The sequence below is a fragment of the Mobula birostris genome, chromosome 16, assembly GCF_030028105.1.
Source record: "Mobula birostris isolate sMobBir1 chromosome 16, sMobBir1.hap1, whole genome shotgun sequence".
Classification (NCBI taxonomy): Eukaryota; Metazoa; Chordata; class Chondrichthyes; order Myliobatiformes; family Myliobatidae; genus Mobula; species Mobula birostris.
Window position 1 is genome coordinate 3,787,024 of NC_092385.1, and position 134,005 is coordinate 3,921,028.

Here is a 134,005-nt window from a genome sequence, read left to right on the forward strand (position 1 = left end):
CAGGTCTACCACCAGCTCCTTAGTCTTTTTCACATTAAGCTGCAGATAATTCTGCTCACACCATGTGACAAAGTTTCCTACCGTAGCCCTGTACTCAGCCTCATCTCCCTTGCTGATGCATCCAACTATGGCAGAGTCATCCGAAAACTTCTGAAGATGACAAGACTCTGTGCAGTAGTTGAAGTCCGGGGTGTAAATGGTGAAGAGAAAGGGAGACAAGACAGTCCCCTGTGGAGCCCCAGTGCTGCTGATCACTCTGTCGGACACACAGTGTTGCAAGCACACGTCCTGTGGTATATAAGCAAATCTTATATAAACACAGCCACACTCAGAGTTACTTGTACATTTTGGTTTATAGGATCGCTTTTGTATTGATTGTGTTTATTCGTGCTGCACTGGATCTGGAGTAACAATCATTTTGTTCTCCTTTACACTCCTGTACTGAAGAATAACAATAATCCTGAACTCTCAGTTCATTCCAGCTCACCCACGTTGGCTGCTGTGGCTTCATGGTCCAGGCCCCAGCTCTGGGATGTCTTCAGAAACCCGTCTGTAGGATTTCAAATCAACCCGACACCTGCCATATCTCTGTGTGGCACTGGGGTGTCCAGTGAGGTGAAGGGGCTTGCTCTGTTCATTCTGGGGCAGCTCCCTCACCTTTGCTCCCCACCAGACACTCAGCTCTCATTTGTGTACATTTGACAGCGGATACACCGCTTTGATGGGTGGGCTAGACCAGGTGAAGGCAGCCGGCAAGGTAGATATAACCGCCCCAGCATGTGAAGGCAGCTCCAGCGGACTGGGCGGATGAGAGTTACAGTGAGGTTCAGTGGCCGGGAAGGCGGTACTGCGATGCTTCGTGGAGAATGACAAGCGTGACAGGCACAGAATGGACCGTAGGTTATGACTATTTGTACCACTAGACTCAGACTTGAGGTCGAGAGAGTGGAAGTGTTCCAGTCAACGGCTTTTCCACTTTAAAATCTTGTGCACAGGTTTCCTGTCATTGTTGGATACAACGGATAACCAACACGTAGCACTATCATATTTTACCTTCATCTTGTATTAGAGTAGAGGTGATGCTGTGGTTGTTATCGGACTGGAACTGCAGAGATCTAGACTTAAATGTAAAACTTAAATTCCATAGACTTGTAAAAGAAAACAGTGTGTTTCATTGACACCCCCCATCCCCAGCCTAAGAGATTTGCACTCCTTACTACACCGGCCTCTATGTGACTTCAGATCTACTGGTATGGTCTCTCTTTCAGTAAGCCACTTTGTTCAATATCAATCTTTGATGGACTCTGGGGGCTTTGCTATTGCTTGCATGGTAAGTGGGGGGGGGGGCTTTGTTTCCTGTCATTCATTCTTTTATTTTTTTCCCCCTGTTTTGTGGCAATCTGTGAAGAGAAAGGATTTCAAGTTGTATCCTGGATATATTCTCTGATATTAACTTGAACCATTGGAATGCTGGTGTTGGTAAAATGAATCCCCCGAAAAAAAAGAATTAAAAAGTGATTGTAATAATTGAGACCTAATTACCCAAACCACCTGGCTGCATTTTGAACCTCAGTTCATGTAAAAGATCCTGGAGAAAGGGGGGAATGTGTTAAGTGAGCATTAAAACACAAATGCACAAGAAACAGAGGTTAAGTTTACATTTCATGCAGCATGGTAGTATAATGTTCAGAGCAATACTTTACAGCATGCTATCTATAAGATCAGGGTTCAATTCCCGCTGCTGTCTGTCAGGAGTTTGTATGTTTTCCCTGTGACAGAGTGTGTATCCACCGGCTTCCTTCCACATTTCAAGGACGTATGGGTTAAGGTTAGTGAGTTGCAGACGTGGTATGTTGGCACCCGAGTATGGTGACACTTGTGGGCTTTCCCCAGGCTGTTTGGGTCTTTAACACAAATGACACGTTTCACTGTTTGTTTCCATGTTTCGATGTACGCGTATCAATAAAGCTCATCTTCAGATCATAATGTTAACAAGCAGAACCAAACCATGTATGCAAAAACAGATTTTATTCAAAAAAAGCACAAAAGATAGCAAAATGATTTATAATTTGACTTTTCTACAATGGACAATTTTTTTGTGTTTTTCCTTTAATCCAAAAAAATATAAATTCATTACAACTGATACAAGCAGCAGAGATGTACAGAGAAATGGTACCAACTTCACAGCGTGGGGGAAACATAGTTACATACAGCATTTGGGGCTAAGGACTAGATGGAGAGTAAATTCTAAACTACCCCTGTTTTCCCAACACCACCCCCACCCATTTTAAACATGTAGAAACTATACAAAACCTTTCTTTAAAAAATAAAAAATAACACATTAGCACACTTCCTATCTAAGCTGTACATAATATTACAAAACCATTGCAGCCAAATTCTGGCTTTTTTTGTTTTCCATCATTTAAGCACATACCCTGTACAGAAAGAACAGCTCTCTCCCCATGAGCAAAAACCTTCCAACTTCGCCACTGACCCGTCCACGGAATAAAAAAACAAACTGTGTGCTCTGATCCACAAGCTCCAAGAAAATGCCTTCTGGTTTGTCAGCCAGGTGCTCTTTCAATCTCTGACTGACAGGATTGATCCAGGAAAAGGGGAAGGGAAAAAAGCTTATAATCATATGTACAGATTCTAAAGTTATGAAATCCAGATAGACAAATCCCATAATCTTTGCAAAATGGTTTAAAATATGGGAAAGGGGAGGGAACGTTTACTGCCTCCTCTCAGATCTTTCTGGAAAACTATATCATTTAAAAAAATGCGGGCTCAGTTATTATATTTTAAAATATAATTGTAGCTTTGCCACAACCTGGCACATAAAAGCGGGTGATTTTTATACTGTCTCCATTGGAAGTGCTGTTTGATCTCTCTGGACAGTGATTTGGTGTGACAAGTCTGAATCACAACCCCACTGCTGAACAGAATTCATGATCACTGACATCAGTGCTCCCACCCAGATACAAATGTCTGGCTTTGATCCTTCAATCAGTAGCAGTTATGAGCTGTGCAAGTTTAATTTGTCAGAAGGGTAACATTATTTCCCAGGGTACTGTCTAATGAGCATTTTCTTTCACAGGAGATTTAAAAAAGGCTGTTTCTTTTTCCATATGGAACATACAGGTGTCAAACATCACTTATAGATAGACTGAAGTATTTGTCAAAGGAAATTCTTAACTACCTGTGGCAAAGATCTTACTCCAGGTTCTGCTTTTGAATCACCACAATCTCAACATTACCTGGTTTCATTATTAATATTGTTCTTGCAAAACTGCAGAGTATACCTATCATAGTTTAAGGTGTGCAAGTTTAATTTGACAGAAGGGTAACATTATTTCCCAGGACTTTGTATGATGAACAGAGCTTACAAAAAGGCTGTCTTGTTTTCATATTATAACACTGATAAACTGTTTATCATTGTGCAACACTGCGATACCATACTGGTTAACACTGGTCTATCAATGCAGCACCGGCTAAAGTATTGGTATATGTGGGTTCTAGTCTATCTCGAGTCTAGCCATTAAACAGAAAGCAATAACGCAGGACCATCAGTGGCAGAGGGGGAAGGAATTACATCGGCCTGTCAATACATAGTAGCATCAGCATGCCAAAGAAATCCTTGGAGAACAATGCCAGACATTGATCAGAAGGCTGCAGATTCTAATGCTCAAGTGCCATCTTTGAGGAAAAGGAACACAAATGAATTAATTGGTGTGTCCCTGGCAAGCACTCCAGAGGATAAAATACACAATGTTTTTGGCACAGAACTAGTTGAAAAAGAAGAATCTATTGCCCAGGTAGTTCTTCCAATCTGGTTTCCGTTCCCTCAGCCATTCTTAGATGGGGCTCAAGATAGCTACTGGTCAGTTGCCCCATCAGAGGCACAAGTATAAAGGAACCACTCAAATGGGATTGTCCTCCCACTACACCCGTTATGAGAAGGACCAGATGAGGCTCCCTTTCTGACAATAAAGATTTAAGGAGTTTCTGAAAACTTCTGCCCATTAAACTAGGAAGAATCTAAATTTTCCACACAACACTTGAGAGAGGATATTCTGTCCTCATCGTTTCCGTGCAATGGTTGGTATCCATAAGCAAGTAGAATGGCACACTTGCTTAAGCTCAGAACTTATAGCCCACATGATTACTTAACCGCTTGGGGATGTTTTCATTTGACCTTGTCAGCGTAACTCATACCGACCTGAGCTGTTTCCAAAACAGGGCTCTTGTGTTCAGAAACACACCATGACATGCTAAATACAATGCTGAACATTGGTCAGTCAGGAACACCCAACCAGGCAGGCTGTACCACTCCTGAAATGACTCAGCCCTACGACGTTTCAATTGCTCACACTCTGAAGTTGTGTTTATTTGGCAGCTGCCTTGCTTTGGGGATATTTCTTTCCTGCAGGTGCCATTTTCCTCCCATTCCACACTCCACCTTTCCATTATTATTCAGTGACAACCGGGCCAGAAGGCAGTGTTCAGTAACAACATGTATACTGAATTTGAGGGATTGTGTGCAGAGCGCATACAACCACGCATTTTTCAATGCAGAGATGGTGACATTATCTTCACATTTACATCTCCTGCTGTTATCGACTGTCAGGCACGAAAGCAGAAGCATTTTATTTGCAATCAGTCTCCCTCCTATCACCTGCTCACTTCCCAAATTTGGGGAAAGTCTGAGATACATAACCACCTCTTGTTTAACCAGCAAGTCCACACAACACTTTACGGCCGTATCTCAGCACATCCTTTCATTCACTCCATGGGGCGACAGGCACAAGGAAGAGCCTCAGGTCACACACCATTCCTCTCTTGGAACCATCTTGCTAATCCCAACCCAACCGGGTAGTGTGAGTAGCTTCACGTGGGAAGGCTGAAGGCAGCAGCTAAGGAAGGGCAAAGGCTGCCGGCCTTAACAATGGTGTACTCAACCTGCGACTGGATAAAAATAGAGCTGCCTCAGGCAAAACTATACAGATTATAATCAAAACAAAAAATAAGATCTTGCCTTCCTCCTCTATATTCATTTTCTGCAATCAAGTTCCCATAACTCTAGTGATGGAATTAATTTCTACTCCTCCTCTCCCTGCAGCCATCTTAATACAAAACCTCAATTTTATAAACCAGTTGCACAGAGGTTTTTCCTGACCAATAGGTGTTATAAGAGGGCATTAAAACAAACTATGTTCCGAATTCCCTCTGAGAAGATACAGGACGTGAGTACACATGCACCATGAAGCATTTACCAGGACTCCAGCAGTTGCTTCAGTTGTCAAACAGAACAGACTGGAGGCAGGGTGGAGTGGAAGAAGTGGTTTTCACTGCAAAATTCCTCCAAACAGCGGGGTGTAAAGTGAGTGATTCCCAGTTACTCTGAGAAGGGCAGAAGCAGGCAAAGAGTGGAGGACACCTGCAATCCCAAGTGTCATTTTCCTTTTACAGAACGTCTGACTGGGTGAGCATTCTGGCCCTGATGTGCATTTTGTCAAAATAAAATGAGTAAGAATCACAAGGTCAGGAAAGAGAAGGAACTAGAAAAACAAAATAAAGTTGGTTTACTCTGATGAGGAAGTCTGAATAAATCGACCATAGATAATTTGGCAAACGAACGAAATTCCACGCAACAGGGTGCCTTTCCTTCAAGTAACACCATCCGTTCACTGCAGGTTTCTGCTGAGATACAGTCCTCATTTTAAATGAACAGTAACAAAGGCGAAGACTGTTCTCTACTGAAACAAAACCCTCCAAACAGAATGTGCGCCGGCATACCAAGGTGGATTCAAAGCCAAGCATGTTCTTCGGTGTACGAAATAAAAAGGCGACAGTTCACTATGCACAAGAGAGTTAGGACCCGTCTGGTTTGGCCTTCTTGTTCACGTTTAATAGCTTGCTGTTTACAGTTGGAGAGAAGGGAGAAAAAAGGTGTTAGTCTTGGGAAGGAACATTACAGGTCTCCCACAACCCCTTATAAATAGCATGGAAGCTAGCTATGGGTCAGAGGTAAGGTTAGATCCTTGTCCAGTGGGTTGGGATGAAAATACCTTTGACTTTATATCCAAGTCAGTAACATAATAAAGTTTACTGCAAGTCTTGAACTAACATAACGCTATTACAGTGCCAGCGACCCAGGTTCAATTCCACCACTGTCCTTAAGGAGTTTGAATGTTCTCCCCATGACTGCGTGGGTTTCCTCTGGATGACCTGGCTTTCTCCCATATTCTAAGGACATATGGATTAGTAGGTTAATTGGTCACATGGGTTGAATTGAGTGGCGCAGGCTCACTAGGCCAGAAAGCCTCGTTCCTGTGCTGTATCTAAATAAATAAAAATAAAAATACATATTTTGTTCTTAACTCACAACACATCCTGTTCACTGACCTATGTTGGCCCATGGTTTAAAAAAATGCATTTTTTAAAATTCAAAATACTCTGGAGGAACTCAGCAGGTCAAGCAGCATCTCTGAAGGGAAATAAACAGTCAGCATTTTGGGCTGAGACCCTTCACCATGCTCAACTATTTATTCACTTTCATAGTGATGCATGACCTGCTGAGTTCCTCCAATATTTTCTCTGCATTGCTCTGGATTTCCAAAATTCTCACTTTGTTCTCAAATGATGCCATTTATTTTTAAACCATGGCCAATCATGTCATGTTACAGGTGACACAGAAGTGCAGGTTATTACTGGTAATGTGTCTGCAAAATCAATTCTAAATGGCTTGCAGTGCGGTGTCTATCTTCTGCTTTTTGTGAGCTGATGCAAGGCACTGGGAAAAATGGATAATTACAATGCACCTCAGTACTGAGATGATAACAAAACAAATTCACCTCTTGCTTCCTGTCCCTAGCAGCTGGTCAGGGACCTCTCTCCAGGGTCGGCCATGGTTCAGTCTGTACCCCCTGTCGGGAACCAGGCACAGGTGCCAATTGGGATGAGCCACAAAAGGGGAACATGTATAAATTTAGCGCTGGGTGACACTGGCTCTGACCCCGAAAGAGAAGCAAACATGTTCCATCCATCACAGTATTTAGACCATAAGATACAGGAGCAGAAGTAGGCCATTCGGCCCATTGAGTCTGCTCCGCCATTCAATCATGGGCTGATCCAATTCTTCCAGTCATCCCCACTCTCTTGCCTTCTTCCCATACCCTTTGACGCCCTGGCTAATCAAGAACCTATCTATATCTGCCTTAAATACACCCAATGACTTGGCCTCCACAGCCACTTATGGCAACAAATTCCACAGATTTACCACCCACCGACTTAAGTAATTTCTCTGCATCTCAGTTGTAAAAGAACGTCCTTCAACCCTGAAGTTGTGCCCTCTTGTCCTAGACTCCCCTACCATGGGAAATAACTTTGCCATATCTAATCTGTTCAGGCCTTTTAACAATCAGAATGTTTCTATGAGATCCCCCCTCATTCCCCTGAACTCCAGGGAATACAGCCCAAGAGCTGCCAGACGTTCCTCATACGGTAACCCTTTCATTCCTGGAATCATTCTCGTGAATCTTCTCTGAACCCTCTCCAATGTCAGTATATCCTTTCTAAAATAAGGAGACCAAAACTGCACACAATACTCCAAGTGTGGTCTCACGAGTGCCTTTGAGCGCCTCAACATCATATCCCTGCTCTTATATGCTATACCTCTAGAAATGAATGCCAACATTGCATTCGTCTCTGCACCACCGACTTGGTTACTACTTAGCTACCAAGGCTACTCTAATCTCGGAGCCCATCAAACATTCCAGGGCTAATTGAGCAGAATCTCTCTGCAATGTGCTGTCAAGTACATACAAAAGCGAGAATGCAATGCTAAGACTTTTTAAGGCTTTGGTCAGGCACATGTGGAGTATGGGGAGAAGTTTGTGCCCCCTATCTAAAAAGGGATGTAATGGAATTGGAGAGGGTTCAGAGGAGGTTCAGGAGAATGATTCCAGGAATAAAAGGGTATGAGGAGCGTTTAATGGCTCTGGGCCCGTACTCACTGGAGTTTAGAAGGAAGGTGGGGAGGAGGTGGATCTCATTGAAACCTATTGGATATTGAAAAGCCTAGATAGAGTGGATGTGCAGAGGACGTTTCCTACAGTGGGGAATCTAAGACCAGAGAGCACAGCCTTAGACTAGAATGGCATACCTTCAGAACAGAGATGAGGAGGAATTTCTTCAGCCAGAGGGTGGTGAATCAATGGAATTCATTGCCATGTAGAGCTGTGGTGGCCAAGTCTGAGGGTATACTTACGGCTGAGGTTGATAGGTTCATGATTAGCCCACCATAACATCAAAGGATATGGGGAAAATGCAGGAGAATGGGATCGAGAGGGAAAATAAACCAGCCATGATGAAATGATGAAGTAGACTTGATGGGGTGAAAGGCCTGATTTTCCTATGTCTTACGGTGTTAGGTATTTCAAGGAAACACATCACGGGTTTGAAATGGGTAAATTTCCCTCCCTGTCTCTTGACTTTGAATCATATCTGTTCTCAGAATAGTATTCTTATTAAATGTTCCAACATCTGTGCACCAGCAACACAATGAGCCTGAAGTCTTGTCATTTCACCGCTTTGAGTGGCCTTAACTAAATACTGACTATCAGCAACTCCCTGCAACACAGAGTACTTACTTATCAGGGGATGTGACAGGACGCTTGACTGCAGGCCTTGCCCCATCTTTACTGGCATCTAGAAAAAGATAGAAGCTCGTTAGAGTTTCTTGGAACATAGGAGAACGAGGGATACTTTATAGAAACGCTTAATATTATGACAGGTGTTGATAAAGAGGAAGGAGACACTCCTGTGCCTAGTGTCACTTTAAGGATATACAATCAATCTATGTGTATATATAGGACTGAACCCAGGTGAAAACCAATATCCTGTGGGCACGTTTACTAGAGCTGCTGTGGAGAATTTAAACTAATTAGGCAGAAGGATGGGAACCGGATTGATAGGCCTGAGGATGGGGTACTTGGCATACAGGTAGATGCAATGTGTAGTGACACTGTGAGGAAGGTCAGGCTTGAAGGACTTTGGAAGTCCTTCTGCAGGATTCCCTAAAGTTTAATTTGGAGGTTGAGTCTGTGGTGAGGAAGACAATTACAATGTTGGCATTCATTTCAAGAGGACTAGAATATAAAAGCAAAGATGTAATTCTGAGTCTTTGTGAAGCACTTGGTGAGGCCTCACTTAGAGTATTGTGAGCAGGTTTGGGCCCCTTATCTTAGAAAGGATGTGCTGAAATTGGAGAGGGTTCGCAAAGGAGGTTCATGAAAATGATTCCAGGATTGAACGACTTGTCATATGAACAAAGTTCGATGGCTCTAGGCCTGTATTCACTGAAATTCAGAAGAATGCGGAGTGACCTCATTGAAGTCTACTGAATGGTGAAAGGCCTTGATGGGAGATGGGGGCTGAGAGGAAAATTGGATCAACCATGATGAAATGGCAGAGCAGACTTGATGGGCCAAACAGCCTAATTCTGCTCCTGTACCTTAAGGCCTTATAGTTGTGAGCTTAACGTCCAAGGATACATATTGTGTTGAAAGGATGACGTAGGTGGGCAGAGGGGAGGGGTAGATCTGTTGGTAAAAAATTAAATCAAACCTTTAATAAGAGGTGACATTGGATTGAAAGATGTAGAATCCTTTTGGATAGAGTTAAGAAATTGCAAGGGTAGGAAGACCCTGATGGGAGTTATATTCAGAATAGGAGCCAGGATGTGCGATACAAATCACACCAAGAGATAGAAAAGGTATGTAATCGGCATGTAATAAGAGCAATTTATGATAGTCATGGGGATTATGATCGTCAGAGCCGTCTCTATTTCCTGAGGAGACTGAGGTCCTTTAACAACTGCCAGACGATGCTGAGGATGTTCTATGAGTCTATGGTGGCCAGTGCTATCATGTTTGCTGTTGTGTGCTGGGGCAGCAGGCTGAGGGTAGCAGACACCAACAGAATCAACAAACTCATTCGTAAGGCCAGTGATGTTGTGGGGATGGAACTGGACTCTCTGACGGTGGTGTCTGAAGAGAGGATGCTGTCCAAGTTGCATGCCATCTTGGACAATGTCTCCCATCCACTACATAATGTACAGGGTGGGCACAGGAGTACATTCAGCCAGAGACTCTTTCCACCGAGATGCAACACAGAGTGTCATTGGAAGTCATTCCTGCCTGTGGCCATCAAACTTTACAACTCCTCCCTTGGAGGTCAGACACCCTGAGCCAATAGGCTGGCCCTGGACTTATTTCCTGGCATAATTTACATATTACTATTAATTATTTATGGTTTTATTACTATTTAATTATTTATGGTGCAACTGTAACGAAAACCAATTTCCCCCGGGATCAATAAAGTATGACTATGACTATTTCAATTGCAGGTATATTGGGAAAATCAGGTTGGTGTTGGATTCTAAGGGAGAGAATTTGTAGAATGCCTATGATACGGCTTTTTAGAACAGCTTGTGGTTAGGCCCATAGGGGAACAGCAGTTCTGGATTGGGTGTTGTGTAATGAACCACATTTGGTTAGTGAGCTTAAGGTAAAGGAACCCTTAGTGATCATAATATGAAAGAAGTCACCCTACACTTTGAGAGGGAGAAGATAAAGTCAGATGTAGTAAAGGGAATTACCAAGACCTGAGACAGGATCTAGCCAAAGTTGATTAGAAGGGGACACTAGCAGGGATAATGGCAGAGCAGCAATGGCTGGAGTTTCTGACAGCTATTTGGAAGGAGCAGGATAGATACATCTCAAAGAAGTAGCATTCTAAAGGGAACATGAAGCAACTGTAGCCAACAAGGGAAGTCAAAGACAGCATAAAAGCAAAAGAGAGGGCACAGAATATAGTGAAATTAGTAGGAAGTTGAAGGATTTGGAAGTTTTAAAAAACTGACAGAAAGCAACTAAAGACAGCTATAATGAGAGAAAAGATGAAATATGAAGGTAAGCTAGCCAATAATATAAAAGATGATAATAGAATTTTATTCCAGATATATTAAGAGTAAAAGAGAGGCAAGGGTGGACCACTTGAAAATGTCACTGGAGTGGTAGTTATGGGGGACAAAGAAATAGTGGATGAACTTAAAATATGTAGTTTCCATCAATCTTCACCTAGGAGGACACTAGCATATGTCAGAAATTCAAGATTATCAGGGGCAGAAGTAAGTGCAGTTTATATTACTGGGGAGAAGGTGCTTGGGAAGCTGAAAGGTCTGAAGGTAGATAGGTCATCTGGACCAGGTGGACTACACCCCAGTGTTCTGAAAGACGTGGCTGAAGAGATTGCAGAGGCATTAAATAGTAATCTTTTAAGAATCATTTGATTCTGAAATGGTTCCTGTAGACTAGGAAATTGCAAATGTCATTCCACTCTTTAACAAGGAGGGAGGCAGAAGATAAGAAATTACAGGCTCAGTGGTTGGTAAGATGTTGGAGTCTATTATTCCGGATACTTGCAGGCACATAATAAAATAGGCCAAAGTCAGCATGGTTTCCTGAAACGGAGATCTTGCCTGACAAATCACATGGAATTCTTTGGGAAATAATAGGCAGATTAGACAAAGGAAGAAAGATTAGGAGAATGGGCAAAGTGGCAGATGGAATGTAATGTAGTGTATGGTCATGCACTTTGTTAGAGGGAATTAAGGTGTAGACTATTTTCTAAATGGGGAGAAAATTCAAAAATCAGAGGTGCAAAGGGACTTGGGAGTTCTTGTGCAGGATTCTCTAAAGGTTAATTGGCAAGTTCAGTCCGTGGTGAGGAAGGCAAATGCAATATTAGCATTCATTTTGAGAGGACTAGAATATAAGAGGAAGGATGTAATGCTTTATAAGGCATTGGTCAGACTGCACTTGGAGTACCGTGAGCGATTTCTACCCGCCATCTATTGATTTATTTAGAGATGCAGTGTGGAGTCGGCCCTTCTGACCTTTCAAGCCACGCTTTCCCAGCAACCCCACAACCCTGATTAACAACCTAACCACAGGAACAATTTACGATGACCAATAAACCTACCTGGTACATCCTTGGTCTGACCATAATAAAAACCATAAAACTATAAAATATACGAGCAGTATTAGGCCATTTAGTCTCGATTAGGCCATCGAGTCTGCTCCACCATTTCATCAAGGCTGATCCATTTTCCCTCTCAGTCCCAATCTCCTGCCTTCTCCCCATATCCATGACCAATCAAAAATCTATCAAACTCTGCCTTAAATATGCTTAAAGACTTGACCTTCACAGCAGTCTGTGGCAATGAGTTCCATAGATTCATCACTCTCTGGCTAAAGAAATTCCTCTTCATCTCTGTTTAAAAGGAAGCCTCTCTATTCTGAGGCTGTGCCCTCTGGTCCTAGACTCTCCCACCAGAGGAAACATCCTCTCCACACCTACTCTATCGAGGCCTTTCAACATTCCATAAATTTCAATTAGGTCACCCCTCATTCTTCTGAATTCCAGTGAATACAGGCCCAAAGCCATCAAGCGCTCTGGGATTGTGGGAGGAAATCAGAGCATTCTGGGAAAACCCACACATTCTGCAGGAAGGATGTCCAAAGATTTCTTATAGAAACACACCATGACTGAACTCCAAAACTCTCTGAGCTATAATAGTGTTGTGTCAACTGCCAAGCTACTGTGCACCCATAGCTAAGGAAAGATGTGCTGGCATTGGAGAGGGTCCAGAGGAGGTTCACAAGGATGATTCTGAAATGAAAGGGTTAATATATAGAGTGTGTTAGATGGCTCACAATAAAGGGACGTCCATTTAGAACAGAGATGAGGAGGAATTTCTTTAGCCAGAGGGTGGTGAATCTGTGGAATTCACTGCCACGATGGCTATGGGGACCAAGTCATTGAGTATATTTAAAGCAGAGGTTGATAGATTCATACTGGGCCACCAAAGTTATGGGGAGAAGGTAGAGAATGGGGTTGAGAAGGGTAATAAATTAGCCATGGTGGAATGGCAGAGCAGACCAGATACGTTAAATGGCCTAATTCTGCTCCTATATCTTACAGCTACCTTATATATTTATATTTATTGTGTTTTTTAAAATTATTATGTTCTTCATCAGAGCAGACTCATGCTGTAGTGGGATCAGCACTGGACGTCAAGGCAGATGGTTGTGAGTTCAAACCCAGCCGGGTCCCAACCTGGGCAGCAGTAGTATCTGTGCGGAAGAAAGGCCCGGCAATCTACTTCCGTATCTTGCCATGAAAACCCCATGGACCCTATAGTCCATGAGGTCACGAAGAGTTGAACTCAACTTAACAACTGAACAACAAATTGTCTTTATCATGCTAGAGTAGTGGTCAGCTCAATGCTTTACAATACCAGCAACCTGGATTCAATTTCCCACACTGTTTGTAAGGAGTTTGTATGTTCTCCTCGTGACCGTGTAGGTTTCCTCCCACAGTGGTTTAAAAGCTCAGATTAAAATCTGAGCATCCCTAACTGACAAATGGTTTAAGGAGGCACAACAGCTGCAGATAATTTGTAAAAATGCATGCACCAGGCCAGGGATTCCCAACCTTTTTTATGTCATGGAACCATACCGTTATCTGAGAGGGTCTGTGGACCCCAGGTTGGGAACTCCTGTGTTCAGCAGATCAGACTCAATTATTTAAAAACAACTCACAAAGCCACCTCATTCACAGGATATCTTCTGAAGTACGGATGCAGGGCATAGGAGGAGGTCAATTTACACATTTTGGGTCAACATCAGAATGATATATTTCATTTAATTGTAGCAGTATTCTGGCCTGTCACGTGACATCAGCATTTAGATCTACTTATCACGTGTACATCGAAACATACAATGAAATGTGTCGTTTGTGTTAACAACCAACACAACCTAGGGATGTACTGGGGGCAGCCAGCAAGCATGCCACACATTCTGGCACCAACATAGCGTGTCCACAGTGTTCAACAGAACAACAAAACAAACTCCTTTACCACCCAGTCAGAAAGACCACCAGAATATTTCCCAAGGGTCTGACAGCTGCCAAACTAAATAGACGGAATACATGTAACTGAATGGCTATAGGTGTTATCTGTCCACGGGACTGGATCACAACGTGCCAGCGGTTTATGAAGGCAGAGGGGTGGCCACAAAGGACCCTGGTGAGAGAAAGCAGTGGGCACTTTGTAGCCTGTTCCACCATTTTTATTATATCATCACTCCATAACTCATCTGTCATTCTCAGTTAGTCATTTAGAATGGAACCAGGCCCTTTGGCCCAACTGTCCCATAACAACCAAGATTCCCTTCCAACCCAGTTCCATTTGTCCAAGCTCAGCCCATATCTCTCTGAACACTGTATCCATGTATATGTTCAAGTATCCTTGTTGTTAACGTACCTGCTTCAACCACTTCTGCTGCCAGCTCGCTCCACACACTCGCTACTTTCTGAGTGAAAAAGTTGTCCCTCGGGTCCCTATTAAATCTCTTCCCCCCCCCTCCTTAAACCTGTGCCCTCCAGTTCCCAATCCCAAAATTTGGGGTAAAAAGACTGTGCATTTATCATATTATGTATCTCTGTAACAACACCCCTCATTTTCCTGTGCTCCAAAGTCCCAACCTCTCTCCATAACTCAGTCCCTTGAGTCCTGGCAACATCCTCATAAATCTCCTCTGCACTCTTTTCAGCTTCAATTTCCAACAAGAATCTGTTGAATGTGAGAAATTCCAACTTGTATTCAGTTGTATAGACCACACTAAGATCAGGTCAGGTAGAGACACAGAAACCACCTTCCACCCTCCCTGCCTGATAAGGCAGTGCTTCTCTATCTTGATGCTTGTATGCAGTCTGGCTGGGGGATTTGAGCGTGGTGGTACAGAACAGGATGAAGGACATCACCAATATGAAGAAAGAACTTTTGTCTCCACAAGGACTGCAATGTGGTCACTTTTACTAGTATACCAATTGCCACTGGTGTACCACTCCCCCTAGTGTACAGAGGACTCAAGCATATTGATGGGATTGAGATACCTCACCAACTGACACAATGTGGCCATAGCCAGCTGTCAGCAGTGGTTCTGTGAAACCACCAACTGGATCAGGTAGTGAGAAAAAAACAAACACACAATCTAGTTAACCCTAGTCTTGTCAATTAATCAGCGGACAACTAAAGCAACCAACTGGAGCAAGTAGCTTCAAGAATGTGAAAATCACATTAGAACATAGAACACGACAGCACAGCACAGGTCCATTGACTCACAATGTTGTGCCGATCTTTTAATCTACTCCAGGATTAATCTAACCCTTCCATCCCACATAGCCCCCCCCCCATTTTTCTATTAAAGGTGTCCCCTGCTTTTCGAACGTTCGCTTTACGAAACCTCACTGTTACAAAAGACCTACGTTACCTGCTTTCACTAACAGAGGGTGCTTTCACTGTTACAAAAAAAAGCAGTGCGCGCCCCGAACAGCCGCTCTCCCCGGGATTCGGAGCTGCATTCTAGCTGGCATTGCTTAGACATGTGCCTGTGAGCAGCCGTTAGCAAGATGAGTTCTAAGGTATCGGAAAAGCCTAAAAGAGCTTGTAAAGGTGTTATACTTAGTGTAAAACTAGACATAATTAAGCGTTTCGATCATGGTGAATGAAGCAAGGACAAAGTGAGTGTGGCTTGTGGAAGTTGACGAAGATGATGTTGAAGAGGTTTTGGCATCCCATGACCAAGAACTGATAGATGAAGAGCTGATGCAATTGGAAGAGGAAAGGATAACAATCGAAACCCAATGCAGTAGCTTAAGTGAAGTCGTCCAGGAACTGAACGTGAAGCAACTGCGTGAGATTTTCGCTGCAATTGACAACAATGATTGCAGAAAAGTATGACTTTAATTTTGAAAGGGTATGTAGGTTTAGGGCATATTTGCAAGATGGTTTGAGTGCTTACAAAGAACTGTATGATAGAAAAATGCGCGAGGCTAAGCAGTCAAGCAAGCCTTCCACATCAGCCACAGCAGACAATGAACCTCGACCTTCAACATCGAGGCAGGCAGACATAGAAGAAGATGACCTGCCTGCCCTAATGGAAAGAGACGACAATGAGATGACATCCCTGTGTCCCACCACGCCAGTCCCCGGGCTGCGGACTGATACATTGCTGTGGAGAATGCAGCGGTAGTCGGGACGCACCCAACACATTTTTAAGAAAAAAGCCGAAATAAACAAGCTAATTAATTAGGTGCCGCCTGACATGTAAATGTTGGCCTAGATCAGAGACGACTGCCGACTGCGTTGCCTCTGATCTGGGCCGACTTTTACGTGCCGGGTGGCACCTAATTAATTAGCTTGTTTATTTCGGCTTTTTTCTTAAAGATGTGTTGGGTGCGTCCCGGCTACCACTGTACCTCTGCATGCTTCGCGGCAATGTATCGGTTGGCGGCCTGGAAGGTGGGGGCCACTGCACCACCCCAACCTCCTACGATTCAGCCTAACACACCATTATCAGTGTGCTCAATGTCTTCCCAATTCCCGTAAGTGATACTACACTGTACATACATTATTTCTACTTTATACAGGCTGTGTATTTTTATGCGTTATTTGGTATGATTTGGCAGCTTCATAGCTTAAAGATTACTGGAGAATGTGTTTCTGACGAGCGCTTGCGTGAGATTTTCGCTACGGGGAACAGTGCGGCAATGATTGTAGAGAAGTATTTCTACTTTATATAGGCTGTGTATTTATCATATCATTCCTGCTTTTTCTATATGTTACTGTTATTTTAGGTTTTATGTGTTATTTGGCATGATTTGGTAGGCTATTTTTGGGTAAAATTATGCCCTCTCGGATTAGCCATTTCCACCCTTAGAGAAAGACTCTGGCTATCCACACTATCAATGCCTCTTATCATTAACTCTTAATAAGCTTAAACATTACTCATGCTCTTATATCTGTTGCTCTTTCCACAGATGCTGCCTGACTTACTAGGTGTTCTGGCTTTAAGACTGCCTCTATCCTCAAAGATGGCAGGAACTATAATGCTCGTATCCATCACAGCCAGCTAGAGGTGCCAAATGGACGACACTCCTGGATCCTAGCAGCACAGAAGCCAGTCTTCAGTCAATTTGATCATTTCACAGGGTTTCCAGAAATGGCTGAAGGGCGTTGGATACAGCAAAGGCTACAATATCATACAACACCAAGCCTGTTATATTGAAAACCTGTGCGCAAGAACCAGAACTAGCTGTTTCTATTAAGGTTTCAGTACTAGCATCTACTGGATCAGGTCACGTGGAGAATTACCCAACTACGACATGTTAGCAAAAAGCACAAAAAGCCCAACCTGGATGATAACTCTTCAACAGTCTCCCTACCATCAGAAAAGTGATAGAAGGTCTAGTTACCAACATCTGCTACGGTAGTGTAGCAGTTAGTGTAACAGTTCACAATGCCAGTGTAACACACTGTACGGTTTTACTGCTACTGTAATGGCTTCTCTGTAATGTTCCATTGCTGCAGTAATGGTTTCTCTGTAGCAGCAATGTTTGGGTTATGACTAGAGATAATGGGGTGTCCTAGCCAATGAGTGGGATGTTGTTCTTTCTTGTGTGTCTGGGAGCTGGGAATTCGCAGCCTTTTGCCAGGGAGAGTTGGTAAATCTTGGGCGGAGTGGACTTGGGGTGAGGGTCTGAAGGTCAACGACGATCGGAGGAGGTCGATGGTGGACGATCAGCCTTATCAGTGAGCCCCAAAGTTGCTCATTAGACTGATTCATGAGAATGGGCCCTTTTTCTTTATTTGTTTTCTTTACTAACCATATAGTCAAATTAAGAATTATAAAGCTCAATTGTTTAATCACATATTGTGTACTGTTTGTTATTTCGTGGTACTGATTTGTAACAGGGGAATAGGGGACACATTGTGCAGCATCCAGCCAAGTGAGATTTCTTAAGTTTAGCCAGGCCAGGGGTGGGGGGTGGCTATCATCCACTATATTAAGCTGCTAGCTGAAGTGAGAGTTACATCAGCGATTGAATTCAATTTCTACTGCAGTCTGTAAGGAGTTTGTACATTCCCCCCGTGACCCATGGGTTTCTTCCGGGTGCTCCGGTTTCCTCCCACATTCCAAAGACATATGGGTTGGTGAAGGTCAGTAAGTTGTAAGCACACTGTGTTGGTGTTGGACGTATGGTAATGCTTGCAGGCTAACCCTAGCACATCCTTGGACTGTGTTAGCACATTTCACTGAATGTTTCCCTGTACTCATGACAAATAAAAACTAATCTATCTAACTAGCTTACTTTTCAGCAGGACCTCAGCACACCCATTGGTCTAAACACAAAACACAGAGACATTAGAGCATCCTTAAACTGAGAAAGGCATCAATGAGCTCTGTTAAAGGTGGGTGTCTGTGGGAAAACAATCCAATCATACTAAGGCATATATGGCTTTTGGAGCTCTATCACCCTAGCCCCAGGTCAGCTGCTTCATCAGTAACCTTCCTCGAAATAGGAATGTTTGTTAAAGACTGCCCAAGATTTAATTCCATTTTCAATTGTTCAGAAAGTGTAGACGTCCATGCAAGGCCTGGCCAAAATAGACAGATGTGACAAGTTTATGGAGAGTGAATGTCATCCTGGCTGAGATGACAATAGAACAAAACAACTGGACCCCCAAAAATGACTAGTCAGCTCTGGGTTTGCACTCACTGGAGTTTAGAAGAAGGTGGGGGGGAGGGGAAATCTCATTGAACTCTTCCAATTATTGAAATTATAGTGTGGACGTGGAGAGGATGTATCCATTAGTGGGAGAGTCTAGGACTAGTCATAGTCATACTTTACTGATCCTGGGGGAAACTGGTTTTCGTTACAGTTGCACCATAAATAATAAATAGTAATAAAACCATAAATAGTTAAATAGTAATATGTAAATTATGCCAGGAAATAAGTCCAGGACCAGCCTATTGCCTCAGGGTGTCTGACCCTCCAAGGGAGGAGTTGTAAAGTTTGATGGCCACAGGCAGGAATGACTTCCTATGACGCTCTGTGCTGCATCTCGGTGGAAGGCATACCTCAGAATACAGGGAATCTTTAGAATGGAGATGAGGAAGAATTTCTTTACCCTGAGAGCCTTGAATCTGTGGAATTCATTGTCACAGGAAAGCAAGTCATTGGCTACATTTAAAGTGGAGGTTGACAGATTCTTGATTAGTAAGGATACCAAAGATTATGGGGTGAGAAAGAAAATAAATTAGCCATGATGAAATGGTGGAGAAGATTTGATGGGCTATATGGCCTAATTCTGCTCATATATCTTATGAGAAGCACCACCGTCTACAGGTAAGCCGAGTTGCATCCTAACCAGACTTAGAAACACATCACTGTTCCTCCATCAATACTTGATCGAACCTTGGAACAGATTTGTGTAATTACCTTCACCAAAGGGACTGCAATGTCCAAGATGTGATTCACTGTGAACTTCAGAATGACAATTAGTCAACTACAATACTTGGGGTTCTCCTAGTGATCCTGAAAATAAAAATGCTTCTTACCTTGTAGCCACCTGACCTGTGTGGCTGGTCCATAGCCCTTCTCATTCTTGGCTGCTATCCGGAAGATTATTGCAGGTTTTGTTGTTGTGTCGACATGTGCATTTGCCAAGTTGGTTGAAGACACCAGACAACTGGGGAGTGGCCCACAGTACACCCGGACAAAGAGCAGATGTGAAGTCCCCACAGGCTTGGGATCTGCTGCCTGTGATCCTGGAAGTGCTAAATACACGGAATATTCAATAATGTTTCCAGAGGTGACAGCAGGGGGCTCCCAGGAGAGTTGTGCACCCTCGGCAACCTACAGAATAAAATGTGCCCAAAATTAATAGCGATTCAATCCTGTGAATGAAGTTCCCTTGACCTTCAAATACATCTAAAATCTTAGAATATGATCTGATTACTGAGGCTGATCTGATTCAGAACCCAAGTGATCACATTCAGCTCAGATCAGTACTCACAACTCTTCACTGCAAGTGATAACTACTGCTTTAAACTGCAATAAGGAAGCTGAACACCTTGTTGCTAAGTCACCACTCAGGATGCTGGTGCCTCAGTGTTCCATTTCAATGCTCTGACCAAATAGGACTTATTATTTAAAGATTAGATTAGATTAACGATTTATTTGTAGCGCATACATTGAAACATAGAGTGAAATGTGTCATTTTGCATCAACAACCAACACAGTCTGCAAGTGTCACCATGCTTTCAGCACTAAGATAGCACATCCTTAACTTACTAACCCTAATTACACCTATGTGAACAATTAGCCTATTAGTCATGTCTTTGGACTGTGGGAAGGAACCAGAGTACCAAGAGGAATCCCACACATTCACAGGGAGAACATACAAACTCCCTACAGACAGTGGCAAGTATGGAAGCTCAATCACTGGTGCTATAAAGGTTTTTCTTAACCACCATGCTACTGTGCAGTCCCTTTACTGAACCATTTGAGGCACTTGAGAGCAGAAGGTCACAGACTGAAGTAATAAAGAGTCACAACTTCTGCAACACCTCTGCAAATGGGTTCCTATACAGAGATAGATGCCAGAACGTCCATGACATTATTCAAAGGGCTGGTAAAATGAGAGTCAATCCTCTGGGCAGCACCTGCAGTATCTAGCTGCATTTAGTTATTGTACAATGACCACCCATTAATAGCAATTCATAAATTCACTGCAAAGATCTTGGTAAAATGAATTGTGACAGTCAATCTAGAAATGCAAGGTCATAACTTTTGAGTGGATTAATGGTTTTAATTAAATTAATTAAGAAACATAGAAATCTACAGCACATTACAGGCCCTTCGGACCACAACGTTGTGCCGACCATGAAATCTACTCTAGAAACTGCCTAGAATTTCCCTACTGTATAGCCCTTTATTTTTCTAAGCTCCAGGGACCTATCTAAGAGTCTATTAAAAGACCCTATAGTGTCTGCCTCTACCACTGTTGCTAGTAGTGCATTCCATGCACCCACCAAACTCTGTGTGGAAAACTTACCCTTGACATCCCCCTTGTTCCTACTTCCAAGCACCTTAAACCATGCCCCCTCGTGCTAGTCACTTCAGCCCTGGGAAAAAGCCTCTGACTATCCACACGATCAATGCCCCTCCTCATCTTATACACCTCTATCAGGTCACCTCTCATCCTCTGTCGCTCCAAGGAGAAAAGGCTGAGTTCACTCAACCTATTCTCATTAGGTACACTCACCAATCCAGGCAACATCCTTGTAAATCTCCTCTGCGCTCTCTCTATAGTACCCACATCCTTCCTGTAGTGAGGTGACCAGAACTGAACACAGTACTCCTCTTGAACTCAATCCCACGGTTGATAAAGGCCAATACACCATACACCTTCTTAACAACTGTCAACCTGATTTGACTGTCCTATGGGCATGTACCCTAAGATTCTGCTGATCCTCCACACTGCCAAGAGTACATTAACATTATATTCTGTCTTCAAATTTGACCTACCAAAATGAACCACTTCACACTTATCTGGTTTGAACTCCAACTGCCACTTCTCAGCCCAGTTCCGCATCTGACAACCCTCCAGATTATCCACAACAGCCCCAACGTTTGTGTCATCACCAAACGTATTAACCCACCTTTCTATTTCCTCATCCAGGTCATTTATAAAAATCACAAAGAGGAGGGCTCCCAGAACAGACCTGCAGAACACCACTGGTCAAAGTCCTCCATGCAAAATACGAACCATCCACTACCACCATGTCTTCTGTGGGCAAGCCAATTCTGGATCCACAGAGCAAAGTCTCCTTGGATCCCATGCCTCACTACTTTTTGAATGAGCCTTTCATGGGGAACCTCATCAAATGCCTTACTGAAATCCACATACGCTACATCCACTGCTCTACTTCCATCAATGTGAAAGCAGCATCTATCATCAAAGACCCCCACCATCCCCTCTTCTCACTATTGCTTTGAGGCAGGAGATACAGAAGCCTTAGGTGCCACACCACCAGGTTCAGGAGCAGTTATTACTCTCCAACCATCAGGATCCTGAACCGGAGTGAATAACTTCACTCACCATAACTCTGAACTGACTCCACAACCTACAGACTCACTTTCAAGGACTCTTTATAACTCATATTTTCAGTATTATTTTTTATTAGCACATTGCTTGTTTGTAAGTCTTTATGTACATATCATTTTATCCATAAATTCTAATGTTTATTTCTTTAATTTTTCTGTAAATGCCTGTAAGAAAATGAATTTCAGGGTAGTGTACGCTAACATATACATACTTTGATACTAAATTTACTTTGAACTTAAGCAACACCTGCTGTTGGGTTCCAGATTATTTGATGTATTACCAAATAACTTGAAAATTTGAATTGGACAGCATGGGTCAGGAAATGTTTCTGATGTTAAACAGGGAGTCATTGTTCATAACATGGTTACTGTTTACTCCTTAGCTGACTTTTCAAGCAATATGAAGACCAGGAGTAGGATCAAGTGACCAAGCTAAGTAACCAGTGGATTGCAACCAGATTTTACTTGGGCACTGCAACTTGCCTCAGTGCCTCCGGGTATGCAGGAGGGGAGAAATATAGGGATATCAGTCAGGTGGAGCCATCCTCATGCAGATTTGTCTTTTGTTCTTGGTTTTAATTTCGCCTTTGTAGCAGCAACGAATTTTGTTTGATAGTGCTTTGGTGACGTCCCTTATGACAATGATTCCATACAAGGTATGACATTGCTTGGGCCTTAAGAGCTATTCATGCATTCACCTCCTAATTCATTGTCCCTCTCTGCACATATGTGAGTAAGAATCTTCTTGTCACTTAGGTAGCTGGCCTTTACTGGGCCTTACTGCAGGGTGGCACAGTAGCTTAGCGGTTAGTATATTGCTTTACACCACCACTGACTGCGGTTCGATTCCTGCCATCGTCTGTAAGGAACTTATTTGTTCTCCCTGTGACCGCGTGGCTTTTGTCCAGGTCTTCTCCCACATTCCAAAGGTGCTCAGATTAGTAAATTGTGGGCATGCTCGTTGGCCCTGGAAGCATGGTGTCACTTGCAGGCTGCCCCCAGCACAAGGAGAATAGGGAAAGTTGACATGAACATAGGGAGATTAGAAGAGTGGAATTAAAGATAAATGTTAGCCTTATTTGTTACATGTACATTGAAACAACAAAGCATACAGTGAAATGTGTCGTATGGCCTGCAACTTACTAATCCCAATGACTTTGAAATGTGGGAAGAAACCAGAATACCTGGAGGAAAACCACATGGTCATGAGAAAGATGTACTAACTCCTTTCAGATAGTGCCGGGAATTGAACCATGATCAGTAGCTTTGTAAAGTGTTACGCCAGCTGCTACGCTATCGTGCTGCTAGGTGTAATGTAGGACTGGTATAACTGGGTGGCTGATGATTGGTGTGAATTCAGCAGCCAAGTAGGGGATGGAAACTGAAGGGCCTGTTCCCATGCCGTATGTCTCTATGACTTTAATAGCCTTACTCAACAAGAGCTTTCAATTTTAGTTTAGTGGCAGTTTCAGAAGAAACAGAGTGAACAAAGGAAACGGGTGCTTTTTGGATTTGCATCAATGAAAAGTTTGCTGAATTAGCAGCAAGTCACTAATTGATAGAAATCAGACAATTCTGCCACAATGAAACACAGCCCCAGGGAGACTCTGGAGATCTTGGGGAGGTGGGGGCAGGGTTAGCTATTATAGTGCTTGTGACCTCGGTTCAGTTCCATCGCTGTCTACAAGGAGTTTGTACATTCTCCCTGCGACCTTGTGGGTGCACCGGTTTCTGCCCACTTTCCAAAGACATACAGGTTAGTGGTGAAATGCTCACGTAGGTGTAATTGCGCAGCCTGGGCTTGCTGGGCTGGAAGGCTTATTACTGTGCTGTATCTCTAAATAAAATTCTGCAAATCCAAAGTAACACATACAAAATGCTATAGGAACTCAGCAGGTCGGGCAGCATCTACGAAAAGGAATAAACAGTCAATGTTTCAGGCTAAGACCCTGTGTTAGAATAAACTAAAAAAACAAGGGCCCCTGTAGCACCCACCGCAGAATGTTCCAAAATCCCATAGTGAAGGCAGAGCAAGTAAGCCACACATTCTAGCCACTTTTTGGATAAAGGCACTTCTCTATGGGTTTTATTAATAGCACAGATGGATATCAGATTTCGATCTCTAGACTAGACTGTTAACAGGGGAGAATATTGGTCAGGACGTAAACAATTTTTTTTCAGAAAGTGAAGATAATTGGTTGTTGAGAACCTAAAGCTGTTCAAGGCTACTGAAATGGAACTGTCTTCTCCCAGCTCCTGCCAGAATAACCTCGACCCACACCAGTGTCACTGATTATGTTCTCATTAGAGGTGGTGATTCACTCCCACGAGCTGCACTGAATGATCTGTCACTTACTTTACTGATCTTGATGGCAGATGGTGCACCTGGGAATCCTGGGATACAAGACTTGAAGGCTGAAATTTCGCTGAATGGACCTCGTCCACAAGCATTTATTCCGGCCACACGGAACTTATAGGCAGTGCCCGACTGCAGTTTCACAGTCTTCAGGTTGCTGTGGTCTGGGACATTGTCTACATTTTCATCCTGAGTGAAAATAACATCACAGATAGAGATTTTTAAGCCAGTTTCATTCATTGAGTGTTTAGAAACTCCAAATTGCTCAGGTAGCAAAAGTCTTTAAAATAGAGCATGATAGTATAGTACAGGCCCTTCAGCCTACCTTTTAACCCACTCCAAGATTAAACTAACCCTTCCCTCCCACACAGCCCTCCATTTTTCTTTCATCCACGTGCCTATCTAAGAGCCTATTAACTGTCCCCAACATATCCACCTCTACCAACATTCCTGGGAGACGTTCAATGCACCCACCACTCTTTAAAAAAAAAGCTTACACTTTCCTCCAATCTCCTTAAAGATATGTCCTCTCATATTAAACATTTCCGACGAGAAAAAAAATCACTAGCTGTTCACTCCATCTCTGCTTCTTAATGTCTTGTACACCTCTATCATCATCCTTTGCTCCAAAAAGAAAAGCCCTAACTTTTCCTCATAAGACATGCTTTCTAATCCAGGCACCATTTACCCCGGTAAATCTGCACCCTCTCTAAAGCTTCCACATCCTTCCTATAATGAGGCGGCCGGAAATGAACACAATACCCATTTAAATGATTAGGTTCTGAATCTAAATACACAGTCACAATCTTGAGCAGCAAGTCCCATATTCTAGCCACTTTTTGGACAAAGGCTCCTTAAAACTTCTACAGATTTTATTAATGGTGCTAATGGACATCTGATTTGGATTTCTAGACTGGGTTATCAAACAGAGAGAATATTGGTTCCCCCCCCAACAGAAAGTGAAAAAAGTTTTAAAAATATTTTCCACTCTAATAGGGAGAAAGATCAATGGTGAAATTCATGCTACATTCACTTTAAGGACAAGAGCAATGGCGCTTCTTTCATATATGAGCAAGGCGTCAACCTGGTGCTGTACTCAGTCGTGGCGATCAAACCCATAACCTGACACAGTGAACAGCACATCCAACTGAACCAAGCAGACAATTTGAGGGGCTTGTGCAAGTAAATACAAGCTCTTCTTTTAAATGCTCTATTATGCAAAGAATTCCCTACCTCATTAATAATGCAGATAAAAGCCTGCACTTCTGAATTGCTGCCCTCACTAGTGGGTCTAAGAGAATGAAAGTATCTTTCTGGCCATCACAATTTGATTAGATGTGATAACAGAATACAAGCCTGCACGTCCTTTCAGTCGATACTTCAGAACTGAAACGTCACACCCACCAGTATAGGTTGTATGCAGCCCCAGATTGCTAGGCAAAACAGGTCAAGAGGAGAACCTGAAGGTCTCTAAAATTATGGAGTGGCCAGAGTGCAAATGGAAAATGAGATGAGAGGAGTGAGAGTAGAGATGGACATGGGGTCTCAGGGTAGTACGTATACATATATATACTTTGATAATGGAGGGGAAGGTCACAAGGTTTGTTCTGCTCCTAAACCAGTCTGTTCATATGAAGGGGATCGATTCTCCGGGGGTGAGGGAGTTATGTAAAGCTTCATAAATGGCATCATGGGTGGGGAGAAAGGTTAGAAAAGCTATGGTGCTGAGGACCCGAAAGTCAAGGGGTGCAAAGGATGTTCTGTGTTCATACAAGAATGAGGTCCAATCCATCACTGAGTATCTGAGATGAATCCAGTGGGGGGAGGTTGAAGTGTTGGAAGTTATCAACCATATTGGTAACGATGAGTCAGGCAGGCAGGAAAGCTAAAAAGATTAAAATGGGCACCAAAAGATAGTAATCCGCGGATTGTCACAACTTCATCTTGCCGGTGGTAGTGGAAGCATGGCTGCAGAAAGAGTGCAGGGTACAGCATGTTTGATTCCTGGGGCTTCCAGCGAACACATCCTGCATGATATAAACAAACAAGATTCTGCAGATGCTGGAAATTCAGGGCACACACACAACGTTCTGGAAGAACTCAACAGGTCAGGCAATATCTGTGCAGGGGAATAAACCATCAGTAGATCATCAGGACTGGGACTTTATCGGAGCCTGCGTGACCCAGAGGAGTTGTACCTTCATGCAGTGTGGAGACAAAAGGATGGATGGGGCCGGGGTTTGGATCCACTCATAGTCTGAAGGCCATCGCGTGGAGAAAATGCACAAAAGCAAATTACAGAGGAATTAGAATTCTAACAGTTAGTTCTATTAGTTCTTACAATGTTGACTCTTTCTCTTTCTACATATGCTCTCTGAACGTCTCCCACAGTCACAATGGGGAGAAGTTTAATTATCCTACTGTAGACAGATCAGGAAAACATCTAATCTTTGATCCCCAATTACCACCATTGTTCTGCCTGTTCATAATGATTTGGCTAAATGTGTAATGAAGCATTGCTAGATTCAAATCATTAAAAAAACAATGATCATAATCGGGAAGAAGAGGACACTTGAGGGAAAAGGTCAAATTCAGTGGCTGAAAACAAATCAAACAATGGGCAGTCCACAAAGGCATGGCTTTGTACAATCTAGGTAAAATCTCAACAGAATTCTATAGACAATAGAGTCAAGATTGAATAGAAAGAGATAAGTCCCCAGGGTCTGATATATCCGTGGTAATTAAGAAAGATAAAGAGATTACTGGGGCATTGACCAATGTCTTCATGTCTCTAGTCACAGGCGAGGTCCTGGAGGACAGACAAGTAGCTAAAGTTGTTTCACTATGCAAGATGGGAACCAGGGAGAATCCTGGAATCTATGGACCAGTGAATCTCACATCAGTGGTAGGATCTTACTAGAAAGAATTCTTAGGGATAGAATTCATGAGTATTTGGAAAACCATGGCCTAATTAGGGAGAGCCAGCATCCCTGTGTGTGGGGCAAATCATGTCATAGGAGGGGCAGGTAGTTTTGAGGAAGTAGAGAGGCTGCAAAAGGACAACACAGATTAGGAAAATGGGTAAAGAAATAGCAGATGGAATATGGTGTCAGGAAGTGTACGGTCATGCACTTTGGTAGAAGAAATGGAATGGTTGACTATTTTCTAAATGGAGAGAAAATACAAAAAAACTGAGGTACAAAGGGACTTGGGAGTTCTTGTGCAGGATTCCCTAAAGGTTAATCTGCTGGTTGTCTAAGCCCTTCTGTAGCCTCTCTACTTCCTCAAAACTACCTGCCTCTCCACCTATGTTCATATCGTCTGAAAATCCAAGTACACAACATCAACCGATTCTCTTCTGTCTATCCTGCTTGTTATTTCTTCAAAGAATTCCAACAGATTTGTCAGGCAAGATTTTCCCTTGAGGAAACCATTCTGACTGCAGCAATTTTATCATGTGTCTCCAAGTACTCTGAGACCTCATCCTTAATAATCTTCATCTTCCAACATCTTCCTAACCACTAAAGTCAGACCAACTGGCCTATAGTTTTCTTACTGGCTCTTTCCTTCTTGAAGTGGGGAGTGACATATGCCATTTTCCAGTCTTCCGGAACCATTCCAGAATCTAGTGATTCTTGAAAGATCATTGCTAATACCTCACGATCTCTTCAGCCACCTCTTTCAGACACTGGGGTATACACCACCTAGTCCAAGTGACTTATCTACCTTCAGATCTTTCAGTTTCCCCAAAAACCTTCTTCCTAGTAATGGTAATTTCAAACACGTTATGACCCTGACACCTGGAACTTCCACTTTACTGCTGGTGTCTTCCACAGTGAAGGCTGGTGCAAAATGCTTATTCAGTTCTTCCGCCATTTCTTTGTCCCCCAATACTACCTCATTTCTCAGCATCGTTTCTCAGTCGTCCGATATCCACTCTCGCTTCTCTTTTATACTTTATGTATCTGAATAAGCCTTTGGTATCTTTAATATTATTGGCTAGCTTATTATCATAATCCATCTTTACCTTCTTAATGACTTTTTTTAGGATTGGTATTTAAAAGTTTCCTAATCCTTCCTAACTTCCCACTAATTTTTGCCCTCTCTTTGGTTTTTGTGGTGGCTTTGACTTCCCTTGTTAGTCACGGTTCTGTCATCTTGCCTTTAGAATACTTCCTCCTCTTTGGGATGTACATATAAATAACCTGGATGAAAATGTAGATGAGTGGGCTAGTAAGTTTGCAGATTGGTGGTGTTGTGGATAGCATAGACGACTGGCAAATAATACAGCAGGATATAGATCAGGCGCAATTATGGGTTGAGAAATGCCAGATGGAGTTTAACCTGGCCAAATGTGAAGTGTTGCATTTTGGTAGGTTATATATAAAGAGATAGTACACTATTAAGAGCAAAACTCTTAATAGTGTTGATGACCATAGGGATCTTGAATTCCAAATTCAAAGCTCCTTGAAAGTGGCTACACAGGTTCTTAGGAGGTTAAATAGGCATATGGCATGCTTACCATTTTTAGTTGAGGCACTGAATTTAAAAGTCAGGAAGTTACGTTGCAGCTTTATAAAACTTTAGCTTGGTTGCACCTAGAGTACTGCATACACTTCTGGTCTCCCCATTATAGGAAGCATGTCGAGGCCTTGGAGAGGGTGCATTAGAGTGTTACCAGGATGCTGCCTGGATTAGGGAGAATGTGCTAAAATGAGAGGTTGGACAACCTTGGGTTGTTTTCTCTGGAGCAGTGAAGGCTGAGGAGAGATCTGACAAGAGGTTTAAAAGATTATGAGAGGCATAGATAAAGTAGACAGACAGCATCTTATTCCTAGCATTGTAATGTTTAATACCAAAGGGCATGCATTTAGAGTGAGAGGGGATGATTTTAAAGGAGATGTGAGGAGCACATTGGTGGGTCCCTGGAATGTGCTGCCTGAAGTGACGATAAAAGCAGATACGTTACAGAATTTTAATAGATGTTTAGATAGGCACATGAATATGGGGAAAACAGAAGGATATGGACATTATGTGGTCAAAGGGGATTAGTTTAGTTGCCCATTTTATGACTAATTTAATTGGTTCAGCACAACATTGTGGGCTGAAGGGCCTGTCACTGTGGTGTACTGTTCTAAGCTCTATGTTCTAATGTATGACAGTTGTTAAGATGAAAACTAGGGTTAATATGGGAAGCTTAGAGCAGAAGTGAAAATGGGAATCAGGTCAAAGAGAAAGTATGAGAATAGATAATTTAAAAGGGCAATGAACAGAGAACAGATAGTAAGAGGAGGGGTGGGACTGATCATGGGCTAAAAGAGTAGACAGAACTGCAGTACACTTTACAAAGAAACATAAAGCCAAAATCAGGGAAAAAGATGGAGTGATGATACTACATAGGACAAAACTTGAAGTGGTGATGCTAGAAAAGTGAGTTGTATTTAATGGTACATAAATCATAGTAACATAGAACATCACAGGACAGTACAGGCCCTTCGGCCCACATGTAGTGCCAACCTTTTAACCTACTCTAAGTTCAATCTAACCCTCCTTCTTAAATAACCCTCCATGTGCCCATCTAAGAGTCTCTTAATACCCCAAAAGGATCCACCTCTACCACCACCCCTGGCAGTGTGATTCATGCACCCAACACTCTCCGTGTAAAGAACTTGCTGTAATATTAAATACACGCTCTTCACCGCTTAGTTATGACTCCAACTCAATATAGAATGCGTCTCAACTATACAGTGCCTCATCGAAATATTCAGCCACCATCTGTTCACATAAATGAGTATTACAACCAGGGATTTTGATCAATTTAACTGACAATTTTTATTTGTGAATCATATGCTCCCTTTTTCACAGTAGAGCCCCAAAATACAGGGAAAATTGTAAAGCATGATAGACTAAAAACCTACAAATTGAAATGTCAGCTGTTCATAAGTATCATCCCCCTTTGCTCAGTACTTAGTTGAACCACCTCCAGCAACTATTTCAGCCAGTAATGTTTTTAGATAAGTCTCTATTAGCTTGACACAACGTGATGGAGCAAGATCTGCCCATTCTTCCTTGCAAAATTGCTCAAGCTGTGCCAGGTTATTTGGAGAGTGGCAGTATACAGCAATCTTGAGGTCTTGCCAGAGATGTTCAATCGGGTTAAGGGTAAAACTCTGACTGGACCAACTAAAGGACATCATTTTTCTTCGTTTGAAGCCACTCTATGGTTGTTCTAGCAGTGTGTTTTGGGTCATTGTCCTGCTGAAAGATGAACTTCCTTCCCCAGATTAAGCTTTCTGGCAGAGGCTAGCAGGTTTTTAACCAGGAGCTCTCTGTACTTAGCACTATTCATCTTCCCATCAATCCTGACCAGATTTCCAGCCCCTGCTGCTGAAAATCATCCCATAGCATGATGCCATCTTCACTATACTTTACACCAGGGATGGTGTTACTTGGCTGATGCACAGTATTAAATTTATGCCACATGTACCGTTTAGTGATAAGACCAAAAGGATCCACTTTAGTCTCATCCAACTACATGACCTTATTCTACAGCTTTACAGTATCTTCTAAGTGACACTTTACAAAGTCTTTCCGGCAAAGATTTTTTTTCATTAGCCAGGGCTTCTTCCTTTGTCTTTCATCCATAAATACCCTTTTTGTGCAAGGTCTTTAGCGTTTGTGGAGCCATGAACATTAACTCCAGTTGCAGCTCTCTCAAGAGGGACAGTTGGTGTCATCGTAGCCTTCTTGCCTTCTTAGAAGTGCTGTTCTTCCCCGGTGATTAAGTTTCTAGGGGCAGCCTTGCCCCTAGCAGTGTGTCTATGGTTTTATATTTTTTCCATCTTTACATGATGGACTGCACTGAGCTCTGTTTTTTCATTTTAGTTTGGTTTGTTGAAAATCTGCCACACTGTTGGACTTTACAGAGAGGGGGTATTTACTGAAAACAGGTGATCCTCCAATTTTCTACATCAAAAATTGAATGAGTTGGTAAGATAATATTGTATGTTGCACCTGAGGAAAGTTAGCATAGCAATTACAAAGGGGATGAATACCTTTTTAGCCTCACAATTGTATTTTAATTTTAGTACATTGTTGACTGATTTTAGAATTTTCTTTTGATTTGACATGATGCACAATGTTTTGTAGATTAGTTCAAACAAACTTGCTTCAATTATATTTTAAATTTAGAAAATGGGACAAGTAAAATGTGAAAATAGTTGTGGAGGATCAAGGCATGTATTTATTCATGTATGTATGTATGCATGTATACACACACACACATATTCACAGCATTTTAAAATTTAAAATGGCCCATTCAGGCCTAAAGACTTGATCGCCGTGGAGGATTTTTTTTTACTATTGTGGGATAACGACTTTCTGACAAGGAGGGACCACTCTGCTTGACAGGAGAGACTTGTGGCTGTGAAACAATCTCAAGTTCTGGGGCCTCCTCTGTGGTGCATGCAGGACAGCCCTGGGACTGCAGGAAGTGGTTCTGACATCTCGACACCTTTCTTCTCCAAGATGCTCTTCGCATCTTCTGAATATGTTGCCATTCCAAACATTCCTGCTCAGGCCACCAGGCAAACCTTCAAGCCAATGTTTTCATTTTGACCACAACTAGATGATCGGCATGTCGCTCTTCCAACACCTTAGCTCTCAACTTGGACAGTACAACGACCCTCAAACTGCACGCAAGGTCAGCTCCATCAAGGGCAAGTTCACCCTCATGTTGGTTTAAAAAAAAAATGGGGGCACAGGAATTTCTGATACGCATTCCAGCATTTTGGGTTGCCTTGTAGACCTGACACAGTGGGGGTCTTTTCTGGTTTCCTTCTGGGTTATCTCTGCCGTTATAGGCTTTTGAGAATACGTCAAGATGAGTGCTCCACTTTTGTAAATTTTTCAGGTATTTTCTTTTCCAAAGGTAAATGGGACAATCCAAAAGCACTTTCGTGATTTGTTGTCCTCTTGAATTCGCTCTTGTAATTGTGTTCTCCAAGAATTAGAGCCCGTCTCCGCATTCATGCTGCTGCTGTTAGTGGAACACCCTTCTGTGGGTTGAAAATGGACACCAATGGTTGATGATCAGTAATTAGGTAAACTCTCTCCCACACAGGTATTGGTTGAAACCTTACACACCCCAGACTCAAGGCCTCTCTGTCAATCTGTGCGTAATTTTTCTCTGCAGCAGTAAGGGAACCTCATGCAAGGTTATGGGGGTGGGGGTTCATTCATAACGTGCATCATGACTGCACCTATACTGTAAGGCGAGGCATCACAGGCAAGCTTCACTGGACGGAGTGGATCACAAGGAGACCCACTTGACATCACAACTTCCTTTGTCTTTTGTCCACTGCCATTTCTTCCACATCTGTAGTAACAAGTTCAAGGGGTGGAGCATAGTAGCTAAGTTTGGCAGGAACTTGTTGTAGCAATTGACAAAGCCAAAAAAAAAAGGACCACAACTGTGATATGACCTGTGACCTTGGAGCATCCACCACTGTTTGAATTTTCTCAGCACAAAACAATTGTGAAATCCTTTTATATCAATGCTGTGACTACAGTAAGTCATGCTTGGTTTAAAGAATTCACATCTGTCACATCATGCTCTGAGCCCATAACCTTTTAATCGTTTTAACACTGCCTTGAGATTTGAGATGTTTCTTGTCATCTCACGGGTAACAATGATGCCATCGAGGTAACACTGAGTGCCTGGGCAGCCCTGCAGCTCCTGGTCCATAGCTTTCTGCCAGAGTGCAGGTGCAGATGCTGCTCCAAAAATAAGCCTAATATTGCAATCAAGCCCTTTGTGAGTGTTTGAATTCTTCTTCCCCAACTGTGGGTAGGCTTCAGCTGAGCCCACTTTGCTGAAGTGTTTCTTCCAGAAAGTTTTGTAAAGATATCCTCTATCTTAGGCAGAGGGCATTGATCTACCTTCAGTACTGGGTTGATGGTGACCTTAAAATCACCACAGATCCTGATAGACCCATTCTTCTTAGCTACAGGAACCATTTTCTTGCCCATGGGCTCCAATCAACTTTGGAAAGAATTCCTTCTGTCTCCTTGCGATCCAGCTCACCAGCTAACTTAGCATGGATGGTATAAGAAACCAGATGGGCACCATCCAGTGCTTTTCTCAAATTCACTTTCAGTTGACTCTACTGCAGGGCATATGGCGTGCAGATGGATCTCCAATCAAGTTGTAGTTGCGTCAGCCACTCATGGCTCCACAATGTTGGCCCTCCTGCTTTTACCACACATAAGCCCAGTGTAGCTTGCTGGTTGCTGGTCTTTATATATTCCCTACTTTGTTGCACCTTCTGCAAGTTTCACTTTAAATCTGCATTGGCCTGGTGTGTGTGAGCCCCTGCCACAATGGTAACACAATCTGTTCAGCCAGGCACATCTCTGTTTAGACCATGCAGTTGTGTTCATGCTCACTTACATTCCTGACTGCAACTCAATGCGTCTCTGCAGTTTCAATTGAAACAATGATTTCAACTGCTCTTTTAAACGTATGTAACCCTCTCACTGAGCTCATATACAGATATGGCTCGTAGCCAGCTCTGCCAACAGCATGTGACTCAGCAGTGAGAAGGCCACCTTTCATAAACAATATACGTCTAAGGTCTGTATGATTTGGGGTTCAATGAAACAGGAAACGTATCTTCCAAAACTGGGTATTTGGGGGTGTACCCATGGTTTGCGTGAAAACACTCGCCACCTTTTTGAGCTCCCCTCAAAAAGCATCTCGAGCAAGCTGGTACGCTCTCCCTCTCTCAGGAGTATTGCCTTTCCTCCTTGGAGCCATTCATCTGCAAAGCACTTCTTGCAACAGGGACTCTCCTTCCCACGGTATTCTGCTGCATTTTCCCTCCTTTCCACAGCTCCCGCCAGAAAGACCCCTAAACAGACTACTATCTGTCACAAATCTCTCTCCGCCCTGCCCTCTCTCCCGATCCCTCTATCCTAATTGGCTGATGCAATATTAAGTCGAACAACAGGGCTTCTTACCTTTAGCAAAAACATTCTACTAGCAGGACACACTGCTTTTACAGAAACTGCGAAGATGAAATACCTACAGCATAGCAGTAGAAATCTTAACCAGGACATTACATGTAAACCGCGCTTCAGTTAGGAGCCATTTTTGAATGCTTTTTTGTAAGATTCCATAAACTAAATGATCTCTCAGTGCATCAAGCCCATCACTGAACTGACAATGCTCAATTTCTTCAATTCAACCACGTACACTGAAATGGACTCCCCTTCCTTTTGATTTTGCTTATGAAACCATAAGTGTTTTGTAAATCAACAATGGGAGTGGTTCTAAATGCCCTTTCATGATATCAGCAAATATAATTTTGGCTGGTGTGGTTGGAACAGTCAAACTTCTAAGCAAACTATATGCCTTTCCACCCAATGCACTCAGTAACACTGGCACTTGCTTTTCACTGGCGATTTCCTTTACTTCAAAATATTGTTCAATTTGCTCAGTATACGATATCCAGTTATCTTTTGAGCAATCAAGTGCATCTATCTTTCTAATGTGGCCAGCCATTTCTGCTTATTTATTTATTATTATTAGCACCTGCTGACTGTTTATGACCCCGTGAATTATACCTGTTTGCTGTCTTTTTTTAAACTCGACCGCCTCTGTCCCTTCCTGAAGCACGTGCTGTGCCTTTATTGTAACTCAAACATCTCAGACTTGTTTAAAACTTAACTGGCACTGTTACGTTTTATAACTCCAAAACATAAATCTAATTGAAAGAAAAATGTGGAGCGAGGAGACACAAGTCTGCTTCATTTTTTTATTTTAGTGAGGTGCACACACATGACTTAGTGGTATAATGACATACTTTTACATATAACCCACAATGAGCTATGTAAATAACAAAGAATGCTGAACCAAACAATATATTTACAATATTACTGAAATATTAAATACACTACACCATGCACTTGCTAAGATTGTCTTCATTGTGTCTGGGAGCAGCTGGAATAACTTAGGCAAGGAAATGCAATGCATTTTATAAAGGTGCACAATATCACTATGCTTTGTTGACGTAGGAAATGAATGTCTGGAGTCGTGGATGTGGGACCAGTCACACAGAATGGTCTTCAATTGCCTGGATGGTGCTTACCCTGAGTTTTATCCAGAAAATAGGACAGTATCCCTGACTTCTTCTTGTACAGTGGAAACATTTTGGAGCATTAGGTGAGGACAACCAGCCTATCTGCTTCATATTTGAAATATGGCACTAAAGATGGTCAGTATTTCTGGCAGGGATAAGGAAGTGATATGGTGCTTAGAAAACTAGCTTCAACAAAAATGATTTATAGTCACATCTTACCTCTTCTCCTTGGGAGCCCTCTGCAGGCAAATAATAGGAAACCACTACAGTGCTTGTAGTTTTAAATACGCCAACATCATACCACTGATTGGCTTCCTTCCTGGCGGTTGGCTTTGGCTGCACAGGAGATGCATCCTGTTTCTAAGGAATTGTATTAAAAAAAAAAATATCGGTTAAGTATTTAGGTTTGAATTTGCACCAAAGATAACCGATGAAGTATTCAGATTTAGATTTGCACAGCAGGTAACCAAACAAAGCAAACAAGTTGCAATTATTTTGGAAAAAGGAGAATAGAACCTAAAAAACTGGCTGATATATTTTTTAAAAAAAACTTGGCAAATCCACTACAGGACATTTCTGTTTTTAAAAGGCACAAGCCACACAACCATTGGAAGATTTCACCCTCTACAATAGGATTTGTGCAGCATCTTTATTACAGAGAATAAAGTACTTGGCATTGTTTTTTTGTTCTCAAATCTGACAGACTGTGAACCTATACTACATATTACCATATCACTCTATTTTTGCATTGTAAGATCCATTACAGACACTCTCTACAAAGTAAACTACATAACCAACCGCAATTTGGTTAAAATGGCAAGGATTGTTAAGAACACAGAACAGTACAGCACAGTAAAGACCCTTCGGCCCACTATGTTGTGCCGACCTTCCAAGATCACTCTATCCCTTCTTTACCACCTAGTGGTGGTTGCCTATAAGCCTGTGTAGATGTACACTACGAGGCACCATGCTATTCTCTTTCACGTGCTGGTCATTAGAATGAGACACAGATAGAGCGAGGTAATGGAGGCACTGGATAAATACCAGAGACTCGTGCCTTTGAGTCAGGCTGCTTGGATCTCACAATACAGCTGGGGAACTTGAATTCCATTTCAAATTCTGGAACTTAAATAAAACCATGAAACCTAATTATTAGCTGATTTACTCACATCCTGAACAGTTAGAACATAGAACATTACAGCACCGTACAGTACAGCCCCTTCAGCCCAAGGATTTGTGCCGACCTTTTAAATGACCAAGATCAATCTAACCCTTCCCTCCCACATAGCCCTCCATTTTTCCACCATCCACGTGCCTACACAAGTGTGTCTTAAATGTCTCTAATGCTTCTGCCTCTACCACAGCCCTGGCTGTATGTTCTACACACACACACCACTCTTTGTTAAAAAAAAAACTTCCCTCTGACATCTCCCTAAACTTTCCTCCAATCACCTTAAAATTAAATCCCTGTGTATTAGCCACTTTATATAATACCAACATCATATTCAAGATCGAGATTGTTTAATGTTATTTCCTGTACACAAGTGTAAAGGAGAATGAATTAATTGTTACTCTGGATCCGATGCAGCACAAAAAAAATGAGATAAAGAACACTTTAATAAAAACACAATAAATATAAATACATACATTGATTGTAGGTCCATAAAGTGACGCTAGGCACAGGGGTGTCTGTACATAAGGTGACGGACAGGAAATGATAAAAGTAGTGGTGGTTGGGGGTGTGGAGGGGTGGGCTAGTGAATGGAGGTGTTGATCAGTCTCTTTTTAAGTTTGGTGGTCCTAGTGTGGATGCTACGTAGCTTCCTCCCTGATGGGAGTGGGTGGGATCCTTCATGATGTTACTGGCTTGAAAGCAATTCAAGTCAATATCAGATTTTAAGGCACAGTAACATTCCTTCAGCCTTTGCATATCACATCAAGAGGGAGACACAAGAAGCAGTAGATGCTGGAAATCTGGAGCAACCACTAAAAGCTGGAGGAACTTAATAGGTCAGGTAGCATTAGCAGAAGGAAAAGGACTGGCCCAGATGAAGGGTCATGACCCAAAACGTTGATCCTCTGTTTCCCACCATTGATGCTGCCTGACCTGCTGAATTCCTTCAGCTCTTTCCTCCAGCAAGCGGGGTCTGTTTTTCAGATTCAGATTCAGACTGTGGAACTAAGAATTTCCAAATTTAGGGAGCCAAAGGCATATTGTAATGCACCAGGACAAGTGCAGCTGATCTGCCAGAAATGTTTCCTATGCTGCAGCTTAGCTGTACAAGGCAACATGATTATATCATTATACCCAACAGATGCAATTATAAGAAGTTTTTGCAGGAGGACTCACCGATGCAGGAAGTCCAATTCCATTGGCTACTTGGGCTAAAGCAGTGGCTGCCTGTAGTTTCACTGGACTGGAGGCAGAGTTGGTTGATGGTGTCAGTAGAGAAGTATATGGTGCCAGACCTGTTTTACAATGAAAGTTGTACCAATCAATATTCTTCTCAAACTGCATTTGAAAACACTTGGGATTCAGTTCCCATGCTCTGGCTGCTTATTGCTCCTATCCTATAATGAAATGAATATTCTGTTCAAAGAAATATTTTTTTCCCAAGGTATAAACCCATATTCAACATATATTATATGCTTTCAGATGTGTTGTTAATAACTCTATTCATACAGCACATTTTCTAGCTGGTAGAAACATCCCATTCTACATCACCTGATGCTGAATAAAAATAAACTAATGGCAAGTCACATAGGTGATATTAGAAATGAACCCAAGCATGGTCAAAGAGAGTTGTTTTAAAGAAATCCTTTAAATATCTTTATTTTCCTCTGAATGCCTGCAAGAAAACAAATCTCAAAGTGACATATATGTATGTTGATAATAAATTTACTTGGATCTTTGACATGAAGAAAAGAGGTTAGATCTTGTGAGAGTAACACACACAAAATGTTGGAAGAACTCAGCATGCCGAGCAGTATCTGTGGAAGGGAAGAAACAGTCGACGTTTCAGACCTAGACCGAAAGGAAGGGGGAATTAAGGAGGGCGGTCAAAAAGGCTAAGGAAAGAAATTCAAAGTAAATTTATTATCAAATACATATACGTCACCTTATACGACCCTGAGATCCATTTTGAGAGGAAAGCTACAGAAATTTTGAGTTAGGCACCAGGCAATGTATAAAATTTGAACCAGAGTGCTAGGGGAAGCAAGCTGATTGGTCAAACTGATCAGATTGAATGAAAGAATTGGTAATATATAGAGAACAGATAAGGAGTAACTTGGTAATGCTAATTAGACGATGCCTGTGTGGAAGAGAAAAGAGAGAGGAGAGTGAAGGAGAATGTGAAGTAACATTTTCAGGAAAAACATCATTGCAACAACTACAAGGACTGATCAGCATTAAATGCATTTTTGGAACCATTTACTAGAATAGGATACAACAACAAAGGCTCACAATAACTATGAATTTCATTACACAGAGCTGATATTTACCAGTTATAGCCATTATATACACAAATCAAAAGAGTCGATGGCTTGTTCATGGAAATATTTTCTTAGGGAAAAATGTACATCTTATAGTCTAAAAGGTAAATGATAACATTTAAAAAATCATTTGGATGTTATAATATGAACAGGTTGCCAATATGCTGTACCATCATTGTACACAATGGCTGTCAAAAAACTTGACGGGTCAACATAGCCAGTACAGCTGAATTCACTGAAAGAAATTCTTGCATTTGAATTTGGAGCTAAAACTTTTAATTACTGTACTGATATCCAGATAGGTCATTCCTACATTACACCACAGCCTTGAATTGAGCTCCTCCCGCGTAACAGCTAGATGGGATACAGAGCCCAATACCCTACTTGTTTTCTCACAGATCTAAAAAAATATCCATTTGCAGGCTATACAGAATTTTGAATGACTTGAGCACTCTCTCAATGGATTGTCCTTTGGCATTACAAAATTGCAATAGCAGCCAAGAGAAACTTCTGACTACAAAAACTCCTGGATTATAATAAAAACTCAACTAGTTCACTGCCACACTGTTAGAAGCTTGCTGTGTTTTGGCTGTAGACCCACATTATCCGCCCAGATCAAAGCTCAAGCAAGACAATTTATCAAGCAGCAGCGGCAAACAGCTATTCTGTCCTGTGAGCAGCTGTGAGTCCTGTAACTTTGCTCTCATACCAAACACCAGTTGGATTATCTGGGCTACAAGCTCTCAGTCTGCCGCCCAATAAGCAGACGGCTGTAACCCATCTGATATCATCCTAGGTTTTCTGTTAATGTAGTTTTACTTTGTTTGTACATTTTAAATTTATTTAGCAGACATTTGACAGCAAGAATGAGATACTGCTACAGAATTCTGATTTAGGCTGCTTAAGGGAGAATTAAAAGTTCCAAAATGTTTAAAATAGATTTATTAGAAGTTAGGTGGGTAGCTACATCCCACAAAACACATTGCAAGCTGCAGGAGTGGCCCAAGAACAAGTGGATCGAGACCACTGACCAAATTCTGACTTACTACATCACCCAAAGATCCTTACCCAAAACAAAACTTAATAAAAATGGATAGGTGACAGACAGGTTTGGAGGATTGCCCAAGAGGAAGAAGGTTAGTGAGGTAGATAAGTTACACTTAGAGTGGAAATAATAGGTCTTTATTAACTGAAGCTGCATCGATCAAAAATCAGAGATACTCAAAAGGCCAGAGATGAAGGTTAGTTAACTCCAGGAGTTAGAAGGAAAGGATGAATAGGTTAGGATTCTATTCTCAGGAACATAGGAGAATGAGGGGTATAGATCAGGTAAATGCAAGCAAGTTTTTTTCTCCCTGACGTTGAATGGGACTACAACTGAAGGGTGAAAGGAGAAATATTTAAAGGAACCTGAAGGAAACTTCTTCACTCAGGGGGTGGTGCAAATGTGGAACAAACTGTCAGTAGAAGTGGTGATCAGGGTTTGACTGCAACATCTAGGAGAAATTTAGATTGAGAGGGATGGAGGGTACAGTGCAGGTGCAGGTTGATGTGATCAGGCAGAATAAGTTTGTCATGGACTAGATGGGCCAAAGGGCCTGTTTCCATGCTGTAGCGCTGTATGACTAAAGACACCAGCATGGATAGAAGATTGGTCGACTGGTGGGAGGCAACGAGTAGGAATAAAGGGATCCTTTTCTGGTTGGCTGCCGGTGACTAGTGGTGTTCCACAGAGGTCGATGTTGGGACCGCTTCTTTTCACGTTATATGCTAATGACTTAGATGACTGAATCGATGGTTTGGTGGCCAGGTTTGCAGATGATACAAGTATAGGTGAAGGGGCAGGTGGTGTTGGGGAAGCAGGAAGTTGGCAGAAGGATTTAAACAGGTTAGAAGAATGGGCACGCAAGTGGCAGATGGAATGTAGTGCAGGGAAGTGTACGGTCATGCACTTTCTTAAAAGGAATAAAGACGCAGACCATTTTATACATGCGGAGAAAATTTTTGAAAATCAGAGGTTCAAAGGGACTTGGGATTCCTCATGCAGGATTCCCTAAAAGTTACCTTGCAGGTTTAGTCAATGGTATTCATTTTGAGTGGACTAGAATATAAAAGCAAGGATGTAAAGCTGAGGCTTTATAAGGCATTCGTTCAGACCGCACTTGGGTTATTCTGAGGAGTTTGGAGCCCTTATCTAGGAAAAGATGCGCTGTATCGGACAGGGTCTGTAGGAGGTTCATGAGAATAATTCCAGGAACAAAAAGGATAGCGTATGAGGAAGATTTGATGGCTTTTGGCTGTACTCGCTCTAAGTGGGGGGGGGGGGGGGGGGAAATCGAATACTGAAAGGCCTAGATAGAGTGGACATGAACAGGATATTTCCCATAATGGGGGAGCCTAGGGAATAGGGGGCACAGTCTCAGAATAGAAGGACGTCCCTTTAGAACAGAGATGAGGAGGAATTTCTTTAACCGGAGGGTGGTGAATCTATGGAATTCAATGGCATGATGGCTGTGGAGGCCAAGTCATTGTGTACATTTAAAGCAGAGATTGATAGATTATTAGTAACGGTGTCAAAGGTTATGGGAAGATGATAGGAGAATGGTGATAAGAAGGATAATATATCAGCCAAGATGGAATGGTGGAGCAGACTCGATGGGTCAAACTGCTCCGTGTCTTATGGTTTACTGAGATCTTGGAGAGCTACAAAGCTAGATGTTGTTAAAGGATGTCTGTGGGCAAAGTTCACAGAAAGATTGGAAAACCAGATTGAAAGTTGAAAAGTTGTAGTTGCTAATACAGATCAATGTGCACAGAGGTTGCTGCACGAACAAGTTAGGGTACAGGGGAAAGAACTTCATATGAAAATAGAAGCAGGGATGGGGGGTGGGGAAAGTGGAAAAAGTTTGTTTTTGCTGAACTTACCAGTGGTACTCAGAATGGGTAGCTGAACACTTGGGGCAGTGTTGGCCAGTTCCTGAGGCCCATTGATCTCCGAGGTAGAATCATTGAGACTATCTGCTGGTGCTAGAGCCTCTGCTAGCCGGGAGGGTTGGTTGCTCTCTGAAGCCTGTTGCTGGCCTGCTCTTTCTATGTCCTGTTGTGCAAGTTCAGCTAACGGTACAACAGACTGCAGGGACACCAGTGTCTGCAGAGCCTGGTGAGAAAGCTGTGCTGGCTGAATTGTTGTCAAATCTGCTGAGGTTTCCATAGGCTCTTCCCTTGCTGTATTTTAAAGAGGGGAGAAAATGGCTGCAGTTTTGAGTTAGTTATACCATCAGTGCGCACTAAAAATTGGCTAGTCATTCACGGGCATAAAAAGTAACAGAAGAAAAATCAAGGGATGCTTGAAATGTCTGTCAACATATTAAAGAGATGAGGAGCAGCAGAATGATTCGAGTGCAGAATCTTCCAGAAAAACTGACAATAGGAGTCAGTGGCCTTCCTCCCCACACTGAACTGAGGAATTGAAGGCTAGTACGTCTGACGATGTTTTGCTGTTGTATTCGTTGGTGTTGCTAGGGTTTTCTTTTAGAGATACTGCACTAAGTAGGCCCTTCTGGCACAATGAGCCACGCTGCCAACTTAACCCTAGCCTGATCACAGGACAATTTACAATGACCAATTAACCAACTAACTGGTATGACTTTGGACTGTGGGAGGAAACCGGAGCACCTAAAAGAATCACAGGGAGGACATACAACCTCCTTATAAACCACCAGAACTGAACTCTGAACTCCGACGCCCAAAGCTGTAACAGCATCCTTAGGTTGTGCTGGTTTGTTAACTCAAACAACAAGCAAATTTCACTCTATGTTTCGATGCACACGTGCAGTGTTCCTGCTGTGACTCTCAATAATTGATCTCACTTGCAGGTGTATAGGGCACACAGAGCTGGGTGAAGAGGGAGCGTGATTTACTTTGTGCTGGAGGAATTTCAAAACAAGCCCACCAAGATTCAGAATTTCAAATCTCTTAACCAGGCACAGTCTCAAAATAAAAGGATGTACCTCTAAACCTGAGATGAGGAGGAATTTCTTCAGAGCGAGGCAAATCTGGCAATTTGTTGCCACAGAGGGCTGCGGAGCCCATGTCATTGGGAGTATTAAGAGATTGATGGTTTGTGAACTGATAAGGGGGTTAAGGGTTACGGCAGAAGCTGGAGAATGGGATTTAAAAAAAAATCATCCATGAATGACTGCTGGAGCAGACTTGATGGGACTAAAGACAGTATTCTGCTCCTATATCTTATGGTCTAACACTCCAGAGAGAGTGAAAAATGTTCAGCCACAGCTCAGTAACAAGAGGCGGCATGCCAGTGAAGTGGTTAGTGTAACACCATTATAGGGCCAGTGACCACAGAATGGAGTTCAATACCTGCTGCTGTCTGTAAGGAGTTTGCACATTCTCCCTGTAATTAGATTCCCTCCCACATTCCACAGATGTATGGGTGAGGGTTAGTAAACTGTGGGCATGCTTTATTGGCAACACTTGCAGGCTGCTCGGCACAAATTCTTGCTGATTTGATTTGATGCATTTCACAGTATGTTTCAACGTACATATGACAAATAGAAATAAATTTTAGAAAACTTCATTCTGCCTTCCAGAAGCAGGGCAAGGGCACCCCTCCACTCCCCCCACCCCTGAATACTGAAATATCTAACCTGCATCATTATCTATGTCTGCCTAAAACCCAATCGGTAACTAGCAACCAGCCTTCCTGCACTCACCCGCTCAGCTGGTGTACAACTGGTTGGATTGGACTGTAATTGTTATTTTATTTTCAGTTTAACAATTAATTGACTGCTTTAAGTAGTTTTTACATTTTAAGTAGTCTTTATATACAGAAGTAACAGCTTAGTCCGCTTCCTAGTGGTCACAGTGTGTACATGTGGTCATTCAATGGTTACATTTGTATGATTCTAGAAGCTTCTCCCGGTGTTGCCTTATCTGAACAGGACCTTTCTGACTGGCCGACTCATTTGCAACTTTGAATGGAATGTTTCTTATTTTTGGGTATAAAAACAGTTGCTCCATACTGGGTACCATCTTTCAGTCTTTGTTCTGCTTTCTGCTCCTGTTACTACCAGTTTCAATTTTCCTTTGTTCTATCAATGCTTAGTAAAATGATCATGAAGCAATGAGCTTTGTATTTCTTTCCTGACTTCTGAAAACCTTGGATAAAATCATCCAAATCCAATAAATTTCATGGAGAGGGTGCACATGCCTCAGATGGCTTTTGCTTACTAAGCCAGATTCCAACTGTTTTAAACAATGTACTCCAGGATATGCCAGCTGGTGGCGCAGTGGCATCAGTGCCGGGCTTCGGAGCAAAGGCTTCCGAGTTCAAATCCAGCCGGCTCCCTTGCACGCTTTCCATCCGTTCTGGGTTGAGCGTCGAGCTAGCAACTCGGCCTCGTAAAAATAAGAAAGCCTGCTAAAAAAACAACGTCATGACGGCGTCCCGATGACTCCATTCGGAGTTAAGAGCTTCCTTCTTCTTCTTCACTCCAGGATATATTGACATCAGGGGGAACACAAACAGATTCACTGCAATTACAACCTAGCTAGAATATACAAGTTTTAAGTACTAGGCTTGTATTCTTTGAACAGAAGGTTGATTATAATCATAATTTTAAGTGTTTTATAAAGATTAGAAAAGGTTTAGTCTAGCTGGAGAATAAAGAATGCAGAATTATTTTAGCATAATACCTAGGGCACCCCGAGAGGGAAATACTCCTTTCACAGAAAAGACAAGAAAAGCTGGTTCTCTCCCTAGTAAGAGGTTCAGTAATTAATGCCAGATTTTAGTTAGGTAAGGGTGTGGATAGCTAAGTGGAACAAAGGTAATCATTTAGATTATCAATGGCATGGGCTTGAAGGTCTAAATATCCTCCACTTGCCCCCATATTGATCAGTGTATAAAAACACACGGTGCACAAATAGGGTGAATGCAATTAGTATTGTTCGCAGGGAAAGAGGAATCAAAAACTAGACGGCATAGGTTTGAGGGGAAAGATTTAAAAAGGGGCAACTTCTTCAGGTAAGGTATTGTGTGTTTATGAAATAAGCTGCCAGAAAAGGTGGATTAAATGGGTACAATAACAGCACTTAAAAGACACGTGCTGGTCCTGATGAAGGGTCAGCCCAAAACGTTGACGGTTTACTCTTTTCCATAGATACTGCCTGGCCTGCTGAGTTCCTCCAGTATTTTTCATGTGTTGCTCATCTATGCTGGTACATAGGTGAGAAAGGTTTAGAGGGACATGGGCCAACATGGGCAAATGGGATTGGTGACATGGGAATTGCTCCACTACCATTACTGTCTGTGAGGAGTTTGTACATTCTCATGACTGCGTGGGTTTCCTCCCACATTCCAAAGATGTTGGTCAGGATTAGCAAATTGTGGGCATGCTATATTAGTGCTGCAGGCATGGTGACACTTGTTGGCTTCCCCAGCACGTCCTCGGACTGTGTTGGTCATTGACACTAAGGAATGCACTTCACTGTACATTTGATTATTTGATTATGGGGATTATGGATTGTGAATTGATTATGGGGAGCAAGGACATGGCAGACCAATTGAATAATTACTTTGGTTCTGTCTTCACTAAGGAGGACATAAATAATCTTCCAGAAATAGTAGGGGACCGAGGATCCAGTGAGATGGAGGAACTGAGCGAAATACATGTTAGTAGGGAAGTGGTGTTAGATAAATTGAAGGGATTGAAGGCAGATAAATCCCCAGGGCCAGATGGTCTGCATCCCAGAGTGCTTAAGGAAGTAGCCCAAGAAATAGTGGATGCATTAGTGATAATTTTTCAAAACTCGTTAGATTCTGGACTAGTTCCTAAGGATTGGAGGGTGGCTAATGTAAAAAAGGAGGGAGAGAGAAACTGGGGAATTATAGACCGGTTAGCCTAACGTTGGTGGTGGGGAAACTGCTGGAGTCAGTTATCAAAGATGTGATAACAGCACATTTGGAAAGCAGTGAAATCATCGGACAAAGTCAGCATGGATTTGTGAAAGGAAAATCATGTCTGACGAATTTCATAGAATTTTTTGAGGATGTAACTAGTAGAGTGGATAGGGGAGAACCAGTGGATGTGGTATATTTGGATTTTCAAAAGGCTTTTGACAAGGTCCCACACAGGAGATTAGTGTGCAAACTTAAAGCACACGGTATTGGGGGTAAGGTATTGATGTGGATAGAGAATTGGTTAGCAGACAGGAAGCCAAGAGTGGGAATAAACGGGACCATTTCAGAATGGCAGGCAGTGACTAGTGGGGTACCGCAAGGTTCAGTGCTGGGACCCCAGTTGTTTACAATATATATTAATGACTTGGATGAGGGAATTAAATGCAGCATCTCCAAGTTTGCGGATGACACGAAGCTGGGCGGCAGTGTTAGCTGTGAGGAGGATGCTAAGAGGATGCAGGGTGACTTGGATAGGTTGGGTGAGTGGGCAAATTCATGGCAGATGCAATTTAATGTGGATAAATGTGAAGTTATCCACTTTGGTGGCAAAAATAGGAAAACAGATTATTATCTGAATGGTGGCCGATTAGGAAAAGGGGAGGTGCAATGAGACCTGGGTGTCATTATACACCAGTCATTGAAAGTGGGCATGCAGGTACAGCAGGCGGTGAAAAAGGCGAATGGTATGCTGGCATTTATAGCGAGAGGATTCGAGTACAGGAGCAGGGAGATACTACTGCAGTTGTACAAGGCCTTGGTGAGACCACACCTGGAGTATTGTGTGCAGTTTTGGTCCCCTAATCTGAGGAAAGACATCCTTGCCATAGAGGGAGTACAAAGAAGGTTCACCAGATTGATTCCTGGGATGGCAGGACTTTCATATGAAGAAAGACTGGATGAACTAGGCTTGTACTCGTTGGAATTTAGAAGATTGAGGGGGGATCTGATTGAAACATATAAAATCCTAAAGGGATTGGACAGGCTAGATGCAGGAAGATTGTTCCCGATGTTGGGGAAGTCCAGAACGAGGGGTCACAGTTTGAGGATAAAGGGGAAGCCTTTTAGGACTGAGATTAGGAAAAACTTCTTCACACAGAGAGTGGTGAATCTGTGGAATTCTCTGCCACAGAAAACAGTTGAGGCCAGTTCATTGGCTATATTTAAGAGGGAGTTAGATATGGCCCTTGTGGCTAGGGGGATCAGAGGGTATGGAGGGAAGGCTGGTGCAGGGTTCTGAGTTGGATGATCAGCCATGATCATAATAAATAGCGGTGCAGGCTCGAAGGGCCAAATGGCCTACTCCTGCACCTGTTTTCTATGTTTTCTATTTCGATGTACACGTAACAAATAAAGCTAATCTTTTAAATCTTGGAGCTGTTTCGTGTTGCATTGCTCTATGACTGACTATTCTGAGGAGGCGATTACCATCACAGCCAATCCTATAAATCAGAGCCTGGTGCCCACAACTGTTAGTATAATAGTTTGGCTTGGTCAAGTCTTAACGGTGCGACATTACATTTAGTACCTGTTAGCTGGGCACCAAATTCTGCAGCACACACCTACCTGTAGCCTCAGTAGATGGCAGAGCAGCCCCTGGTACCGTCGTCGTTACTCTGGGTTCTTCATCCAGCAATGCCAAGCGTGCTGCTTCCTCAGCGGCTGCTGCTACTGCCAGCTCCTCGGGGGACAGTCCCAGGTCAGCCAGGGCCTCAGGCCGACTGTCAGCAAGCAATTCACGGGGAGGAAGGAGCTGGTCCTGCTGGAGGCTGACTGCGGACTGGGGTTGGAGTGCCGGCACTGCTGGGGCACTGGGCACCTGAACTCCTTCGGGCGCTGCTTGGGCAAGTAGCGTGACATTGGCCGTTGCTCCTGAAGAGCTGGCAGGCAGAATCTGTAAGATGGTGTGCCCCATTGTTGGCACAGATCCTTGCTCGTTGTTATTCGGTTGAGTTTCAGTCAATGGGATTGCCTGAGGGGACAGAAAAATAATAAAGGATCTTAATGGTTTGACCTCAATCATATAATTAGGTCATAGAAGATCTGGACTTCATATTACAGCTTATATAGGTAAAGCACCAAGAAACTATCACTAGGAAATTAATAATAATATTCTTACTTAGAGAGCACATAGAGACGATGTAGTTCAAGGTGCCTCTTATTAGGATAAAGTTCAAATATAAAAATAAAGTAAAATAAGCATGAAAATAGGATAAAAAACGTTAGTTAAAAGTGTCAACTGAGTCTGCATGCCTTTTAGGTATTGAATTCCACAGTTTAGAAGCATAGTTCAAATAAACTGACCTGCCAATGACCTTTTGAGCCTGAATTCTCAAGTTACAGCTCTTCAATACTAGGTTCAGTGCTATCTCAATAACTGAAAGAGCTTCAACGAATCGACTGTGGGTGGGGGAAGGAGGGTGAGAATGGAAATCAATTTCAAACAAAACCCCAACAATCGTTCAATGATCATAATCAGTGAAAATAATGTAATGGCAGGAGTGTAAGCACAAGTGTGCGAACAGACCAGTTTGCATTGTTATGTGCCACTGTGGAACTACCACAGTGATTGCACTTCCGAGAAAGCCTTATGGTTGGAAATATCTAAGGATGATATGCTGGTATTGGAGAGGGCCCAGGGTAGATTCATGAGAACGATCCCAGAATGAAAGGGTTAACATGAGGAGCATTTGATAGCTCTGTGCCTATACACGCAGGAGTTTAGAAGAATGAGGGGAAAATCTCATTGTAAGCTATCAAATATTCAAAGGCCAAGATAGAGTGGGCATGGAGAGAATATTTCCTATCATGATAGACTCTAGACCAGAGGGCACAACCTCAGAATGGACAGACATCCCTTTAGAACAGAGATGGGGAAGAATTTTTTTAGCCAGAGGATGATGCGTCTGTGGAATTCATTCCTATGGATGGCAGACATCCCACCCTGCAAAAACTCATTTCAGGGAGGTAGCACTATCAGTTTGCGGGACGCTCCTGGGAGAGGTGGGATGTCTGCAATAGAGTAGCTCCTTAGCAGCTAGCCAGCTAGTTTAAATAACGATAGCTATGCTAATGAACGAATGACACCTGTTAAACTCACCTCAACATGTCTTTTACAGCCTTAACCCACCATGGGCAATAGAAAAGTCACTGTTGCAAACAGTGCAGCGAACAACACTGTCATTATTTTGACCCCTATTAGGCAGGGGTACACTTTAGTGTAGTCTGGGGTGATGTACATTTTATATTTTTTTTGTAACACTCTGCCATGGCGCGCTCTCGCTTTCTCTCTCGCTCTCTCGATCACATGCTCTTGCTTGCTTTCTCTCGCACTCTCGCTTGCTTGCTCTCACGCTCTCTCTTGCTTTCTCTCGCTCACTCACAAAAAAAATGATTTCTGTGATATTGTATATAATTTGCGGGCATCAGGGAGTCACTATTAATATGTGGGAGACTCCCGGAATTTCCAGGAGAGGTGGGATGTCTGGGATGGCTGCAGAGTCACTGGGTATATTTAAAGTGGAGGTTAGTAAGATTATGGGGAGAAGGCAGAAGAATGAGATTCAGCTGAATAATAAATCAGCCAGGATGGAAAGGTGAAGCAGACTCAATGGGCTGAATGGCTTTATTCTGCTATTATGTCGCACAGGGGAGTTTCGTGGGATGGGGGGGGGGGGGGGAGCAAGAGTGGAATTTTAAAATTGCAGCTTTTTAAGCCAGTACATACATAACCAGGGTGAAGGGTCAGTACTGGACTATGGGATATTGTACATTGATAACCAGGGTGAAGGGTCAGTACTGGACTATGAGGAATTGTACATAGATAATCGGGGTGAAGGGTCAGTACTGGACTATTGGATATTGTACATTGATAACCAGGGTGAAGGGTCAGTACTGGACTGTGGGATATTGTACATAGATAATCAGGGTGAAGGGTCAGTACTGGACTATTGGATATTGTACATTGATAACCAGGGTGAAGGGTCAGTACTGGACTGTGAGATATTGTACATTGATAACCAGGGTGAAGGGTCAGTACTGGACTGTGGGATATTGTACATTGATAACCAGGGTGAAGGGTCAGTACTGGACTATGGGATATTGTACATTGCTAACCAGGGTGAAGGGTCAGTACTGGACTATGGGATATTGTACATTGCTAACCAGGGTGAAGGGTCAGTACTGGACTACAGAATCAGTACCTAGATGGCCAGGGTGAAGGGTCAGTACTGGACTATGAAATATTGTACATAGATAACCAGACTGAAGGGTCAGTACTGGACTGTGGGATGTAATGAGGAAAGTGACTGAAGTAGCAGTGGGTGAATATTTTAGGGGTAGTGACAGTGCAGCCCTAAGCATCCGGTTGGAAATTAAGGCTCCAAATTGGGGAAAAGACTGATGTAAATATCTTTGGACATTATTGGAGTCAACATCCAACAAGTGGAAATCAATTGAAAGTGGAAATAGTGAGAGTTTGGGGCCAACATGTTGTCAGAAGGGCGAAAGGCACAGGCAGCAAATCCAAAGGATCTTGGACACGAGTGGACTGAGTGTTGGAGAAAGAACAAAAAGCTTTGAGTAGTTACATTGATCTGAAAACACAAGATAATCTTACAAGTACAAGACGTGCAGGGAGTTTCCCCATCCAAAATTAATCAGTTACTTAACACGAAAGGGAAATTCTGTTGGAAGTCTTTGAAATTATAACTTGCTGGATATGAGTAAATGAGTGATATGTGATGATTAGTTTTCTTTTTCCAGACTTTCACTAGTTAGAGTTATCACAAAATGATAGGTTCACAGTATTGAACACAGAATAGTATATAGCACAGGACCAGGCCCTTCAGCCCACGATAATGTACTGGAGTCATGTATTGCCATTGGTGTAATACATTGCTGAGAGTTCATTGACTGGCAGATAAGAGAAGTAAAAACTGTTGAGAGGAGCACTGGGGTCTCCTTTGCCCACCTATGTTTTGACATTTACTGTGAGTTTTGTAAGACAAAGGGCCTAAAACATTATTGAGGATCCCTACCACCCATCCCAGAATCTCTTTGAGTCTCTACCATCAGGAAGGAGGTACAGGGGGATCAGGACTGCCAGACTGGGTAACAGCTTCTTCCCTCAGATGGTGAGATTAATGAATACCCTGCCACCACTGAGGTCTCGTCACTAGGACAGTGAGCTGTTTACTGTTTACCTGTGCTACACACTACATGCATTTTGAATGATTATTTACTAACTTGTGATAATATTTTATTTTATATGCTGGGTGTGATATATAGTGGCATGTAAAAGTTTGCGCACCCCTGGTCAAAATTTCTGTTACTGCGAATAGCTAAGCGGGTAAAAGATGACTTGATTTCCAAAAGGCATAAAGTTAAAGATGACATATTTCTTTAATATTTTAAGCAAGATTACTTTTTTTATTTCCATCTTTTAGTTTCAAAATAACAAAAAAGGAAAAGGACCCAAAGCAAAAGTTTGGGCACCCTGCATGGTCAGTACTTAGTAACACCCCCTTTGGCAAGTATCACAGCTTGTAAACGCTTTCTGTAGCCAGCTAAGAGTCTTTCAATTCTTGTTTGGGAAATTTTCATCCATTCTTCCTTGCAAAAGGCTTCTAGTTCTGTGAGATTCTTGGGCCGTCTTACATGCACTGCTCTTTTGAGGTCTATCCACAGATTTTCGATGATGTTTAGGTCGGGGGACAGTGAGAGCCATGGCAAAACCTTCAGCTTACACCTCTTGAGGTAGTCCATTGTGGATTTTGAGGTGTCTTTAGGATCATTATCCTGTTGTAGAAGCCATCCTCTTTTCATCTTCAGCTTTTTTACAGATGGTGTGATGTTTGCTTCCAGAATTTGCTGGTATTTAATTGAATTCATTCTTCCCTCTACCAGTAAATGTTCCCTGTGTCACTGGCTGCAACACAAGCCCAAAGCATCATCGATCCACCCCCGTGCTTAACAGCTGAGAGGTGTTTTCATGAAATTCTGCACCCTTTTTTCTCCAAACATATCTCTGCTCATTGCGGCCAAAAAGTTCTATTTTAACTTTGTCAGTCCACAGGACTTGTTTCCAAAATGCATCAGGCTTGTTCAGATGTTCCTTTGCAAACTTCTGACGCTGAATTTTGTGGCGAGGACGCAGGAAAGGTTTTCTTCTGATGACTCTTCCATGAAGGTCATATTTGTACAGGTGTCACTGCACAGTAGAACAGTGCACCACCACTCCAGAGTCTGCTAAATCTTCATAAAGGTCTTTTGCAGTCAAACGGGGTTTTGATTTGCCTTTCTAGCAATCCTACGAGCAGTTCTCTCAGAAAGTTTTCTTGGTCTTCCGGACCTCAACTTGACCTTCACCGTTCCTGTTAACTAACATTTCTTAATTACATTACGAACTGAGGAAACGGCTACCTGAAAATGCTTTGCTACCTTCTTATAGCCTTCTCCTGCTTTGTGGGCATCATTTATTTTAATTTTCAGATTGCTAGGCAGCTGCTTAGAGGAGCCCATGGCTGCTGATTGTTGGGACAAGGTTTGAGGAGTCAGGGTATTTATAAAGCTTTGAAATTTGCATCACCTGGCCTTTCCTAACGATGACTGTGAACAAGCCATAGCCCTAACAAGCTAATTAAGGTCTGAGACCTTGGTAAAAGTTATCTGAGAGCTCTAATCTCTTGGGGTGCCCAAACTTTTGCCTGGTCCTCCTTTCCTTTTTTTTCCACTCTAAAATTGTACAAAACAAAAATAATACACTGATCTTGCTTAAAATGTTGAAAAGAATGTTTCATCTTTAACTTTATGACTTTTGGAGATCAGTTCATCTTCTACTCACTGAACTATTCACAGTAACAGAAATTTTGACCGGGGGTGCCACTGTATGGTTTGTGGTGCATCGTGGTCCGGAGGGACGTAATTTCGTTTGGTTGTAAATGTAGTCCGATGACAATAAACCTGAACTTGAATAAATGGAATGGAAGGTGTGGCCACTGGGATAGAAGTTGTTCACAATTTATGTTAATGACTTGGATAAGGTGAAACAGATCAATGTTTGCGATGATTCAGTCAGATAGCATTGTGGCCTGTGAGGAGGATATGGAGGGGATGTAAACAGCTTTAATAAATAGACAAGGACATGGTTGGTGGAATTTGTTATGGAAAAGTGAGAGGTTAGCCATGGTGGAAAGGTCAATTATTCTTTTAACTAGATTGGCAGCCAAAGAGTTTGCTTTTCTGCTGTAGTGTTCTATAGTGAATGATAGTCCTGCACTGTAATCCTTTTAAACAAGTCACTGAAAATTAGCATGATGCTCAGGAAGGCAAAAGGGAAGGCTTTATTGCAGAAGCATTCCAGGAAAAATGAAAGCCATCTTTTTCCAATTATATAAGAACCCCAGTGAGCCAGCACTGTGTACAGGTCTGGTCTCCCCTATCTGGGAAAACGCATCACTGAGGAGAACAAAGATTCACCAGACTGATTCTTGGGATCAAGAGTTTATCAAGCAAAGATAGGTTAAACAGGCTAGGCCTGCACACTCGAGTTTAGAAGAATGATAAACATAAAATTCATTGTGGGGTTTGACAGGGTAGGTACAGAGATGATGCTTCACCCTGGCTGCGGTACGTTGAACCAGGATTAGAGTTTCAAAACAAGGATCATTGTTCAGGACGGAACCGAGGAAAAATACCTCAAACCAGAGGGGTACTGAATCTTCGGCATTGTTTACTAAAAAGAGTGTGGAGGGTCAGTAGCCGAGTATATTTTTGACAGAGCTCAACATTTTTAGGAAACAAGGGAAACATGGTTTATTATTGTCCAATGTACTGAGGTACAGTGAAAAACTTGTCTTGCTAACAGATCTATTTATTACAATGGTGCACTGACGTAGTACAAGGTAAAATAATAACCAAGCGTGAATGAAGTGTTAGTTACAGAGAAAGTGCAGAGCAGGCAGACATCAAGGTGCAAGTCGTAAGAAGGTAGATTTGTGAGGTCAAGAGTCTATCTTATCAGGGAACTGTTCAATAGTCTTATAACAGTTAGATGGAAACTGTCCTTGAACCTGGTGGCACATGCTCTCAAGGTTTTTGTATCTTCTGCCCGATGGGAGGGAGAAGAGAGAATGTCTGGGATAGGTGGGAGTTTGATTCTGCTAGCTGCCTTACTGAGATAGTGAGAAGTGTGGATGGGGTGCATGAAAAGTGCAGGAGTGTGTTCGGGAGGTAAAAGCTTAGTTGATACCCGAATGAATAACTGTGCATGTGTGAAAAGCGGAATAGCCAATGCTGTTTCTACAGCATATGTTCAGACAAAGAATTCCTCCTACAACATCCATAAAGAATAACTGAGACAAATCCTGCTTCACAAGAGGAATGGGCTCAGTAATTCTTCCTATACCAACAGTGAATATATCCTGGTCCTGGCTTTACCCATACCTTGGCTTCTCAGGACATCTGTGACTCAACGGCAACACACCTGAACACAAATACATAGGCCGAGGCTTCAGTGTAGTATGGAGCTTGTGCCGTCAAATATACCATCTTTTGGGTGAGTTGTTAAATTAACATCACAGGTTGGATAACTTGAAGGTGGAAAAAGATCCCACACAATTTCAAACTGAGGGGAATGAACTGTGGCATCAATTTTTTAGTTTTAATTTACACAATTTGTTATGCCAGAAAGCAACAAATTTCATGACTTCTATCAGTGACAATGAACCTGATTCAGATCACATTTGGCAATGCCATGCTCTTCAAATGGTGGCATCTGAGTTTTTACTTGTACAACAGACAAGTGTTGTTTTTCAAAAAAAAAAAGAAATACAGTGCTAATCAAGCCCTTCTGGCTTTTCGAGCGATGATACCCAGCAACCCTTGATTTAACCTATCTGATCATGGGACAATTTACAATGACCAGTACCCGGGGGTGCACCTGGATGACAGACTTGAGTGGAGCACCAACACAGAGGCTGTCTACAAGGAGGGCCAGAGTCACCTCTACTTCCTGAGGAGACTGAGGTCCTTTGGAGTATGCAGGCCTCTCTTTCATGTGATCTACCAGTCTGTTGTTGCCAGGATAATCTTCAATGTGGTGGTGTGCTGGGGCAATGGCATCAACATGGGTGATGCCAACAGGCTCAATAAACTGATCAGAAAAGCTGGCTCTGTCTAGGAGTCAAACTAGACACACTGGAGGCTGTGGAAGAATAAGGGACCCTACAGAAAATCCTGGCAATTCTGGACAGTGTTTCTTACTCTCTGCATGCCACCTTGGCTGAACAGTGGAGAACTTTTAGTAACAGACTAAGACAACTGTACTGCTCCAAAGAGCGCTATGAGGTCATTCTTATCCTCAGCCATTTGGCTCTATAATGTCAACCTTTGGCCGGGGAAGTGACAACTCCCTCTTGTTAAGACTGTTTGAGGTAACTTTTTATTTTAATTCTTTCTTACTTCTCTTCTCATATTTGTACATCTCTGGACTTGTAATGCTACTGTGACACTGGGATCAATAAAGTGTCTATGTAACCTACTAACAGGCACATCTTTAGACTGTGGGAGGAAACCCACGCAATTCAATGGGAAGGATGTACAAACTCCTTACAGAGGATGTTGGGATTAAACTCCGATGCCCCAAGCTGCAATAGCATTACGCTAATGGTATGCTACTGTGGTGCCCAAAGGCTGGTCCTGACAGTCCAACGTTCTCAAATACTGAGTGTCAGCTTAGATTTCATGAGGAGGAAACTCTCCAGGGTTTAAGTCCATTTCCTGTGCAGGACCATTTCTCCCCGCTTCTTACCTGTGTGGAGGGCCCAGGTGCAGGTGTAGACTGCGTTACCATCGTAACCGCCCCACTCTGAGCTGGAGCTGCAGTGGTTGCGGTGTTGGTTGTCCCTGCTGTTGCAGTTTCACCATGCACACTTTCAGGGAGACCTTGAGCATTCATGGGTGGAGGCTGGACTGCAAAAGGTGGAGAGAGAAAACAGATGGAGAGACAGATAATCACATTAATCGGAGCTTCAATGTTATCCAAAGACATTGTAGTCTCTGTAATAAGAAACATTATGCCACTTAATTGTTACAAGTAGCCCAGTTGGTTCAATAATGTCATTCAGCGGATCCAGTTATCCAGTCTGGCCAATGTGGTTGACTCTCAGGTTTGTGTTCATTTAGGAATGAACAAATAACGGAACATCTGCAGGAAAAAGGAATTAATGGATCCTCTTCCAGATGGGAGGTTGGAAATTAATATTTGTACGTTTGCATTTGACACAAAGATTAGGGATAGGGATGTGACCAGCGAGGAAGGTCGAAAGGGACAAGATTCCTGCATTGTCTGTAAGGAGTTTGTACGCTCTCTCTGTGACCATGTCAGTTTCAGTATCTCAGAAACTGCTGATCTTCTGGGATTTTCACACACAACAGTCTCCAGAGTTTACAGAGAACAGTGCGAAAAACAAAAAACATCCGGAGGGTAGCAGTTCTACGAGCAAACACGTTTTTAATAAGAGAAGTTAGGGGAGAATGGCCAGACTGGTTCAAGCCAACAGGAAGGTGACAGTAACTCAAATGACATGTCACAATAGTGGTGTACAGAAGACCATCTCTGAATACACAACATATTGAACCTTGAAGTGGACAGGCTACAGAAGTCAAAGACCAAACCAGGTTCTTCTCCTGTATCTAATAAAGCGGCCATTGAGTGTATACAGTGACAATATAGCAGATGGGATATCTGTGCCAGGAAATCTCACCCAGTAAGCTCATGAGGCAAAGAGGAGAAAATTGGTTTAAAATATCCAGCCAGACAAACAAAGCAGTATGTCAGAGACCAAAAGGATTCTGGATGCCCTGATTCCTGCTGTGCACTCACCCTGGTTAGCTGCGATATTTGCGGTGGTGGTTGTAGATGTATTGGTGGTGTTAGTTTCCATCGTCTCATGAGGGGGATTCGAACACCTAACTGGTACTTCCAACAACTCAACCTGCTGGGTCTGCGTCTCTGATGACACGGTGGGAGGCCGAGATGCTGCAACTAAAGTGGAGGCTGAATTTACGAGCTGTTGGGCTTGCTGCGTCACCATGCCACTGGGGGTAGCAACAATCGTCACCCGGCTTGGCTCAGAAGCAGGCTGGAACGAATTCACAGATAGACAATGAGTGGTGGAAAAATAAAGAGTCTTTCAGCTGTTTTGACCCAATAACAAAAATTAAGAAACTACCAAGTTCAAGCAATAGAATTGAAAAGAGGGATATCTGGAGAAGTCCTCTGATAAAAATGTGAGTAAACACATTGCAAACAATGGTACATTGTCACCAATCCAATGAATAATCCAAGTACAAGGTGGATCTTTTACCTCATGAAAGGAATTGGTTTATTATTATTACATGTACGGAGATTGCATACTGTTCAAACAGACTAGTTCAGTGCAAAGAAAAATAACAAAATACAGAATAAAAGTGTTTCTGTACAGAGGGTGTGCAGTGCGCATAGACAATAAGTTGCAGGATCATAATGAGGTAGATCAGAATCAGGTTTAATATCACTGGCAAACATCATGACATTTGTTAACTTTGCGGCAGCAGTACAGTGCAATATATGATAATATACAAAAAAATGAATACATAAGTATATATATGTATATTAAATGTTAAATTAAGATAAGCAGTGCAAAAAGTAGTGAGGTAGCGTTCATGGGTTCAATGTCCATTTAGAAATTGGATGGCAGAGGGGAAGAAGCTGTTCTGGAAACGCTGTGTGCGCACCTTCAGGCTCTGTACCTGCTTCCTGATGGTAACAATGAGAAGAGGGCATGTCCTGGGTGGTGAGGGCCCTTAATGATGGACATCGCCTTTCAGAGGCACTACTCCTTGAAGATGTCTTGGATACTGCGGAGGCTAGTACCCATGATGGAGCTAATTTCACCACTCTCTCCAGTTTACTTCGATCCTGGGCAGTAGCCCCCACCCCTATACCAGACAGTGGTACAACCGGTCAGAATGCTCTACACTACACAGTATATCGGTAGAAGTTTTCCAATGGTTTAGATGATAAACCAAATCTCCTCCAACTCTAAATGGAATATAGCCAGTCTTGCCTTCTTCACAGCTCAAATCTCAAAGTTCAAAATAAAATATATTATGAGACAAGGCTGATGGTCAAGGGGTAGTAATCGTTCTTAAACCTGGTGGTGTGAGTCCTGAGGCACTTATTATCTTCTACCTGATGGCAACAAAAGAGTATGGCCTGGGTGGTGAGGATCTTTGCTGATCGATGCTGCTTTTCTACAGCAACATTTGATGTAGATGTGCTCAATAGTTGGGAGGGTTTTACTGGTGATAAATTAAGCTATGATGGACTGCATCAATATGTTGAGACCAGGTTAGTTCCTTGGAGATATTGACATTCAGGAACTTGAAATTGCTCACTCCCTCCACTTCTGATCCCTCTGTGAGGATTGGTTTGTGTTCCCTTGTCTTACTCTTTCTGAAGTCCACAATCAGCTCTTTGGTCTTACTGACGTTGACTGCAAGGTTGTTGTTGTGATACCACTCAACTAGCTGGTACATCTCACTCCTGTATGCCCTCTCATTACCATCTCAGATTCTGCCAACAATGGCTGTATTATCAGAAAATGTATACATGGCATTTGAGCTATGCATAGCCACACAGTCATGGGTGTAGAGAGAGAGAAGACCAGTGGGCTAAGCACACATCCCTGAGGTGAGCTGGTGTTGATCGTCAGCAAGGTGGAGATGTTATTAGCAATCCACACAGAACGTGGTCTTCCAGTTTGGTAGTCGAGGATCCAGTTGCAGAGGGAGGTACATAGGTCCAGGTTCTGTAGCTTTTTGATCAAGACTGTAAGAATCATGGTGTTAAATGCCGAGGTGCAGTGAATAAATAGCATCCTGACATAGGTATTTATACTGTCCAACTGATTCAAGGCCGTGTGGAGAGCCATTGAGATCGCATCTGCCATAGACCTATTGTGGCGATAGGCAAATTGCAGCGGGTCCAAGTCCTTGATAAGGCAGGAGTTGATTCTAGCCATGACCAACCTCTCAAAGCATTTTATCACCATAAATGAGAGTGCTACCAGACGATAGTCGTTAAGGCAGCTCACACTGCTCTTTTTGGGCACTGGTATAATTGTTGCCTTTTTGAAAGCAGGTGGGAACTGTAGTAATGAGAGATTGAAAATGTCTTTGAATACACTTGCTAACTGGTTGGCACGAGTTTTCAGAGACTTACTAGAAACTCCGTCAGGGCCTGCAGCCTTGTGAGGATTCACCCTCCTTAGAGACAGCCTAACATCAGCCTCTGCGACAGAAATCATAAGGGATCCTCACAGCTGTAATTTTATCTCCCTTTCAAAGAAAGCATAAAAGACGTTGATCTCTTCTCGTAGTGAAGCTTCACAGCCATTCGTGGTATTGAGTTTTGCTTTGTAGGAAGTAATGGCCTGCAAACCCTGCCGAAGTTGACGTGCATCTGATGTTGCCTCCAACCTCGCACAGAATTGTTTCTTAGCTCTTGAAATAGCCCTTCACAAGTTATACCTGGTTTTCTTGTACAGACCTGGGTTGCCAGACTTAAGTGCCACATATCTAACCCTCAGCGAAAGACGAACCTCCTGGTTCATCCACAGCTTTTGATTTGGGCATGTATAGCAAGTTTCTGTAGGCACACATTCATCCACACAGGTTTTAATGAAGTCAGTGACAAATGCAGTGTACTCATCCAAACTCGAAGATGAACCCCTGAATACTCCTGTCCACCATTTCAAAGCAACCCTGTAAGCGCTCCTGTGCCTCCCTTGTCCATACCTCCTCGGTCCTCACTACTGGTGCTGCGGTCTTCAGTCTCTGCCTGTGCTCAGGGAGTAGAAGTACAGCCAGGTGATCAGATTTTCCAAAATGCAAGGGTGGGATTGCATGGTAAGCACCTTTGATGGTTGTGTAACAGTGGTCCAGTGTGTTGTTTCCTCTGGTACTACAAATGATTTGTTGATAATTATTTAATGACTTTTTCAAGCTGGCCTGGTTAAAATTTCCTAAGATTATGGGCAAGGCATCAGGATGTGCTGTTTCATGCCTGTTGATCACATTACTCAGATCATCTAAAGCTTCAAGATCGGAAAATCTGTAGATACTGGAAATCCAAGCAACACACACTAAATGCTGGAGGAACTCAGACCTAGAGTAAGCAGTTGATGTTTCGGGCCAAGATCTTTCATCAGGCTAGAAAAAAGTCGAGAAGTTAGATCAAGAAGGTGGGGAGAAAGAAGTACAAGGTGGTAGGTGAAACTGGGAGAGAGGAAGGATGAAGTAAAGGGCTGGGAAGTCAATTGGTGAAAGAGATAAAGAACTGGAGAAGGGGGAATCTAAGGGTAGAAGACCATGGGGGAGAAGCACCAGAGGAGAGGTGATAGGCAGTTACGGAGATATGGTGAGAGAGAGAGAGAAATGGGAATGGGGAATGGTGAAGAGGGAGTGGGGCAACTACCAGAAGTTCGAGAAATTGGTGTTCATGCCATCTGGTTGGAGGCTACCCAGACGTAATGAGTGTGTGGTCTCATTGTGACAATAATGGAGGGCATGGACTGACATGTTCGAATGGGGAGGGGAAGTAGAACTGATGTGGATGGCCACCAGGAGATCCTGCCTTTTCTGGTGGACGGAGTGTAGGTGCTTGGCGAAGCAGCTTCCCAATCTACGTTGGGTGTCTCGATATACAGGAGGCTACATCAGGAGCACAAGACAGAGTAGATGACCCCAACAGACTCACAGATGAAATGTCGCTTTACCTGGAAGGACTGTTTGGGGCCCTAAATGGTAGTGAGGGAGGAGGTAAAGGAGGTAGGTATGGCACTTGTTCTGCTTGCAAGCACAAGTACCAGGAGGGAAATCAGTGGGGAGGGATGACTGGACAAGGGAGTTGCCTAGGGAGCCTGTTTGATATTGGTCCGAGAGGGAATTACACCTCTACTAAAATGATCGCTGAAATCTCAAGAGGCAGGTAAAATGGCCGGCACTTGATCGCGAGGTGGTTCAGATCTGGTGAACAAAATTGGGATAGCACCATCACGTTTGTACACCATGAAGAATTGATCATGAAGCAAACCTGCTCCCCGCCTTTGGCTTTAAGACTCAGCAGTCCTATCTTGGCAGTATTGTGAACCTATCAAACTGAATCTGTGTCTGGAACAGAAGGGATTAAATAAGATCATGTGAAGAAAATGCAACAGCTTTTAATGTCCTTCTGCAAGAGCACCCTAGCTCTGAGATCTTCAATTTTATTTATCAGAGGTTGTACTTTTGCCAGCAAGGTAGATGGATTGGGCATTGAAAACCTCATTTTTTAAAAAACGCGCCATTAGCGCAGCGTGACAACCTCATTTCCACATCCGTCTTAAAGGGGCAGTACGCTGGCCACAATCCGATCTACGTTCATCGGTTTTGAGCAGCGATAGATTGCTTCATCACACTAAAACGCCGTTACTAACTGTATAGACCTTAGATGCAGTTGTGGTTCTCAGCTGTAGCAGGCTGAACCGGGAACATACAATTGTTTCCATCAGAGCTGCCACTTTGAGTCGCCTTTAGTTGGCACCATGGATCAGATTGTGAGGTCAAGAGTATATCTCATCATACCAAAAAACTATTCAATAGTCTTATAACTGGGGTAGAAGCCATCCTGAAGTCTGGTGGTACGTGCTTTCAACCTTTTGTATCTTCTGCCCGATGAAGAGAGGAGAAGAGAGAATGCCTGGGGTGGGTACATGATGCTTTCTACAGAGCACCAATAAAAGCTGTAATGGTTGACAGGGACATACCAAATTTCATTACCCTCCTGATGATGAGGCGGCGTTGGTGAGTTTTCCTTTACTCGACTTTGTTATGACCTTGTACTTTACTGCCTGCCTGCACTTCCTTTTGCATTCTATTGTTGTTTTGCCTTGTAAATTGGTTTATTATTGTCACATGTACCAAGGTACAGTGAAAAACTTGTAAAGCATTCATATACAAATCAATTCATTACAGCAGGGCACAGAAAATAATAACAGAGGGCAGTGCAAGTGGCTAAGTACAGCCCCAATGCAGTATTTAAATTTGCTCATGACACCAACATTGTTGGCTGAATCAAAGGTGGAGACTAATTAGCACACAGGAGAGAGGTTGAAAATCTGTCTGGTGCCACAGCAACCACCCCTCACTCAATGTCAGGAAACCCAAAGAGCTGATTGTTGACTGAAGGAGGAAGAAACTGCAGGTCCACGAGCTAGTCCTCATTAGCGGATTGGAGGTGGAGAGGATCGTTACATTTAAATTCCTTGGTGTTATCATATCAGTGGATCTCTGCTGGGACCAGCACACGAGTGCCATCACAAAGAAAGCACGTCAGCGCCTCTACTTTCTTAAAAGTTTGTACAGATTCGGCATGTCACCAAAAACTCTGAGAAACTTCTACAGAAGCACAATGGACAATATCCTAATATCCTAATTGGCTGCTTAACAGCCTGGAATGAAAACACCAGTGCCTAGGAACAGAAAAGTCTGCGTAAAGTTTTGCAGATACAGCCCAGCCTATTAAATAGAGCACATTTACAAAGAGTACTGCCACAACAGAGCAGCGTCCATTATCAAGGAGACTATCATCCAGACCATGCTCTCTTCTCGCTACTACCATCAAGCAGGAGGTACAGAGGTCCCACTTCTGAAGGTTCAGGAACAGTTGTTACCCTCTAACCATCAGGCTCCTGGGGATAACTTCACTCACCTCAACTCACTTCCAAGGACTCTAAACTCATGTTCTCAGTATTACTTTTTTTCTATTGCACGATTTGCCTCCTTTGGCACATTGATTGTTTGTCAGTCTTTGTTTATGTACAGTTTTTCATAATTTTTATCGGACTTACTTATTTTATGTAAATGCCTGCAAGTAAGTGAATCTCATGGTTTGATGATAAGCTTACTTTGACTTTGAATAAAGTGCAAGGTCCTAGTGATGTCAAGGGTCCACCTGTACTACCTTAACACTATTATATTGAAATGATCTGTATGCAAAGCAAGTTTTTCACTGTACCTTGGTACATGTGATAATAATACACCAATTTATATGGAATGCAAATATCTGATCTAGGCTGACCCATCTAATCTCAACCGGATGGGTGCCACTCTATCTGCTATGTAGAACACTCACTTTCTGGTATGTGCAGTGGTGCACTGTGCGTAACATCCAACTGTCCATCAAGCTCTCACCAAAACAAAATAAGGATTCAGTTGAAAAATGATTCTACGGATCAAAGTAAAAGAAGGCGTAATGTTGAGCACAAGGCATGCAGTACAGTACAGCTCCAATTAAATTCCTACCTGAAGAGTGATGATGGGAGCTGTGGAAGAGCTTCCAGTTACTGCTGTGAGTTTCTGAGAGGTATTGGGGGATGCACTGATTACCTGGCCGGCAAGGTTGGTGATGGCACCAAGGGTTGCAATGGGAGTGTTGACTGCAGGCGATACAGTAGACACTCCTGCCAGTGTGGTGCCTAGCGTCCCCAAAGTAGTGGCATCTAATAAACAATTTAAAAATCAGTCAAAAGAATTACCAACAGGTAGCACTCAAATTTTAAAAAAGAATCACATTCAAACCAACTTGCCCCAAAACCCTTGTAAAACATTTGTAGCTATTTATCCCAATATCAATTTTATGTTTTTGCAATCCCCATTTTGTTCATCTGGTTGGAAAACTGAAACAATTAAGAACAAACTTATAGAGTAACAGAACACCACAGCACAGAAATAGCTTCTTCTATCCATCTGGTCTATGCCGGACTATTATTCTGACTAGTCCCATCGACCCACACCTGAACCACTGCCCTCCACACCCCTCCCATCCATGTACTTGTCCAAACATCTCTCAAATGTTGCTATCAAACTTGCATCCACCACTTCTGCTTGCAGTTCATTCCACATTCTCACCACCCTGAGTGAAGCTCCCTCTGATGTTCCCCTTAACCTATGACCTCTATTTTTCACCCAGCCTCAGTGGAAAGAGCCTGCCTGCACTACCTATACCACTCATAATTTTAGATACTCATCAAATGTCCCCTCATTCTCCTACACTCCTAGAAATAAGGTCCTAACCTATTTAACCTTTCCCTATATCTAAGGTCCTCAAGTGCCGGCAATATCCTTGTAAATTTTCTCTGTACTCTCATTGATATCTTTCTTGTAAGTAGATGACCAGAACTGCGCACAAAATTCCAAATTTGGCCTCACCAATGTCTTATACAACTTCAACATAACATCCCAACTCCTGTACTCAAAATCCTTTGATTTATGAAGACCTTGTGCTTATAGTCAGTGACAAGTTGGCCCTTATACCAAGCCTCCAGGTGGGATCACAACTTTTCCCAAGTAGACAGCATACATCTACACAAAGATATTCCTCTGTGAATGACATTACAATTGCACCCAGTGTCAAGGTCAAACAAACACAGGCATATTTGAAAAGGTCACAGTAATCTTGCCATCTCTCTAGCCATTACCCCACTTTTCTTTAAACCAGAGTCCAATGCAGTGGTACTTAGATGTTAATTACATACCAGTGCATACAGGAGAATCAGCCACGAGACAAGACACCATGATGTTGGTCACGTAATGGGTGGAAATGTTCGGGCGTGTTGATTGGTAAACCACAAACAACACATTTCTCTGTACATTTCCCATGTGATAAATAGATCTAAACCTGAATCTGAACTGTCCTGCTGTTGGAGGACTGTCCATGAGTGTGGGGTGGAAGGGAGGGAGGAAGGGGGCCCGTTTTGCTGCTGCTGTTTTGTTTCTTGGTGTATTCTGTGTTGTTCTGCCGAGCTTTTAAAATTGTGTGTTAGTTCAATTCCTCCAAGTGTACACTACAGTGTTCTTTTGATTGACTGTGAACTAAATCAGTGCAGACACCTAGTGCAGATAATGGACTGCCTTCATACAATGCTTTTGATGATGGCAGACACCTTCAAATTATTGATAGTTCCTGCTTGTTGAAGTAGTGAAATCGTTTCATTTACATTTCTGGCCGCTTCTAGCATTTCCAAGCCTAAACGCTTGATGCCGCGGTGAGCAAGCAGTTCTGCATGATCTTATTGCTTATTTCTTGCCATCGATCAATGACAAAAATCACAGCTTTTTGAACACAAATGCACGCAACTGACACTACTTACAAAACTGTTCACTGTAAGTGCCTAACAGCCACAGGTGCACACCACTGACACTGGCTAAAAATTGTTCGGTTACAGTCTCCTGTGACAGTTAAGTGACAGAGTGTCCCAAATAAACGAAGGGAATCCCAGCAATTTTCTTGATTCGTTTTTGTTCTTTAAGAGTTGTCGCAAATTAAGTGTTTACCCCGATTATCAATGACCTTAATACCTAGAACCCACTGTTCTTCCAATCCATTCAAATTAATGCTCAAGATGCCACCTGCCTATGAGGAACTACAACAGCACCCTCAATGCACAAATTTAGGATCTCAATAGATAGTTCAACAAGAACAAAACTCATACAAGTACATACCTGTGGTTCCTTTCACTACCAAAGTTGTGAGTGCTGGTTTGGTGGTAGAAACGGTCACTGGGGTGATCAACCTCACACCACTCACTGGTGTCCCAGAGATTGTTCGTAGTATTGTGCCAGGTTGCCCTGCAGTACCTTTCAGCAAAACCTGCCCGATGTGAAGGGTCAGTTTACATGTGAATTTGGGGGGTGGGTGGGGGGGGGGTAATTGAAGAAGAGGAGAGAAAAAAATGTTAAAATAGTTATTGCTTATTTACAGAGCAGACAAGGTGAATATTACTTTCCATCTTCAAAACAATTGAAATAATAAAGTTAATTATTAACCCTAATTTCCAGGAATATTGACAGTTCTGGATTGTACTATAGTGTCAGACATAATGTTCAGAGCAACTCACACAAAAGTAGGTCGGGCAGCATCTATGGAGATGAATAAATGTCAATGTTTTGGCCAAGAGCCTTCATCAGGACTCCTGGTCGATGTCCTGATGAAGGGTCTCGGCCTGAAAAGTCTACTGTTTGTTTCCTTCCATAAATGCTGCCTGTACTGCTGAGTTTCTCCAGGACTTTGTATGTTTTGTTCAGGATTTCCAGAATCTCTTGTTTATGTTCAGGATCTACTCTTGGGGATAGAGGGATACTTTCCTGCAAAATGCACAAGTATAAAGAAGAAAGCATATTTTCAATAGATAGGGTCTGAACTTGGCTGGTCTGATATTCATCTAGATTGATTGGTACTTTAAGATCTTCCTACCCAGATACCTTCTGCCAACATCTCCCTCTATAATGCTGCTGAAACCACTATTACCAGAGCACAGGACTCATCCCCCCTCACATCAGGGTCAGAAGGTCACTGTTTGGCCCTCTGAACTTGTTTTACCATCCCGGGGGTGGCACAGCAGCACAAATGCTTTGCAGCACCAGTCAATTTCCGCTGCTGTCGTAAGGAGTTTGAACGTTCTCCCATTGACTATGAGTGTGCTTCCTCCAGCTTCCTCCCACATTCCAAAAACGCACAGTTAGGGTTATTAAGATGTGGGCATGTTGTATTGGCAGTGGGAGCATGGCGACATTTGCAGTCTGCATCCAGCGCATCCTCAGACTGTGTTGGTCATTGTCAGAAACGACACATTTTACTGTATATTTTGATGTACGTGTGACAAATAAAGCTCACCTTTATAAGAATATGATAACCTTCTACCTAATTAGCCTGCTCCATTTCCCATATTTCTCAATACTGATAATAAACTAATTATCTCTCTATTGTGCTCTCAGCCTCAAATGTACTAGTCACCAAAAATCCACATCTCCTTTGGTAAATCTTTGTGATTCTTCACCACTTCTTGAAATAACTTTCACCATATTTCAATTCTAAAACTAAACAACCTCATATCCAGAGACTATGTGCCCTAGTTCTAAATACTCTCACCAGAGGAAAGCAAGAAGCAACATGTACCCTCCTCTCACTACTAAGCAAGTTGTTTATTTCTTTCCAAGTGCAGAGTTATGATCAGAAAATTCACCCACTTGGGTTAAGTTCTACAAGGCAGGCTTTCTCCTAGACTTGACAGTAATTGTGTTCTTTTAAGACAAATGTCTGCCACAATAATACAGCTAAGAAAGAGAAAAACATAAGAGAAATTATATTAAAATATTATTTACAGTAATATGTAATTAAATCCAACCTGGGTCAATCCTTGTTGCCCTGCCTGTAATTTAGGCACAGCAGTAATAAATTTTGTCGGTGTTCCAGTTCCAGATGTCATTACTTTTGTGGTGATGATTGTAATTGGCGATTTCATCCCAGCAGTCCCTGTGGCACCTTAAAAATGATGACAATAAACAGTATCATTTAAATTACTTAATGCACTCTCAGGATTAAATTTCAACTGATCTGACCAGTTCAATTCACAGAAAAACACTAGGAATTACACTCCTACACTGATTTGTCAAACCTCAACAACCAGGAGCAAATTCAGGAATCAGAGGTGTTAAGGAACTTGGGAGTCCTAGCACAGGTTAATTTGCAGGCTGAGTCAGTAATAAGGATGGCAAATGCAATTCTAGCATTTGTTTTAAGAGGACTAAGTATAAAAGCAAGGATGTAATGCTGAGGCTTTATATCGCATTGATCAGACCACATATACAGTACAGATACATTTGGGGCATTTCAAAACTTTTAGATTGGCACGTGGATGAACGAAAAATGAGGGCTATGTGTGAGGAAAGGGTTAGATTGATCTTAGAGTAGGTTAGAAGGTCAGCACAACATCATGGCTGAATGGACATTATGGTGCTATACAATGACTAATTAGCCTGCAATTCCTGCATTTTGTTTCCTCTCCTTCACCAAATTGGTTATATTTCTGCTTTTTACCCCTCATCCATTCTGACTTCTGTAGAATCCAAGGAATTTTGGCAAATGACAACCACAACATCTAGCATATCTGTAGCCACTCCCTTGAAGATTCTAGAAGAAAGGGCATCAGGGCCAAGGGACTTGTCAGCCCTTAGCCCAGTTAGTTTGCTCAGTTCTTTTTCCTTTAGTGACAGAGATTCCTTCTTTTTTATGGGACCTTGATATCATTATTAAGATGTTCTTCATGTGTTCTACCTTGAATTATAGAGGAGGTGTAAGGGGCCAAGAGACCTGCCCCTCCTACGTTCTTGTGTTTAATTCATAAAACAATCTTTAATAAAACAATTAACTCAGCTATTACTGTGAGCCTGAGAGGCTGAGGCCATGGACCAGAAGCAGCCTGTTCTGGGATTGGGGCCTTTCTATGTGTGTGTGAGGGGTGGGGTGGATGGGTAGAAGGGAAAGGGACTTGTTTTGCTGTTGACGACTTGTTTTGTTGTGTCTGTGTTGTTCTGCTGAACATTGTGGACATGCTACATTGACACTGGAATGTGTGGGGACACTTGCAGCCTACCCCCAGCACAACCTTGGCTGCGTTGGTTGTTAACTCAAGAAAGATAATTCTCTGTATGTTTCAATGTAGTTGTGATAAATCTGATTCTGAACTGAAACACCGTGTCACGTATTAGGAAAGGAAATAATAAACAAAAGAGTTAATCCTGAAGAAGGGTCTCGGCCCGAAATGTCAATTGTTTATTCATTTCCATAGATGTTGCCTGACCTGCTGAGCTCCTCCAGTATTTTGTGTGTGTTGTTCAGGAACGGAAATAAGTTACCTGGGGAACTGCAGTTGGATCTGACAATTGTTGTTTTTGGATTGTGTAAAGAGGGACAAGCAAAGCAAATTCAAGGAAGTGAACACCAGATACACCCTACCAAAGTGTACTAACACCCCTATATTAAAATAAATGAGTACCTCTCACTCTGCCATACCTGTGGCACTAGGCTGTGAAATAAGTGCAGACATAGGGATAGTTTTGAGAATGGTGGTTGTTGGTTTAGAAGAGGCAGGTGACATGTTGCCAAGGCTCACAATTGCCTGCTTAAGGCCCACGTTGCCTGCCTGGGAGGTGGTGATAATGGTGGCAGGCTTTCCATCTGCTGAAGTCACGAGCTTTAATATGGTGGCCCCTGGAGGCAGTTGACCTTTAGTCTGTTGAATTAAACAAAAATGGAGACAAGCCATGAGAAAAGTGGATTCAATATTATAAAGCAACTCGTAGGCTGGTCCCATAGTCTTCATCACAAATGCATACAGCAGAATTGCAAGGATAACTGACTCTGCGTGATGAACTGGAATAATGAGGTAGTTGTAGATAAACTAAACAATTTGCAAATTACAATTTTATTTGTTACAGCATATAGGTTTTAACATAAAGCCGCAAATTATGTATAATTGCCTGGGACATGCTGCCTGAGGTAGTGGTGACTGCAAGAGGCTCTTAGATAGGCAAATAAACGTGCAGGAAATGGAAGGATATCGATACTGTGTAGATAGGAGGGATTAGTTTAGTTGGGCATTTGAATAGTAAGTTAATCAGTTCAGCACAACTTTGTGGACCGAAGGGTCTGAGCCTGTTCTATGCTCGTTTTTAATGTATATTTTAGACTAGGTTTAATTTGAATCTAAACGATTTACAAATCTAGTTTTTCCCAATCTCAGGAGCAAGAGGCTTAAAAAATAATTTCCCCAAGGATTCTTCAACAGGTTTGAGGAGCTCCCAGAGGAATTGTAAGTAGACCTATCACCTGCCAGCTTGTACTCCTTCCTTTCATTCCACTTTCTTACACTTGCTTCTTCTGGTTTTCTTTCCAGTCCTGGCTCAAAACACCAACCGTTTATTCCTCTCCATAAATACTGCACAACCTGCTGAGCTCTCCAGCATTTTCTGGGTATTGCTCTAGATTTCCAGCATCTGAAGAATCTCTTGTATTTATACTAACATTTAAGGCAATTGAATGCACAGAATTAGGCTATTTGCTGCAATGGCAAGTGTCTACTTTTGCAAACACCATTCTGTAAAACTGCAGAGTTCTCAGTTTAGGTGGGACATTGCTCCCATACCCCCACCAAAAACAAAGATCCAATGTACGTAACAGGAAAAGCCTAACCAACAACAAGCTGCTGGGCTGGAATTAATTAAATGAGCTTTCAAAGGCAATAAAAAGGTAACTTTCACCACGTTATAGCCGTTATTAACAAGCAGCATCCACACTTTGTACCCATAATTACAGGTTTTCTTTTTCAGTAAAGGTATTTCAAGGAAGAAACAAATGGCGAGAGACAAACCCCTCAGTTGTAAAGCTAGTGAAATTTACCAACCTGGAAGATCTGTGTAAGTGGCCCAGTAGAGCCTGTGCCGGAGATGGTGGCCTGTTGCCCTGGTTTTGCTTGTAGGGTTAGCACTTTGCCTAGGTTTGAAATCTACGACAATAAAGAGTGGAAATTTACAATTCAAGTAAAACAATTGGAAAATTACAACAGTACTTTTACAATCCAAGAGAAAAAGACATTTATTTACATCTAGAACGCATCAGACTTTATTTACCTTCATAGTTAATAATGCTAACTGTTCTCCAACCTCCTTTGATAGGCCAAGATAAATTATTAAAGACTTTAAACTTTTTGCACATTATAGAGAATATTTTCTTATTAAAGATTAGTTTTATCTGTCACAGTTCTCCCTGTGACTACGTGTGTTTTGTCCAGGTGCTCTGGCTTCCTGCCACATCCCAAAGACGTACTGGTTAGTAGGTTAATTGGTCACATGGGCGTAATTGGGCCGTGCAAGCTCATTTGGCCTAAAGGACCTGCTACCAAGCTGTATACAAACTTCATACAGGCAGTGGCTAGAAATGAACCCCAACCAGTGAAAGCTGGCACCATAAAGCCATGCGCTAGACGCTACCATACAGCGCCACTTGCGTGTTTAACACATTTCTTGTGTAGATACATGCAATTAAAGATGGAAGCTTTGCAAATACACAATGTTATTTCAATTTAGGAAATAAGAATATGTTAACAAGGAGACCCAATGATCAGTGACAACACTGAAGTAAGCACGCCTTTGACTTCTAAAGGCTTTTGAAAACTTTAAAAACAGCCCGAGTAAAGATGTCAGAATTTGAAATTAAAATGCAAGATAACTGAATTCCTCTGATTAGAAGTCAACAATGGTTACAATCTCAGACAGTCACTCTCCTTACCAGCGTGCTTCCTCCTGCCATGGTAATGGGACTCTTAACCAACGTGATTGTTTTGGTGACCCCTCCCACCACAGTGGTGACCACCTGAGTCTGCTGGGTGACAGTGACAGTGCCAGATTTGTGCACTGTAATAATGGGTCTTGCTGGAGCAGTGGTGGTGGCAGTATGAGCTGGAGTCACTAACTGAGCAGCAGCTGTCTTTAACATTGAGGTTGCTGGGGCATTGACCTAGAAAGCAAACACAAATTCACATCAGCAAAAGTGAAAGGACTTCCAGGAAGCAAGTCATGCCTGCACCATACAAGGCAACAACCTAAAGATTTTTGATATAATATCCTACCACATGCCAAATCTACTCCTCCAGGTTTTGGGGACAGTCTCACACTAAGAAAATGACTTACAAATCCAAGTGCGCGTTTGAATTCATTGCACCTACCCCATGAATTGTGATCTATGCTGTAGTTTAATAGTGATTTATGGAAGCAGAGGTGGAAAAGTGTGTAAAAAATGCGAGGAAATGTTATAGCTCTGGTTAAACCACATTTGGAATGTTGTGTTCAGTTCTGGTTGCCTCATTATATTAGGAAGGATGTGGAAGCCTTATAGGGTGCAGAGGAAATTTACCGGCATGTGGCCTGGTTTACTGAGCTTGCCTTATGAGGATAGGCTGAGCAAGCTAGGGCTTTTCTCTTCGGAGCGGAGGAGGATGAAAGGTGACTTGATAGAGGCTCACAAGAAACATAGACAGACTAGACAGCCTATCGACTTAGCATCTTTTTTCCAGGACAGAAATGGCTAGTACTAGAGGACATCCATTTAAGGTGAGTAGAGGAAATGTTTCGAGGAGATGTCACAAGAATTTTATGGTGATTAGAGGTATGTATTGGGGGGATGTCAGAAGAAGTTTCTCTTTACTCAGAAAAGTGGTAGGTACATGGAGTGCACTGATAAGAATAGCACCAGAGTCGAATACATTAGGAATATTTAACAGACTCTTAGGTGGGCAAATAAATGGTAGAAAAAGAAGACCATAAGACATAGGAACAGAATTAGGCTATCTGGCCCATCCAGTCTACCCTACCATTCCATCATGGCTGATTTATTATCGCTGTCAACCTCATTCTCCTGCCTTCTCCCTGTAATGACACCCTAACTAATCAAAAACCTCTCATCCTCCACTTTAAATACACCCAATGACTTGGCCTCCACAGTCACCTGTGCATTGAATTCCACAGTTTCACCACCATCTGGCTAAAGAAATTCACCATCAGCTCTGTTCTAAATGGACCTCATTCTACTCTGAGGCTGTCCCCTCTGGTCCTTGACTTCCCCCAATATGGGAAACATCTCCATGTCCACTGTATCCAGGCCTTTCAATATTCAATAGGTTTCAATGAGATCCCCCCCTCGCCTGGATGGCTATATGAGAGGGAAGGGCAAGACTGGTAATGGAGTGGGTTAAAAGGTCGACACAACATCATGGACCGAAGGGCCTCTAGTGTTGTACGCTCTATGCAAAATGGAAATGGTTACAAGAATATGAAAGTGCCTCAGAAAGTTTTACAAGGCAAGAGGCTAATTGTGCATGTTTGTGTGTAGTGGAATTCATTTCACCTTGGAGCTGTATCTTCAAAAAAAAACACACACACAAAATGCTAGAGGATCTCAGCAGGTCAGGCAGCATCTATGGAAATGAATAAACAGTTGAACTTTTGGGACAAGACGCTTCATCAGGACTGACTGGAAAGGAAGGAGGAAGACACCAGAATAAAAAGGTGGGGAGAGGGGAAGGATGATAGCTAGACGATGTGAAGCCAGGTGGGTGGGAAAGATCAAGGGCTGAAGAGGAAGGAGTTGGTAGGAGAGGAGACTGGGCCAGAGGAGAAAGGGAAGGAGGAGGGGACCCAGGGGTGGTGACAGGCATGTGAGAAGAGGTAAGAGGGAAAAATTGTTTTACCAGAAGGGGAAATTAATATTCATGTTATCAGGCTGGAGGCTACCCAGACAGAATAAAAGGTGATGCTCCTCTACCCTCTTTCTGATCCCATACCTTATGGTCTTTATATTTTCTGTGTTCTGCACTGCAAACAAAGAAATTAGAACAGATGACTTGTGCCTAGATGTGTCCAAACTTAATGTTCCTATCATGATGCTGAAATGCCACCATCTAAAAGGCAATCAGCTGTGGGAACACGATGCTGTAGTAAGCGCTGTCTTTATGAAAAAAGGAAGGTTAAATTAGTTTTTCAAGGAATTAAAAAATTTGCTGCACATTTGATAGGTACATGGAGCTTAGAAAAAGAGGGCTATGGGTAACCCTAGGTAATTTCTAAGGTAAGGACATGTTCAGCACAGCTTTGTGGGCCGAAGGGCCTGTATTGTGCCCTATGTTTCTATGTCTTTTCAGCGAGAGGAACCAGTACAGGGAATGTGAATCATCCCACTTCTTTCTGCTTTTCAGCGGAAGAGTTCTTGTCTAAAACTATCGCATTTCCACCATCTCTTCACAGAAATTACATACCATGACTGATGGAGTGGCCACTTTCACAGCAGTTGACAAAGTAGTGGCCCCAGGTGTCACTGCCACTGTCTTCACCATGGTCGTGCCAGGGTGGATTCCAGCTGAGGTAACTGCTGTGCTTGACGGGATTTTCTGAGTGGCAGCAGCAGCAGCAGCCAGAGCTGCCATTCCACTCATCTGTGGGCTGGAGGTAAGTGGCTGAGGGAAAGGAAAGAAAAAAATTACCAGAAGCAACAAGAATGGGATCACACATAAACTTTCAATGCAATACTAATATTGTCCTTCATCGACAATACATTTTCAAGAGCCTATAAGTAGGCAAAGGAGCCTGCTTTATCTAGATATATTAGATTTTTAAAAAATTGACAATGCAAAAATGCTCTAAATTTGATTAAACATTATTTTATTAGCAGTGATTCTGATTCCCATTATCTTAAATAAAGCAATGCAACTAAGAAGATGGTGATAGTTGTGCAAAGAGAGACCGTTTAATCTCTGTGAAGCGTCGACTTGGGTTGTGAAGATCAAGTTTATTGAACAGAACAGTGGAGCACAGTACAGGCCCTTTGGCCAACAGTGTTTTGCCAACCATCACAATCAATCTAATCCTTCCCTCCTACACAGCCCATAACCCTCCATTTTTCTTACATCCAAGTGCCTATATAAAAGTCTCTATTGTATCAGCCTCTCAGCACTCCCAGCAATGAGTGACCCCCATTGTCTCTGCATACAAAATCCCTTCTGACCATCTCCACTAAACCTTCCTCCACTTGCCTTAAAATGAATGTTCTCTGGTGTTGGCCATTGCATGGGAAAAGGTGCTGGCCGCCCACTCTATGCCTCTCAATCTTAAAACACCTCTATCAAATCACCTCTCATCCTCATTTGTTCCTAACAGAAAACTCTAGCTCACTTAACCCATCCTCATAAGACCTGCTTCTCCAATTCAGGCAACATCCCGGTAAATCTCCCCTGCACCCTCTCTGAACCTTCCACATCCTTCCTACAATGAAGTGACCAGAACCAAACATCATACTCCAAGTGTGGTCTAACCACAGCTTAACTGAGCTGTAACATTACCTAGCAGTTCTTGAACAGAACCCCCTGACTAATGAAGGCCAACACATTATACACCTACGTAACCACCCTATATTTGTCAACGTTTGGCTCATAAACTGCTAAACCTGACCAATCCACGTATCCAGCATTTAATTCCCTCCCGAGCAACATTCATAGGATAGCAATTACTAGTGGGAATGCTGTTTTCTTCCTTTCTTTTCCCTAACACAGAAGCACCGTGTGAGTGTTGGGAATCTGCTGAGTATATATAGTGGGTGAAGTCAGGGAATGATGTCAATCTTTACGAATGCACGAATGACAACCCTCACCACCCAGGACATGCCCTCTTGCATTACTAGCATCAGAGAGGTGGTACAGGAGCCTTAAGGCACACCCTCAATGATTCAAAAACAGCTTCTTCTCCTCCAATATCAGATTTCTGAATGATCTTCTCCTCATATCCTCAAGGGGCAGAGCTAAGATGCCACTAGAGGGTGGCTCCTTTGATCCCATCTGCAAAACAGCTTAATTTCTTCCCTTTAATGTCTCTGTTTTTCCTTTTCAAGGTGGAAGGGTTTTGTTGGAGTCCGTGATCCACAGCTGCACCCAAACTGCGGTTCTTTACGGTGATGGCAGCTTACTGACCGGACGTTTATTGATATCCCCAGGATGTGGTCTGGAGGACGCACGCCTTTGGGGTAAGGCCCTGTGGATGAGCTGATTCCATGGCGGTGTTGCCGACCGGGGTGCCGTGGGAGAAACGGAACATCGTAAACAGTGGATCGGCTGTCAGAGGCTGTACTCGAGCAATCATTCTCCTGATGGTGGGGAGAGTTTGCTGCCTATTCTTGAGTTGGAGAATTCAGAATAAATGCAATGAGGCAGATTGTAACATCGTAATCAGTGAGTTCTTTTGTTTTGTTGGTCTCTCCTCTCGCTGTGAAGGAGTGACACCCTTCTGTCCCTTGTTAAGGGGAGAGAGAGCTGGTAGCATGTCGATTTGTTGGGTGAATAATTAGTTTTTGTTGGACTGCAGCATATGGTCTCTTTTTGGGGCTTTGCTATTGCTTACTTGGTGGGTGGTGGGTGGTGGGTGCTGATCTTTCCTGCTGAATAAGTGGGGGAGGGAGGAGGGTTGATGCTTTGCTGCTGCTTGTGTGTGGAAAGGAGAGAGGGGGCTTTGGGGTTCTAACATTTTATTGTCATTCATTCTTTGAGGTTTTCTTCTGATTTGTGGATGTCCGAGGAGAGTAAGAATTTTGGGTTGTATACTGTATACATTCTCTGATATTAAATTGAATCATTGAACCTTACTAATTAAGAATGTATCAATCTCCACTTTAATTGTAACTTAGTAATTTTTAAAAATGCATTGCACTACACTGCTGCTACATAACAATAAATTTAATGACAGTGATAATAAACATGATTCTGAAGCACAACAGACATTGAAGTGCCCACAAAAATATTTATCTGATACAATACACATACTAACATTGATACAGTTTGTTTCCTGAACAGTAAGTGTGACAGTTAACCATTTGTCTCACCTCACTGGCTTTGCTTATGCTGTGGCAGCTGTACTGCATTTCCTAAAGCACTTCATTATGCTGCATGCACTGATACCCAGGGAAGTTTGACAAAAACACTGAGGGCACTGAGACAATCAATTTTAAGCCACAGGATGTAAGAACACACCTGTGCATGCAGTGCTCCACAAAAACCACAAAGAAGCAAAAACTTACAGTCCCTGCTGTGGTCTGTGCTGGTCTCACCATACGAATATTCAGTGGAAGTGTTGCTACAGTGATGGGTGCTTTAACCTGAGGTGCAACTTGCCGCTGTACAGTGACGAGGGGTGTGGTTGAAGCTACTGATGTGACTGCTGCTGGGCTTGCTGCTGTCCTAATCATTGTAGTGCCTGCATTAAGAAGAGGTTGATTAACCATTGAACCAAAAGATTTGCATTTTCTACATCACTGCACATTCTATACAATTAACTGCTAATTAGTTTTAAAGTGCAGTCTCTGTTACACTATTGCAAAAATGGCAACTAATATGCAAGCAACCATTTTCCATCATGGCTGATTTATTATCCCTCTCAACCCCATTCTCTTGGCTTCTCCCCGTAACCTTTGGTGCCCTAAATAATCAAGAACCTATCAACCTCTGCTTTAAATACCCAATGCCTTGGCCTCAACAGCCATCTGTGGCAATGAATTCCACAGATTCACCACCCTCTGGCTAAAGACATTCCTCATGATTTCTGATCTAAAGGGATATCTGTCTATTCTGAGGCTGTGCCCTCCAGTCCTAGACTCCCCCACTATAGGAAACATCCTTTCCACTCTATCTAGGCCTTTCAATATTTGCTAGGTTTCACTGTTGGTGTTGGTGAAGGATACTGGTTAACACGCCAAAGGGATCTCCCCTGATTTTCTTTGAAATAACCTTCTATCACCATTACCCCGACCTCAGAGTAGATGGATCTCAGTTTAACATCTCAACTGAGGACAAAGTCACAGTGCAGCAATCCCTAAAAATGACTCTGGAACTGTCAGCCCAATTTCACCCGCCTTAATGGATAACAATAGACTTCCCACAGTGTACGGCATCTGCCCATTTGCTGGACTTGACTGAACCGTCTTGAAGCCTCACCGCATATTTCTCCACTTTCATCTGACAACCCCACTACTTAGGGGCAAAGCTAATCTCCTCCCCTGTCTGTAGCCTCCAATATAGTTGACCATCTGCTCCTAGTATGGTCTCACCACAGTCACCTGGTACCCTCTTATCTAAAAGCAAAGAAGATCTGTAGATGCCACAAAATCCAGAAGAACAGACAGAAGTGTTGGAAATACCCAGGATGTTAGGCAGCTTTTCTGGAGTGAAACAGAGTTGGCTACAGGTTGAAGACGTCATTAGAATATATATTATCAGAATTCTGATTAAAGGTCATTACTGTAAAATGTTATCTGTTTCTATCCACTGATTTTTAGCATTTGTTTTATTTACATAACCCGAGAATTATTTGTAATAACTTACCCCATTACCATATCTTCTAGCAATTCCCAAAAATATCTTTAAACTCCTCCCACACAACACATGTACTATGAAACTGAACTCCAAGCGCTTTCTCAGCACTCTCTTGACCTTTGTTTTATTTGTCAGATTAACACACACAAAATACTGGAAGAACTCAGTGGGTCAGGCAACATCTATGGAGGGGAATTGACGTTTCAGACCAAGACCCTTCATCAGGACAGAGGTCCTGTTTACTCTTCTCCATGGACCTGCTGAGTTCCTCCAACATTCTCAAGTTCAAGTTGAATTGTTCACAGACAAATAAAACATCGTTCCTCCAGGGCCAAGGTACAAAACGCAGTACTAACAGTCATACACAGCACAAACCACATATAATTATGATAGCAGTAAAACATACCGTTACAAAAAAATATAATATAGCCCAACTCCCTGAGTGTCATGGCCTGTAGATTGATGGTGCATGGGATGCCGTCCTGGGGCCATGACTGCCAGAACAAGCAGCAGTTCCTCATCTCGCACTAGTGCAGCTGCAAATACAATCTAGCTTATCTTTCACTGAGTGAACACTGGAGGGCAGCACCTATGGGAGGGACCAGCCCAAAACCTAGCATGGATGCCTGCTATGCCACACTGCCTCTGCGTCTCTTCCCCTGGGCAGCTGTAACAGGGCCTGGTCTGCGAGTGTTGCTCTTGATTTCAAGCATCCGAAGAATCTCATGTTCATTAATTGTCAGATTGCTTCCCCAATAAATAGCATTACTCAAGCAGCGGCTTCTTTTTACTAAACTCTGCTCTTTTGCATTTTGGTAAGTTAAACCAGGCAATGACTTGCATTGTAAATGGTAGAACTTGGAGTGTGTCGTAGAACAGAGAGACCCAAAGGTGCAGGGACTTAATTCCCTGAAAGTACTGACACCATAGGCATAGTCATACTTTATTGATCCCGGGGGAAATTAGTTTTCATTACAGTTGCACCATAAATAATTAAATAGTAATAAAACCATAAATAGTTAAATAGTAATATGTAAATTATGCCAGGAAATAAGTCCAGGACCAGCCTATTGGCTCAGGGTGTCTGACCCTCCAAGGGAGGAGTTGTAAAGTTTGATGGCCACAGGCAGGAATGACTTCCTATGACGCTCTATGTTGCATCTCGGTGGGATGAGTCTCTGGCTGAATGTACTCCTGTGCCCAACCAGTGCATTATGTAGTGGATGGGAGACATTGTCAAAGATGGCATGCAACTTGGACAGCATCCTCTTTTCAGACACCACCGTCAGAGAGTCCAGTTCCATCCCCTCAACATCACTGGCCTTACGAATGAGTTTGTTGATTCTGTTGATGTCTGCTACCCTCAGCCTGCTGCCCCAGCACACAACAGCAAACATGATAGCACTGGTCACCACAGACTCGTAGAACATCCTCAGCACAGTCTGGCAGATGTTAAAGGACCTCAGTCTCCTCAGGAAATAGAGACGGCTCTGACCCTTCTTGTAGACAGCCCCAGTGTTCTTTGACCAGTCCAGTTTATTGTCAATTTGTATCCCCAGATATTTGTAATCCTCCACCATTGAACATAGAATAGTACAGCACAGTACAGGCCCTTTGGCCCACAATGTTGTGCCGACCCTCAAACCCTGCCTCCCATATAAGCCCCCACCTTAAATTCCTCCATATACCTGTCTAGTGGTCTCTTAAACTTCACTAGTGTATCTGCCTCCACCACTGACTCAGGCAGTGCATTCCATGCACCAACCACTCTGAGTGAAAAACCTTCCTCTAATATCCCCCTTGAACTTCCCACCCCTTACCTTAAAGCCATGTCCTCTTGTATTGAGCAGTGGTGCCCTGGGGAAGAGGCGCTGGCTATCCACTCTATCTATTCCTCTTATTATCTTGTACACCTCTATCATGTCTCCTCTCATCCTCCTTCTCTCCAAAGAGTAAAGCCCTAGCTCCCTTAATCTCTGATCATAATCCATACTCTCTAAACCAGGCAGCATCCTAGTAAATCTCCTCTGTACCCTTTCCAATGCTTCCACATCCTTCCTGGATGGAAACAGGGGTCACCGGTACCTTAGCTCTCCTCAGGTCTACCACCAGCTCCTAGGTCTTTTCAGATGAGGTGGCAAAGATGGCAGCTGGCACCCTTGCTTCATTAGTTAGGGCATTGAGTACAAGAGTTGGGATGTCACATTACAGCTGTCTAAGATGTTGGTGAGACCACACTTGAGAGTTCTGTGTTCTGTTCTGGTCACCCTCACTATGGGAAAGATAAGTTGGAAAGGGTGCAGAAAAGATTCAAAAAGATGTAACCAGGACTGGTGGGGCTCAAGAGGCTGAGACTTTTCTTCTGTGGAGTACAAGTGGTTGAGGGGTGATTTTATAAAGAGACAAAGCCTAAATAGGGTGAAAGGTTACAGTCTTTTCCCCCTGGGTTAGGGAGTCTAAAACTAGAGGCCATTGGTTTAGGGTGAGGAGAAAATGTAAAATGGATCGGAGGGGCAACCCTACACCTCAGAGACTGTCTCAGACTGGCTATCTGTAGTTATGAGCCAAATTTCAGGGAACTAGCAGAAAGTATTGAGCCCCAGTCATCACACTGGGTGAAACAGTCAATTTTTATTCATTTATTTTTCATGTTGAAATAAAATTAAATAAATAAACTTAGAACTAAAGGTGTGAAGTATTGAAATATTCTTAAAGAAAGACAGCTATGGCCTGTTTGATATGCTAGTTACAGTGTTTTCTTGTTTGAATTAATTTGAAAGTTTGACAAAAGTATTTTGTGTAATTCAAATACAATTCGCCCAAATAAAAGGCCTCAAATTGGAAGTACAATCTGAGCTGCTTTTTCTCTAAACAATTTAGTAGGTAGATCTTGTCTTTCACTAAGGTCGAATTAGGTGATCTTGGGCTTAAAAAAGTTGGTGACCACTACTGTAGAGGCAGATACAATTATAATGTTTACAAGACATTTGGACAATTACATGGATAGAAAAGACACAGAGCAGGGATTCCCAACCTGGGGTCCACAGACCCTTTGGTCAATGGTCCATGACATAAAAAAGGTTGGGAACCCCCTGGCCTAAAGAGATATTGGCCAAACACAGGCAAATGGGACAAGCTCAAACTGACACCTTGGTCACCATGGACGAGTTGAGTTGAAGGACTGGTTTCTGTGAACTCTATGAACCCAAGACAGCAAATTTTATCCCTTTTCCTGACATTTGCCAGTCATATGCAGATTCCTAGGATATAGGCTTGAAGGTCAAACCTGTGATCAGCGAATCATAGAGTCAATACCCAGAGGTCAGCAATATCTAAAGTTGAAGATCAAATGCTTGAGAGTCTGAGAGTGTGGAGTCAAGGACTGGAGGCTGCCTGACCTGAGGTTGGAGGGCTGTGTGTGTGTGTGTGTGTGTGTGTGTGTGTGTGTGTGTGTGTGTGTGTGTGTGTGTGTGTGTGTGTAGGTGAGAAAGGGGCTTGATTTACTGTTGTAACCTTGTTTCAATGTGTTTTTCTGCTGAACACTGTGGGCATGTTATCTTGGTGCCGGAATGTGTGGCAAAACTTGCAGGATGCCCCCAATACATCCTTAGGTTGTGTAGGTTGTTACAGCAAACAATGTACCTCACTGCATGTTTTGATGTACATGTGATAAATAAATCTGAATTATTTTTCAACCATCAATATTTTAACTGACTACACACCCACACCGCCATTAACTTCATGAAGTTATCATTACCATGAAATTAACTGCAATTTCCTGGTGGCCACCCAATTTAATTCTACTTCCCATTCGGTCATGTCAGTCCATGGCCTCCTCTACTGCTATGATGAGGCCACACGCAGGCTGGAAGAGCCACACCTCATTTTCCATCTGTGGGTAGCCTCCAACCTGATGGCATAAACATTGATTCTCTAACATTTCCCCGCTTCTGGCTCCCGTCTTGCCTTTTCTCTTCTCCTCACTGGGCTATCGCCTTCCTCTGGTGCCCCTCCTCTCTCCCTTTCTTCCATGGTTCACTGACCTCTCCTATCAGACTCCTTCAGCCCTCTACCTCTTCCACCCATCACCTCTCAGCTTCTCACATCACTTCCTCCCCCACCTACCCACCTATCACCTGTCCACCTGTACTCCTCCCTCTACCCCCACCTTCTTATTCTGGCTTCTTTTCTCTTCTTGTCCAGCCCCTGATGAAGGGTTTTGGTCTGAAACACTGACTGTTTATTCCCCTCCATATACACCGCCCGACCTACTGAGTTCCTGTGGTATTTTGTGTGTTGCTCTTACAGAATATCTTGTGCATATGGTTTCCTGCAATTCATTGTTCATAAAAAATCTTTTCACATCAGCTGAGGGCAATTTACACACTAACGATAGCACACATGTACTGCCAGGAAATTCTGTGCAATAAATATGCACCACATATTAAACAAGGCACCCGTTACTAATTTTTCTATCCAGGATTATAGGAATAGGTTCTTTACCTGGTGTGCGTGGAGTGGCTACGGCAGAAGGAATCCTGAGTACAGCTGGTGACGTTACAGCAGGAGTTAGGGGGGCAGTCTGCGTTCCCAGCGTGGCAGCAGCCTGCGTAACAATGCGGATTCCTGTCTGTGTTGGTGAGGACGAAGCTGGAGCAGTGGCTGCAGGAGCAGGACTGCTGGATGGCCGTATGGCCGACACGGCAGAGTTTGTCAAAGGGGTCACCGCGGCGGCAGTGGTTGCTGGCATATCGTACTTCTGGAGCTGAAGCAAGTAACTGTCGGCTGTGGGTACTGCTCCCCAACTGACCTCCAGGGAGTTGGTGCTTGCTCGAACCAGCTGAACTTTGCCAGGAGCAGGAGGCTTTTCTATTAGAAAGGAAAAGAGGAAGCACAATTTTCATTAAAATAAATGGCAATGGAAAGTACACGTGGGGAAAATGGTGGTACCTTTGGGGTGACTCGACCCAGATAGCCACTGCTTTCCCACCTCGAATGATTCCAGAACTTTATCCTTCACTCTGTTGCTGAAAACTTGGTTCAAGAGCAAATAAGCAATGAACATTCCCTGGCACTAAGATTTCCCTCATGATTTACCACCTTGCTTCATTTTTTATCTATTTCACACCACCTTTGAGTGGCACAGTACAGGAGGAAATCATTTCAAATAGCACTAGCTGCTTTGTTCTGTTCGCCTGCCTTTGTTCTTTTACAGTGAGGTAATTTCAAGCACTTAATCGCTGTTAAGGTGTGTGGCACTGGAGTGTAATGGTTAGCATAATGCTTTACAGAGCCAGCTATTGCAAGATCAGGGTTCAATTCTCACCACTGTCTATAAGAAGTTTGTATATTTTCCCCATGACCGCGTGGGTTTCCTCCGGATGCTCTGGTTTCTTGCCATATTCTAAAAACATATGTTTAGTAAGGGTTAGTAAGTTGTGGGCATGCATGTTGGCGCAGGAAGCATGGCAACTCTTGCTTTGCCCCCAGCATGTCCTCAGACCATGTTTGCCATTGATGCAAACGGCATATTTTATTGCATGTTTTGATGTACTTGTGACTAATAAAGCTAATCTCTTTAATAGTGCTGAAGTACAGAGGCATCTTTAGGTTCAAGTCCATAGCTCCGTGAAAGTGGTTACACAGGTTGATAGGGTGATAAAAAGGCATACTGCATGTTTGTGTTTACTAGTCAAGGCACTGAGTTCAAGTGTTGGGAAGTTAAGTGACAATTTCATAATACTCTGGTTAGGCCACATCTGAAGTATTGCATTCAGTTCTGGTTTCCACTTTACAGGAAGTATGTGAAGACTTTGGAGAGTGTGCAAAAGAGGTTTACCAGGATGCTGGCGAGACTGGAGCGCATGAGGAGAGGTTGAACAAACTTGAGCTGTTTCTCTTGGGTGTCAGAGGCTGAGGGAAGACCCGATAGATTACAAGATTACAGAGAGGCAGCCAGTACCATTCTCCCCCAGGATCAAAAGGTCCATTACTAGAGCATGTGCATTTGGGTAAAAGGAGATGTTTTTGTACAGGTGGGTGCCTGTAAAGCGTAGTCGGAAGTGGTAGTGGATAAAAGCATTTAAGATGCTCTTGGATGAATGTATAGAGAATGTAGGAATGTGGACAGTATACAGGCAGAAGGGATTTGTTTAGTTAGGCATTTAATTACTGGTTTAATTGGTTCAGAACATTGTGGGCTGAAGGGCCTGTTCCTGTGTTGTACTTTCTAAGTTCTATGTTTTATGTTCTAAATATTACTCACTTCAACCAACCTTTCTGGTCAGGTTTGCTGTTTCTCGTAATGTCCCCTTTCCTCTTTTGCTCAAACGCATTCCCTGACCAATTATAGCTTTGCTTTAAAATCTGAGCAACACACACAAAATGCTGGAAGAACTCAGCAAGCCAGGCAGCATCTACAGGGTGAAATAAACAGTCGACGTATTGGGTCATCGGGACCTGATAAAGAGTCTCAGCTCGAAACACTGACAGCTTATTTCTGTCCATAGATGCTGCCTGACCTGCTGAGTTCCTCCAGCACTGTGTGATTGTGTGTGTTGAATAGTGAAAAGGGACACATATTAGCATATTGGGAGCAATCCATGAAAATACCTCCTTGCCTTTTTATCTCCCCCAACTACGATTAAGGATTCATTGAACATTGAACAGTACAGGCTCTTAGGCTACGTTGGCTCCGGAATGTGTGGCGACATTTGCGGGCTGCCTCCCGGCACACCTGCAGGTTGCTAACATAAACAGTGCATTTCACTGTATGTTTCAACGTACATGTGATAATAAGTAAATCAAAATCATTCACTTGCATCAGTATACTGCTGCTGCAGAGTTTGCCATCTAAAGAAAGATTAGCTTTATTTATCACATACAGTAAAATGAATCATTTGCTTGGGACAGCCCACAGGTGTCGTCATGCTTCCAAAGCCACAACTCATTGAACTCTAACTGGTACGTCTTTGGAATGTGGGAGGAAACAGAAGCACCCGGAGGAAACCCACGTGATCATGGGGAGAACGCACAAACTTCTTACAGACAGTGACGGGAATTGAACACCAATTACTAGCACTGTAAAGCTTTATGCCACTGCTACACTATCATGCTGCCCAAATTATGATACTATCGAATTGTAAAAATGCAAACTGATCCCTAACCAGCACCTACCTGTTTCAAGATACCACAAGTCTTTACAACAGACTTGATTGTTCCAAGCTTTCCGGTAGCCATCTCGACCGCTCCACACATACAGACGTGTGTTTATCGAGACGGAGCAGTGACCAGCTCTGGCACGAGGGATGTTATCCTCAAATGATTCTGTTGAGATCTGAGTCCAAGTCATTGTTTCTAGTTTGAAAGAGTAGAGGAAAAATAGGTGAAAGGCACACTGGTACACAAACAGAACTCTGCTTTGAAGAACAGTCATTTATAGTCACAAATCTAATTCTGACCAAATCCTTAAGTTGCTGTGCAAGTTGATAGGTTGGTTAAAAAAAAAGAGTTGGCCTTCATTTGTTCAGGGTTTGAGTTCAAGAGCCATGATGTAATGCTGCAGCTCTATAAAACTCTGATTAGACTACACTTGGAGTACTGTGTTCCATTCTGGTTGCCCTCATTTATAGGAAGGATGTGGAAGATTTAGAGAGGTGCAGAGATTTTCCAGGATATTGCCTGGATTATCATTGAGGATCTGTCCTGGGTCCAGCACATTAGTGTCATTACAAAGAAAGCCCAGAAGCACCTCTACTTTCTTGGAAGTTTGCAAAGAATGACATGTCATCTAAAACTCTGACAAACTTCAATAGATGTGTGGTGGAGAATATATTTACTAGCTACACCATAGCCTGACCAAAGACCTTGAATGGAAAAGTCTACAAAAAGTAGTGGATACAGCCCAGTCCATCATACATAAAGCTCTCCCCACCACTGAGCCTATTTACGTGGAGCGCTGTCGCAAGAAAACAGCATCCACTATCCAGGACACGCTCTCTTCTTGCTGTTGCCATCAAGAAGGTACAGGAGCCTCAGGGCTCACACCACCAGGTACAGGAATCAATCATTACCCCTCAACCATCAGGATCTTGAACCAGAGGGGATAACTCCTCTCAGCCTCACTTGTCCTTCACTGAACTGTTCCCACAAACTATAGACTCACTTCTGAAGATTCTTCACCTCATGTTCTTGATATTTAGTGATTATTTATTTATTAGCATTATTTCTTTCCTTCTTGTATTTGCATATTTTTGTTTTCTTTTGCACATTGGTTGTTTGTCTGTGCTGTTGGGGGCGGTCTTTCATTGATTTTATTGTCCTTCTTGCCTCTACCTTGAACGCCCGTAAGTGAATGAATCTCAGGGTTGTATATGGTGACATATACGTACTTTGATAGTAAATTTACTTCGAACTTTGGATTATGGGGGCATGTCTTAGTGAGCTAGGGCCTTTCTCTTTGAAGCGAAGAAGGATGACAGCTGAGTTAATAGAGGTGTAAAAGATGATAAAAGGCACAGATAATCACTGACTTTTTCCCAGGGTGGAATTGGCTAATATGAGGGGCCAAAATTGGAGGAAAGTGTACTGGTATGTCAGTATAAAATAGAGTGAAACATGCTGCTAGGGATGGTGGTAGAGGTAGATACTGGGCGACTCCTTTGCTCGTATCTTCGGAAACAGCTCTATTTCTATCTTTGATCTTTCCTTTTTCCCCTTTCAAGGTTCTTTTTACGACCCTGACCTGGAGTTAGATGCTCAATTTGGTTCTTTGCAGAAATGGGGCCTGGTTGCTTTTCGATATGCCAAGGATGCGGCCTGGAAGACTAGTGTGCCTTCAGGGTGCCAGATTTTCGTGGCTCTGGAGACTGGCGGATTCAAGGCTGCCGCCTGAAGTGTCGCGGGAGTACACGGAAGATCGAAAGCAGTGAGCTGGCTGCTGGCTGTGTGCCCAGAGACCCGAGTCCTTTGGGCACAGAGCTCAGGAAAAGCAACGCAACAGACTTTAAACACCATAAATCAGCTCCCTTCTCACTGTGAAACCAGCACACCTCTTTTCCCCTTATTAGGGAGAGAGCTAGCTTGTGCTATGTTGAATACTGGGTGAATGAGTAGTCTTTGGGGTACTTCAAGTCTGTGTCTTTATTCATGCTTTGCTGCACGCTTGAGTGCTCGGTGGGGGGGGGGGTCATTGCTTTGCTACTGCTTATGCATGGGAGGGGGGAGTTGGGGGTGTTTGTGGTTCTAACATTTAACTGTCATTCATTCTTCGGGGCACTCCTTTGTTTTCGTGGATGTTTGTGAAGAAAAAGAATTTCAGGATGTACATTTCTCTGACATTAAATGTACCTATTAGGGACATTTAAGAGACTCTGATAGGAACATGGATGAAAACAAAAATGCAATGGCTACATGGGAGGGAAGGGTCAGATTGACCTTGGAATAGGTAAAAGGTTGGCACAATGTTGTAGGCTGAAGGGCCTATACCGTGCTGTTGCAAAAGGAAGGGAATGGGGAGCCACGTAGAATAAACGAGGGTAACAGCTTGAAGAATGCTCCTACTGCCCTTCAAATACCAGCTGAGCCCATTGCCAATTCAATCCTTCCATGGAAAATTACAGATATTTTATGGTCTTGTACATGTGCAAGGCAGTAATCTAATTTCATTGTTCAAACAACAGACTGAATATCAATTCTAGGAATATCAGTCCTCCTCTCTTAACCTGCAAGGCAACAGTCACACGCAAGTTCACAATATTCTGATTTCAATGCATTGAACAAATGTCTGATTTTGGCATTCATCCTCATCCACTGAGTGTTTACTATGAACAGAATAGCAGAGGAACAAGGAGATAAGAGCCAGGAAGCAATACACTGTACCAAGATCCAGACATGCCAGAGTATTTGTGCACTTCCATTCTTTCTCATGCGTGGGAGCTTTGACATCTTCCAGGACAAGGGGGACCCAGCCACCAAAAACATACATTCTGGAAAAAGGACAGGAAAATTAAATGCACCACTGGATAGAAACACAACGAGCACAAATATTGAAGACTTCTTTCAAGTATAGAAGTTTCTTACTTGCTTCCAATCATTGTGGCAGAGTGCAAACTTCTGGGCAAAGGCGGAACTCCGGCAACTTCTGGCTTGTTCCACGTTAAATTCTCTGCATCATGCAAACAGAATACAGTTAGAGATCTTGCTAGTGCAAAACTAAAGGGGTGAGGAAACTGAAAAGAAAAGGGGGTGATAATGAGAGTATTTGTTTTGTCAAATACCACAGTAGTTGCAGTTTGGGTCATGTTGCCTGTCTTTGCAATAGAAATTTTCAAACAAGGAATACCTCTCCAACACACTCCACCAGCACTACTTCAATGGCTCCTGTCAGAGTAACCTCACGTACAGACACTCCTAGTGTCACTTTAATGACATACAATCAATCTATGGATAAGCTATTTTATGTATATATATTTATTGTGTTGGTTTAATTGTGTTCTTTATCTTATTGTGTTTGAGATGTGTCTATTTTAATCCAAGGAGCATCATAAACAAGGTGGATTAACTTAGACCGTTAATCAATATGTGGAACTATGAAGTTGTGGCCATTGCATAGACTTGCATGTCTCAGGGGCAGGAATGACTGCTGAGTTGTTTCAAAAACGACATGGACAGAGGCAAAAGGGCTGGGGGCATGGCTTTGCTAATCAGGGATAGTATCACAGCTGCAGAAAAGGAGGAAGTCATGGGGGGATTGTCTACTGATTCACTGTGGGTGGAAGTCAGAAACAGGAAAGGGGCAATAACTCTACTAGGTGTATCTTATGGACACCCCACACCCCCTCAACAGTAACAGAGACATCGAGGATCAAATGAGGAGGTAGATTCTGGAACGGAGCAATAATAATAATAATTATAGGGTTGTTGTGATGGGTGACTTTAACTTTCCTAATATTGACTGGCATCTCCTTAGAGTAATGGATTTGGATAATGTGCAGTTTGTCACGTGTGTTCAGGAAGGTTTCCCGATGCAATATGTAGATAAGCTAACTGGAGGAGTGGCTGTATTTGATCTGGTATTGGGAAATGAAACTGGTCAGGTGTCAGATCTCTTGGTGGAAGAGCATTTTGGAGGTAATGATCATAACTCTATCTCCTTTAACATAGCACTGGAGAGGGAGAGGAGCAGATAATTTGGAAAAATATTTAATTGGAGTAGGGGGAAATACGATGTTATTAGGCAGAAACTTGGGAGCAGATGTTCTCAGGGAAATGCACGGCAGAAATGTGGCAAATCTTCAAGGAACATTTGCATGGCGTTCTGCATTGGTAGGTAGGTTCCACTGAGGCAGGGAAAGGAAAAGAACCACAGTGTACAAAGGATGTAGAAAATCTAGTTAAGAAAAGAAAAGCTTATGAAAAGTTCAAGAAACTAGGCTAGAGCTCTAGAAAATTACAAGGTTGCCAGAAAGGAGCTTAAAAATGAAATTAGGAGAGCTAGAAGGGGCCATGAGAAGGCCTTGGCGAGCAAGATTAAGGAAAATTCCAAGGCATTCTACAAATATTTAAAGATCAAGTGGATGAGCCGCATGAGAAGAGGACCAATCAGATGCAACGGTGGAAACGTGCGCAAAGTGTTGGAGGAGGTATTAATGAATACTTTTCTTCAGTATTCACCAGGGAAAAGGGACTTTGCAATTGTGGGGGATCACTTACAGTGGACTGAAACGCTTCAGCATATAGACATTAAGAAAGAGGATATGCTGGAGCTTTTGAAAAGCATTAAGTTAGATAAGTTGCCGGTTCCAGATAAGATATATCCCAGGCTACTGTGGGAAATGAGGGAGGAGATTGCTCAGCCTTTGGTGATGATCTCTGCACCATCAATAGGGACGGGAGAAGTACCAGAGGATTGGAGGGTTGCAAATGTTGTTCCCTTGTTCAAGAAAGGGAGTAGAGATAACCCAGGAAATTATAGACCAGTGAGTCTTAATTCGGTGGTAGGAAAGTTGTTGGAGAAGATCCTAAGAGGCAGGATTTGTGAGCATTTGGAGAGACATAATCTGATTAGGGATAGTCAGCATGGCTTTGTCAAGGGCAGGTTATGCCTTACGAGCCTGACTGAATTCTTTGAGGATGTAACAAAACATATTGATGAAGGTAGAGCACTGGATGTAGTGTATATGGATTTCAGTAAGGCATTTGATAAGGTTCCCCATGCAAGGCTCATTCAGAAAGTAAGGAGGCATGCGATCCAAGGAGACATTGCTTTGTGGATCCAGAATTGGCTTGCCCACAGAAAGCAAAGGGTGGTTGTCGATTGTTCGTTTTCTTCATGAAAGACGTTTAGCAGTGTGGAGGATCAGAGGGATCTTGGGTCCCTGTTCATAGGACACTCAAAGCTGCTGTGCAGGTTGACAGTGTTGAAAGAAGGCATATGGTATGTTGGCCTTCATCAACCATGGGACTGAGTTCAATAGCCGTGAGGTTATAGTTACAACTATATAAGATGTTAGTTAGACCCCACTTAGAGTACTGTGTTCAGTTCTGGTCACCTCACTACAGGAAGGATGTGGACACTACAGAGAGTACAGAGGAGATTTACAAGGATGTTGCCTGGATTGGAGAGCATGCCTTATGAGAGTAGGTTAAGTGAACTTGGCCTTTTCTCCTTAGAACAATGGAGGATGAGAGGTGACCTGATAGAGGTATATGATAATGAGAGGCATTGATTGTGTGGAAAGCCAAAGGCTTTTTCCCAGAGCTGAAATGGCTAACACGAGGGGGTAAAGTTTTAAGGCCCTTGGAAGTAGTTACAAGGGGGATGTCAGAGGTAAATTTTTCACGCAGTTAGTGGTGGGTGCGTGGAATGCACTGCCAATGACAGTGATAGAGGCTGATTCAATATGGTCTTTTAAGAGACTCTTAGATAGGTACATGGCGCTTAGAAAGATAGAGGGCTATACGGTAGGGAAATTCTAGGCAGTTTCTAGAGTAGGTTACATGGTTGACACAACATTGTGAGCCGTAGGGCCTGTAATGTGCTGTAGATTTCTATGTTCTATGTTGTATGTTATGTGCCACGTCATAAGATGTGGGTGATCATGGTCTTTCCATGACGACAATTGTTCTTTGCAAATTTTTCAACAGAAGTGGTTTGCCATTGCCTTCTTCCGATCAGTTTCAAGCTCTGAAGATTTCTCCAGTTCCTAAATTTCCCACCTACATTCATCACACAGACTTGAGTGCAACTCAGTCAAGAAACAAAGTCAGATGAACCCCAAATGGAGTAGATATTATTCAGGATATTTTTTTTAAAAAGGAGAAAACAAAGTGGGGAGAAAAACTAAGAAGGAAGAAAGCATGCTCACGGGTTTTGATCTTTGGTCATTTTCCTCAAAGTGCTCCTCAAAGTTTTATGTTGCTGGTCACCCTTCACACAACCCCGCAACTCATCAGTTCCCATAGGACAATGGGAAGCAGTAGAAAGAGGGAACAAATTCAGAAGGACTCAAAAGGAAGCAGAATTCAGAATCTCTTAAAATCCCCAGACATCTATGGCAATGAATTCCACAGATTCTCTGGCTGAAGAAATTCCTCCTCATATCTGCCAAGACCCAAAACACACTGTTTAATTCCCTCCATAGATGCTGCCTGACTTGATGTGTTCCTCCAGCATTTTGTGTGTGCTGTTCCTATATACTCCCTTTCCTGGAGGCTTGCTCTGGGATTAAAGACTTCTATTTTTCCCGGTTACAGTTTCATTCGGTCACAATAAGCTCACAAGATAAATGCCCCTCCCTATGAGAGGTTCTGGTGGCTCTTGACGTTCAGACACGAAGGGGCACCAAAACCTGGGCTCAGCCAGGTGGGAACATCACACCAAAAAAAGTGACTGGAGTCCGAGGTAAACCCTGAGCCAAACAACGAGTAATACACACATAAAATGCTGGAGGAACTTAGCGGGCAGGCTGCATCTGTGGAGGGGAATAAACAATTGACATTTCATCAGGACTGGGGCAAAAGCTAGAACAAGAAGGTGCTTTCTGACTCTTCAATCACATGCTCGTTCACATTTGCTCCTATCACCTGCCAGTTTGTACTCTTTCCCTTCCCCCATCTTCTAAATTCTGGCCTTTGGCCTCTTCCTTTCCAGTTTCTGTTCCTTAACAACCAACACAACCCAATGGTATGCTGGGGACAGCCCACAAGTGTTGCCACACTTTTCTGGTGCCAACACAGCATGTCCACAACATTCAGCAGAAGAATACAGAACACAGCAAACAACGAAATAACAATAATAAAACAAGCCCCTTTCTCCCACCCACCCACACAGACAGACAGTCCTCCAATCCCAGTAAAGGCCTCCTGGCCTCCAGTAGCCTCAGACAACAGGTCTTCAACTTCCCAGTGGACTCTCAGTTAGATACACATTACTTTTCCACAGTGGCTTGAGGGGAATAACAGCTTTCAGATTTCTTTCTTAAGAGAGCTAACACCAAGTAAAATAGTTTGGAAAGTAACCAGACTTCCTCAACTGGGCACTGAAGATACAAGTGTGAATGTTGTTTAAAAGTATTTGCTACTGTCAGAGAAATGAAAAAAAGAAGACACCCACCAACGTCCAGAATCCACAGGTCTCCAAGTCGACAGCCACTCATTCCACCATAGATGACGAGTTTTGGTTTATTGCCATCTTTACAGCGATACACAACAGCGGTGTGAGACTCTCTGGGTGGAGGTGGAGTTCCGTACGTGACTGGTATGTCCCAACCCACAACTCCAGAGCCGGGCTTAAGCTCCAATATATACAAGTCGTTTAAATACCTTACAAAAAAAAAACAAACAGCAAAATCACAAAAACTGCAATACTTTAATTCTTGGCCTCACAATCTGACTTGTTGTAATCTTGCATTTTATTGTTTACCTGTACTGCACTTTTTCAGTAACCTTTGCACTTTGCATTATTATTGTTTTACCTTAATGCACGGTGTAATAATTTAATCTCTATGAACACAATGCAAGACGAGCTCTGCACTGTATCACGTTACATGTGACAATAATAAACCAATAGCATACATGTAACACATATAGTTTGGCACTTATGACATTAGATCAGCAAACTAAGAGTCACAAGCTGAAATTCTAGAAAGCTAATAAACAAATTTAATAAATTTGATATTATTGCCCTGCCAAGGGTGGTGGTAGAGGAACTCTTGGATATTCCTCCATTTTTCCATCATCCATGATCCTATATAGGAGGAAAGGGTTAGATCGATCTTGGAGTAGGTTATAAGGTCGGCACAACATTGTGGGGCGAAAGGCCAGTTCTGCGCTGTAGTGCCTTATGTTCTGTATTCTCAGACTGACACCTGAGGTTCAAATTAACTTTATCATTCTGACAGAAAATCATGTTAATTTTTGATTTTTCTGGACCTGGGCATCATTTCTTACCCGTCCTCAATTGCCTTTACAGTATCAAGCTTTTTGGGAGTTGTTGGAGCTGCACTTACTTAGAGCATTCCATCAGACTCCTGAATGATGGAGGAAAGGCTTGGATAATAGATGGCAAATCACTTGTCACATAATATTCCACCTCTGACCTGCTCTCTTGGGAAGATCTCATTGAAACCTATCCAGTATAGAATGCACATGGAGAGGATGTTTCCTATAGTGAGACCAGTGCGTACAGCCTCAGAATAGAAGGAGGTTCATTTAGAATAGAGATAAGAAGGAATTTCTTTAGCCAGAGGATGGTGAATCTATGGAATTCATTATCACGGACATCTGTGGAGGCCAAGTCAGTGGGTATATTTAAAAACGCAAACACGAGGAAACCTGCAGATGCTGGAATTTCAAGCAAGACACATAAAAGTTGCTGGTGAACGCAGCAGGCCAGGCAGTATCTCTAGGAAGAGGTACAGTTGACGTTTTGGGCCGAGACCCTTCGTCAGGACTAACTGAAAGAAGAGCGAGTAGGAGAGCTAGTAGTAGACCCATTGTCTCAGCTTGCTCCTGCCCCACCGAACTCGTTTCTGCATACCTTGACACTGTTTTATCCCCCCTTGTTCAATCCCTTCCTACCCATGTTCGTGACACTTCTCATGCTCTGAAACCTTTCGATGATTTTAAGTTCCCTGGCCTCCACCGCTTTATTTTCACCATGGATATCCAGTCCCTATATACTTCCATCCTCCATCAGGAAGGTCTCAAAGCTCTCCACTTCTTCTTCGATTCCAGACCTAATCAGTTCCCCTCTACCACCACTCTGCTCCATTAAGCAGAATTAGTCCTTACTCTTAATAATTTCTCCTTTGGCTCCTCCCACTTCCTCCAAACTAAAGGTGTAGCTATGGGCACCCGTATGGGTCCTAGCTATGCCTGCCTTTTTGTTGGCTTTGTGGAACAATCTATGTTCCAAACCTATTCTGGTTATCTGTCCCCCACTTTTCCTTCGCTACATCGATGACTGCATTGGCACTGCTTCCTGCACACATGCAGAGCTCGCTGACTTTATTAACTTTGCCTCCAACTTTCACCCTGCCCTCAAGTTAACCTGGTCCATTTCCGACAACTCCCTCCCCTTTCTAGATCTTTCTGTCTCTATCTGTGGAGACAGCTTATCTACCGATGTCTACTTTTAGCCTACTGACTCTTACAGCTGTCTGGACTATTCCTCTTCTCATCCCCTTCTTGCAATTCCTCTGTCTCCACCGCATCTGCTCTCAGGATGAGGCTTTTCATTCCAGGACGAAGGAGATGTCCTCCTTTTTTAAAGAAAGGGGCTTCCCTTCCTCCACCATCAACTCTGCTCTCAAACGCATCTCCCCCATTTCACGCACATCTGCTCTCACTCCATCCTCCCGCCACCCCACTAGGAGTAGGGTTCCCCTTGTCCTCGCCTACCATCCCACCAGCCTCCGGGTCTAACATATAATTCTCCATAACTTCTGCCACCTCCATCGGGATCCCATCACTAAGCACATCTTTCCCTCCACCCCCGCTCTGCTTTCTGCAGGGATCGCTCCCTATGCGACTCCCTTGTCCATTCGTCCCCCCCATCCCTCCCCACCGATCTCCCTCCTGGCACTTATCCTTGTAAGCGGAACAAAAGCTACACATGCCCTTACACTTCCTCCCTCACTACCATTCAGGGCCCCAGACAGTCCTTCCAGGTGAGGCGACACTTCACCTGTGAGTCGGCTGGGGTGATATACTGCGTCCGGTGTTCCCGATGTGGCCTTCTATATATGACCTGATGAAGACTGGGAGATTGTTTCGCTGAACACCTACGCTCTGTCCGCCAGAGAAAGCAGGATCTTCCAGTGGCCACACATTTTAATTCCATGTCCCATTCCCATTCTGATAAGTCTATCCACGGCCTCCTCTACTGCAAAGATAAAGCCACACTCAGGTTGGAGGAACAACACTTTATATTCTGTCTGGGTAGCCTCCAACCTGATGGCATGAACACTGACTTCTCAAACTTCCGCTAATGCCTCACCTCCCCCTTGTACCCCATCCGTTATTTATTTATTTATATACACACACACATTCTTTTTCTCTCTCTCCTTTTCCTCCCTTTGTCCCTCTCACTATACCCCTTGCCCATCCTCTGGGTCCCCCCTCCCCCTTTTCCTTCTCCCTGGGCCTCCTGTCCCATGATCCTCTCATATCCCTTTTGCCAATCAACTGTCCAGCTCTTGGCTCCATCCCTCCCCCTCCTGTCTTCTCCTATCATTTTGGATCTCCCCCTCCCCCTCCCACTTTCAAATCTCTTACTAGCTCTTCTTTCAGTTAGTCCTGACGAAGGGTCTTGGCCCGAAACGTCAACTGTACCTCTTCCTAGAGATGCTGCCTGACCTGCTGCGTTCACCAGCAACTTTTAGGTGTGTTGCTGGGTATATTTAAAGCAGATGTTGATAGGTTCTTGATTAGTAAGGGTGTCAAAGGATATGGGAAGTAGACAGGATAAATGGTATTGAGGGGGACAATATCAGCCATGATCAAATGGCCTAATTCTGCTCCTAGGTCTTATAATCTCGAAGGTATCGTACTTATGATAACCTTGAGGATACCAACAGTGAGGTTAGGGATATTAATGTCACTGAATAACGTGAATAGGTGATTGCCCCTCACTCTATGGCTGAAATGTTATTCACCATGTCTGAACGTGAAGCACAAGGATAGACTGATTTCTCCATCAACTCCAGGATGTATGTGTGCCTCTTAACCTTAGACTGACTCGAAATCACCCAAATATTTCTAGTATTGGGCATTTACTTTCATTTGGTTTCCCAACCTGTTCTACTACATAGTTCTTTGGAAGTTAGCCATCACTATATAAAGCTATGCATAAATTCTGGAAGGACCCAATACTTAAAGAGGTTACTAAAAAAAACTCAGCAGCAAGCAATCTTACCGTGGAATATTGTTTTTTGGATCTTCACTATCATTGGCTAATCCCCCAAATAAATAACATTTATTGTCAATGACTGAAAAGCAGTGGCCAAGGCGGGCACATGGTGGAGGGCCATTCTTGGGGGCTCTGGCTTTCAATTTTTTCCATTCCCATCTGCTTGCCTGGAAAACAAGTACCAGAATCAGGTTTAATGTCACTGACATAACAAACTTCAAGGTAAATTTATTATCAAAGTACATATAAGAGCCTGAGATTCATTGTCTTGTGGGCATACTCAATAAGACCACATATTACAATAATCATAACAACACCAATGACAGTTCAACCAGTGTGCAAAAGACAACAAACTGCACAAATACAAAAAGAAATAATAATAAATAAATAAGCAATACATATTGAGAAAATGAGATGAAGAGTCCTTGAAAGTGAATCCACAGGTTGGGAATATTTCAATGATGGGGCAAGTGAAGTTGAGTGAAGTATTACCCCTCTGGTTCAAGAGCCTGATGGTTGAAGGGTAATAACTGTTCCTGAACCTGGTGGTGTGAGTTTGGAGGCTCCTGTAACTTCATCCTGATTGCATCAGCGAGAAGAGAGCATGGCCTGGATGGTGGGGATCCTGACGTTGTTGTTTTGTGGCAGCGGTATATTAAAATAAATAGTTTTTCAAAACTGATAAATTACTAATATACACATACACACACACACACATTCAGTGGCATGCAAAGGTTTGAGCACCCCGGTCAAAATTTCAGTTACTGTGAATAGCTAAGCGAGTAAAAGATGACCTGATTTCCAAAAGGCATAAAGTTAAAGATGACACGTTTCTTTCGTATTTTAAGCAAGATTACTTTTTTATTTCCATCTTTTACAGTTTCAAAGTAACAAAAAAGGAAAAGAGCCCAAATCAAAAGTTTGGGCACCCTGCATGGCAGTACTTAGTAACACCCCCTTTGGCAAGTATCACAGCTTGTAAACGCTTTCTGTAGCCAGCTAAGAGTCTTTCAATTCTTGTTTGGGGGATTTTCATCCAATCTTCCTTGTAAAAGGCTTCTAGTTCTGTGAGATTCTTGGGCCGCCTTGCATGCACTGCTCTTTTGAGGTCTATCCACAGATTCTCAATGATGTTTAGGACAGAAGACAGTGAGGGCCATGGCAAAACCTTCAGCCTGTGCCTCTTGAGGTAGTCCACTGTGGATTTTGAGGTGTGTTTAGGTTCACTATCCTGTTGTAGAAGCTGCAACACAAGCCCAAAGCATGATTGATCCACCCCGTGCTTAACAGTTGGAGAAGGGTTCTTTTCATGAAATTCTGCACCCTTTTTTCTCCAAACATACCTTTGCTCATTGCAGCCAGAAAGTTCTATTTTAACTTCATCAGTCCACAAGACTTGTTTCCAAAATGCATCAGGCTTGTTTAGATGTTCCTTTGAACCTTTTGAATAGAACTTTTTGGCCACAATGAGCGAAGGTATGTTTGGAGAAAAAAGGGTGCAGAATGTCATGAAAAGAACCCCTCTCCAACTGTTAAGCACGGGGGTGGATCGATCATGCTTTGGGCTTGTGTTGCAACCAGTGGCACAGGGAACATTTACTGGTAGAGGGAAGAATGAATTCAATTAAATACCAGCAAATTCTGGAAGCAAACATCACACTGTCTGTAAAAAAGCCGAAGATGAAAAGAGGATGGCTTCTACAACAGGATAATGATCCTAAACACACCTCAAAATCCACAATGGACTACCTCAAGAGGCACAAGCTGAAGGTTTTGCCATGGCCCTCACAGTCCCCTGACCTAAACATCATCGAGAATCTGTGGATAGACCTCAAAAGAGCAGTGCATGTAAGACGGCCCAAGAATCTCACAGAACTAGAAGCCTTTTGCAAGGAAGATTGGGTGAAAATCCCCCAAACAAGAATTGAAAGACTCTTAGCTGGCTACAGAAAGCGTTTATGAGCTGTGGTACTTGCCAAAGGGGGTGTTACTAAGCACTGCCATGCAGGGTGCCCAAACTTTTGCTTCGGGCCCTTTTCCTTTTTGTTATTTTGAAACTGTAAGAGATGGAAATAAAAAAGTTTTCTTGCTTAAAATATTGAAGAAATGTGTCATCTTTAACTTTATGCCTTTTGGAAATCAGTTCATCTTTTATTCGCTTAGCTATTCACAGTAACAAAAATTTTGACCAGGGATGCCCAAACTTTTGCATGCCACTGTGTGTGTGTGTGTGTGTGTGTGTGTGTCTATATATATATATATATATATATATATATATATATACACACACATACATACATACACACACACACACACACACACACATAAAATTAAATTGTTCGAAAAGAGAGAAAAAATAATTTTAAAAAACAGTAAGGTAATGTTTATGGGTTCATTAACCACTCAGAAATCTGATGGCAGGGGGAAGAAACTGTCCCTGAAACATTGAGTGTGTGTCTTCAGGCTCCTGTACCTTTCCTTGATGGTAGCAATGAGAAGAGGGCATGTCCTGGGTGCTGGAGGTCCTCAGTGATGGATGCCACCTTTTTAGCCATCACCTTTTGATAGTGTCCTTGATGCAGGGGAGCAGAGCAGCATAAATTATTTGCGATTTCTTGCTTGGGTATTATCAACCATCCAGGGTTAATTACACAAAAATGTGTAGGAGTTTTAAAAGTACTTCTGCAGGTCACAATCTCTTTCACTGACAATTGTTGCTTCTCCAAGAATAATTCTGAGGTTACCAGCCTTATATATTGCAGAATATAAAATAATTAAAACATTCTAAACTTCTTAGTTATTCCTTTAAGGGAAAATCTAATCCTTATTTAAAACAAAAAAGTATTTTAAGTCCTGATGAAGGGTCTTGGCATGAAACGTCAATTCTCTATTCCTTTGCTTCCATGCTGCCGGACCTGCTGAGTTTTTTTCCAGCATCTTGTGTTAATCCAACTAGGCAATTTCTGTATAAAAATAGTATTTTTTTATTCAAACTTTAGAATAGCCTGGTGACAAAGGCTACTCTGTTCTCCTTGTGCACAGGTAAATGAAGTATGATAGAGAAACAAGTGCAAGTTTTCAGGGTGCAGTTAATCAGTGACAACAGCTTTTGAATAATACAAGGAAGCCAGAATTAAATCCCCGATGAGCTGGCTTGGGAGTTATGGGTAACCAATGATATAACTGAAATGAATGAGCCACTTGTAAAATCACTGCATAAAGACAACATTATTTTTAAATGATATTGCTTGCAGGAGAGATTTATCCAGCTTATCCCAGTGAGAATTTGGTTGCACCAGAACAGTGTCAGTACTCAGCTGATTTTGGAAAATACTTTGCTAAAATTTCGACACACTGCTTCAAGCTCAAGCTGCTTTTTGTTACTGGAACTACCTTCTGAAGAAAACATGCTCACAGTTAAAATAAACAGGAGAATAGCATCTGAGCTGATAAACATTTCAATGATATTAACTCACCATCGATAATGATGTCAACACTATTGCAAAAAATCCAGAGTGCATGACATCCACACATTTAAGCGTCAGGTTTAAAAGGTGAACAGCTTCAGGAGTTAAGCGAGGAGGGGAGAAAGATAAAAAAAAATTGGCCAATTTTTAAAGTTTTCATTTTACTTCCAATTCCTTAATTTTAAAGCTGGTGTTTGGGAATGAGCTGTTAATTTAAGAACTAACAAACACCAGTCAGAAGAAACACCAATTTTAATTGTCTGTAACTGAACCATTTTGGACACGTTTCCAAGTAATGTTGCTGGAGAGAGAATTGCATATTTGGACAATTCCCACCACTACTACCATTATAACCCCCACAATTGCTCACTATCACAGAATTTACCCAACCATACACCATCAAAGTTAATGATGTTTAAAACACTTGTCATGTCACAAGCTGGTGATACTAAACCTGATTCTGTTGCATTAAAAATTGTTGAGACATCTTTACTCACTGTAAAGTTGGCTTATGAATGACAAGAGTGCTCTTTGCAAGGGGCTCTTTAATAAAAATACCTGATAATGAGAGTGGAGGTCAGAGGCCTGATGTCTGTGAGTTTGAGAGGCCCAAAGGCAGCCTGTCCTGGTGTTGGAGGCCTATCTGTATGTGTGTGAGAGAACGGGTGGGAACAGGGCTTGGTTTACTGTTCACGTCTTGTTTTATTCTATTGTTGCTGTTGCTATTGCTGTTCTGTGTTGTGTGTTGTGTTGTAGTTCCGCTGAACATTCAGCACCAGAATGGTGACATTTGCAGGCTGATGTTTGACATTTACATCATTGGGTATTTTGGTTGTTCATACCACTGACACATTTCACTGTATGCTTCGATGGACATGTGATAAATAAATCTGAATCTGAATCCCTAATTGCATAATTGCCACAAATTCATGAATAGCGTCCTTCTGCCTTCCTAATTGGAATTAACACAGTATTTTTTAAAAGTTTATGAGTGCAGCACAAAGCAAGTGCTCTGAAACTGACAGGTGATTTTATCAGAAATAATTATAGTGACAAACTGCAGCATACAGATGACCTTTAATTAACCTGCAGCAACATCTTTACTTCCTTTCACACAATCATGAACACCTTTTGTTTCATTGCCTTATTGCTGTTACTCTGTTGGCTTTCTGAATTGAATCGACTTTATTACTTACATCCTTCACATACATGTGGAGTAAAAACTTTATGTTATGTGTCTGCCTAAATGTGCAATTTATAGTAATTTTTGCAATAAATAGTATGTACAACAAGACAGTCAAAATAGCATAGAAATACAATTGTATCAGTATAAATTAATCAGTTTGACGGCCTGGTGGAAGAAGCTGTCCTGGAGCCTGTTGGTCCTGGCTTTTATGCTGTCGTACTGTTTCCCGGATGGTAGCAGCTGGAACAGTTTGTGGTTGGGGTGACTCAGGTCCCCAATTTGGACCCTTTTTATGCACCTGTCTCTATAAGTGTCCTGAATAGTGAGGTGTTCACACGTACTGATGCACTGGGCTGTCCGCACCACTCCCTGCAGGGTTCTGCGATTGAGGGAAGTGCAGTACCCGCACCAGGCAGTGATGCAGCCAGTCAGGATGCTCTCAGCTGTGCCCCTGTAAATCCTTAGGATTTGGGGACCCATACCAAACTTCTTCAACTGTCTGAGGTGAGGTTTTTCACCACACAGCTGGTATGTACAGACCACGTGAGACCCTTGGTGATGTGTGTGCCAAGGAACTTAAAGCCATTCACCCTCTCAGCCCCAGATCCATTGATGTCAATAGGGGTTAGCCTGTCTCCATTCCTCCTGTAGTCCACAACCAGCTCCTTTGTTTTTGCAACATTTCACCATTAACTGGGCACCCCATGGACCGAATAATCCTTTTGGTGCATGTTTTAAAAGCACAGTGAAGCTGAAATATAAATTCTCCATGGATGTCATTTAGTGTCATCACAGTTAATTAGTCAAAGAAAACATTTTTCTGGCAAGTGATAGCAGGTATTTCTTCATGAGGAGATCTATAACTCAACTTCTATTTGCTGCTACAAAAAAAGTAGTTGCAATGTGTTGACACTCGACTGGAGGTTTCTTTGATATAAAATCCTCAATGTCCCAAAGCTCTTTATAAGCAATGCCAGTACTTTCTGTTCTGGAAAATTTGTCTTTTGGCCACCGGTAAATGTTGTTCTTCTTTTCAATATTGCTATGGGATGTTTACCTGAACTGACAGGTAGGGTACAGCCAACAGTTTTAACAAAACAGTAAAACTAAAATTTATAATCCTAAATTATAATCATAGATGAGAGTCACACCTGCATGTCCAGTAATTACTAAACACACTTTGAATAGCTCCATCTACCTCAAAAGTGCATTAACATCCTGACAAAACAAAGCAGACTTAAACTACAAGGAAGTTCAAAGTAAATTTATTACCAAAGTACGTACATCACCATATACTACATTAATTCACTTACTAATTCACTGTTCTACTGTGAGTGCCCACAAGACAAAGAAATACAACAGAATTAATGACAAACTACAGACAAAGACTGACAAATTGACATAGTTTAGATTCTTTCCAACTTACCTGTAGTTCATACAACTCGTTACTGTACTTCCCGTACTCCACCATGCCACCGAACACCAACAGACGAGTCCCATCACACACAAAGCCATATGCTGCACATCCTGCAGGAATGTCCCCCCTCACTGCTGGGATGAACCACTGGTTGGTTGCTGAGGGAAGAGAGAATTTAAATATTAGAGTCATAGAAGACTACAGCTTAGAAACAGGTCAATCTGCCTAGTCTGATTATATTATATGATTATATGTGGAGGCATTAATGATCTTTCAAGAATCATTGGACTAAGGCATTGAGCTAATGGGCTGGAAAATTGGAAATGTCACTTCACTATTTAAGAAATAAGGAAGGCAGCAGAAAGGAAATTACAGACCAGCTACCTTGACCTCGGTGGCTGGAAAGATATTGGAGTCAATTGTTAAGAATAAGGTTATGGAGTACTTGGTGACACAGGACAAAATAGGACAAAGTCAGCATAGTTTCCTTAAGGGAAAATCTTGTCTGACAATCCTGTTGGAATTCTTTGAGATTACAAGTAGGATAGATAAAGTGATTGCAGTGAAATGTTGTATATTTGGACTTGCAGAAAACCTTGACAAGGTGCCACACATGAGGCTGCTTACCAAGTTAAATACCCGTAGTATTACAAGAAAAATACTAGCATGGTTAGAGAGCATTGGCTGATTGGTAGGAGGCAGGTATGGGAATAAAAGGATCATTTTCTGGTTGGCTGCGAGTGACCGGTGTTCCGCAGGGGTTGGTGTTGGACCACCTCTTTTTATGCTGTGTATCAATGATTTAGATGATAAAATAGATGGCTTTTTTACCAAGTTTGCAGATGATACAAAGAGTGGTGGAGGGTCAGGTGGTGTTGAGGAAGCAGGAAGGCTACAGAAGGAATTAGATTAGGAGAATGGGTAAGAAAGTGGCAAATGAAATACAGTGTTGGAAAATGCACAGTTATGCACTTTGGTAGAGAAATAAATGTGCAGACTATTTTCTAAACAGGGAGAAAATCCAAAAATCTGAGATGCAAAGGGACTTCGGAGTCCTTGCCAGAACACCCTAAAAGTTAACTTGCAGGTTGAGTTAGTAGTGAGGAAGGCAAATGCAATGTTAGCATTCATTTTGAGAGGTCTAGAAGACATAAAACATAGAAATCGACAGCACATTACAGGCCCTTTGGCTCACAATATTGTGCCGACCCTGTAACCTACACTAGAAACTGCCTAGAATTTCCCCACCGCATAATATTGAATTCAGCACCATAATATGAAAGAAAAGTCTCAAGATATTGAGGATGTGATGACACCAGGAAAAGAAATCACATGTGAAGAACTAGAGAAGTATTTGGTAGATTATTCGCTAAGATGAATGTTATAGGGATGGGGGAAACGATTGGTTAAGTGGAGACCACAGATTAGAAGATGTGACTATAAGAAAGTGCAGGGTAGAGAAGGATATGGATTTTCAACTGGATGCATTAGGAAGACACATAGACCAACAGAGTTATGGAAACATTAAGATGTATGGATATTGGACGATGATCAAACAGGAGGTGAAGTACGGATAAATATTTCAGCAAATTCTACACCCTCTTGAGCTCTCAATTGGAACAACACACACAAAATGCTGGAGGAACTCAGCAGCACAGGCAGCATCTATAGAAAAGAGTAAACAGTTGACATATCGGGCTGAAACCAATGTTCCCTCTAATTTTTGGTAGTCAGTGTGCGCAAAAATCTTATTTGTGCAAATTTTTTTCCTGTGACAAAAGTATGTGCGCACTGAATGCACACATGGGCCAGTTTATGTAGGTTTACAAAATATTTGATATAAAACTTCACAGAACAACAAAATAACATACATATTTAAGTCACACACACAAAAATTGCTGGTGAACGCAGCAGGCCAGGCAGCATCTATAGGAAGAGGTACAGTCGACGTTTCGGGCCGAGACCCTTCGTCAGGACTAACTGAAAGAAGAGCTAGTAAGAGATTTGAAAGTGGGAGGGGGAGAGGGAGATCCGAAATGATAGGAGAAGACAGGAGGGGGAGGGATGGAGCCAAGAGCTGGAAAGTTGATTGGCAAAAGGGATATGAGAGGATCATGGGACAGGAGGCCTACGGAAAAAGAAAAGGGGGGGGAGCCCAGAGGATGGGCAAGGGGTATAGTGAGAGGGACAGAGGGAGAAAAAGGAGAGGGAAAAAAGGGGGAAAGAAAAAAATCATAATAATAATAATAATAATGAATAAATAAATAACGGATGGGGTACGAAGGGGAGGAGGGGCATTAACGGAAGTTAGAGAAGTTAATGTTCATGCCATCAGTTTGGAGATAATTAATTTTTATCATACTTAAGTCACTCAGTTATTTTCTTTCTCTCCTGTCTTTGGCATTTATCCATTCTTTGTAAACTCTATCTCGACTAATAGAACTTCCATCCCATTGATAGCTTTTGATTCTCATTAACATATCCAAATGACATTCACCTAAATAGTTTTTCAGCTTGTTTTTGAGTTGATTCATTAGGCTAAAACCTCGTTCACAGTCCGCACTAGACGCAAGAAAGGTTCCCCCAATGTCCATTGTTACATATTTCATGGATATCGTGACTATCTTATGAGGATGATGTAATGGTCTTGCAGAGGTCACATGATGCAATTTTCCCGCCAGTGAGGTCACATGATGACCTGTTCTCAACAGGTATATAAAAGGGAGGCTCCTGGTGACGCAGTTTAGTTTTGTGTTAGATACTCCGTTTTGCTGCATATTCAGATGATGATGCAGTTTTGTTTTAAAGTGGAGTTCTACTTTCTATTGTAAGTAGTATTGGAGAGTGAAATACAGGAATTTGCCGAGTCGAGTAAAGCTGATATCGTTTGGCGGTTTTGGTGAGGATCAATCTTTACTGAATCTTCGTTCAAGTAAAAGTGACCTGCAACTGAGATATCCCCTGCTGAAGTAGGAAGGATAGTGCAGTGTCTATTTGCCAGAGGAAAAGGTCAGTTCATTTAAACCGTTTTATTTCCGTCGTGAATCCTGCGGACAAGGCAGGTTCTGGCTGGGATCAGCAGTAACGTGACGTCTTTCAGGGATTCTTTACTTCAGGAAAGTCTCTCCTAATTGACTGTATAAATCTCTTGGACTTTCGAATTTACCATTCTAAGAACTGTGTTCGAATTTACCACTTTAAGAACTGTTTTCGCATCTACCCTTTTAAGAACTGTTCCAGAGTTGCTGTATAGCAGTTAACTTCTGGTTAAGTCAGTCATTTAAATATATTTCGCTATATTCTTGAGCAGAGTTTAATAAATGTTTGTTTGTTTTTATAAAACCTGACTCAATTCTATATTCTTTGTTGCCAGTCATGTGACACCATCAACTGTGCAAGGTCACAAAACTGTTCAGTTTGAAGTACAAATGCCACCATTTGAGCAAAGCTTGAAATCGGTTTGGATTTAATTTTTCCTTGCACGGAAAATTTGAAATCATTAAACTGTCTAACTATTACAATATTTTCAGCTGGAACATCATGATATTTTAGACACAAGGCATTAACTTGTTCATCGCCAAATGTGAAGTTACAATCTGCAATTGTGGAGAAATCAAAAGCTGACCATCCTTGTATCTCAACTTTGATATCCAGCGGGTTTGATTGTTTTCGCTCTCGCTCATCTGCACTCAACCATAACATGTATAGCACTCCTGTAACTGGTAATGACGGGTTCTGTTGCCTGAGCTTTTGTACACCGTCCAAATGTGATTTACTTGCCAAATGACGCTTCAAAAAGTCAAGTTTCCAAATATCATCCCACTTCTTTCCACTAGCAATTTCTCCAACAACTTTCGCATCACGACAATACAAGCAGGTAACTCCAGTTTCCGAATCATACATAAATATTTCTCGTAGCTGAACGTTCACGACCTCATGAGCTTTCAGTGTAACAGTTTCTACTATTTTGTTAAGTCATTCAACTTCAAACAAATTTGCAGTTCTTTTGCGCTTCACGCCCTTCGCTTCTTTTGAATTCGACATAGTGAATCAATATTTTTTCCAAAAAAAACTTAGCAAGCTATCTACAGGATTTGAAACAGATCTTTGTAAACTTTACAAAATGAACACTATCCGCCAAACATGGCAGCCGCCGTGATGCAGGTGTGCAAACTGGAACAGGATAGGTGAGGTGACGTAAATTAGTGACGTGCATTGTGGTATTTGAAAAACCGACTAACAAGTTAACAGAAACAGTTAGCTAAAAGATTATTTTCAACAAGTATAATTATTGACTACTATATTGTTTTAGGTAACTAACCTTTTGTGCACACATTAATTTCCTTTGTGTGCTGGTTGAAAAACGTGTGCACGTGCGCACACGCGCACAGCTTAGAGGGAACTATGGCTGAAACCCTTCATCATGTCCTGATAAAGGATCTCGATTCAAAACATCGACTGTTTACTCTTTACCAGAGATGCTGCCTGGCCTCCAGCATTTTGTGTGTGTTACTTTGGATTTCCAGCATTTGCACATTTTCTCTTGTTTGTCTCAATTGTGACTTCAATTTCATAAAATAGAAGAGATGGGATGAAATTAGATTACAGAGTTGATATAAATAAAGATGACAAGGTTCATGTTCTATTACTGGTAACTCATACACATGATAAATGTGGAGAACAAGGTTCAGTTAGGGTAACAAACAGAACCCAAAGATATGCATATGCATGGTAAGTTTAAGTTTTAGCATGTGATCTAATGAAGTGTTTAAGGCTGCATTATCTTTTGCTCTTTAAACAGATGGAGACAGCAGAGGACAGGCCATTCAGCCCACCATGTTGTGCCTCCTCCAGTGTATCACCCATATTGCTTCATTGGCTTCATATTGATGTGTGCATCTAAAAGCCTCAAACTCCACTAGAATGCCAGGTTCCATCACTACCTTCGTAACCTATTCCAGTCACCTACCAGCCTGTGTAAAATAAAAATTTGCTCCTTGCTTTGCCTTTAAACTTTCCTTCTCTATCTTAAAAGCATGTCCGAATACACAGAACAGGTAAAGGTACAGACCCTTCGGCTCATAAATGTTCTACAGAACCAATTAAATCAGTAATCAGACGACCAACTAAACTAATCACTTCTGCCTACACAATGCCCAAATTCTTCCATTTTCCTCTCATTCATTTGCCTATCTAAACATCTTGTAAAAATCCCTAATGTATCTGCCTCTACCACCACCCCGGCAGGGCATTCCAGGCACCCACCACTCTGTATAAGAAAAACCTGTCCCTCACATCTTCCTTTGAAATTACCCCTTCTTGCCCTAAATGCATGCCCTCTGGTATTAGACATTTCAACCCTGGGAAAAAATACTGTCTGACCACTCTATCCATGCCTCTGAAAATCTTACAAAACCTTTATCAGATCTCCCCTTAGTTTCCACTGCTTAGAGAAAACAACCCAAGTTTGTCCAACCTCTCATTAAAGCACATACCCTTCAATTCAAGGAACATCCCGGTAAACCTCTTCTGCACTCTTTCCTTTCTATAATATCCTTTGACGTTTGGATATTTCTACCCTGGGGAAAGATCATGTCTCTCATAACATTGCAAACCTCAGGTCTCCCCTCAGCCTCTGTTAGTCTAGGGAGGACAACCCAAGTTTGTCTCATCTTTCCTTACAGTTTGTACTCTCTAATCCAGGTAACAACCTGGTGAACCTCTTCTGCTCCCTCTCCAGTTTCTACATCCTTCCTATAGTGGAGCAACCAGAACCACACACAATACTCTCACTGAGGCTTTATATACCTAACTACAGCTTAACTTCCTTACTGGATACTCAACATCCCTTCCAATGAAGGGAAGCATACCATATGCCTTTTCAGCCATCTTATCCACCTGCATAGTGATTTCCAGTCAACGACGGACTTAAATCCCAAGATCCCTATGCACCTCAATACTATTAAGGGGGCTATATTAAATGTATACTTTCTGCTTCATTTGACCTATAAAGTGTAACACCTCACATTTACCCAGATTAAACTCCATCTGCTGTGCTTTTTAATCTACAACTTGCTGTATACTTTGATAGTGCTTTACACTGTCTACAACTCCACCGGTCTTGGTGTCATCTGCAAACTTGCTAATCAACCTACCACGATGGACATTATAAAATGCCTCACTAAAGTCCACATAGATAACGCCCACTGTGTTATCCCCATCAAGCTCCTTTGTCATCTCCTCAAAAAACTACCTCTGTAAGTTCAAAGTAAATGTATTATCAACATACATATATGTCACCATATACTACCGAGATCCATTTTCCATAATAGAATGAATGAAAGATCACATCACACCAACTAGCTCTTCCTTCAGTTAGTCCTGACGAAGGGTCTCGGCCCGAAACGTCGACTGTATCTCTTCCTAGAGATGCTGCCTGGCCTGCTGCATTCCAGCAACTTTGATGTGTGTTGCTAGGTGTTGCAAAATACGACAAACTTCGCAAATACATGAAGGAAGAACTAATAATAATAAATAAATATGGAGAACCTGAGATGAAGAGTCCCTGAAAATGAACCCATAGATTTTGGGAACAATTCAGTGATGGAGCAAGAGAAGTTGAGTGAAGTTATCCCCTTTGGTTTGAGAGCCCAATGATTGAGAGGTAGTAACTGTTCCTGAACCTGGCGGCGCGAGTCCTGAGACTCCTGTACCTTCTTCCCGATGGTAGCATGACCTGAGTGTTCCGGCTGTATCCACTACTTCTTGTAGGAATTTCTGACAAGTGGTGTTGGTGTTTCCATACCAGGCAGTGATGCAGCCAGTCAATATACTCTCCACCACACACCTGTTGAGGTTTGTTGAAGTTTTAGAAGTCATGCCGAATTTGACAAACTCCTAAGGAAGTAGAGGTGCTGGTCATGCTTTCTTTGTAATGGCAATTACATGCTGGCCCAGGACAGGTCCTCTGAAATGCTAACAAAAATGGAAGAATTTAAAGTTGCAGACCATCTTCACCTCTGATCTCCTGATGAGTACTAACTCATGGGCTTCTGGTTTCCTCCTCCTGAAGTCAATAACCAGCTCCCTGCTCTTGTTGACACTGAGTAAGAGGTTGTTGTTGTGGCTAGATTTTCAATCCACTTCCTAAATGCTGATTTGGCACCACCTTTGATTTGGCCTACGACAGTGGTGTCGTCAGCAAACTTGATCATGACATTGGAGATGTGCTTAGTCACACAGTCAAAAGTACAAAGTGAGTAGAGCAGGGGGCTAAGCACAATGCTTGTCGTGCATTTGTGCTGATAGAGACTATAGAGGAGATGTTGTTGCCAATCCAAACTCGCTGGGGTCTGCAAGTGAGGAAATCAAGGATCCATTTGTTGAAGGAGGTATTAAGACCAAAGTCTTGGGAGCTTATTGATAAGTTTTGAAGGGATGATAAAAGAGCATCCTGACGTATGAATCTTTACTGTCCAGATGTTCTCGAGTTGAGCGAAGAGCTGATAAGATGCCATTTGCTGTGGACCTGTCGTGCTGGTAGGCAAACTGGAGAGCATCTGTTGTTTTTTCAGGCAGGAACTGATATGTTTCGTTACCAACCTTTCAAAACACCTCATCACTGTGGATGCAAGTGCTACTGGACGATAGTCATTTAGGCAGTTTGCCACGTTCTTTTTGGACACCAATATAATTGAAGCCTGCTTGAAGCAGGTGGGTACCTCAGATTGCCGAGGCCAGAAGTTAGATATCAGTGAACACTCCAGCCACTCGGTCAGCATAGGTCTTTAGTATTTAGCCAGGTACTCTTGGGCTGGATGCTTTTCGTCGGCTCACCCTCCTGAAGGATGCTCTCACATCAGCCTCAGGGACTGAAATCACAGGATCATTAGGGGCTGTGGGAGTTCATCATGGCTCCTGGATGTTTTTTAAAAGGTCAAATTAGCCAGCAGGGTAGTTAGGAGAAAGTGCTATGTTATGCATCATTAATAACAACTTTCATCACTTTCCTATTGACTGAGAGTAAGTGGGCGGTAGTTGAAAAAAAAGCCTTTGTTATTACCTGGTTATCTGCATTAATTACTCATAAAATGTAGTCTATCTTCATCTAAGTCACAAAATAGACCAACACAATCTACCCACACAAACAATTGTACTTTACATGTCGTCATTGAACACATTCTTTAATCACAGTCCAGCTGGAAAAAGTATGTGAACCCTTCTATTTAATAACTGGTAGAACCTCCCTTAGCAGCAATAACCTCTGCCAAACATGTACTGTAGTTGCTGAACAGATTTGTACCACGGCGAGGAGGAATTTTAGACCATTTCCCCATACAAAACAGAAATCAATATTTCTGGGCTACCTTGCACGAACATCCGTCTTCAGGTCATGACACAGCATCTCATCTAATTTGGTCATTCTAAAGCATGAATTTTCTTCTTTTAAGCCACACTGTTGTTGATTGGCTCTTGTGTTTCAGATCATTGTCTTGTTGCATCATCCAACTTCTATTAAGCTTCAGGTGACGAATCACTACCCTGACATTCTCCTGTAAAATGTCTTGATATAAGTTTGAATACACTGTTCCCTCAACGATTGCAAGCTGTCCAGGTCCTGAGGCAGCAAAACAGCCCCAAACCATGATGCTCCTTCCACCGTGCTTCATAGCTGGGATGAGGCTGGTGTGTAATGCCCTTTTTCCTCCAAACATAGCAGTGTGCACTTCTGCCAAAAAGTTCAACTTAAGTCTCACCTGTCCAGAGAACGTTGTCCCAGAAGCATCGTGGAACATCCAGGTGGTCTTTTGCAAACTTGAGATGTGCAGCAATGTCTTTTTTTGGAGAGCAGTGGTTTCCTCCGTGGTGTCCTTCCACGAATACCACTCTTGTTCAGTGTTTTTCTTATAGTGGACACAAATGAACAGACACCTTAGCAAGTTCTAGAGATTTCTGCAAGTCTTTTCCTGTTTCCCTTGGGTTCTTTTTCACCTCCTTCAGCAATGCGCGTTGTCCTCTTAGTGTGATCTTTGCAGGACGCCCATTGCTTGATAGAGCAGCAACAGTACTGAATTTACTTCAATTGTAGACAATTTTGCTTACTGTGAACTGAAGAACACTCAGGTCACTAGAACTGATTTTGTAGTCTTTTCTAGCTTCATGCATCTCTACAATTCTTTTAAGGTCCTCTGAAAGTTGTTTTGATCGAAAAACGGAGCCTCTTTCTTGAGAAGAACAGGCTGTTAGTAATCTGACTTTGTGTGTCTTTTTTATAGGGCAGGGCACCTGTACAACCCACACCTCCGATCTCATCTCATTGATTGCAGCACCTGACTCCAAATAGCTTTTTGTTACCCCAGAGGTTCACATACTTTTTGGAACCTAGATTGTTTAAATTGATAAGAAGTAGCGTAATTTGTGTGTTATTAGTTTAGGCAGCTTGTGTTTGTCTATTATTGTGACTTAGTGAAGATCAGACCACTAATGCAGATTAGAGTAACGAATGCAGAAAACCAGGTAATTGCAAAGGGTTCACAAACTTTTTTTTCAATTGTAGATAGATTGGATTGTTTAACTTTTTAGAAGAGATGATACCTAGACCATCTTCCTTGTCAAATGAAAGCCAGTATCATAACTGCATTGCAAGAACTTGGCTGAAGGCACACCTAGTTCGAGAACACAAGTCTTCAGCACCATAGCCAGAATGTTGTCTAGTCCTATCACCTTCGTGTACCAGAGCTTTCTGTGATTTCTTGGTAATATCGAAAGTGATGGTGGAGATCTCAGGAGGAAACCAAGATGAAAATCATCCAGTTGGAATCAGCTTTGGCATTGATCTGCCACCCCCTCATCCCTCCCATGCTGCTGAATTCTCCATTTCTAGATGTAGTAGGACTGGAGAACTGTGATCAGATCTGCAGGTTGCAAGATTTCTTAGCCATGTGGAGTGCTTGCTGTTTACCACACATTGAGGCCTGTGCTCCAGCTTCAGCAGGGAGCATCCCAGGTTCTACCCCCCTCTGCACTGATTTGCTCACTACCTGCTGCACACCCAGGCTAACAGCTAAGTCTTTCAAAACTCTATCTTTGGACTTGGTGATTCTCAATCACTGGTAAGGTAGTAACTTGACAATTCAGGAGGATTGGACTAAGTTCAAATTCCACCACAAAATGTTAACTAAAATGCAAGCTACTCAGTTGTTTCATTAATGCTATATACAAATAAGAATGTAAATGCATTAACCTGGGCCTTGAATTTGGCAAAATCGCATGTAGTGCAGACAATCTTACAAAATCCTCCTCAGATTCCTGGAAGCTGGAGTCTAAACCGACTAGTGATGTGAAGTTTGACACAGCCATACTCAATGAATCAGACCTTCCATCAGTCCCTTATGTGGCGAATCTGTGGACTTCACAAACTCAGCACTGCTTGATGGTGCACTTCCCCTCATTAATACCACAACAGTTCTGGCTAGCAAATGATTCACTTGGTTTGGAGAATGTTCCTGGCAGAGCAACCAGGCAAAATCTTTCAAATCATCCAAACACTAAAGTTACAGATCAAAATTCAAGAGATCCTGCAGATGCTGGAAATCCGGAGCAACACACAAAATATTGGAGAAACTCGGCAGGTTAGGCAGCATTTATGGAAGGGAATAAACAGTTGATGTTTCGGGCCAAGACTCTTCATCAGCACTGGAAAAGAAGGCAGAATAAGAAGGTTGGGGATTGAGAACAAGCTGCCAGGTGAGAGGGCAGGTGGGGGAGTGGGGTCATGAAGTGAGAAGCTGGGAGGTGATCAGTGGAAAAGATAAAGAACTGAAGGAGGAATCTGATAGGAAGAGGATAAAGGAAGAAAAAGGAAGAAAGGTAAGGATGAGGGGAATGGGGGGGTGGTTGATGACAGGGGAGAAGAGGTGAGAGATACCAGAATGGGGAATATAGAAAGGGGGGGGGGGGAATCACTAGAAGTTAAGAGATAGAGTTGTTGCAACTGAGTTGAGTGAAATAGTACAAGATTCCAAACCAAAACCTCAAGATTACAGTCCTCTTTTCCTGACCAGCTCTTTTACTTTGCCAACTGAACGCTTCAGCATTCATCTCAGACATCAGGAGTCAACAATGAAACAAGATGGGGAGATGGGAATGAGTTCAAATTGGGTACAAGGTCTTGGACCAGCTGCAGTTTGCCTACTGATGCAGTAAGTCCACGGTGGCATAATCTCACCGCTTCTCCACTTACTTTGGGAGCATGTGGGCAACCACAAGACACACATCAAGCTACCTTTTATCAATTACAGGTTGGTGATTATTCCCCTTCGACAAATAACCAAGCTTCAAAACCTGTACCTCTGCATCTCCCTCTGCAACTGGAACCTCTACTTCTTAACTGAGATTAACTTTGTCTCAGGTACATCGAAACATACAGTGAAATGTGTCATTTGTGTCAAAGACCAACGCAGTCCGAGGATGTGCTGGGGGCAGCCCAAAGTGAAGCCTTGCCAGCACAGCCAATATAGCATGTCCACAACTTACTAACCCTTGTACATCCATGAAATGTGGGAGAGCGCACAAACTCCTTCCAGGCAGCGGTGGGAACCAAACCCCCATCAATGGAACGGTAAAGCATTACACAAACTGTTGCACCACCATCCGTCGTGACCACGGTCACTTCCAGAAACTCATGCTTGGGGACATATTTTCACTCAGTAAGAAGTTTACAATCATGGAGGTGTGCAAGTGGACGGATTCTGAGAACATATTTTGAAGAGTTGAATTGAGAGAAGGTTACAGAGTAGGTGAGCGGAAGCCATGAAGAACCTTGTTTGTATAGAGGAGAGAGTAAACAAAATTATGCCAGTTAAGATGTGGGCAGCAGAGTTTGAAATTAACTCAGGAGGTAGAATTGAACTTCATACAAGAGACAGAAAGGCCTAGATCAGGGGTTCCCAAACTTTTTTTAATGCCATAGACCCCTACACTTAACTGAGGGGTCTATGGACCCTAGATTGGGAACCCCTGGCCTAGATACAGCTGATGTTGAGAGGATGCTTCTAATAATGTGAGAGTCTAAGACCAGAGGGCACAGCTTCAGAATAGAAGGGATTCTCTGCAGAATGGAGGTGAGAAGGAATTCATTGCCACAGACAGCCGTTGAGGCCAAATGATTGGGTATATTTAGGTTTAGATAAGCCAGGGTGTCAAAGGTTACAGGATGCAGGTGGGAAATAGGGTTGAGCAGGATAATAAATCAGACACAATGGAATGGCAGAGCAGACTCGGTGGGCTGAATTACCTAATTCTGCTCCCATGTCTTACGGCCTCAAGAAGGCGGCATCCATCATTAAAGATCCTCAGCCATTCAGGACATGCCCTCGTCTCATTCCACCACCAGGGAGGAGGTACAGGGATCTGGAGGAACAAACAACGTGCTGGAGGAACTCAGTGGGTCAAGCAGCATCTGTGGGGGAGGGGGGAAGGAACTGTCGACATCTTGGGTCGAACCCCTGCATCAGGATTGAGACCGGTGATTCAATGGCCGACAAAGAGAGGAGAACCAGAACACATCAAAGGGCTTCTCAAAGCCAGCCAGTCCCAACCAACTAAAGGAAATGGAGGCAGAACAAATAAACCAATTACACTGAAGAACCCTTTGATTTGACTATTAAGAACGGCATTTTTCACATGCTCACAATGGAAAACACAACGTTAATTAAAAATTGAGTATCTCCACAACGTTAAAAGTTTAAAATATATAAACATGGAACACTACAGCACAAATGTGCTGACCCTTTATCAAGTTTAGCCCCTCCCTCCCACATAGCCCTCCATTTTCCTATCATCCATGTGCCCAAGTCTCTCAGACTTGGACCCTCACACAAAGGTTTATGATTGTAAAGTCATGTTTTTTACAGAGATGTGGCTAATCAGTGATGTCCCAAACAACGTGGTGGAACTGGAAGGGCGCACGGTCTTCAGGGCTGACAGAGCTGCAAGGGTGACAGGTAAAAGTCGAGGAGGTGATTCTACGTGAATCGATCATGGTGCACTAACTCTACCATTGCTGACACTTACTGCTCTGCTGATCTGGAATACCTGATTATTAAGTGCAGACCTTTTTATCAACCACGAGAGTTTACATGCATCATTGCTGTCGCAGTTTACGTACCACCGGATGCAAATGCTAAAGTAGCCATGAAAGACCTCGGTGCTGCTATTAGCAAGCTGCAGACATTGCATCCAGACGGAGCCTTTATTGTCGCTGGGGACTTTAATCATTGTAACCCACCTACCGTGCTTCCAAGATTTTACCAAAATGTATCATGTACCACAAGGGGAAATAAAACCTTAGATCATGTCTACACAAATGTGGCTGACGCTTACAAAGACACTACCCTCCCCCACCTGGGACAGTCCGACCACCTTTCATTATTTCTGCTTCCGAAGTATAGCTACTAAACGTGTGAAACCCACAATGAAGACTATTAAGATCTGGCTGGAGGGTGCTGACTCTGCTCTTCAGCACCCGAGGCTTACAGCTCAGCCAGGGCCAACCTGAGGAGGGGAATCTCTCAGGCTAAACACATATACAAACAGAGGATCGAAGAGCATTTCAAATCCTCGGACCCCCGGCATATGTGGCCTGGCATACAGGTCACTACAGACTTCAAACCACCTAGTACGGTGCCCCCTTCCAGCTCTGCTTCCCTCCCTGTTGAGCTCAATTACTTCTACGCTCGCTTTGACCGAGAGAACAAGGAGGTCACCCTCAAAGCGGATCTCCCACCTGGTGAACTGCCTCTCTCACTTTCCACCTCCAATGTTTGTGCCACCCTGAGCAGGGTGAATGTACGGAATACCTGGCCGTGTGCTTAGAGTCTGTGTAGGGCAGTTGGCCAGGGTCTTCACGGATATTTTCAATCTGTCCCTGGCCCAGGCAGTTGTCCCCACAAGCTTCAAGATCGCCACCATCGTGCCAGTGCTGAAGCATTCCACTGCCACGGGCCTGAATGACTTCCGTCCAGTTGCACTCACCCCCATCATTGCAAAGTGCTTTGAGAGACTGGTTCTATCATATCTGAAATCCTGTCTGCCCACTACCCTGGACCCTCATCAATTTGCCTATTGCACCAACAGGTCAACAGAGGATCCATCTCCATGGCACTTCACTCTGCCCTGACCCACCTGGACAGCCCCAACTCTTACGTCAGAATGCTGTTCATTGACTTTAGTTCAGCATTCAATACTATGATCCCCTCCAAGCCGATCGCCAAACTTCGTCAGCTTGGTATCAGCTCATCCCTCTGCAATTGGACCTTGGACTTTCCGACTAACAGACCCCAATCAGTTACGTTAGACAACCTCTCCTCCTCCACTCTCACCCTGAACACCAGCGTGCCTCAAGGCTGTGTGCTGAGCCCTTTTCTGTACTCCTTTTTTACCTATGACTGCGTTCCTGTACACGGTTCTAACTCCTTAATCAAGTTCACAGATGACACCACAGTGATTGGCCTGATCAGAGGGGATGACCAGACGGCCTACAGGGATGAGGTCTAGTACCTGGCGGCATGGTGTGCCGATAACAACCTGGCCCCTAACACCCAGAAGACCAAGGAGATCATTGTGGACTTCAGGCATGCTAAGAGCCACATCATGTCCCCATCTACATCAACGGAGCTGTAGTGGAGCGTGTATCAAGCTTCAGATTCCTTGGTGTCCACATTTCCGAGGATCTCACCTGGTCCCTGAACTCCTCCATCCTGATCAAAAAGGTGCAATAGCGCCTTTATTTCCTGCGGAACATCAAGAAAGCTCACCTCTGTCCCAGGATACTGATGGACTTTTACCGCTGTACCATTGAGAGCATACTCACCAACTGCATCTCAGTGCGGTGTGGCAATTGTCCCGTATCAGACCGCAAAACACTTCAGCGTGTGGTGAAAACTGCCCAGCGGATTATCGGCACCCAATTGCCCACCATTGAGAACATCTACCATAGACGCTGCCTGGGCAGGGCGAAAAGCATTAACAAGGATGCATCTCACCCTAACCATGGACTTTTTATTTTCCTCCCATCCGGTAGGCACTACAGGAGCCTCCGCTCCTGCACCAGCAGGCACAAGAAGAGCTTCTTCCCTGAGGCTGTGACCCTGCTGAACCTCACTAAGCAGTATTGCACCCATATTGTACTGTCTCAGTACTTTTATATTTGTGTGCTGTAGCACTTACTTTTTATTTGCAGTTATTTTGTAAATAACACTATTCTTTACATTTCTGGTCAGATACTAACTGCATTTCATTGGCTTCGTATCTGTACTCGGGACAATGACAATAAAATTGAATCTAATCTAATCAGACGTCCCTAATGCATCTGCCTCCACCATCACCCCTGGCAGGACATTCCACACACCCACCACTCTGTGTGTGAAGAATTTACCTGACATCACCCCCAATACTTTCCTCCAATCACCTTAAAATCACAAACGTGACGGTCTGTAGATGCTGGAAATCCAGAGCAACGCACACAAAATGCTGGAGGAACTCAGCAGGTCAGGGAACACATATGAAAATGAATAAAGGCGACGTTTGGGCCAAGATCCTTCTTCAGGACCTTAAAATTATGCCTTCTCACATTAGCCATTTTGGCCTGGAGAAAAAGTCTCTGGCTATCTGCTCGATTTCTGCCTCTTATCATCTCGTACACCTCTAACAAGTCACACCTCATCCTCCTTCAACCAAATAGTTCAGCCTAGTTTGCTCACTCTATAGTCATCACAAATTTTTTCTAATGAAAAAAAAAATAAAAATTCTCAATTACGGCTCCAAATGAAGGCCAAACAGAAGATTTATCATAAAGGAACACTGTTGAGCTAAATCCTGTATCACCTGACAAAACAAAATACGGCAGTGTATACAATTTGAGCACCACTCAACAAATGTGAAAGCCTGGATTGGAGAACTAACGGGGAGGGATAATGGCCAAGCGTCTTTTCCCTGGAGCTTCGGAGGCTGAGGCAGCCCTGGGTTAAACAAGGGTCCCATTCCTGAGAATGGTCTGTAACCAACTTCTCTACAAATCACAAAGGCCTGTCACAAACACAAGAATCTACAGTTGCTGGAAATCTAAGACAACACATACAAAATACTGGAGCTTAGCAGATCAGGCAGTGATCTGAGTGATGTTTTGGGTCTTGGTCTAAAATGTCGCTTGTTTATTCTTTTCCATAGTTGTTACCTGACCTGCTGAGCTGCTCCAGGATTCTGTTTGTGTTACAAAGGCCTGATTTTTAAACAGCTATTCATATTGTATCACTTTATGTATAAACTATAAAGGCATCCGTTAGTCTTGCGAGACCATGGATCTGCGCCTGGAAAGTCTTCACTCTCCAGGGTGCAGGCCTGGGCAAGGTTGTATGGAAGACCAGCAATTGCCCATGCTGCAAGTCTCCCCTCTCCACGACACCGATGTTGTCCAAGGGAAGGGCATTAGGACCCATACAGCTTGGCACCAGTGTCGTCGCAGAGCAATGTGTGATTAAGTGTCTTGCTCAAAGACACAACACGCTGCTTCAGCTGGGGCTCGAACTCACGACCTTCAGGTCACTAGTCCAATGCCTTAACCACTTGGCCACGTGCCTATACTCACTTTATGATTTAACTGAATAATCACCCCAGCACTACCCATTATTAAACTAATAAAACATGAATCTCAGGGTTGGATATCGTAACATCTGTGCACTTTGATAAAAATTTACTTTGAATTTTGAAATGCTTTAAAAATACATTGGAAAATTTGCATAAGACTAGATTTTCGTAAGTCAGGTCATTTCAAGTAACCTGGGTACCCCCTGCACAAGATTTAGAGAGATACAGGTAGGGGAGATGGAATCCATTGGAAGAAATTTGAAAACAAAAGTCGTAGATTTAAGGTGAGTAGTAAAGGCTATAAAGGTATTTTTAAAGATACTTTTTTTTAAAAACACAGACAGTGATTAAATATCTGAATCTCACAGCCAGGGGAGGCACAGTTTTTCCTCATCTTAGGTGTATCTCACTTATGTTTAGTTCATACATACGAGCGTGTGTTTGGGAGAAAACTGGGACGGAAACGCCAACGACTGCGGGCATCTTCTACCATGTGGGAACTCAGTATCATTTCATCTTGCAGAGAAATATGAATGATTGAGCTGAATGACTCAGTTTAACCACACAAGGAATGGAACCCTGTTGGAACACCATCTACAAATTCACCGACACCACCGCTGTTGGCAGTCTCAGATGGCAACAAGGAGGCCTACATGAGCCAGGCAGATCAGCTGGTTGAGTGCACATCAATGATCAATTAATTGTGATTGATCCACAATCAAAAGACCAAAGAACTGATTGTGGACTTTAGGAAGGGGAAGTCAGGGGACACACCAGTCCTCGTCGAGGGATCAGCAGTGGAAAGGGTGAGCAGTTTCAAGTTCCTGGGCATCAAATCTCAGAGGATCTACCCTGGACCCCATACATTGATGCAATCAGTGAGATGACATGCCAGCAGCTATATTTCATTAGGAGGTTTTCACCACACACAGATTGGAAGTCTGTGTGGCAGACATCCCACCTCTTCGAGAAGTTCCGGGAGTCTCCCACATATGAGTAGTGGCTCCCTGATGCCTGCAAATTATATACAATATCATGGAAATCAATTTTTTTGAGAGCATGAGAGCGAAAGCAAGAGAGAGTGACCACAAGAGAGAGCGAGAGAGAGTGCCATGGCAGAGTTTTCCAAAAAAAAGAAAATATAAAACGTACGTCACCCCAGACGACACAAGTGTACCTCTGCCTATTAGGGGTCAAAATAATGACAGTATTGCTCGCTGCACTGTTTGCAACAGTGACTTTTCTATTGCCCATGGTGGGTTAAGACTGTAAAAGACGTGTTGAGGTGAGTTTAACAGGTGTCATTCGTTCATTAGCATAGCTAACGTTATTTAAACTAGCTGGCTCGCTGCTAAGGAGCTACTCTATTGCAGACATCCCACCTCTCCCAGAAGTTCCGGGAGTCTCCCGCAAATTGATGGTGCTACCTCCCTGAAATGAGTTTTTGCAGGGTGGGATGTCTGGTGTGGGGCGCCACTCCTCGCACAGACGTTAGAGCAATGTGTGATTAAGTGCCTTGTTCAAGGGCACAAACACAGCTCGCTGTATCATTGTGTCACTGCTTTAACTCAATGCATCCGATCTGTACGAATAGTATGCAAGACAAGCCTTTCACTGCGTCTTGGTTAATATGACAATAATAAACCAATTCCAGTTTTGGTTAGCAAACACAGGAGGGCCTGTCTTCGCGCTCTATCACCGAGTCCTCGATTCCCATTCTTATTTTCAAAGCAGAAACAAAATAACGCAGCATTTAGACGGAAATGGGTGTGACGCGGGTCGAAAGGTTTGGAAGACCGAGCCGGAAAGGTGGAATACGCCGGGAGAGCGGTAACCGGTTCGTGCGGCTCTCGTTCCTCGGGGGAGGCCGAGGCCGAGGCGGCACCCCTCCCACCCTTGGAGGAAAGCCACCCGCTGTGGGCGGAGGGAAGGGCGGGAGCCGCCTATGCCAGAAAGGGGATTAATGAATGGTGACGATGCAAACGCCGGCTCCGGTGGCGGCGACGTTGCCTCAGGACCGGGCGGCGATCGGCAGAAAAAAAACGGCGATTGGCGCCAAAACCGGCCGCCGCGCGCCCCCGCCCGCCGCCATTTTGTACCGGAATCGCGAGCGCGCGCGCAGCAGCCATCTTGTTTCCTCCCTCCCTTCCCCCCCCCCCCACACCCAGCGCGACGGGAGCGCGCCGGCGGGCGGCGGCATCGGGAGCGCGCGCCACCCCAGCTCCTCCCTCCCTAACATCATAAAAAGATTATAACATATCCATACACGCACACGCAGATGCGCGGGGAGGGTGAGCCGACCTGAGTTGTAAACGTGCAGCTCATCCACGATGCCCTCGTTGCCGCCGCCGAAGACGACCATTAGCTCCTTGATGGAGACAGCGCGATGTCCATGGCGGGGCCGCGGGACAGGGCCGCTGCTGTTGGTGACGCGCCGCCACCTCAGGATGGGAGCCGCCATCTTCTCCCCGCCACAACAACCGCGCCCGGATGTTGGCGGCGCGAGAACCCAGTTTAGGACCCCAAGTGCGATGTACCCAGTCTTGCCTGTCACCTCGCTCGACGCAAATCCCGCTACTATCCTAACGTTATCTTCTTTTTTCACATTACAAACACCAAATATCCCTGAACTATTATTTTCCTGCTCAGAACGGAGAAGTCCTGTTGCGTGAGATTTCCTTAAACACAAAACAAAGATCAGGCAAAGAATCCAGACAGCTACAAGAAGGCGGAGCCTTGTCCGCAGAATACCCGGTTGCCCCACCTCAGGCCCACCGGCAGATCGTTGTTTGCCGAATAAAAAAAAATTGTTTCACTTTTTATCTAAACTAGAACCATTGGAATCAAAAGTGTTCGGGGTTTAGTTTTTCCCCGTGGGGTCTAATGTTAAAAATAATTAGATTGGAGACATAATTTGGTTTCAGGCATTCCCCGTAGACTCCCACAGAGCTTCTTGAATACCCGGATGAAGAGGGACATCAAACCAATTAAAAACCCGCCTTTCACGTTTAGTTTAAATGTCGACCCTGTAACCGTGAACCGAACGGTTCCCCATAGCGGAGTGAACAGTGCACGGGAGGAGACCTCCCGGACAAAACAGGGGAATGCGTGCGGCGGTAGTGACCTGCCTCATTGAACTGAGAGGTGCCCTGCTTTCCCCACGGCAATATTTTAACCGTATGGCCGGAAAAGGGGAAGGGAAGTTGGTGGTAATCCAAACAGGCGGCTGAGGTGGACAGTCCAGGGCTCCTGGGTCCACCAGCCGGGTGCATTTCCGGCCGGCGACGGCAGGGGGCGCAGGGAGGCTGCGAGTCACTCATTCAGTTTCCGGGGTTCCCGGAGCCTCGCCGGGCCCGGGACGCAGCAGAACCCAATGCAAATACCTCGCAGACCCGAGCTGGTGAAACAGGAATCACTTGGTCAAATTGGACTGTTATTGTCACATGTGCTGAGTTAGAGTGAACAACTTCCACCCGTGCAGCAACAAATACAGACCATTGCACTAAGGTAGAACAAGGGAAAACAATAACAATGCAGAGTAGTGTTACTGAGAAAATACAGGCGGACAATACAAGGTATGAGGGTCACAACGCAGGCACAAGGTAGTCATACTTTATTGATCCTGGGGGAAATTGATTTTTGTTACAGTTGCACCATAAATAATAAATAGTAATAGAACCATAAATAGTTAAATAGTAATATATAAATTATGCCAGTAAATTATGAAGTAAGTCCAGGACCAGCCTATTGGCTCAGGGTGTCTGACCCTCCAAGGGAGGAGTTGGAAAGTTTGATGGCCACAGGCAGGAATGACTTCCTATGACGCTCTGTGTTGCATCTCGGTGGAATGAGTCTCTGGCTGAATGTACTCCTGTGCCCACCCAGTACATTATGTAGTGGATGGGAGACATTGTCCAAGATGGCATGCAACTTGGACAGCATCCTCTTTTCAGACACCACCGTCAGAGAGTCCAGTTCCATCCCCACAACATCACTGGCCTTACGAATGAGTTTGTTGATGCTGTTGGTGTCTGCCACCCTCAGCCTGCTGCCCCAGCATACAACAGCAAACATGATAGCACTGGTCACCACAGACTCGTAGAACATTCTCAGCATCGTCCGGCAGATTCTAAAGGACCTCAGTCTCCTCAGGAAATAGAGACGGCTCTGACTCTGTAACACACACACAGTGCTGGAGGAACTCAGCAGGCCAGACACCATCTGTGGAGGAAACTACAGGCGGCGTTTCACGCCCAGACCCTTCGGCAGGACTGGGGAATAAAAAGCTGAGGGGTAGATTTGAAAGTAGGGGAGAGAGAGACACCAGGCGACGGGTGAAACTTGGAGGGGGAGGGATGAGGCAAAGAGCTGGGAAGTTGATTAGGGAAAGAGACAGAAGGCCCTGGAAGAAAGATAAAAAAAGAAAGAAAGGAAAGGGGAGGGAGGTGATGAGCGGGTGAGGAGATAACATGAGAGGGGGGAAGAGGGGATGGGGAGTGTTACGGAAAGTTTGTGAAGCCAATGTTCAGGCCATCAGGTTGGAGGCTACCCAAACGGAATACAGGGTGTTGTTCCTCCAACCTGAGTGTGGCCTTACCATGGCGGTGGAGGAGGGCGTGCATGGACATACGGGAATGGGTCAGTCCCTGTGAGGTGACACTTCACCTGTCAGTGTGTTGGGGTCGTATACTGTGTTCGGTGCTCCCACTGTGGCCTCCTGTGTATCAGTGAGATCCGGCGAGGATTTGGGACACCGCTTCACCGAGCACCCCTGCTCCATCCGACAGAAAATCGGATCTCCCAGTGGCCACCCATTTTAATTCCAGCTCCTATTCCCATTCTGATACATCCTCTACTGTCGTGATGAGGCCACCCTTTAAATCTTCTAACACAAACATGAGGAACTCTGCAGATGCTGGAAATTCAAGCAACACATCAAAGTTGCTGGTGAACGCAGCAGGCCAGGCAGCATCTCTAGGAAGAGGTACAGTCGACGCTTCAGGCTGAGACCCTTCGTCAGGCTCCTCATTCACTCATCACCTCCCTCTGGTGCTCCTTTCCCTTTCTTTCTTTCTTCCAGGGCCTTCTGTCTCTTTCTCTAATCAACTTCCCAGCTCTTTTCCTCATCCCTCCCCCTCCAAGTTTCACCCGTCGCCTGGTGTTTCTCTCTCCCCTACTTTCAAATCTACCCCTCAGCTTTTTATTCCCCAGTCCTGCCGAAGGGTCTGGGCCTGAAACGTCGCCTGTACTTTTTTCCACTGATGGTGTCTGGCCTGCTGAGTTCCTCCAGCACTGTGTGTGTGTTACAGTATCTTGTGCCTGCGTTGTGACCCTTGTATTGTCTGCCTGCATTTTCTCAGTAACACTACTCTGCATTGTTGTTGTTTCTGACGAAGGGTCTCGGCCTGAAACGTCGACTGTACCTCTTCCTAGAGATGCTGCCTGGCCTGCTGCGTTCACCAGCAACTTTGCTGTGTGTTGCTTTTAGATCTGCTCCTGCTTCTTTTCCTCCAGTCCTGCCAAAGGGTCTGGGCCCAAAACGTCGACTGTACTCTTTTCCATAGATGCTGTCTGGCCTGCTGAGTTCCTCCAGCATTTTGTGTGTGTTACTCGGACGTCCAGCACCTGCAGATTTTCTCTTGTTCGACACAAGATCTTGCGGATGCTGAGAAATCCTTTTCAAGATAAAGATGACCATTATTTGTCACGTGTACCTCGAAACGGACAGTGAAGTGTGTTATTTGCATCCACAATGGAGACACAATGCTGGACGAATGTACTGGGTCGGGCAGTACGTACAAGGCAAATGGGGTGAGAGCATTATTGAACTACTTTCAAATTTCTATAGCTGTGTGGCGGAGAGCATTCTGCCTGTCTCTGTCTTGATGTCTTCAGGGTGGCACCATCCAGCATTAAGGACTCTCACTGTCCAGGACGTGTCCTCTTCTCATCAATATCATCAGGGAGGAGGTACAGGAGCCCGAAGACACACACTCAGCTTCTTCCCCTTTGCCATCCGATTTCTGAATGGTTCATACACACAACCTCCTTATTCCTTTTCTTTTACACTGTACTGCTGCCACAAAACGGCTATCCTGTCAAGTAAGTCAGTGATAGTAAACCTGATTTTGATTTGCACAAAGACAAACTATGAACAGATTCGGAGATTTTGATCTGAAAGATGAATTCAGACTTTCTGTTCAGCTGCAGTCAGTTTTGGGAGCCTCCACTAGGAAGTAGTCAAGTCTCTACACAGAGGATTGTCCCTGAATCAAAAGCGAAAAGTGCTGCAAATATTCAGCAGGTCGGGCAATGCCCCGGGGAGAAGTAGTTTGTGATTTAGAGTTAACTAACCGTTCTGCCTTCAGCTGGGTTGGCAACTCTGTCAGAAACTGTCAAAGATAGGCAGGTAGTTAACTGTAAACCGCTAACTGTCTCTGTGCCCACAGACAACGTATAAAGATTTCCTGAATTATTTTTAAAATTTAGATTTCCAGCCACCATGAGGGTTCTGCCTCAGCAAAGATGGGCTCGGGGCTCCCTCTGCTGTTTCAACTGATTAATGCACATGGTAACTTCATTTGCTAAATACATTTACATGTACAGTGTTAGGAATTTGCTGCGACATGTTGTATTTACAATGTAAACACCATAATAAAAAGTGGTTTAAACAGTTTACAGTGCAGTGACAGGGTAATAGATGGGTTGTTAACTAGAATAAACTGCCAGGGGAAGAAACTTTTAAGATGCATGAAAATTTTGTTTAATAACCCTACAGCGCTTTCAGAAAAGGCATTTACAGTCCGTCCTTCAACTGTGCCCCAGCCAACACACACAAAATGCTGGAGGAGCTCAGCAGGCCAGGCAGCATCTATGGAGAGGAATAAACAGTTGACATTTGGGGAAGAGACTCTTCATCAGGACTGGAAGGGAAGGGGTAAGAAGCCAGAGTAAGTTGGTGGGCGGAGGGGAAGAGGTACAAGCTGTAAGGTGACAGGTGAGACCAGGAGAGGGGAAAGGTGTGTTGAAAAGGAATGATTCGAGGAGCTGGAAGTTATAGCATTTTTAGAACATGCTAGTGAACATCCTGTAAATTGTATTACATATCACAAACTACAATTATACAACACGCTGTGAGTTACAGTACGATGTACTGCCGATCTTCTAACTTACTCCAAGATCAACCTAACCTTTCCTCCGACATATCCCTCCAGTTTTCTATCATCCATGTGCCTATCTGAGAGACTTAAACCTCCATAATGGTTCAGCCTCTACCACCACCCCCAGAAGCACATTCCACACACCCACCACGCTCGTGTAAAAAACTTACCTCTGACATCCCCCCATTCTTTCCTCCAACCACCTTAAAATTATGTCCCTTCATATTAGCAATTTCCACTTTATCGATGCCTCTTATCATCTTGTCCACCTCTGTCAAGTCACCTCTCATCCTCTTCCTTCAGTTAGTCCTGACGAAGGGTCTTGGCCCGAAACGTCGACTGCACCTCTTCCTACAGATGCTGCCTGGCCTGCTGCGTTCACCAGCAACTTTGACGTGTGTTGCTTGAATTTCCAGCATCTGCAGAATTCCTGTTGTTCACCTCTCATCCCCCTTCACTCCACTCACAAGACACGCTCTCTAATCCAGGCAGCATCCTGGTAAATCTCCTCTGCACCCTCTCTAAACCTTCCACATCCTTCCCGTTATGAGGGGGCCAGAACCAAACACAATATTGCAATACTCCGTTTTTATGTGTTGCTGAAGATTTCCAGCATTCGCAGAATCTCTGCAGTCTACCACACCACGGCTGAGTTTCTATTTTGATAGTCTATCCATTTTCCTTCTAATACCCAAAGGTGACTTTGAACGATCAGTGATTGAGTCTCTGCGGCTCTCCAGTGTAAAGAATTACAGAGATTCACCACCTTCCACGTGGTGACATTTATCCTTATTGCACTTACCATCAGCCAACCCTTAACTGTGAGACCGTGACCACTGTGGGCGAATCACAGTCTGAAGTCGCCAGTAACAAATTGAGACATGGGAGTGGGATGAACCAGTTCACCCCAGAACACTTTCTACCCATCAACAAGAGCCTGGCAGATCTGAATCTTCCAGATTTGTTTATCACATGTGCATCGAAACGTACAGTGAAATGTGTTGTTTGCGTTAACAACCAACACACCCTGAGGATGTGCTGGGGGCAGCCCGCAAGCATCACCACACATTCTGATGTAGCCTGTCCTCAATGTTCAGCAGAGCAACAGAGGCAGTAACAGCGATGAAACAAGACAACAGCAGCAAAACAACCCCCTTCCCCATTCATTCATTCTCCCTCTCCAACCCCAGGCCAAGTCACCTCTAACCACCGGTCCCTGGCCCTGACTCACAGACCTCTGGATGCTCCAGCCCAGGGGCTTCGACCTCTGCACTCACCAACTTTGAACTTTGATCTTTGAACTTCAGGCTTCGGCCCACAGACTCACCAGTTCCTGGACTTTGACCTCCAGATTTCACTGAAATCTGGGTGTCGACCCCAGGACTCATTGACCTGGGCAGCCACCAGTTTCAAACCTCGGGGACGTGGGGCGGGACCAATAATCCCTGGTGCTGCACCCTGAGTAGCAGGTCAGGCAGCATCCATGGAGGGAAATGGGCAGCTGCTGTTTCAGGCTGCAGCTTTTCACATCTCCTTTATGTGATTCTCTCGAGCTCCATCATCTGCAGTCTCTTCTGTTCCCAGTAATTTAGCATTGATCTCGGTTCTTGCATTTGTGATGAGTTTCAAGATGTCTTTTACACTCCCAGACGAAGGAGCAGACCATAATTCCCCTTCCACTTGACTTTTTATAAATTCTCTCATCTGCAAAGGACTCACGTTTTGTCTCAGAGGCGTACAGCAGCACAGGAAGAGGCCCTTTGGCACAACTCATCTATTCCGGTAGCTGTGCCTACCTAAGCTAGTCTCATTTGCCTGTTTTTGGCCCATATTCCAAACCTCCCTATCTGTGTACCCGTCCACCCGGTCAAGCAACTCCACTCCATCTGCAAAAATCAGGACTTCCCGATGGCCAACCATGCTAATTCCAATCCCCATTCCCAGTCCAACACATTGGATAATGGCCTCCTCTTCTGTCACAATGAGGTCACTCTCAGGTTGAAGGAGCAATACCTCTGTCCAGATCTCTCCAACTTCCAGTAAAACTTTCCCACTCCCTCTTCCCTCTTCTTCTATTCTTCACTCTGGCCTCTTCCCTCTTCTCCTCACCTGTCTATCACCTCCCCCTGGTGCCCCTCCTCCTATGATCCACTCTCCTCTCCTACCAGATTCCATCTTCTTCAGTCCTTTGAAATCCTAGCTTCCTACTGCATCCCATCTGGCTTCACCTATCACCTTCTGGCTAGTCTTCCTCCCTCCTCCTCCTTCATCTGGCACCTTCCCTCTTCCTTTCCAGTCCTAATGAGGGGTCTTGGCCCCAAACATTAACTGTCCATTCTTTTCCATAGCTGCTGCCCGACCTGCAGAGTTCCTCCAGTATTTTGTGTGTGTCACTCTAGATTCCCAGCACCTGCAGGATCTCTTGTGTGTACCTGGTCCGATTGTCTTTGAAGACGTTGTATTGCACAATTAGCTTTATACTCACAAAGGGGTAAAGACTCGGAGCCTGAGGATCTGCTGGGACAGGAGTCCAGTATAAACCTTAGCTCAGTTTGCAAGAGAAACAAATTACACAGTAAATCATTTGAAAAACAAATTTATACCTATGATCCTGCGAGTACTTGGACTTAATTAGTGGCCCTGTGAAAATGCGTAGGAATTGTTAGAATCTTCGTGTTATGTGTTTAAAGGTGGCAGGGGGTAGCGAGTTGCAGTGGACAGTGAAGACTGTCAAGCCGGTGAAGACGACAGACCAGCACAGGTCTTTCACAGTAGAAAGGGTGATGTGGGAATACAGATCCATGATTCTTTTAAGTAGCATCAAAGGTAGATGGGGTCATAAAGAGAAATTTTGGCACATTGGCCTTCATAAATCAGAGTTGGGTGAGATGTAGTGGAGGTCATAGGTTAAGAGTGAAGGGTGAAATATTTAAGGGGAATCTGAGGGGAGATATCTTCAGAGTGTCGTGTGAGTGTGGAACGAGCTGCCAAATGTGAATGTTCAATTGTAACAGTTAAGTTGAGATATGCACATGGATGCGACAACAATGCTCCGGATACAGGTAGGTGGGACTAGGCAGACTAGATGGGCCAAAGGGTCTGTAACTGCTGTGGTGCTCTATCTCTATAATCCAACACAAAGATCCAGATGTAACCCATCCCTGGTGCAGCCCTTGCAGTCCTCTCTGCCATTAGACAAACTGAGGCCTCTGCCCAGTCAGTTATATAACACAGAAACAGGACATTCGACCTACTAAGTCTGTGCTGACCAGTTACACTGATCCTGCACCTCATCCTACTTCAACCCCCCACCACCCTGCCCCCGGTCTCTACCCCTCCCCTTACGTAAGGGACAATTAACAGCATTTGCTTAACAAACTCCACCCTGGCAGTGCCCAGAAGTCAGAATTGAGGGACAGCTGCACCATGATGTTAATGTGTTGTGGTCTCGGGAAAGCCATCCTGTGACCCACTCGGTACCCCTGTGTTATAGGACCATTGAAAGATTACCTTGTACATCAGGGTTGAATCCTGACCTCACAATCTACCTGACTCTGACACTCTATATTCTACCCTGTTGTACTAACTCACTGTACCGATGTGATGAGGTGATCTGTACAGAGAGGCAGAACAAAGTTTTTCACTGTAACTTGGAACGCTTGACAATAATGAACCATTTCACCAACTGGCCTCGTTCTGTTCCAAAAACACTTCCCCCAGCCCTGTTTAAGGGCAGCATGGCAGCATAGCAGTTTGCTTAACCCAGTCACGGTGCCAGCAACTCGGGCTCAATTCCTATCACTGTCAAAGGAGTTTGTATGTTCTCTCCACCCAGTATGAGTGCTCTGGTTTCCCACATTCCAGTGACACACGGATTGTAGGGTTTAGTAAGTTGTGGGCATGCTAATGTTGGCGCCAGAACCATGGCAACATGTACCGGACAGCCTCAGACCGTGTTGGTTGTTGACACACTTCACTGTATGTTTCGATGTACATGTGACAAATAAAACTGATATTTAATCAGGTTAGTGGGGTGTGCCAGGGATCGGTGTCTGTTCACAATCTGGATCAATAAGGGATCCGCATGTTGTATTTCCAAACTTGTCCATGTGTTGGGCACGTGGCCAAGTGGTTAAGGTGTTCGTCTAGTGACCTGAAGGTCGCTAGTTCGGGCCTCAGCTGTGGCAGCGTGTTTATGCCTTTGAGCAAGGCACTTAACCACACATTGCTCTAGTGTCTGTGCGAGGAGTGGCGCCCCACACAGACTTCCAATCTGCGCCTTGTAAGGCATGAAAATGCCCAACACAGGCCTCTCATGGTCTGAGTCGATGTTCCCTCCCTCCCTGACTGGCAGGGAAAGAGTGGAGCAGTGATTCCCAAACTTTTCTGGGTTACTGCCTCCAGACCACATCCCCAGCGTACCCCACCTCCCTTTCCAGCCATTACATAAAAACAGTTAAAAATTTTGATTTACGATGCAGTGAAAGAAAATGGGAACTGCTAATTCAGAGCAGTGACAAATAATTGCAAAAATTATTCAAACTTATTTTAAGCTACAAATAAAATTTCTTTAATTACAGTGCAAACACTTTTAGAGCCTGCATTAGTCATCCAACTGTTCACTGCTTTTTCACCTTCCTGAGATGGATGGGTTGGGGAGGTGATTTCATCTTTTCAGCATCAGTCTCTGATCCCCACAGTCAGTAATTTACAGTCTGCTTTGTTGCTTTGAAAGAATTTGGGCGACTGCACTGAAACCACACTCCAGTAAATAGGATGTTGGAAAGGCAAAAGAGAGAACATGTAAACCTTTTCCCACAGTGCAGGATAGGGTTCAGAGATTTCTTTCTGCAACCAACCCTTTTTGAACTTCAGCTCGGCTGTCGTTTTGTAGCAAGATCAGTTCTTCCTCCCTCTTTCCTGTTAATTCCTCATTACGAGGTTCAGGAATGGATTTATTACCCATATGAGAATTTTAATGGAGAGAAAAGCTTTAAATCTCTCTGACATACAGCTCAGCAAGGTGGGCACAGTATCCTAGAAGATCATCTGGTATTCTTTCTTTCTCTTCCTACTCAGAGGGGCTCAGAAATCACAAAAAGTCACAATGGCCAATATTGCACTGAAGTAAGGTCAACTTGCAATAAATGTGAAGACTGATTTGACTTTGATAAGATTTACATCATTTCAATGCAATTGAAGATTGATTTCATTCAACTTGTGAATAATTCTGACAAATAAGCAATGTCACGCCCATAGCACTCACATCAACAGTGATGAAATGCTTTGAGAGGTTGGTCACGTCTAATCTGAACTCCTGCCTCAGTAAGGACCTGGACCCATTGCAATTTGCCTATCACCACAAAAGGTCAATGGCAGATGCAATCTCAATGGCTCTTCACACGACTTTAGACCACCTGGACAACACCAATGTCAGGATGCTGTTCATCGACTATAGCTCAGCATTTAACACCATCATTCCCACAATCCTGATTGAGAAGTTGTAGAACCTGGGCCTCTCTACCTCCCTCTGCAATTGGATCCTCTACTTTCTAACCGGAAGACCACAATCTGTGCAGATTGGTGATAACATCTCCTCCTCACTGATGATCAACACTCAGGGGTGTGTGCTTAGCCCACTGCTCTACTCTCTATACATGACTGTGTGACTAGGCACAGCTCAAATACCATCTATAAATTTGCAGATGATACAATCATTGTTGGTAGAATCTCAAACGGTGACAAGAAGGTGTACAGGAGTGAGACATGTTCCTGGGCGTCAAGATCTCTGAGGGTCTAACCTGGTCTCAACATATCGATGTAGTTATAAAGGAGGCAAGACAGCAGCTATACTTTATTAGGAGTTTGAAGAGATTTGGTATGTCAACAAATACACTCAAAAACTTCTACAGATGTACCATGGAGAGCATTCTGACAGGCTGATATGGGGATGCTACTGCAGAGGGTTGTAAATTTAGTCAGCTCCATCTTGGGTACTACCCTACAAGGTACACAGGGAATCTTCAAGGAGTGGTATCTGAGAAAGGCAGAGTCCATTATTTAGGACCTCCAGCACCCAGGTCATGCCCTTTTCTCACTGTTACCATCAGGGAGGAGGTACAGGAGCCTGAAGACACACACTCAGCGATTCAGGAACAGCTTCTTCCCCTCTGCCACCTGATTCCTAAATGGACATTGAACCCGTGAACACTACCTCACTTTTTAAAAAATATACGGTATTTGTTTTTTGTACTATTTTAATCTATTCAATATATGTATACTGTATAAAGTATACTGAATAAGATTGTTATTTATTATTTAATTTCTTTTTTCTCTGCTAGATTATGTATTGCATTGAACTGCTGCTGCTAAGTTAACAAATTTCACGTCACCTGCCGGTGATAATAAACCCGATTCTGATATTCTTGAGTTAATTACTAAATGAATCATTTGAATCTTCAAAGAATTTTATCAGTTTCAAAAAGCTCATTAAAGTGTCTCAGTTTCCTTCTGAGAGCCATCAGAGTTTTGTGTGCAACATCAAGCATTCAAACTGATCATTATTCTAAATTCAAAGGTCTCAAAATCGTCAAGAATTGAGTGCACAGGACTTGATTTTATCTACCTCTGTGATAACAGTATTTTAACGATTTGTGCAACCGATTATTTAGGTTTTCTGTGACAAGATGTTGTCTGTGAATTACACAGCCCCACTAAATGTTAGGTACAGCCTTTTCAACCAGCAAATAACCCCATGTGGTGGCTGATCATTGATGGTGCACAAACAAGAATGTTGGTCAGCAGAATGTCCTTCTCTTTTAAAAATGTCTCCACAACCCCAAAAATTGACTGCCCCTTCATAATTTCTAGTCTCATCTTTTCATCTTTTATGAAGTGAACATAACTGAGAAGGCAAGATCCATTGCCTGACAAAATTGACTCATCCAACTGCGGAGTAAATTTTGTTGTCCTATGTTGCACAATGTGTCTTCCACATCCTCAAGACATTTCATCTATTCATCTTTGAACAGAGTTGCTTTAATTATTTGGTCTGGTGACTTCTGCAAGTCCGTATTTAGAATCTCTCTTGCTGTTGGCAGAATCAATTCTTCTCCACCTGCCTCTCTGCCTGAAGGTATATGAAGTGGGGCAGAGATATCTCGGTTGGGCTGTGGGCTGGAGAAATGCGATCAAGATCATTCTGAAGAGCAGATTATGAACATCATACCCTGATTCAAAGGAACTGGCTCACTGTGGGAATGGTACTTGCTAAAACTGTACTACAGTAGCGAATGGCAATAATGTGCAGGTCAGGCCTGGCAATAACACGATTTCTTCAGTCCCGATTTCTCATGATATGCCAAGTATGGAAGTGTCACCTTGCTTTTCACCAGCTATAATGGAGTCTAACAGAACAGTGGGTTAGCAAAATAGAAGACAATTATGTTATCACTGTAATTATGAGGCACTGATGATCAAATAATTAATTTCTTAAACCTGTAATCCCTCAACTGCCCCTCCCTTGCTACTGACCACACCCAGGAGGGGGTGGTATCACCCATGTTGGGAACTACTGTTGTAGAGGGTTCAAGGAGATGGCCGCAAGGTGAGCCGGGGGTGGGAGCATGGCAGGTGGAGTATGTGGGAAGAGCGGTTAGTGTAACACTTTACAGCACCACTGACCTGCGTTCAGTTCTCATTGCTGACTGTGACCACATGGGTTTCTTGCCACATTCCAGAGATGTACAGATCAGGTCAATTGATTACATGGGCGTAACCACATGATGCACACTTGTTGGCTGGAAGGGCCTGTTAATTTCTAAATACTTCCTCAAGGATCATAAC

General features: G+C 43.2%; 1 protein-coding gene across 4 annotated transcripts; it reads right to left on the reverse strand.

Moving 5' to 3' along the window:
- Positions 1–2,011: 2,011 nt before the first annotated feature.
- LOC140210948 (host cell factor 1-like) lies at positions 2,012–121,485 on the reverse strand. 4 transcript variants are annotated; one of them, XM_072280235.1, is made up of 27 exons: positions 121,302–121,389; positions 114,652–114,767; positions 102,366–102,514; positions 96,293–96,453; positions 92,489–92,697; positions 87,955–88,039; positions 87,754–87,860; positions 85,051–85,230; positions 82,378–82,743; positions 76,584–76,759; positions 73,780–73,977; positions 71,259–71,486; positions 70,375–70,476; positions 68,985–69,204; positions 67,318–67,454; positions 65,636–65,783; positions 63,437–63,633; positions 56,934–57,192; positions 55,860–56,020; positions 47,615–48,020; positions 41,998–42,297; positions 37,928–38,046; positions 35,797–35,937; positions 24,437–24,625; positions 19,530–19,827; positions 8,652–8,709; positions 2,012–5,917 (listed from the first exon to the last, which is right to left on the reverse strand). In XM_072280235.1, the coding sequence occupies exons 2-27, from the start codon at positions 114,665–114,667 to the stop codon at positions 5,872–5,874; spliced, it is 4,656 nt and encodes a 1,551-aa protein (XP_072136336.1). In that variant the 5' UTR covers positions 114,668–114,767; positions 121,302–121,389; the 3' UTR covers positions 2,012–5,871. The 4 variants fall into 4 exon arrangements, with proteins under 4 accessions (XP_072136336.1, XP_072136334.1, XP_072136337.1 ...); XM_072280233.1 differs by lacking the exon at positions 114,652–114,767 and having other exon boundaries at positions 121,302–121,485; XM_072280236.1 differs by lacking the exons at positions 41,998–42,297; positions 114,652–114,767 and having other exon boundaries at positions 121,302–121,485.
- Between the last annotated feature and the right edge of the window lie 12,520 nt (positions 121,486–134,005).

Coding starts and splice junctions, on each gene's coding strand:
- LOC140210948 (XM_072280233.1), bottom strand. CDS start 121,461: ATGGCGGCTCCCATCCTGAGGTGGCGGCGCGTCACCAACAGCAGCGGC. Junction 88,040..92,488: donor CCTGTGGATTCTGGACGTTG/GTGGGTGTCTTC, acceptor TGCATGATGCAG/AGAATTTAACGTGGAACAAG. Junction 76,760..82,377: donor AGCCACTCCACGCACACCAG/GTAAAGAACCTA, acceptor TTCTTAATGCAG/GCACTACAATGATTAGGACA.